The 103,441-nt window shown below is 56.0% G+C and overlaps 1 protein-coding gene across 8 annotated transcripts; it reads right to left on the minus strand.

Moving 5' to 3' along the window:
* Positions 1-14,552: 14,552 nt before the first annotated feature.
* Positions 14,553-83,652, minus strand: SPSB1 (splA/ryanodine receptor domain and SOCS box containing 1). 8 transcript variants are annotated; one of them, XM_060283401.1, is made up of 4 exons: positions 83,358-83,652; positions 26,533-26,666; positions 24,611-25,453; positions 14,553-16,566 (listed from the first exon to the last, which is right to left on the minus strand). In XM_060283401.1, exons 3-4 carry the CDS (start codon positions 25,302-25,304, stop codon positions 16,439-16,441), a joined length of 822 nt encoding a protein of 273 aa, XP_060139384.1. In that variant the 5' UTR covers positions 25,305-25,453; positions 26,533-26,666; positions 83,358-83,652; the 3' UTR covers positions 14,553-16,438. The 8 variants fall into 8 exon arrangements, 5 of the variants coding, with proteins under 5 accessions (XP_060139384.1, XP_060139395.1, XP_030735190.1 ...); XM_060283412.1 differs by lacking the exon at positions 83,358-83,652 and adding an exon at positions 29,143-29,159; XR_009558717.1 differs by lacking the exon at positions 26,533-26,666 and adding an exon at positions 17,425-19,606 and having other exon boundaries at positions 16,432-16,566.
* Positions 83,653-103,441: the final 19,789 nt, after the last annotated feature.

Here is a 103,441-nt window from a genome sequence, read left to right on the forward strand (position 1 = left end):
GAAGTCAGGGTACCATGGAGACTTCTGGAAAGGTCAGGTGCAGCGTCCTCCAGCTTGGTGAGGTAGGTGGGCAGAGGTTTTATCAGTCACCTGCAGCAGTGGGGGCGGGGCGGGCAGACGTGGGCCTGGGGCTTCTTCCTCCTCCGTGCCGGGGTCCTGCCTGGCCAGAGATCCGGGAAGCAGGAGGTGGACAGTCTGTCGGGGGCGGGGTAGGTGCAAGCTCCTGGGTGCTGGTTGCAGGTGGACAGGACTTCAACACCATAAACCCTCCCGAGGGACAGGGCTGCTACTTCACAGTCTGCCCTTGCAGCTCCAGACACTGCAGGCCCCTAGAGCTCCCCAGCTGCGCCGCACAGAGGCTCTGATGTAGTGAGAGAGCAGGCCGCACCCCTGTCTGCCACATCCTCGCTGCGTGAGGGGCTGGTTGGCCCCTCTGCCCTCTGGGCCTCAGTTTCCTTTGCTGTAAAAACGAGGCCCGCTGCCTTTGTCAGGACAACTAAGTAGGACACTTTGGATGAGAAAAGGCTGCCGGGGGCCTCAGCAGACATTCACAAGCACCCTGTCCCTGTCCGAGCCTGAGATCCCGACCTCTGAGTTCCACCTCCAGGCCTGCGACGGGCTGGTGCTCTGCAACTAAGGTCTGTGTTTCCGGTCCCCTCTGTGTCCTTCTCTTCACCGTGTGCCCAGCCAGGCCCGTAGAGGCTGGGCTGCTGGTCCTCTGCTGTCCCTGCCACCCCGGCGTCTTCAATAAGTGCTTGTTGGGAGGCTGACGTGTGGGAGTGGGGCAGGGACGGCTCTGTTTTCTCCGGGTTGGACGTTGAAGAAACACGTCTTATTCCGACCCGGTGCCAGGCGGCGGGGGGCACGGGGAGGCATAGGGGCTGGGCCAGCCTGGAATCAGAGCCGCCTCTGTCTGAACTCAGGCCCCCCCTCCTCCCGGCTGCGAGTCTCGCTTTGGGCCAGCCTTTCCCCCCGCCCCGGGCCTCAGTTTCCTCCTCTGTAAAACAAGGACAGGCAGCCAAGCTCCTGGAAGTGTGGCAGCTTGTAAGTGAGGCGGAATGTTCCAGTGCCTGCAGGGGCCGGGTCCGAGCCGCAGGCTCTGCGGCTGGCTCATCAAACAGCCTGGAGTGGTTGGCCTGGACTTTGCTCCCGTCACTTGCCTCCCAGCTGTGCACTGTCAGACCGCTCCTTCCTGGCCCTTGACTCGCAGATTTTCAATCACTTTCAATTTTACACAGCAGAGGCCTCCGCATGCTAATTCTCTGGCCTCCTCCTTTGCTCTCCCCCTTCTGCTTACCCGGCATTAACAGGTTGGAGGCGTGAGAATCACCCAACGGGGGGATGAGTGGCCGGTGTCCCCTTCTTTGCTCCCCTCCCCAGAATTTCCCCGGACCTCCTTCCTTGCAGCCAGGGAAGGAAGATGCCTGGGGTGGGGGCTGGCCCCCCAGTAAGGGGAGGGCACTCTGGCCCTGGTGGTCGGAGTCTGTCTGTATGACTGGGGGCGGGTGTCATCTGGGGCAACAGGAAGCGTCTCACTCACTCTCCCCTTATAACATGGTGTTACTACCGAATGCTCGGGCCAGAAATCCCCTGGTTTTGTGCACACTGTCTGTTGGTGTGAGGGGAGAGAGAAGGGGAGGAGAGAAAAAGCTCTCAGGAGGGTGCAGTCTCCTTTCTGAAGAGAAAAAGGCCTCTCCCAGGACTGCCCCTTTGTCTGAGGCGGTCCTGGCAGAGACCTGTCTGCAGCCAGAGGGGCGAGTGGGATGGTCCCTCCTCATGGCGGAGCTGCTCGGCATGGTTTGGGGAATTGCCCACTGAACATTCTGGCCTAAAGATGCCCTTTAGTCCCGATAGGCCAGAGAGCCCCGCAGAAGACACCCCTGCACCCGCCCGGCTATTTCTCTGGGAGCTGGGGAACGGCCCAGGTGCACGAGTTTCATGGCACTGACCCCTCCCGTTCTACCTGCGGCCCCATTTTCCTCTGACTTGGATCCCAGAGGCCCTGCCCGGTGTGGATGGAGCCCCCTAACAAGCACTCGTCGAAGATGCCGGGGTGGCAGGGACAGCAGAGGACCAGCAGCCCCGCGTCTATGGGCCTGGCTGGGCACACGGTGAACAGCTCACAACTCCCCGAGGCCAGGGTCCATCTCAAAGCATCTGCCTTTTGGCTCTGTGTAAATCTTTCTTCTGCTTTACCCAGTGACCCTCGGGACTCCCCCAGCCCACACCAGAGGCCACACTGACCACGGAGGAGCTAGATTTTCTGTTACAGAGACTCAATCTGGCTGGACCTGGGGCAAGAGAGACGAAGTGGCACAGGGCGGCCTTGTACAGATGTTCAGGTTGTGTATTGCACAAGGGCACCTGTGAGGACAGTTGTCAGTGTAGATATAAACTGACCTATATGAGACCATGTGGGCAAGTGTGAGAATCCAGGCCTGTGCTTAGCCCTACACTGGCCTGGACACCCTCAGAGAGGTGCCTGCACACTCCTGGCACACACACACACACACACATACAGCTGTGCCATCGCCCGCTGAGCTTGGGGGATGCCCCAAGTTTCCTCCACCTGCCTGCTGCTCCCAGGGCTCCCCGAGGGCAGACCTGAGTCAGAGTTTGAGGGACAAGCAGAGACCAAATAAGCGAACGAATGAATGAAGGAGGGGGCAAGTGACAGTTGAGGCAAATGATGACAAAAGGAGAGGGCAAGCGGCTGAAAATCCTGACCTTGTGCCTTGACCTCCTGGACTGAGCAGAGCTCTGGACCCTGGTCGGCTTCGGGGTCTGGGCCGGGTAGAGGGAGCTCCTTCTCTTGGTTTAACCCCCGCTGGTTCTGGGCTTGGGTCCGTAGCCTCTCCCAGCCCAGACCTGGGCCCAGGGACCAGTGGGTGGAGTACTGACCTTGGAGTCCGAAGTTAAAGCCTCCAGTGGCCACCTGGGTGTCCACTGCTCCAGCAGCTACCACAGGCCACGTGAAGGAGGGAGTGCCAGGGTCCCCGTGGGCCCCTCCAGGGGTGCCTGGCCTCCTTCCTCCCCCCACAGGCAGTGTGGACTCCTCGGCCCCACAGGTGCGGGGCTGGGGTTTGGAGGCAGGGGAAGAGGCAGGCAGGGCGACGGGGAGCTGTATCCCAGCCAGCCTGCAGGGAGTCTGCTCTCCCCTCCCCAGGCTCTGGCAAGAAGTTGGAAGACAAAGCTATTTTTATTTATGATAGTGTCAGTGGGCTGGCCTCCGTCTAGACAGCTGGTGTTATCATTCGAGGCCATCCTGGAATGCGCAACCCCATTTATTGAGAACAGAAGACAGTGTGCAGATTAAACAGCTCATAAAAATAAGCTGGGAACAGGACTGGGCCAGGGAGACCAAGGTAACCCAGCTCGGTCAACGGTCCTCATTTATTTTGGACACAGGGATGCTTTCAGAGAAAACAAGGAGTGATGTGGCCCTGGGGAAGCCAGCAGCTCTGCTGGTGCCCCTCGGCAGAGATCCGTGGGGGGCTGGGTGGGGGGAAGCTGCAGAGTCTCCCCCTCAGGGGCAGGAGGAGACAAAGGACTGCCACCTGGCCAGGACAGGCCTCTGGAGAAGCCAGGACTCTATCTGCAGAAGCCTTTACCTCCCCGGGGCTGCCAAGCACCCAGCTGCTGTCTCCTGAGGCTCCCACCCTCAGTGCAGAGGCCTTTGCTGGTCATCCCAGTTATCTGGGCTTCAAGAGAGAGCCAGGCTCTGGGTGACTGAGCAAGGAGACACGTGTCTGGGGCATACCTCCTATGTTCATTCATTCACTCACTTATCCATTCATTTGTTCATTCATTCAATCAATTCACAAATATGTACTGAGCATTTTCCACAGGCCAGGCAGCCGTTCAGGTCTTGTCTTCAAGATGCTTCCAGAGGGACATGAGGGGAAACAGATTTGAAAACACAGGTTCGTGTCCTGGAGAGAAATGTTGGAGTGATCTGACCTTACTGCTCCCTTACTTAAGGGGCTCCCTGGTACCCATGAGGCAGAGGCGGGCACAGGAGCCCAGCCTTCCTCGCCACCAGCCTCATCACCCCTCAGTCCTCGCCCCCTGCCTGCCTCTCTGCACCCTTCAGCCCGATGCTGGCATCCCACCCTCCCCTGGGCCCCCCTTCCCCTCCTCGGAGCCTGTCCACGGGCTGCTCACTCTGTTCCGGATGGTGTTTCCCCGGGTCCCACCTGGGGCACCCATCCCAGACATGCCCACCTCGAAGCCCTGGCAGCCCCCACCCCAGGCAAGGGTCCTCACTGCCACGTCTGTGGGCTGTAAATGTTCACTGTCCCCCTTGCCGTCTGAGATCCTGCGGGGTGTGGCCTGGGAGCTGAGCACATGTGCGTGTGAGCCCGGCAGGCTGGGGCCTGAACCTCTTAGTCCTGTGTGGACGGTGCAGCCAGCTGCCCTGTGCCTCAGTGTCCTCATCTGTAAAATGGGGATGACTTGGACCCTCCACCTCGGGGAGAGGACTGCGTGGATAAGAGAGCGCTGGCACGCCGTGAGGGGGTCCCAGTGTTAGCACCACTATTGCTCTGTGTGGTCACTTGATCCAGTTTCTACCTTCGGGGCCTACACAGAGTTGCAAGCTGGGTGTTTGCTGATGACACGAACCAAGTGACAGGGGGAGGATTGCTGGGAAGTCTCTCTCTCTGTGAGCAGCTCCGGGATCCATTTCTAAGCTCCAAACACAGAAATGTCAGTTCTGGGCAAAGGGAAGGAAGAGAAGACAGCAAGCGTGGACTTGATCCAGGCCTCCCCAAGGGGCAAGGCAGCTGCTGTCAAGGCTGCTGTGTGGACACAGCGGGGCAGAGCTGGAGGGGCCAGCTGGGGCAGGAGAGAGCTCCCGCGGGGCTAAGCACGGCAGCACCAGCTCTGCCCCCAAATCCTGCCACCCCTCTGAGCCTCGGTTTCTGCTTCTGAGGAATGGGGACGCTAGTGGCTCCCCTGCAGGCTTGCCAGGGACGGAGCACCCGGGGCTTGGGAGCGCAGGATGCTGCTTGGACACCTGGGTCCCAGCTTCTCCTATAAACAGAAGGCCAGGGCGTGACAGCCCATGACAGATAAACCCTTCAGGCAGACTGGCCCTCCCACCCTGACCCCCACCCAGTGCCAGCTGAAGGTACAAGTTCCCTCTTCGTCATTGTCTTAGAGGCTGCCCTGGCTTCTCAGTGTTAAGCCCTCATCCTAACATGGCCCCTGCCTCATTCCCCGGGCCTGGGGCCTTTGTGGTCAGAGAAGACTTGGCTGCCTCTCCTTCACTTTCAGAAAGCCCAGGGGTTTCTCCTGCTGGCCCTCCAGGCCTTCAAGAGCTGAGCCCTGCTTCCCAGCCTCTTGTTCACTCCATGTGTATTTGCTGAACATCTACTATGTGCCAAGTTCAAGGAGGAAGACAGACAGACACAATGCCCACCCTCCCATTCCTGTGGCAGGTCAAGTCCACTCCGTGCCCAGGGACCACACTCAGCGTCCTGCACAGAGTAAGGGCTTGGTGGACACCTGCTGAGTGAATGGGAGCATGGCTGCAGGGGTGGCAGAAAGCTCTCGACTTCTTGAGAGAGGCGGTAGAGCCTGGGGTGACGGGTCCAGGGTTTGGTGTCAGGGAGGCCTGATTTTGAATTCTGGCCTCACTACTTCAGCTGTGTGACCTTGGGCAAGGGAATGAGCCTCTCTGAGCATCTGAGGTCATGGCAGCTCCTGCCACAGAGGGCTGCTGACGGGATCGCACGTGTTAATGTGTGCAAAGAGAGTCTGCTGGCACAGGGCGAGATCTCAGGATTGCGTTTTTGCTTAGACGTAGACATTGTGATCACACCTGCTTTGGAGGGTGGCAGCAGAGGCTCAGAGAAATGGGTCATTTTCCTAGAATCACCAACCAGTAGCAGAGCTGGGGCTGGAGCCCAGGTCTCCACTCTAAGTCCTTCTTTTTTTTTTTTTTTTTTTTTGCGGTACGTGGGCCTCTCACTGTTTTGGCCTCTCCCGTTGCAGAGCGCAGGCTCAGCGGCCATGGCTCACGGGCCCAGCCGCTCCGCAGCATGTGGGATCTTCCCGGACCGGGGCACGAACCCGTGTCCCCTGCATCGGCAGGCAGACTCTCAACCACTGCGCCTCCAGGGAAGCCCTCTAAGTCCTTTTTTGAACCCACATCCCTCAGGAGAGGCAGACCCCAGCTCCTCCTGGACTCCCGCTCAGGAACGACTCTAGGGGAAAGGCAGCCTCAATTCACCTGGGGATGCTGGGCCCTGTTCCCCCGAACACACCCCAAGGTACAGCAGCAACATCGCTGGGGGCTGACCCACTGACAGCCCCGGTGCCCGAGGGAACAGTCACCGTGCTCGGAAGAGGTCTGGGAGCACAGGACCCCCTTCCCGGGACACTCTGCACCGCGCTGAGCGGGCTCCACGCAGCCACCGTGATGCTCCCAGACAAACCAGACACCAAAGGAGCCACACAGATAAGCCTGGGCTCTTCTCAGGAGTATAGACTCTGGTGGGTTTTGAGACTGGAGCACCCAGCGGAATTCAGAGCCAGCGCCTAGACCAGGAGCTGCCCAAAGCTGGAAGAACTTCTGTATGCAAGCAGAATAAAGGACCCCGGATTCCTAAAGTTCTGGGTTTAAGGTTCCTTCAAGGGGCTGCCCGTGGGAGGCAGAGAGGCTGTGAGCTTAGACAGCATTATTATTATTAGCAGTAGTAGTATTACTGTTTCTACCCAGCACTTAAATGGCACTCACTGTGTGCCAGAAACTGAATCCTGTACCTTACAAAGAGCCACTCAATGAGGCAGGTCCTATCACCATCCCTATTTTACAGAGGAGCCTACACAAATGAACTCATTCTCCTTCCCCCGGAAAACTCCTATTTATCCTTCAAAACCCTGCTAGGGCATCCTTGGCCTGATCACCTGGTGGAGTCCATTGCTCCTCACTCTGCCTCACTTGGATGCAGAGCCCCATCTCCCACGTTTTTCTGAGTCTGAATCCCTGGTGTCCCCACGTGTCTGGCACAGACAAGGGGTCAAGATGGGCTTGCCTAATGGGATAACAAAGGCTGTGGCACCTCTTCTCCTCATTCCCACAGGGCCTCCTGCAGGAAGAGGTTGCTTTTCTCCCTCCTAGGTGGCCAGGATGACTTCAAGGGCCTGTCCTCCAGAGGTGAGTCTGGGCAGGCTGCTGCTTCAGTTCAACCCCAGCTCACCCTTCCAGGAAGCTACTGGTGGGGTATACTCAGAGGGGATCTCCAGCTTCCAGGGATGGCTGCAGGGTACATGAGGAGAAGCCATAGGACCAGAAGAACGGCTGCTTTCTGGGAGGGGCAGGCTTATCTAAGATGCTTATTTTCCCCACTTTCTTGTAAACTTATTACAACAATCAGACCTCAGGCATGCTTGCACTTTGCAACTTCTCCAGGCTGTGCCCCACACCCAGGCCTCGTTTGATTTTTGCAACACCGTGAGCTTGGCTAGAAGGTATCATCATTCCCACTTTACAGGAGAGGAAATTGAGGCTCCACAGGAGCGCGACGCGGGGTGGGCAACTGATATTCTGAATCTAGATCCCAAACCCCAGCCCTTCCGCCCCCTTGCCTGGGTCTCTCTGTGCGTCTGTGGACTGTCGCGGGCTTCACGCTGTGGTGGGCAGGCCTGGGGACTTCCTAAATTCTGCCACCATTTCTGGACTGGGCACACGGGCTCTTGGGAGAGGGCACCCTGGTCGTTGTCTCTCTCTGGTTCTCTGGAAGATTCAGAAGTTCAAAGCGAGCAGGGCTGCAAACGGGTGGTGCAGAGGTGGGTGCCTGAGGGCTGGCGGGCAGGCTGGGGAGTCTCCCGTTGTACCCCAGGGAGGCAGGCCGGCGAGCTGCTTCCCCTTCCCCGCATCCCATCACCCACCCCCCCGCCCCGCCCCTCCCAGCACAGCCCTCAGAGGCCTTTCATTCGCGGAGGGCGAGCCAGACACGGGCGCGCTAGCAGAGGATGTTTTCTTGCCCAGTGGACAAAACATTTCTGGCGCGTTCAGGAGGGGACTGAACACTCTGTCCACTTTGGCGGCCTTCGGGATTCCTGGACGGACACAAGTGTGCTTTCACATGCAACAAGATTAATTGCACAGCCTCCCTCCCTGCCCCCCTCCCTCCCGCCTCCTCCGATCCCCACCTCTCATCCCCTCCCTTGTCCCTGGTCGCCTGCTCTGCTCCAGAGCAGACTTTGGAGAAATCATTCCAAGTGGCCTCAGGAAGTGAACACTTGGATCACGTGACTCTCGCCACAGGCCTCCTCGGTGGGGAGAGGGGATGAGAAACACCCCCTAACCCTGAGTCCTGTGGACCCCAACAGTCTCATGCTGGGACATCTTGGCCTGCTTGATGGGGTTGGCCTCTGGCCTGACACGGTGGCCTCCATCCAAAGGTTGGTCTTACTGGTGCCTCCCTGGAACTTCCCTGGTTCACTGGGATTTCCAGAGGTTTGGGAACCTTTCAGAACCAGCCCCCTAAAATGAACTGTGGTCTCAGGCCCGGTCCCCTGTGGCCTTCTGTGCTCCATTAGAAGAGGCTGGCATCAGGTGGCCAAAGTGGGACCAGGAAGGAAAAGCAGGGAAGAAAGGGTGAGGTCTGTGTCCATGCCTCCCAGGGGACAGCCCTGGCACTAGGGCCTGCTCCAAGGGGCGCTCACTGCAGAGCTGTCCTTGGGGTCTCGAGGTTGGTTTTAGACCCTGCCTATACCAGGGGAACATTCCACGAGCCTCGGGTGCCTGCAAGGTGCCCTGAAGTCAGGGCCACGCTGCCACCCCAGGTGGGTTGGATGCTTTGGAAATCGGACTCCCACTCTCGCTTCACTCGAGGAAGAGCAGGCCTGGGCTGCGCGGGGGGAAGTGGCAAAGCTGCTGAACAAAGGCCCGTGGGCCAGTGCCAGGGCCCCCGAACCCGCTGGGGCGAGATGCACTCCAGCGGGAGGCAGGCTGCTAACCAGTAAGCGAGTTGTAAAAACCCAGCTCAGACACAACATCTGGCAGCTGCTTCAAATAGTTCTCTGTCTGAAGTTGGAGTTGCTCGCAGCCCTCCAGTAAATCAAACCATGTGCAAAGAGGAGCCCTGGGCCGACCTGAGACACCCTGCTTGGCCCGGTCCCAGCCTCGCCCCCGTCTCTCTTGCTCTTTAAATAGCCCGGGGTTCACATTCCATTTCCTTGTACAGATCAGCACAAGCGGGGCCTGGCTGGAGAGGCTGCAGGGATGCGAGCTGCCTCCCCCCACCCACCCCGTCCCAGAGAAAGATGGAGGAAAGTGGGCAGTAAGACCCCACGGGGAACTTGGCACTCGGGCCTCCCATCCCTGGCTCGGTTTCCGATGACCCCTGAGCAATGTCCACGCCTTTCCAGACCTTGCGACCCGCTCACTATAGCCACTCAGAGGGAGACCCAGAGAGAGGGGCCACATCCTCTGTCTGTGGTCACGCTTCAAGTTCTCTCCACATCCGCTGTGGTTTCCACACACAGCCTGGGCACCTACCTCATAGAAGACGCCCATCAATTCCAGAGCAGATCTGCTCTCGTGGGACTGGCCACCAGAGGCTGGGACAGGAGGGCCATGGTGCCGTAGCTAATAACTCTGGGAATTCTTGCCTTTTTGGAAGCACCCCTCACAGGTCTGGCACTGGGCTGTTTACCACCTTCATCATTTCATAAAACCTCATCGTCACCCTATGAGTGGGTATTATTATGAACTCTGCTCTAGAGATGTGTGTAGACGGTTGAATGGTAGAAAGATAGGTCTGCGTCCCAACCCTGGAACCTGTGAACGTGACTTTCTTTGGAAAAAGAGCCTTAGATGCCATCCAGTTAAGGATCTGAAGATGATTTCATCCTGGATAATCCAGGTGGGCTCTAAATCCAGGGACAATTGTCCTTATAAGATAGATACGGAGACACAGAGGGGAGAAGGGCATGTGACAACGGGGACAGAGATTGGAGGGATGCAGCCCCAAGCCGGGGAAAGCCTGAAGCCACCAGACGCTGGGAGAGGCAGGAAGGCTGCTCCCCGAGAGCCTCCAGAGGGAACACGGCTCTGTCCACACCTGGATTTTAGACTTCTGGCTTCCAGAACTGTGAAAGAATAAACGTGTGTTGTTTTAAACCCCCCAGTGACTGGTAACGCACCGTGGCAGCCTCCAAACACTGATACAATGTGGAGATTGGGGGTCAGAGAGAGTGAGCGAGACCACGCAGCTCCTAACTGCTGGGTAGCCTGCCGCCCTGATTATGAGACTGGTTTTTAGAAAAGTGACCTCATTTCCATCCAGGAGGACAGGCGCTCCCAGGCCCAGGCAATGTCCCTGCAAGATGCCCTCCCTCCCGGGAAAGTCTCGTTTCTGACAGCGGCTTCAGGAGATTTTGTAGCACAGACAAGAGTCTCTGGGCGCCCCAGGCGGCGTGCGAATAATCACATCGGCTGCTTTTACTGACCACTTACTATGGGCAGGGCCGAGCTCTAAGGTTTTTACAGACGTACGTTAAAATGGTGAATTTGATGTTATGTGTATCTCACCTCAATTTTTAAAAAGAGCCGGCTGGAAAGCGGAGAGGCACTTCACAGATGGGGACAACAAGGCTCCTGGGGTTCTCGTTCCCTTCCGGGCAGCAAGGAGGGTAACTGGGCATGAATCCCGGGCTGTCCTGGCTCCGGAGTCCAGGCCCTTCCCCTGTCAACACGCGAACCAGCAGGAAGGTGAGGTTCTTTGCTTTTTGGCTGAAAAAACCCTCACCCTTTCTTCCCTGCTTTTCCGTCCTGGTCCCACTTTGGCCACCTGATGCCAGCCCTCTACCTGCAGTCATCAGCAGCCCAACGGTGGCTTTGCTTAACTGAAATCATTGGGAAGATACTTCATAAACGGGCTCTGCTTGAAAATTTTTCAAAAGATGGGGCCTGGGGGTGCAGGTGGGAGGGGGAACGGAACGTCTGCTCCCTATGCCGTGAAGAGACAGGGGCGGGCCGGGGGGTCGCCGGTCTGGGTGGGCGCTGAGCTTGTGGGAAGGAGGCGAGAGCATCTCTGGAGTGTCCAGCCCTGATGGAAGGCACGAGGGCAATGGCGCCTCTCAGCTCCTGGTTCAGCTTTCCGGGGTCTGATTTCCCTGGGGAAAGCGAGGCTCGGGGCAAGAGCCCGGGCCTGAGGTTTCCCCGCCCCCACTCCGGTGCTTCCCCTTGGACCCACTCCGTTCACTCCTCCGAGACAAGGGCCTCTGCGCCTGCGTGAGCTCTCTGGGGCTGTTGCTCACGCTCTGAAACAGTGGGTGGAGCTGAATCCCATGGAACCTCCCACAGCAGTGCTCGCCAAGCTTCTCTGGGTCACGGCCCCTTGCAGGTCTCTGAAGGAAATGGGGACCAGCAGGGGGTTCTGTATGGGTCCAACTCTGCAGGAGACTCTGGGGCCCCAGGGGACAACGTCTCAAAATCAGCTACAGGGTGTTTCAAGATGCAGATTCCCAGGCTCCACCTACTGCATCAAAGTTTCTGAGATTTTGCTTTCTCCCCAAGGTCACCTGGTGATTCGGATGCAGGAGGTACTTGAACTTCAAGTTAAGGTCCCCAGACTAGGTCTTCTTACTCCTGTGCTTCTCTAAAACACATTCTTAGGGGCGGCTGGAAGGTCCACCCTCAGAAGAGCCAGGGAAGGGATTCGTGAGGCCTTTGCCTTTTCTGCTTACAAAGTAGACCCAAACAGGCTGCCGCTGGGCTGGGTGGGAAGACAGACCCGGGGCAAGGTCAGTGCCATCTTCCATCTAGCCAGCTGCCCTCGGCCTGGGCTTTTCTGGCAGGAACATCCCCTCTGCCCAGGAATAGCATTATCAGACCAGCAGCTGTTCTCTGGCCCAGGAAGAAAAGTTCCAGAGAAGCGTTAGCTTTCCCTTTTAGAAAGAAAGAAAGAGAGAGAGAGAAAGAAGAAAGAAAGAAAGAAAAGAAAGAGAGAGAGAAAAAGAGAGAGAGAGAGAGAGAGAAAGAAAGAAAGAGAGAAAGAGAGAGGGGGAGAGAAAGAGAAAGAAAGAAAGGGAGAGAGAGAGAGAGAAAGAAAGAGAGAAAGAGAGAGAGAGGGAGAGAAAGAGAAAGAAAGAGAGAGAGAAAGAAGAAAGAAAGAAAAGAAAGAGGGAGAGAAAAAGAAAGAGAGAAAGAGAAAGAAAGAAAGAGAAAGAGAGAGAGAGAGGGAGAGAAAGAGAAAGAAAGAAAGGGAGAGAGAGAGAGAGAAAGAGAGAGAGAGGGAGAGAAAGAGAAAGAAAGAAAGGGAGAGAGAGAGGGAGAGAGAAATAAAAGAAAGAGAGGGAGAGAAAAAGAGAAAGAGAGAGAAAGAGAAAGAAAGAGAGAAAGAGAGAGAGAAAGAAATAAAAGAAAGAGAGAGAGAGAAAGAGAGAGAGAAAGAAAGAGAGAGAGAGAGAGAGAGAAAGAAAAGAAAAAGAGCCCCATGGAGGGCTCGGAGGGCCGAAGCTGGGACAGGATCTGCCGAGTACACCAGGAGGATGCTCGGGCAGTCCTGCCCGGCGGCAGCTGAACCCAAGAAGCCCTCAGCGTGCCCTGAGCGGCTTCCTCCCAGCTTGCTAGGCCAGGACATCATTTGTTGATTCTACAGCCCAATCCCTAGCTCATGATTTCCTCCCGGGTTGCCATGGCCCCGCGCAGAAAACACAGCAAACTCCTGGCCCCAGGCAGCTCATTTATTTCAAATATTCCTTGCAGCTGGCCTCCAACCATGTTTGGGTGTCTGGACTGGAGCATGAACTAATTGCTCTGTCTTCGGCCCCCTCCCCAGCTCCCCCTGCATACTTTATGGTTCAGTAAATCCACATTCCTCGTCTCGCCGCGGAGGAGCTGGAGGGCGGGCGGGTGGGAAGCCGTGTGCGGGAGATGGACGGCAGAAGGAGGGGGCTCTTGCCATCTATGGCAAAGCCGAAAGCCTGCTACCTGCTCGAAGGCAGGGTATTAATTACAACCACATGGGCCAGTCTGCACGGTGGTTTTATTAAGACCACTCCCTTCAACATAAAACCCTGCTCCCCTAGAAGTCTCCCGGCAGCACAAAGGCCCTTATTTTCCCTGAGCGTCTACTGCCGCCCCCTGCCCTGCCCCCCCGCCTCCCCCTTCTCCTCCCCCTGCCATCCCCTCATAAGCAAGCCCGAGTTCCAACCCAGACATGAACTCCAATCTAAAAATAATTTCAGCCCCCCCGCCCGCTTTTCCTCCAACTGCATGTGGGGAAGGCATCTAGGGGTCCCTTTTCTCCATACGCACCTTGATCTCTGGAGACTTTACCTGGGAAGAAAGAGTATTTGTCAGGAGGTTGCTTGAGGAATGTTCGGTTCATTCTCGGAGACCAATTCCAATCCGGGAGCTGCCATTTTCCAGAAGTGCAGGAGCTAGGAAGGCATTTGTTCGCACGCTTGTTAATAGGCCCGGCTATTCTAAAGCTTTACTGCGCTCTTGCTCCCCTCCTCCAAGGTGGGCACTACGGTGACCGTCATTTTGCAGAGGCTCATCCCAGATCACACGGCTCGTGGGGGTCACAGCAACACTGGGACCCAGGTCTGACTCAGGAGGCCACGTGCTCCTCGCAGGTCCAACCCAGCCACACACCGAAAGAATTTCCCTTCACCCTGCAACTTTTCCAGAGGCAGAGCTGACACGGTGGCCAAAAGTGGTCTCCAAACTCTCTTAGACAAGGTCACTTGGGGAGTTGGAGAAAACTGCACATTCCTGGGCCTGGCCCCAGAAATGTTGATTCAGTCCATCTCAGGCAGGGCACTGAGACGAGCATCTTAAAAAACACCTCCCAGCTGGGGCTGACGCAGGTGGCCTGAGGAAAGCTGGCCAGGAGGCTCTCAGAGAAAGGGACACGGGACCTTGGTGCCAGGGGTCTTGGGCCCTCAGACCAGGGTACTTTTCCCAGCACCACCAGATCCTGACACGCCTTTAGAATTTAAAGTGCCCACAGGGAGCTGAATGCGCTCGTTAATTCTCTGGAAACCAGTCATGGATCATATCTAGTAAACCTCTTGACTCTTCACTTATCACTCGCCAATCCTCTGAGCCGGAATTTCCTGTCTTCTCTGCTGGGGTGTGGAGTGGGGGGACTCTGCCCACAGCAGCTGGCAGAACGGGTTCACTCGGCATCCCTGTGCGCTTGGCTCTGGGGACACAAAGACGAATGAAGGACCAGCTCCTCCCACTGAGTGCCCAGCGCTTGGGCTCCGAGCCCACATCTGGGCTCCAAGAAGCCCAGTCAACTCAACGGCAAGCCAGAGGCGCTCGCTCATGTGCAGAATCCTTTCTACTAGGTCAGCAGTTCCCTTACTCTGAGCTGCAGGCTCAGAAACTTCTGAAAAAGGATGGGGATGGTCTAGGATCCCCCCTCTGGGATTCTCGTTCTCCTCCATCTGGGGCTCCAGCTGGCATCCCACCCTCTGCTAAGGGGTCGGGCGGGGGCAACCACCCAATTATCTGTTGAAAACCATGGACCCGCCCTTTTCCCTTCCCCCAAAGCACAAAGAGGGATTCCGAAGTGTTTGTGTATTTTAATAAACTTTCCTTTATTAGGTGACTATTATCAACCATCATAAAATAGAACGGGAGTTTCTAAACTGTACAGGCCACAAGGCTCCGGGCTGAGAGGAAAGAAAGGTGGGGTCGAGGTTCAGGGAGCTGTGGGGGCGGGAGGTGCAGAGAGATGGCAAGGACCCCCGTGATTTGCCCAGCGTCCGTGGGAGACGGCTGGGTCAAGGCGATAAGGCTGGGATCTGTATAAGTGAGACCCTCTCGTGTGTAACATTCATCAGAACATGACCCACCCCGAAACAGGAGTGAGGAAAATCTTTAAAAGTCTAACAGGTTAGGTTCCCCCCACCCGCTGGGGGACATAAAACCTCCAAATAATAAGGGGGTAATTTACATTCCTCACCCAGTCTTGGCGCCAATTTTGTGCTTTAAAAAATATACTCCACTGGAAGACGTTTTTTTCTTTTTTTTTAAAAGGTACCCTACAGCAGCTGTTTAAAACACAATTCTTACAGACAAATATATATGCATATATATTAAACATTTTAAACAAATAAAGTCATCTACTGTACCTGTACAGAAATGAGAAGGCAGATTCTAAGAGAGTCGACTTCAAGACATAAGAAACGGTGACTGTGCCGGCAGGTGCTGGGGTCTGCTACATGGGGGAGTTGTGCATGGGAGGGTGCGTCCCTCTCCTGCTGGCTGTCCGCCCCGACCCCCTGCCCCACCTCACGGCTCTGGGGCACCATGATGAACCCGGACAGGGGCACCAAGCGGAGACCTGCACTGGCTTCTAGGACACGCGACTCCGCTCTGGTCTCCCCCACCCCGCCCTGCCCCCGGCCTCTCAGGGGATGGAGAGTCACTCATCCTCCCGTCTCGGTTCGGGTGGTCCTCAGGGAAGCTAGAGCTTCCGAGGATGCACGTGGCAAATCTCAGGTAGGAAAGCAAAAACAAAACCCAACCCACACCGAAAAACCCCACAGAAGACTAAAGAAAGAAAACCACGCGCAAAGACGGATGAGCCCCAGCGATGGGTGGCTGCCTGGAGAGATACGGGGAGCTGCCGCTGCCCGTGCGGACGGGTCCCCCAAGGCACTCATATTGCACGTGAGGCTGATGCCCCCTCAGGGGCCCACTCGGGCACTCGGAGCAGAGCCCCCTGGAAACTGTAGGTCAAGGGACCCAGACAAAGACACCCCTGTGCCCACGTGGGGACACATGACAGACACGACCCAGCGAAAAGGCCAGGTGAGGCACACACATCCCAGGGAGGGGCAGGTGGAAGAAAAGCAACAGAACACTCCAGAGAGAGGTGACCCGAGCGAGGCGTCCTTTCTAAGTGGAATAAATAAATGGCCTTTGTTATTGTTAAAAGAATAAATACAGGATGCGGGGCGCCGGCAGCCGGACTAACGCTGGGCGCTCGCGTGCCTGGGGAAGGCCCCGGTGTGGTTTCTGCCTCGGTGGCCACGGTGAGCTCCTGACGTCCTGAGCTTCGTCCGGCGCGGCTGCCCCGCTGGGCGGGCACCGGCCCTCATCTAAGCACCTCTTAGCACCCCCGGGATCTGCTCTCGGCGCCATGGGACCCGGCAGGTGTGGGGGCACCCAGGCCACCCCGAGAGCAGATCGGAGCTCAGTGTAGTTTATCCTCTGTGTCCTCTTCCCAGGAGGGGCTGTGAGGCGGCATGCAGGGAACTTCTGCCAGTGTCCGGAAGGGGGACAGAGGGGCCCGTGTCCGGAGCAGTCCGTGTCCGGCGGGGCAGCCGGGGAGGCTGCAGAGGAAGGGCAGGACTTCCATGCCGCAGACGCTGGTCCAGGGCGCGGGCACGGCGGTGGCTCAGTGAGTTGGCACCGGGGTGGACGGGGGCAGCCGTGCTGGCGGTCCCGGGTGGGGCATCACTGGTAGTGGAGGTAGGCCTTGAGGGAGGCGGGCAGTGGCAGCGCGTGGATCTCACCCAGGCGCTCCTTCCCCAGGGCCAGGCGCACCGAGCGGCGGCACAGATCCATGAGCGGCAGGGGCTCCGCTGTGGAGACGGAGGAGAGACAGAGGACGCTGGGTTAGCACAGCTCTAGGTGGTTCTAGAACAAACAACACTGACAACAGCAATAGCATCGTTAATACTAGTTTTAACGCCCAGATGAGATGACTCCAGATTAACTCATTTTACACTTTAAGTGAATTATTAGTTGCTAGCACGGAGAACTCACTGGACCAGGCCCCTTTGTAAGCCCTCATCTAATCCTCACAGTGGTTTATTATGAATGATTTGATAATCCCAGGGAGTTATACCATGACCATCATCCCCATTTTGCCAATGAGGAAACTGAGGGACAGAATCCAAATAGCTTGCCCAGGGCCACACCGCTGGTAGGACACGGAGCAAGTATTCCAAGCCAGGCCGTCCCTGCTCTAACCCATCAAACTAGAGGCCCCCTCAGTGCACGTCCATCCGGGACACACAGGATGGACTCTCCCCTGCACGTACCCCCAGCACCAGACCCCACGCGGACCTTTAGGAGGGGAATCATGTGTGTTAACCCAACTGCTCACGGGGACTGTTCTCCAGTCCCTCTTACAGCTGAGGGCGCTCAGGCACAGAGGAGACCGAATTGCCAGGGCTACAGGCTGGGATCCAAATCCCAGCAGTCTGGGCCCAGCGCACGGCAGAGCTGCCTCAGGAATCTGGATTCGAGAAGGCTTCTAGCTGCAGCCTGCAAGGGCACCTCTGGCCTTGTGTCCCGGAGGGCCTGGGGCCTAGCCTCCTGCAAGAGAGGCTCCGTGCAGCCCGCATCTCAGGTAAATTCTCAGCTCCAGAAGGAACCGGAAAGTCATGGCCTCCAAGGCCCTGGAGGCTGCTGGGAGCATGGTGGGCCCTGCTCACCCTGGACCTCTTGGAGCTGACTCCTCCTAGCTCTCGTACAGGTGAGCACACCGAAACAGCCTGGGGTCCCCCCACGGTGTCCTGGACAGGCAAAGAGGTGAAATGAGGGCATATGTGGCCTCATCCACGGTCTCCCCCAACTCCTTTGTGAACAAAATAAAGGTCAGACCGAAAAACTGAGAACCCCCCCACCATTTCCCTTGAGATCCCATTCCACCAATAAAAAGTGGACGCAAGTTCTGTAATATTCACCAGTGTGTCTCAGAATATTAAAAATAACATTTAAAAATTCAGTTATTGGGAATTCCCTGGCGGTCCAGTGGTTAGGACGTGGTGCTTTCACCGCCGAGGGCTTGGGTTCAACCCCTGGTCGGGGAACTAAGATCCCGCAAGCCACATGGCTCAGCCATAAATAAATAAATTAAATTAAATTAAATTAAATAATCAAAATTCGGTGATTGAAGGCCAAATCCTAAGGCTGGGGGCATTGGGGGAAACGGGGAGCAACTGAGTAGGGGCTCCGTTTGGGGCGATGAACGCATTCTAAGATGGCCTGCAGCAATGGCTGCAGTCGTGAGCATGCAGCAGACCACTGCATCATGCGCCTTAATGGGTGAAACGTATGGCATGTGAATTCTATCGCAATAAAGCTGCCATTAAAAAAAAACAAAAAGTGCTTCCCTGGTAGCACAGTGGTTGAGAGTCCGCCTGCCAATGCAGGGGACGCGGGTTCGTGCCCCGGTCCGGGAGGATCCCACATGCCGCGGAACGGCTGGGCCCGTGAGCCATGGCCGCTGAGCCTGCGCATCCGGAGCCTGTGCTCCGCAACGGGAGAGGCCACAACAGTGAGAGGCCTGCGTACCGCAAAAAAAAAGAAAAATAAAAAAGAATACATCTTAGGCTTGATAGTGCATTTACTAAATTCCACGCTTTAAAAGAAGACAAACGATGGCTCTTCATCTCCCATGGGCAGTCACAGGAGACGGGATGGAAGTAGTAAATGTTTTTCATGGAAAGCTTTGAAACGGGGCCTTTCCTGGAGGCAGGAGGATGAACTAAATGACCTTCCATCTTTGTGGGTCAAGGATTCCACAGACCTGGTGGGTTGGGCTGGGATCCTTCCACCTGCCAGCCCGCAGAGACTTGGGTCTCCTTCACTGGACCTCGACCTGCCTCGGTGGCCCCAGATCTGGCCCCTCACTTTCACCCTGCACAGCAACCTGACCTCGAGCAGATGGCTCCCTCCACCCAGGCCTCAGTTTCCCCAGCTGGAGATGAAGGATGTGGACCAAAGCCTCCCCGGAGTCCTACGGGCTGAGCTCCTGAAGGCCACCGACGGCTCACAGCAGCTCTCGGCCGGACCTGCGGCTGAGGAGTGAGTGGTCCTCTGAGCAATCGAGGGGGGGAGTTCAGCTCCTCTCCTCCATCCTCCTCCGGCACCCCCTCCCCCAAGGATGTGGCTTAGCTCCCACTGGGAGGCAGAGGGGCCGGGCTGGGGGAGGGAGGGCCGAGAGGGAGGTCCCGTCACCACCTCTTGGCTAAATGGGTTTCGGGTCAACTTACCAACACCCTCAGGAAGAAACGTTTCTAAACAGCAGGTCATTCCCACCCCACCGCCACTGATCCTGCGGGAGGGCAAAACAGCGATGGCCAGGGTCATGGTCTGATTGCAGAGACCGTGCGTGAGGCTACAGAAACGGACATGGGCACGGTGCCAGGGAAAACGTCTGTCCCACAGATTTTGGTTGGTCGCTCACAGGACCCAGAAGGCCTCCCCGACGACCTCAGTCCTTTCGCCTGGGGGGCTGCAGGTTCTGCATCCGGCTCCATCCGCGTGGTCGGTGCCCACCGCTCTTCCGCGGAGGCACAAGGGGTCTCTGGCCGCCACGCCCACCTCTGGGAAGCCCAGGTGCCCGCTCCTGTGCATGGTTTATATGAATGAGAAGGCGTGGTGCTCAGGGACCAGGAAGCGAGGCCGGCGCTGTTCCTGGGAGCAGAAGGTTGAGCAACTGCACGAGGCCACGCGCCCACGTCTATATCTCCAGGAGAAGCGGCCACCTGGTGGCCTGTTTGAACACGCACGGCCGGGGCCACCTCTCGGTTCTCCGAGAGACTGCAACCCAGCCGGAGCCCCAGAGCCCGGCGCCGGGTCCAGTTCACAGGCTGTGAATGAACTTCGGGTCTGTGAGGTCAAGGATGAACATCTCAAGTCAGGAAGTGCCCGGTTCAGCAACGTTCCCACCCGCCGCCTTTACAGCTGCCGGGACTGGCCCTATGCTCCCTCCTGCAAGCAGCTTGCCGTGAAAACGCTCCAGAAATGTGTTCTAGAAAGTCGTGGGTGGAGGATGACCATCCCGGGACCTGTGTGTATTTTCCCTTTACCTCAAGGCATTTTTACAAAAAAGAAGCAAAAGAAAACCCCAACCCCTTGTCTTTGCCAACTGGGGAAGGATGCCTGACACCCGGTCAGGTAACGTGGGCACACTTGGTTCTCTGCCGCCCAGTTCTGAGAACATGCTGTCCTCATGTGACCTCCCCCCCACCCCAGAAGGAAGCCCCTGCAGGGCAGGGTGATCAGTCCCCCCGATGAGGAGCTCGCCCAGAGCCCAGCTGGAATGGGGGAAGGAAGGAGCCAGCGTCAGGTGTGGGCATCCCAGGAGGCTGGGAGGCCACAGGAGGAGGTCACCAAGGCAAAAAGCAGGAACAGAGGTGGGCCTTCCCTGAACCCACAGTCATGACAAACCACACCAGATGTATCTGGGAGCCAAAGAAAGGGAGAATTTGAAAATGCTGAACTGCAGGGCAACGCTTCCTTAGTGGGAGGCACCATTAACAGCAGGAGGGAGGACCCACGGGGCAGGGACTCTCCCTTGTGTGACGGCCAGTCTGTCGCTTGCAATAGGCCTTTTCCCTCTTGCATCTCCAGGGAGCGTGGTGGGCAGACCTAGGGGCCAAGCTGGGCCCTGTCCCCCCGCCTACAATGACCATCACTGCCCCTTCACCCCAGAAAAGAGCAAGGTGACACAGCAGCCCCTCTGGTTGCAGCCTTAGCCCTGGAAGTCTTGAGCCCCTAGAAAGAGTCAGAACCAGTAGCCTGTGATCAGAGGCGGTTGGACAGTGGTGGAGGTCACATAGGGACACGCTGACTTTGCTCTGGCCTCGGCCAGCTCAGCCCATGGCCCCAGCACTGGGGCAGAGACTCTGCGGGGGAGGGTACACCTGGCGTCCCGGGGAAGGCGGGCTGGGAGGACAACATGCCCAGCGCAGCAGCCGGGGTGGAGGGGAGGGGGCCGGGCACAGGCCTCTGGCGGCTCCGGCTGCCCCGCTCTGCAAACAGCTGCTTCCTGCTGAGGTCAGGACCTGGCGGCCGGGGTGGGGTGGGGCTGGGCGGGGAAGGAGAGAGCAGACTTTCCAGACAACCCAGGGAGCACTAACAGGTCAGAATCACCCCCAAGACTGTGAGAGCAGAGCCCGGCCCAGGCCTGATACCAAGAAGATGTATCTGGCCAGACCTTCTGTCTGTCACTGCCTGCTCCCCCTGGGTGGACCCTGACATTCCTCCTTCCTCAGCTGCAGTGGAAAGCCAAGCAAACCCTCCTGGGCAGAGGACTTGGGTGTCCCTGACTTCACTCCACAGACACTCCACGATCTGAGCGCTGGGCTCTGTCTGTCACTGTCTCGTCTCCCCTGCAGGTGGTAGCACAGGGAGGGGGACGTGCTGTGGGTGAAGTAGCACTGCCCCTCCCCCCCCAATTCAGGACCATCTGGAACCTCAGAATGTGATCTTATTTGAAACAGGGTCCTTGCAGATGTAATTGGTTAAGCAGAGGTCATACTGGAGCAGGACGGGCCCTGTCCTTACAAGAAGAGGACAGATACAGAGGAGGTCACGGGATGACAGAGGCAGAGACTGAGCAATGCGTCCACAAGCTGAGGCGTGCTGGCGTGGGACGGACTCCCCTCCGAGCCCTCAGAAGGAACCGACCCTGCCCACGCCTTGGTTTCGGACACCTGAACCGGCACAGAACACATTTCTGTTGCTTTAAGCTCCCCAGCTGGCGGCCATCTGTTCCTGGGGCCCCAGGAAATGACCACACCACCCTCCTCTCCTGTCTACACCAGCCCCTCCCTCAGGCTTTTGGACCCACCCCATCCTGATGCCCCTCGTCAAGGTCACCAGTGATGACCTCATTGCCAAAGCTGATGGACAAGTCTTGGCCGTGAGTGTACTTGATCTGGCATCACTGTGGCCTTCTTGAAGTATCCTTTCCTCACTGGGTACTCAGGACACTACTCTCCCCTCCAGCCCCACGGCTACTCCACCTCCCCTTCCCCATCGTCCACCCGGTGACGCGCCCCAGGGCTCGGCCACGGCCCTCTCCTCCTTCCTCTCCTTGGTGACCTCATCCAGGGGTTGCAGGTTTCAGCTCCATCCCCACTGACCAATGTCCTGGACCCTGTCTCCAGACCCGCAGAGCCACCAGGATGTGTCACTTCCCCGCATCCACGGCACCACCCTGACCCTCACCCCCAACGCCTCTCCCCTGGACAACCGTCACGGCTCCTCCCTGACCTCCCGGCGGCCACTCTTACCCCTACTGTCCATTTCTACACAGGAGCCAGAGTGACCCTTCTAGGACATGAGATCTAACATCCTGAGTGGCCCCACCCTCACGGGGTTTCCCATCCGGATCCTCCAAAGTCAGCCAGCAGCTCAGACTGGGGCTCTTTCATGTCTGACCAGGAGCGGGGAGGCGAGAAGCCAAGGGGCCCCAGCACTGCCTGGCATTATGGTGGGGAGAGAGGGGCGTCCTCATCCGTAACCAAGACTGTCGAGGGGGCCCAAGCCTCTGGGCACTTCCGGTTCCCCCCTGCCCCCGGGTCCAGCGCAGGGGTAGCCTCTCGTAGTGCATGCCCATGCTACTCCTCTCCCCCTCAACCCCCTTTTAAGTTTCCCAAACAAGAAAAATTGCGAAAGCATCTGACCTCCCATCTTATGCAGAGCTGACAGGGCATCTACTGATGACACCCGTCTGGGCCTCCAGGACTGGGCCTCCAGAGCCTCGCCCTGGCTCCGCAGGGGAGCAGTTCTGCTTGCTCGTGCCCTGACTTGCCACAGGGGGAACAGGCCCCAGCCCCCTCCCAGCCGCTCCGGGCTCTGTGTTCTGCCTTGGAGCTGGGCATGTAAACAGTGAAGCCGTGTGAACCCCCAGCACTGATGGACTTGTTTCCAGAGGGGACAGGGTTGCCCTGTTCTTGTAGAGGCCAACAGTCTCAGAGGCCTGGCAGCCAGGCAGCGGACCCAACAATTCACCCATCTGTCGGCACAGTGGGCATTAAACTCCCTGGGGCCGTGGTCACTCTCTGTTGGGAAAAGGCAGACAGAGCTGCAGGCAGGGTCCTCTGAGACCCTAGGTCCTGGGGCTTCCAATCCCTGCCCATCCCCACACGGGACAGATGTGGCTGTGGACCTTCTACCCTGTTACCTGGAGAGACAAGACGCACAGCACTCGCCCTGCTGGTTCCCTAGACCAGGTCTGAGGTTCCTTCCTCAGAGAGGTTACCTGCTGGATGCCCACCTAGCCACCCCTGCCAGGAGTGCCAGGACCTAGGGTGCAGGCTGCACAGGTGAGGCGATGCCCCACCTGGCTGTGGGCTCACTGTCACCGCCCAGCCAAAGCCTGAGAGTGGCAGCGAGGGAAAGAGGGACGGCACAGGCCTCCAAAGAGAAACATTTTAAGAGTTCGCTCTGACTGATGGCCCTGGATGTTTTCTGGTATCTTCCAAAGACTAAAGTGGGGAAGAGGAAGAGTGGGGGAACCTGAAGGTTTGGAGGCTGCAAGACCAGAGGAAGCATCTGTGCTCCTGACCCTCGGCCTCCCCCATGGCTCACCTGGCCTGCAGGTGGGGTTAGATCTCAGGTGCCAGGCCATATCCGCCCCTTAAAGAGGTCAGTGCATGGATGGACGAAGCTTTCCAGCCCACCCCCTTTCCAAGGTGAGATCTGCAGACGGTAGAAGGGACTCATGAAGGAGTGAGGGTTGAGCATGGGTATGGACAGTTCTGGAACGCTGGGGCCTCCTGCCACCATGGGCTCCCAGCCACAAAGCCACAGAGCCCTCCGCTTCCCAAATCAGGGCAGTGCTGCCACAGGTAGGCTATTTTCACACGTGGTCTGAGAAAGGCCACTCCCTTTTCCAAAGGGACAGGTGGAAATTGCCGCTGATTCAGCCTGTTTCTAATCCATGTTCTCCTCTCCAAAGGCCTCCTGACATCATAACTGAACAAACCCCCTGCGGGTGACTGTGTCTCAAAGAAGCCCACTCAGAAGGCTCCAGCACCAGGAAAGACCCTAAACCTATCTAATGAATGAGAGGCCACTGGCTTTCATTTATGTGAGAGGCCCTAGTAGCCCCAAAGCTGCAAAACGCAGCTCAATAATATGCTGGTTACTGTGCTAGAATGTGGTCAGCTGCAGATCAAACCTGGAGGCAGGTCAACCAGAAACAAACCATGTTTATCAAAGACCATCCATCCACCCATCCACCCATCCATCCACCCTTCTATCCATCCACCCATCCATCCATTCACTCCTTTAGTCATCCATCCACCAATCCATCCACCCACCCATCCATCCATCCATCCATCCATCCATCCACCCACCCATCCATCCATCCATCCATCCATCCATCCACCCATCCATCCACCCATCCATCCACTCATCCATCCATCTATCCACCCATCCACCCAGCTATCCATCCACCCATCCATCCACCCATCCATCCATCCATCCATCCATCCATCCATCCATCCATCCACCCACCCATCCATTCACTCCTTTAATCACTCATCCACTTATCCATCCACTCACCCATCCATCAATCCATCCACCCACCCATCCATCCATCCACCCACCCACCCACGTATCCACCCACCCACCCACGTATCCACCCATCCATCCACCCATCCACAAGGTGCTGCCATGTAATCTGCAGACTCTGGCTAGAAATCCTCACTTAACCAGAGGTAGGCAAGAGTCGCCTCTGAGGATCTGAATGCTGGGATGTCTACTTACAGACATTTAAATTTCAACAACTGTAAACTTCTAGCTGGGCCCAGCGAGGACCAAAGGGGACACAGGGAGTCCAGGGACACTGCCACCTCAGACAGAGCAGAGGACACTTACGGTCAAGTCCATTCAAGTAGCGCATGCGGATCTCACAGTGGCCCCAGACGGCACTCACTACGGGATAAAGTTTTTTGCCCTTGAGTCCCCGAAAAGCTACTCCCATGTACTGTCCATCCACAATGAAGCTCAGGGTCCCGTCGTCCATATCCAGGGCCACCAGGAAGGAGTCAGGGACAATGAAAGTCTCGTCCGGCTCCAGAAAAGCTGGGTACGTTTTGCTCGGCTGGTTTTTGCCGTCATGGTAGAGCCGGTTGCGCCCCAAGTCCCAGCCCCAGGACTCGTGGTTATTCCCCACGAGTGTCGTGTACCCCACGGAGTGCAGGGGGGCGTCTGCCGTCGCCACCCCCACCACGGCGTGGGTGCCGCGCTGCCTCATGGCCCACGTGATCTGCCACACGTGCAGCCCGCGCGTGTACCCGACTTTGCCCCTGATGGCGTCCGTGCTCTGGGCCACCGGATGCCGGTGAAAGATCAGCTTGTCGTCCTCCTTCACAAAGACGTTGAGCGAGCGGTCATTGTTGTTCCAGGAGTGGAGCAGCTGGACGTCGTAGGACACGGGGGGCATGTCCAGCAGCAGGTCCAGGCGGGTGGGCTTGCAGTAGTCCAGACCCTGGAGCTCCTGCTTCAAGGGCCGGTACGTGGGGTCCCTCATGTCCACCGTCTTGATACCTCCAGTGACCTTCTGACCCATGTCGGCCTCCCGTTTCACCTGGTCACCAACGCCCAAGGCAAACTCATCAATCACGGGGCCTCTTCTCCAGTTTCCCAATCAGGCCTGGACGGCACTCCTAAGGGAGTTTGCTAGGCGGCCTCTGCCCGGTGTGGAGCATCTGGTACTGCCTAGTGGATGGAAGGAGAAACAGGAGGCCAAGTGAGCAGGAGATGCGGAGAGAAGGGGAGAAACTAACTCGGTTCGTGTCACGCCGGCACGTCCCAGCAGTCTGCCTTCCGGGCTCCTATCACACCGGATTCCGGGCAGGCCAGAGCCTCGGCACACAGTGAAATTCCCTTCTGTCCCCGCAGCTAGGTTGGCATAAAGGAGGGAGGCCGTCCACCTGACGGTCTACGTGGACAAGCGGACTTTGGGTGGGCACCACTCGTAACTGTGTCGGGTGCCCAGCCCGAGGCTCACCAAATACCTCATCACGGTTTCTCAGGGCAGAAGGTCAAGGTGGCCCGATGCCGAAATCAGCCCAGTGCACTGGGCATCTCTCCTGGTCGAAGCAAGGGGACACCTACTCCCTGCGCCGGCTGTTTGGAAGGAAGGTGAACCCCCGAGTGTCAGCAGAAGCTGTTTGAGATGCCACCTCCCGGTCCCTCTCTCTTCCGGCACAGCCGCCTCCGAAGACGTACCGCCAGTTCACACCAGGGAAGGGAACCCCAGCGCACATAAAGCTCCTGGTCGGCGGTCCCTGAGGCCGCAGCAACCCCCCAGCGGGCCCCGAGTCGGGTGGGCGCGAAGGCTCTCAGCCCCGGTAGCTCTGGACTAACTCATAGACGGCCACCCCTTCCCGCCCACACTCTTCAACTTCTCCTCGGGTCCCCACAGCCCATCTGGGGAGGAAGTCCGACTCCAAGATGCCTCACTCCCGCCCTGGCTCCACCATCCCTTGGCTCCGTTAAGGGAAATCGGAGCCTTGGGCTGGAGGAGAGATCTCAGTGCATCCGTCCGTCGTCCTCTGTCTCGGCAGCACCAGGGGGAGGGGCTGAAACGTGCGATGGGCAGGACTCCGGCCATCCCTGCCACGCCTGTCCCCGGTGTCTGCCTTGGAGAAGGGACAATCGCGAGCTACCTGGGTTTCCCGAGACTCACTCAAGAGAGAAGGTAGTTCCCGCCATCAGAACCCCACCCCCGCCCCCGGCCCGCAGAAGGGGCTCTTGGCTGCCTGGTTTGGGGGGGATGGGCTCCCAGGACTGACCAGACAAGGGAGCAGGCAGGCTCCTAGCTACATAAACACGACCAAACGAGGATACAGAGGAGCTGGGCGAGAGGCCATCGGCGCCTGCTGGAGAAGCATCCCAGGGCCACTTGTTCCGAGGAGCACGATGGTGCCTGGGTCAAGGAGAACACAAAGGAGCCCAGTGTAGGGGCTGCAGCGGGCGTGTTGCTGTCCCACTGTGGCAGAAGACAGAGCGCCTGCCGGGGGGCGAGGGCAGGGACCGGCTGCGGGAACTCTGGGAACCTGGGACCGCTGGCCTCCCTGTCGGGCGCCCAGGCACCAGCAGGGCCGGGAGGAGGGGCGGGACCTGCGCGGGGCCGGACGCCGGTCTGGTCTCTGGCTGCCCTGGAGACGCCTTCCTCTCAGCTGGGAAGAGACCCCGTGAGACGCCGTCCTCAGGGTGGCCAGGGCCCCTGGAGACTGGAGACCGGAGTGGGAGCCCTTGGCCCGGACCTCCTTACCTCCGTGGGCAGGTTCCCCTTCTCGCCCTCCCCTTTGTGGTGTGGAACAAGAGGCTCCCTCATGGGCACTGCTTCAGAGAGGGGCTGGGACCCCTCGTGTCAAATGTTTGCAAAGCTGTACAGAGCTGAGGGGTCCCTCGGTGGCCGGGAGACCACCCTGGTTCTGGAAAGTTCTGTGGATATGGTGACCTCACGATCTAGAACTCCCAGGACAATCCCAGTTTCAAGCTTTCAGTCCCATCAACCCTCAAGAGCCATCGAAACCTCCAGGACTCCCCCCAGGGCCCTGCTGAGCGAGCACCCATGGCTCTGGGGCCTGATTACCAGGATGCGGGGAGCCTGGGTTTTGGTGTGGAAACGCGGTCCTGGTAACTGAAGAGACTGGCTGCTTGGCCTTCCCTGACCCCCCTCTTCCACGCCTCCCCAACAGCATCTTTCTGAGCCGGGGGACAGCTGGTCCAAGGCAGATCTCAAAGTCAGAAGCACCCACACCCATCTCTGTCTGGATACCCGCTCTGGCTGGTGCCCAGCAACCTCTCTGTGCAGGACCCCGTGGGGACACAGCTCAGCTCTCTCGGAGGACAAGGAGGGGATTAATATCTGAAGAGAGTTCATTTCACCGCTTCCTGGAGTGAAGCAGTCTGTCGCCGTCCTGTCGGCTGCCTCTGGCCTCACAGCAGGAAGGACCTCTCTCCCAGAATCTCACGGTACTGAAGATCCCACTCTACCCACGACCCATGGGAACAGGTGGGAAGAGTCATGGGGTGGCTGGGGGTCGGGGGAGAGGAGACCCGGGGCAGGTGGGCTGTGTGTGAAGGGAAGGTGGTGGGGAGAAGTCCTGATAACACATTAATTTAAAATACTTGGAGAGAAATGGGTGGGAACAGAGAAGGACCACAACAAGTAGGTTGGGGACAAGTCAGAGGTTGTGGGGGGAGGGTTGAAGGGGTGGGGGGGACGAGAAGGGAAGAGAGCGAGAGAGGGGCTCATGGGCCAGTAAACCTGGGTCTGTGCACACATGTAACTCCTACTTCAGCTGGACCACGACCAGTAAACTCTCTCTGTCAAGGGCTAGCTAGTAATGTTTTAGGCTTTGTGGGCCCAACAGTCTCTGTGCAACTACTCAACTCTGCTTGTAGCACGAGAGCAGCCACAGACAATGCATAAGTAAGTGAGCCTGGCTGAGTTCCAATAAAACTTTATTTACAAGAACAGACCAGCAGGTAGTCGGCCAACCCCCGAGCCAGACTAAGGGCCCTGCACAGGGATCACTGCAGTAGGAAAGCACAAGACGGAGGCGAAAAGGAATCTCGTGGCAGCAAGGTCAGTCCAGCCTCAGAACGAGGGGTCAGAAAAGACAACGTAACCTCACAGTGACTTGTCGGCTGTCTGTCCAGGTCAGCTCCACCAGCTCTTCCCTTTCTGAGATTCTACTTCCTGGCTGCCAAGCAGGTTTACTTACATGGCCCTTGTGTTAAGCTCCTACCCTCCTGGCCCCCCATGTTGGGAACCATCCAAGCGGGGGAGCCCTTCTGGCCCCTGGACCATGTGACCTTGAGCACGGTGGGGGGGGGTCCCTGGGAGGAAGAGGCTGGGGAGAGGGGGCAGAGAGGGCAGGCAAAGATGCCTGCAGCATCTCGGGACCACTCCCACACAAGGGCACCCTGGGGCCTAGTCAGGGACGTGAGCCACCCCTTCTGCTGTTCCTGGGCTGTCCTGCCATCTGAGTCACCTCCTAGGTGGTCAATCACTGTGGCAACCCTAGGGCCACTCTTGACTCACCTGTCACCTGCCCAACCCCACCCTGTGTCCAGGCCAACACCTCCTGCTGTCCACACACAGCCACCTCCTTGCCACGCAAGGCCACTAAAGCCATCCAGCTGCCCTCCGCTTTCCGTCTACTTCCAAATGTGGCCGCAGAGATCCACTAGCCCTCTTTTTGGGGACTGTAGCCTGGCAGGGCGTTCCCTTCCAGGCTCCGCCCCAACCTCACCACCTGACTCTGCATCATTCCTCCAACAGCCCTGCTCCCCCAGCTTCCAATCCTCGGCCTTCTCTGCCTAGGATTCGTCCTTAGCTTTTCTGAGCCTCAGTTTGCTCCTCTGTAAGATGGGTGTCCCACGCTTACCTAAGACTCAGCTGAGACGATGTTCCAGAGAGGACCTGGAAAACTGGCATTTTCACTTCTTTGTTTTTATTTTTAGACCGTGCTCCGTACACTGAACGAAGATCACTGTTAGCCATCTTCTTGGTCACCATACCTGGTCCTACAGATGGACGCTGTCTTTGGGCCAGACCCAAGCGCTTGGAATGCTGAGCTAGAGCAGATCAAGTTTAAGGTCCCTTCTAAGCCGGGGCCAGCAAATAAGGAGCCAGATGGTAAATATTCTAGGCTTTCTAGACAATATGTAAGTGAATGGGCATGGCTATGTTCCAATAAAACTTTATTTATAAAAACAGTGGGACTGGATTTGGCCCAGGGGCCATAGCTTACTGATCCGTGTTCTAAACCCAAGCAAAACTGCTGACACTCTCGTTAAAATACCTGGACATGAAAGTCGGGGGGGGGGGCAGGGGGGAGGGGAAGTGGGTTACACCATCCAAAAGTGCCGAGTGATGGAGATGCTGTTTTGGCCTATGCAGATCCTGTTAATGCCAGGCCAAGGCGGGAGTCCCCGGTGGGCACCAAACTTCAGGTAGGAAGTGGGAGAAGCAGTACAGGCCCCGGCTCCGGGACCAGCCCCCTTTCCTGCGTCTGAGACACAAGTGCGGATGTCCAGGCTTTGCAGGGCCTAGAGTCGCTACAGGAGTGTCAGGGCCTGCGCTGGCTCAGCAGGTCCTTGGTGAGTCCCCAGGAGGTGGGAGGACCCAGCCCTCATCCCCACCCAGGAGAAGCAAAGCCACAGAGGGGGCGGAGGGCGTGGCTGTGTATTGCCCTGCGGGGCTGGAAGAGAGAAGTGGGGGACAGAGGTGGCCTTGTTGCCGCCGCCACTCCCCACCAGTCACACGCAGACACACATACACACACGCGTGTGTGCACACTCAGAGCTCCAGCAGCTGAGGCGGCATCAGGGCCAAAGAGCAGGAGGGAGGCGAGGAGGTCAAGGCAGTGCCGTGGCCAGCGGTTCCCACTCCCTTTCGGTGCCGTGACAGCAGTGCTCTTTCCCAGAAAGCACTGCACATTAGCTACGTGTTCCTAAGATCACATCCACCCGTTCCTCCTCACAGCTGCCTCAAGCCAACCCTCAGACAACAAAGTCCTGCCCCCCAACCTCTGATCGCCCCAATAAGACACTGTTCTCACTGTCCTCAGTCCCTGAGGCTGCAGGGACAGGTTGCCGCAAACAAGGTTCCAGCGCCTGGTGCTTCCCAAAGACCAATGACGTAGCCAGAAAGGGGTGAGAAGAGACACCTGCATGCCCCGGGCTCCGGCGGGACAGGGGACTCTCGTGCTTGGTGGGTGGGTCATTACCCTCGTCATATACAGCAGGATGAGTATCTCAATCAGGACTAAGAATACGTGTGTAGGGCTTCCCTGGTGGCGCAGTCGTTGAGAGTCCGCCTGCCGATGCAGGGGACACGGGTTCGTGCCCCGGTCCGGGAAGATCCCACATGCCACGGAGCGGCTGGGCCTGTGAGCCATGGCCGCTGAGCCTGCGCGTCCGGAGCCTGTGCTCCGCAATGGGAGAGGCCCGCGTACCACAAAGAAAAAAAAAAAAGCTCTGGGACACAGGGGGAGGGAGGTCTGCGAAGCCCTATGGCTTGACTTGGTTGGACACTTTCCACCCACTGAGAACCCCCTTCTCCCCCAATGCCACACACATCATCCTCACTGGGTCAAAGGTCAGTTCATGGTTCACTGTGAAAAAGGATGCCACTTGGACCCTCTAACGGGCAGAAGCCTTCCATGCAGTGTTCCCAAGAATCCACCAGAGCCACCCGTCCATAGAGGAATTCTAAGTGGACGCACCTCCTCCCGCTGCTGCCGCCGGCAGCCAGTTAAGCGCTCTCTGCTCAGGGTCCGGGGACCAGTACTCCTACCCCAAAGCCCTGCTTCGGAGAGGGTCTGCTGGGGACCACAGCTCTCCACAGAAAGGAGGACCAAAGCCTCACAAACCACCTGCCCTCTAGTTTCTTGGGCTCCTCCAGGTGGCCTCTCTGTGCCCTCGGAGGGAGGGACAACCAGATCCAGAATTAGCAGACGTGCAGGGAAGGAAGCCCAGGACTGGACAGTGGTCCCCAGAGGGTGGGGACGACTAAGGAACACCCCCAAAGCGTACTGTTTGCGGGTCTGAACGGTGGGCTGGGTGAAGGGCACCCAGCCTTTAGTGACCTAAGGCAGTGATTCTCTCTGAAGGGGGAGGGAAGGGCATGCTCCTATCCATGTCTCCTGGGCACACGTGGTGGAGAACGCCTGTTGCATACACCCATGGCTTTCACTATGCAAGTCACAGAGAAAAGTGATGCTGGCAGAGTTCTATGGGTGACGGGGGACCAGCAAGCCTTGTGGGATGCACAGGGTTAACAAAGGTTAAGGGGAACTGGAAAGGATGTTGGGAAAAGGCCATTTGTGTACAGGTGTGGGCATGTATCCCAGACAGACCCCAACTGGGACATGCTTCTCGGCGTGTGGGTGCCACGTGGCAGTCCCCATCCAGGTGTAAAATATGCCGCAATCACCCACCGACCAGCTTTCCAGGGGTCTGGTCTACAAAACCTTACAGCCCTGCCCAGGGACATGTGGGCAAAGATGCTCACTTCACCATGAACTCCAGCAGCCTTGGAGAGAGGGAGGTAGCCCCTCAGATGTGCTGATTTAACACAAAACGTAACATGACGCTGTTAGATTTTAAAAAGCAAATCGGAGAACACCATGCAGAGCATGATCCCATGTCTGTAAGAACAGAGTTTTTAAAAGATGCTATCTGTGCGCGTTTGTCCGTAGGCAAAGAGAAAGGTTTGGAAGGATAAACACCAAACCTTCCACAACAGTTAGTCCTGGAGGGGGGCGGCGGGAGGAAAGACGCGTTCACTTTAAGGACTTTTTGAAATGAAAAAAAAAAATTTAATGCATGTATTCCCTTTTGCAATGAAAATAATGGTTAAGCAAAGAAAAAAGAATAAACGGCTGCAAAATACTGACTGAACGCACTACAGTCACAAGCACAAGTTGTCCCCAGAGCAATTGTTCCTACAGGCTCTCCACGTGTGTCACTTCTTATAAACCAAGCACAGGATAAATGTTTAATTTACCCAGGAAGATACACATGGAGACACTAGGGCATTTAAAATAAAAGGACAAGAATTCCCAGCTACAGCTCTGGGGACATCCCCAAAGGGGACAGTATTTCTATAATGAGTTCTCCTAAGACTTCCAATTATACTGTTTCCACATAACAAATTTTAATTTTCCCAGCAAAGATGGGGTAGCTATCTGTCTCCGTGGGCCCCAAGCAAGAAAAGAACTGCTCCGTGCTCAGACTGGAAACCCAGACCCGGCAGCTGTATGTGGTTCTGTGCCCTGCCAAGGCCAGGTGGGGAGGTGAGGAAGGAGGACCTCGGCAGGGGTGGGGCAGGGGGAGCAGAGGCTGGAGGGGGCAAGAATGCCAACCTTGGCTCAGCTGGGACAGCTCACTCAGCACCTGCTCGTAACTTGACGCTGTCCCTTCAGTTAAAGCCACAGCTCCGCAGTTCCGCCTTCCAAAAAAGCACGTTCGGATCAATTGGCCCTGGAACTACTAAAAATTATCCTTTTGTTTTGTTGTTTTTAAAAAAAAAAAAAAGTTTGTTGAACGAGCAATACCCTCTGTTGGAAACACGGCCAGGGCGACCGGTGACAAATGGATGGAACAGGGGTGGGGGGCAGGGGACACACAGAGGCAGCCACTGAGAGCGGCAGACGTACACTCACCCCCCTTTCAGCTCAGTTCCCCCTCAGTGCATCTGACTGACCCCAGAACAGTCAAACCATTGTTTCGACCCAAGATGGGGAAAGAATAAAATTCAGGATGTGGAACAAGGTGACCTATTTATAAAGCCTCCTTTCACCTGCAGATCAAATAAGCTCCCTCCCTCCGCCTCCCCACCTCACACATCGCTGGTTGCAGCCCAGGATTTCGCAAGAGAAGCAGGCCTGAGCGATCGGTTATTAGATCAGGATGCAACGTCTGCAGCCTGCATATTAGGGTTTTGTGCTTCATCAGCCGGGGCTCCGGAACACATTTCGGTGGTGGGAGCGCCCAGGGTGGGCGTGCTCCGTGCAGCCTGGCCACGCAGCCCCGGCCAAGGTGCCACCAGCCAGAGGACAAGAGCTGTGTGGTTACCTTAACCCTAACGCTACCCCATCTCACCTGCACCCTTCCCGGATGCCCGGGAAGACCCAGGAAAGCTGTCTTCTTGCTCCAGCAGGGATGTAAAAGTCAGTGTCTGGCCCTAGAATCCACCAAAAGTATTGGACCTTTCTGGAAAGTTCTGACGAGTGATTCTGGAGAGAAAATCCCACACGGGCCAGAGCTCTAGCCTCTGACTTGAAAAGACCAAAAAATGCACCTGCCGTAAACGCCTACGGAAGGACCCAGATTACTCACGGCACTTTAAGAAAGGGCTCGAATCAGTTGAGCCTTGTCCCTGGGAAATAGCATCAACATTCATTCAGAGACTAAAAATTAAAAAAAAAAAGTCACGGCTGCAGCCGAGTCAGGGTTATAACGGCAACGGCCTCCGCTGTGTTCAGACGAGCAGCTCTGCTCTCTGGAGGGAGCTGAGTGACACAGTGACACACAGCGACCTTCCTGACAGTGTTCTGAGACAGCGGCAGATGTGCCTTTGAGCGGCAGTGGGAACGAAGTCTAGATGGTGACCCCCAACCTTGCTCAGGCTGTGTGGTCCATCAAACTGGGCCTGCCTGGTCCACGCAGGAGCTGGGGGGCCCCGTGGAGAGGGGGCAGGAAGGCAGCACGGAGGACAGTGCCATAGCCACCCCCGAGGGAAAGCCCATGGGTGCCCACGGGGAAAGGCTTGGGGATGCAGGTGTTTCCTCACCCCACCTGGCTGGTGGCAGAAGCCTACAATCTCCGGGTGGCCTGGTGGCCCCAGTGAGCTCACTCCGGTCCCGAGAAAAGTGGGGCTCACCTTCCCCGAGGTGGGCACCTGGAGAAGGCTCTACAGGGAAACAGGGGTCCTCTCTGGAGGCCCCGGCCTCCCGCAGGATGCTCGCCTACCCGCTCACTCCACCGGCCGCTGGCCTCCATCAGGGTCCCTGGAAAAAAGTCTGGCCACGCCCAGGCTTTAGGGCCCGGAGGCCTGAGTGGGAGCAGGTGACACTCTGGCCTCTTTCAGCGGGATGTGCCAACTGGGAAAGGTCACCTCTGAGAGTGATCATGTGGGTCGCCCCACATCCCTTCAGGAAGAATGAGCAGGAGGGAGGCCAGGGAGAGACGTAAGGCCGCGAGAGGAATCAGCTCACAGAGAGGTAGAGGGGCCCGGGTCCCCTTATCCCACCCGGCAGATCCAGGTGATGCTCTCAAACCACGCGGGGGTGTAAAAGGAGGGGCAAGGGCAGCATTCAGGGTCGCTAAAGCACTCAACGCAGCATCGGGCGTACACAGTAGGTGCTTAATACATGCTGCTCCCTGCCCCCTCCTGCCTCCTTTTAACATGAGATAAAGAAAAGGACAGAATCTTGAATGCCAAGCGCAAGAGAGCGCTCAGCCAGGGAATACCAAGACAGGTGAGAGTTAAGGCCTCACGGGGTGGCCCAAGGAGCCCAGTCCCATCGTGTGAGACCACCGCTCCAGCAAAGCCACCCGTGGTTGTACAACCTCTCAAACCCCATTCAATAATGTAAACCCTTTAAGTCAAGAGCAGGGGCAGAAGTCCCGTAAAATGTCTACAGTGGGGAGAGGCCGTAGGGATGCTCTCTTGCAAACAGGTTCACAGGAGTGGTTCTCAAAGTGGGGTCCCCAGATCCGCAGATCAGCATCACCCGTTAGAGACGCAGAGGCTTGGGCCCCACCCCTGACCTCCTGAATCAGGGACGCTGAGGATGGGGTCCAGCACTCTGCACACTAATGAGCCCTCCAGGGGATTAGGACACTGCTGGTTTGAAAGAATTATATCTCAACATTCTGGAATCTCAAATCCACATTAAGTGAGAACTGACAGGCTTGGACTGATGAACACAATTTTAAAAAATTTCCTGTTCTGTCTTGATTTGAAATATTTCAAATGTTAGACGTGCTCATAAGAAATCTCAAAGAAATGTATACAGTATAAATTAAAGCGTCCCCCTCCCATCAAATGCAGACACAGGGGCCATCCACTTATGGCAAAGGATCACACCACACACACTTTTTCCAAGCCATAATATATCAGCTCCTACAACAATTTTATGCGTTAGTAGCTGCACAATATTCCATTCTCACAATTTTGGTAACTTTCCCTTATAGAAGGACATCTGGGTTGTTTGACTGTAATGACGGTCACGTGTGGGAGGTTAAGAATTTCTCCCTAACAAGCTGGCCTTAGAGCCTTTTCTTTCTTCCTTTCTTTTCTTTTTCTTTTTTTTGGCCACACCATGTGGCTTGCAGGATCTTAGTTCCCCGACCAGGGATTGAACCCATGCCCCCTGCAACGGAAGCATGGTCCCAACCACTGGACCACCAGGGAAGTCCCGTGTTTCTTTTCAGTTTCACGGCCACCTCTCCTCTCATCACCCTCAAAATCTTGGGCCCTCAGAACCCCCCATCCCTCACTGTCCATTTTTTGAAGAAGAAAATCAAACGTGAAAGTAACCTACCGAAAGGCTTCCCGATCTTGGAACTGACCGTGGGGTCTGAAGGCGCTCAGGAGTTTCTGCACAACTAGTTGGGCTGAAGGTTTGTCAACTGGACCTTGAATGGACCGCAGCCAATGAACTTGGACAGGATTCTAAAAGGAAGGGGCAGTGCGTCTTCTGGTGCAACCTAATCACCGTACCCTGGGTGGGATTTCACGGAACTCAACAGGATGCCAAGGGAGCGGTAAATCCCTGGGCCTCACAGGCCAGTTGGTGAAAAAAGGACTGAAGTATCCTTTAAAGCCACAAGAGCCTGCAGGAACTTCCTGTTAGGTTGCTGGTCTTCCTCCGCCAATCCTGTCAACCTGGAAAGTCCAGAACACCTGGGCTGATAACTCGACAAGGTGGGGAGGAGGGCGGGGGGGTGGGGGGTGTCTCAGCAAGCCCACAGGTGGTGGATAAATTCACCCTGAACCTCCAGGCAAGTGGAAGCGGCCGGGTGCTAGATTCCCACGGCACCAGCTGGTCACGTGGGGGGGATGCGAGGAGGCAGGAAGGGGGCTCCCCAGCCACATCTACGGAGATGGACACAGCCATCCAAGATGCTAGCTGAAAGGATCACTCTTTGAGAGGCACGGAAAAAGGTTTGCTATCTTAAGTAAAAGGAAGGACACAGCTGTATCTGCCCTAAGGTAAAATCTAGAAAAAATTATACAGGCACATGCAGGAAAAGAGATGAAAAGGAAGGTGGAAACATGATGCTTCTCTGTTTAGAGGGATGCGCTTATGAGTTTCCCTTTCTTGCACATTTCCTTACTGTTGTCCTATTGTTGTTACAAAACCATAAATGGATGAAACCAGATGTCCATCAATGCATGATTGGATAAGCCAATTGTGGAATATATATTCAATGGAATATCATTCAGCCATAAACAAGAATAAAGGACTGACACCTGCCGTAACACGGATGAACCTCAAACCCTTTATGCTGGTGAAAGAACGCAGATATAAAAGGTCACCTAGTGACGCTCCCACTTTTATGAAATAGCCAGAATACGTAAAGCCATAGAGACAGAAAGCAGATTGGTGGTTGCCGGGGGAGGGGGAATGGGGAGTGACGGCTAATGGGTCAGGGTCTCTTTTGCAGGGGATGAAAGCATTTCAGAACTGGATGGAGGTGGTGGCTGCATGGCATTATGAATGTACTACATGCCATGGAACAGCCCTCTTTACAAAGGTCACTGTTATGTGAATTTCGCAACAAATAAAAAAAACATAAATGGATGAAAACCATGCACTTCTCCAAAATCCACACGGCAGGAGGCAAGTGTGGAAAGGGGCTGCAGAGCAGAGAGGAGCCCAGAGCTTGCAGAGACCTGGCGGGCAGAGCCAGGCCCGTCAGCCAGGGTTACACACGGGTACACAGCTAACGATATTCATATGTGGGGAGCGTGGAGCCTTCTAGAGCTGAGTTCTCTGCTCCCTGCCCCACCCCCCTTGTCTTTCCTCCGAAAAGCGCAGAGCTGTGGTTTGGCAACCCCGCTGCCTTGCGACAGCACCTGTAGATCGAGTTTCTCTGGAGGAATTCGGAACGCGGGCCTGCATCTTCATCCCTGCACCCGAAACGGTGCAGGCAGGGACTGACCGACACATGCACAGCTGCCGCTGGTCTGAGAATGAGCCTGCGCGTGAGCCGAGGTCACCGGGGACCCCCCGCCAACACACCCCCGACTCTGGGTACAAGGCAGGGCTAGGATTCCCAGGTCCCAGCTTTTCCACAGAGCACGTCAACACGCCGAGGACAAACTGGCAAAGGCTGCGCACTCTGTGTTATCAGGAAAGCATCCCAGCCACTCAGCCCCTTGCTCACTCCCTCTGTCAGTGCCCGTCTGCCAGCTAAGACGCCACACCACGGGGCTCTGGCTCAGGCCAGCCAGGCCCCAGGCTAACGCACAGTGTGACCGCACCTGCTACCATACGCAAACCTGTTCTAATGGGTGGAGTTTCCGTGTTCTCGTGAGGATCGTCGCTCAAGACCTGGACAGACCCCAGCTTCTCATGCCAGGTACTACCATCTCCCACGGACCCCTTCTGGCCAGACTTGCTCGTGGAAAACACGGAAAGTGGGCCCCAAAGGGCCATGCTCAAGGCCTATGTGTATACAGTAGGTGCTCACGAACACCTGAGTTGTTTACTCACCCGTCCCACAAGCACCTGCTAAAGCCCAGTCGGGGAGCGCGGGCTTCCCGAGATCCTTTCTTTGTTCCTTAGTCCCCGAGAACCTCAATGAAGTGGATGATTCAAAACTGGGGGCCACAGGTGGTCGGTGTCTGAGAAAGTAGGAGAATGTTCCACCTATGCTCCCAGAAAGCATCTTCCCCAGGTGGAAACCAGCAAAAACTGACAAAACCTACAAGATGGACACCTGCAGAAGTGATCCAATCTGAGAGGTGGTCTGTAAATGTTTAGCTGATGAGTGTTTGGAAAACAGCCAAGTCCAAATAAGGTGACTTAGGGCTGGAATTCATTCCAAGAATATTTATTAGGCACCTACTATATACCTTATGCACATACATACTCTATAGGTAGAAATCATTGCCCCCATGGAGCTTACAGTCTAGTGGGGGAGACATACAGCCATCGTAACAATCACTTGAACAATCAATGCAAGCTTCAGGGCAGAGATTTTTATCTGTGTGTTCACGGTGGGAGCCCCCGTGCCTAGAACATTGCCTGGAACAAAGCAGGTGCTCAAGAAACAAGCGTTGACTGAATGAATATCTAACGTAGGGCCAGGTAATAAGTGTTAAAGAAAAATGAAGCAGAGTAGTGAGGACAGAGCAAGGGATGGGAGAAGGTGGTGAGGGAAGGCTTCTCTGATACAGTGATACATGGACAGAGACCTGGGGCAAGGGGAGGAGAAAAGCATGTGACTATTCAAAGGGAAGTGTGTTCTGGGCAGAGGGAACAGCACATGCAAAGGCCCTGAGGTCTGAGCATGCGTGGCATGGCGGGGGAAAAACAGAGATGCGGTATGGCCAGAGCAGAGAGAGGAAGAGGCTGAGGAGACAGTGCAAGGTGGGCAGACGGCAGGCACACCAGGCCCCGAGGGCCACAAAGAAGGGCTTTGGATTCTGTCTTCAGTGTGACAAGAAACCGGCAGAGGGCTTTGTGCAGGCAGAGGGCACAGTGCTTCCCTTCTAACAGAATCCCTCTTAGCTGCTGTGTTGAGAAGAGGCTGTTGACAGCTGGAGACCAGCTAGGGAGTCAACGCAAGGATGCAGCTCGGACCACGGGGTGGTGGGAGTGGTGGGATCCAGAATGTTACCCGAACTGGCTATAATCCCATAGGTGAGATCATACCTTGCCTGAGCAAAGGGCTGCTTAAGCTCAAAAGTGGCGGTGAGTGAGGACGCAGACACAGAGCCCGGGAAGATGGCGGCCTGATCCATGGACCAAGGACTCCAGCTCTCGTTCCATCTACTCCTGTGACAACAGGGATATCGGGCTACAAAGCTTGAGGCGCAAATCCTGAGGGCCTCTCACCCGTTTCCCTGAGCTCTGGTTCAGTGCCTCCCATTTGCCCCTTTCAGAGGCAAACGCAAATCTTCAGTACACTGAGTGTCCCACCTCAGGTTTATACATCAGTCTCTTGTGAGTTTGGTAGATATCTCTAAACTGTATCAATATTGGATACACTGGGGGAAGAAGTCCAGTTCTTGAACCTGCAAAATGTAGATGGGCCATTATGACCCCAAGGGCCCAGTCCATCCCTTTGGGATCCTCATCTGAGTCGCCCTGAGGCCCCTATCCAAGACTTCTTGGAACTGAAACACGGTGGATCAAGGAGAAGATGGAGAAGACTACAGTCTGGGGCTGGGCTGCCTAGGCTTCACCTTCAGCTCCACAAGCTGGGCGACCTTGGGCAAGTGCTCCAACCTCTCTGAGCCTCAGGTTCCTCATCTACTGAAATGGGGACAATGACAGTTCAACCTTACTGGTTTGCTTTAAGGATTAAGTGAGGATCCCATGAAAAGCTTAGCACTCAATAAAGTGCCAACACTGGCCATGTATTTGTAGTTTGTGATCTGAGGAGAAGGAAGGGAGGGAGGGAGGGAGGGCTTCTTCAGAAGGCGTCTCTGGTAGCTCCCCAACGGTAGAATGTAGCCATGCAAATCCTGACACCCATTCCCCACTGCAAACTCAGCAAGCTCTCAGAGAACAGCCACCTCGGGGTGTCCGTGACCCAGTTCTGTGGCTGCCTCTCGCCATCTCAGGCTCACTAACGGCAACAGAGAGGTCTCCACGGGAAGCCCGAGGCTGGCAGTGGTTTTGTCTGCCTCTGCAGAACTCTCCCGATGCCTCCCCCCCATTCCCCGCTGCGCCTGCTCCGGGAAGGGGGTGATGGGGGTGGCAGCCGTGGCGGTGGGGTGCCACGCCTCTGTGCTCTCTGGGGCCAGGCAGCCGGGACAGACACATCTGGAGAAGTTTCTCAGGAAAGCAACTGGGATCTGGCGTGAGCCTGGGCCACTTACCACATTTGAGAACTCAAAAGGAAGAAAGGGGAAGTGGAAAAAGGGAAATTGGTCCAATGTCCATTTAATGGGCTAGTCCGGGGTGACAATCAGGGCAGAGGGAGGAAGAAGCCAGACGGAGACACTTGCCTGTCTGGCAAACTTGTCAGCCAAGTTTGGAACCAAGCAAGCTCAGGATGGGCCATTCGAGCTGGACCAGGGCCCCCCGGTACCTAGTAGGAGCCGTGCACACGCCTCGGCTGGGCTGCTCTGCGACTCCATACAGACCACGCTCAGAAAGGTATTTCCTCTGCAAGCTGGACTTTCCATAAAATCACCACAGCAGCGCATCACCTTCACAGGCGACATGGGGAGCAGAGGACGTGTCCCCCACCCCTCAGTGTCAAGGAAGGCCAGCCTCGTCACAGCCGCGGGGGGCACAGACCACAGACCCAGGTGTGGGGAGCCCTCCCCACCCCCCGGTGGGCAGCCAGGCAGTGAGGTCCCATAACTGCAGGAAGACCACGGTCCCCTCCCGCCCAGCACACTGAGTGCTTCTAACACTGTCCCAAGTTTCCGTTCCCATATCAAAAGCGCCTCTTTTCTGCTGAGGCGGCAAGACCTGCCAACAAAACAAGCCGCTGGGACCCGCGTTTCTGTAACACAACGCCTTCCCTTGAAACGCACTTCAATGAATCACTGAGGTTAAACAGTATCGACAGCTGGGCTGGTGGAAGGAATCCGTGTGAAAGTCGGACAGAGGCGCTCAGGCCCCTCCCCCTGCGCCGTGTCCCAGCCCCCCGCCCAGATAGCCCCGCTCTTGATTGACAGCACCCTCCCTCCAGGCCCCCAAACGGAAAAGCAGACGCGCCTGAGATCCTGCATGCGGAGCAGTACGAGTCCCTCCTTGCGAAGTGATCCCTTTAGGAGCGAGGGAGCCAGTCACCACATGTGCCCTGCATCCGGTCACGCCCTGGGGAGCCCGTGGGCCCGCAGCAGGGGCATCACCTGGGAGCCTGTTGGAAATGCAGACTGCCTCCGAACGCCCCTAACACAGGTGCTCTGTGTGCCCAGGTGGATGGCGGACGTGCTGTGGGCCCTCCCCAAGGCAGAGGCCAGGAGGAAACACATCTGCAAGAAAGATAAATGGAGCCCCGTCCATCCCTCTTCAGGAAGCCAGTCCCGAAACGTATCTGACTCCCAACAAACCAAATCTAGAAGCCGACGAGTTTAACAGAAGTTGCGGGCAGAGCCTGTCAGGGCCTCGTCGGGCGCACAAAACAGGCTGTGGTTCCCTAGCCCAGACGTTCTGGAAGCCCCAGGTCACTCGGGGTCTGGGAAGACCAAGGTGGGGGCAACACCACTTCCGGGCCCCGCCCCCCAAGCTCCTTCTGAGCCCTCCTCAGCTCTCTCCGCTCCTCCAAATATCCCCAATTCCCCCACCAGCCAAGCCAGTCCAGCAGCGTCCGGGAGCCTCACGCTGCCTTGCAGCCACACCTGTTATAACGCCGTTCCTTTCACTTCACACAACCCCACCCGGCCAGAATCCCAGCCATCCAGGATCAGTCCCTCTCGGCCACAGAGCCCTCCCTGGCTGGCCTCCACGATCTGGGCTGTTTCACAGCAGGTCTCCATTTCCCTGCAAAGTCTCCCCCCAGACTAGCTCAGGATCCTGGCTTCTGCCAGGATCTAGAATGAAGGTCACCCCCGGGGCCCAAGCAGCATCCCGGCTGAGGTCTACACCCTGCCCTCGACCCAGCCCCACATGGCCTGCCAGCAAGTGGCCTCACGGTCTCCCAGACACCTACCGGAGGATCGGAGTTCTGGAATGTTTCGGGCCAGTGCCCAGGCAGTGTCGGTGGGGAACCGCAGGAGGGAAGCCCTTGGTCCTCAGGCCAGGGAGAAGGAAGCGGAGTGCAGGCGGCTCACTGGTGCCCCGGGAGCAGGGTGTCTCACTGCCAGTGGCCGGGCCCTGCGGGTCCCCAGGCCTCCCTCGCCCGGGCTGGATCAGCCCTGGCCTGAGTGAGCTCCGCCGTCACCAAGGGGAAGCGGCCCTTGGTTACCACTGGCCAGGAGAACACAGAAGGCAAAACAAACACTGGACTCCCTCCTCACTGCTGGGAACAATTACAAGGTAACCGGCCAGTTTTTAAAAGCCCTCCAGAAAGGAGGCTGCAGGCCCAATGGGAGGCTGGTTTGTAACCCGTTCCCTTCCCGCTGCTGCCGCTGCATCCTCCCCGAGACCCAGGGACTCTCCCTCCACCCCACTCAGGGGACGCCCAGGAAAGCAAGGCTGTAGTCACAGCGGAAGCGTGGCAAACAGTCATGGGCAGGCAGTGCACCCTTCCAGTGTCCAAGGCATGTTCCAGAACGGCAGGTGGGCCCAGCCTGGCAGGTGTGGACCCCAGCCGGCATGCAGGGGCGGATTCACGACAGCACTCACCACTGCCCCCTTTCCAGATCCCCTCCCAGCAACGAACAGCTGTCTTGTTCCCAAACAAGTTGTCGTGAAACGAACAGAAACTCAGCAGCGAAGAAGAGAGTGCCTGCTTGCCAGGCTCCAGCTGCGGCTGGTGGGCCACCAGGACTGCCCCGGGGAGGGGCTTCAGGTACAGCCTGGGCTCTGATCCCCAACTGACGCCTGTCAGCAGGCCTGAGACCCCCCAGCCAGTCGCACACCTCCTCCTGGGAACAGAGGACGCCCCCTGCGCCCAGGGCCTTGGCTGCGTCCAGACCCCGGAGCAGAAACCGTGGAGAGCCCCAGTGGAAACGGGGGAGGGGGAGAGCAGAGTGACACCCCAGCCCCACCCCAGGTCTCCCCCAGGTGGGGGGCACACGCAGGAAGAGGTTTTCTTCCCCCCACCATGGACCTGCATCTGAGCCTCAAGGTCCTCCAGGTACCAGTTCCAAGGCTCCCTCTCTTCCCTGCTCCCTCACTGGGAAGGTGGGGCACCTTCTGGGGGGCCAGACTGCTGACCTTGGATGGGGAACGTGGCAGCAGGTCCAAACCCCCGACAAACAGGACCCGTCTCACCCTCTTGAATTCCCTCACCCCACCCCACAGGGCACACTGCTCAGTTTTCCCATCCTGCTCAAGTCACACTGGTCTCGGGGAGAAGAGTCCACCCTGGCTTCACTGGCCTCCCAGGGGACAGACAGAGACAGACAGACAGACAGAGACAGAGACAGAGAGAAAGAGAGAGAGAGACTGAGGCAGAGAGATAGAGACAGAGAAAAACAGACACAGAGAGACAGAGACAGAGAAGCAGAGAGAGACAGAGACAGAGGTAGAGATACAGAAGGACATGGACATAGAGACAGAGACACACACAAAGAGACAGAGAGAGATACAGAGAAAGACAAAGACACAGAGAGACAGAGACAGAGAGACCCACACACAGAGACAGAAAGGCAGAGAGAGACAGAGACAGAGAGACACAGAGAAAGAAGTGCAAAGGAAGCAAGGGGACGGGAAGCAGGAGGGTGGAGACCCTGCAGCCTCAACAAACTTGGGCTCCGCGCCGCGGCTGGCCCAGCGTCCCCATCAGGAGGGCGGGGCTGAGGCTCTGAGTGGGAGCTGCCTCCCATGGTGCCGGGGGGGCAGGCAGGGATGGTGGGGAGCTGGGGGCAGGGCAGGAGGTTGGGGGTGCACCTCTGCCCAGCCTCACCCTGCTCCCCCGTCCCCGCAGACAGGGTCTCCTGTCCACAAACCAGGAAGGGCCTGAAGTTAAAACAAGTCAACGACCTCCCTGGCCGGGCAGGCCAGAGGCTCCAGGGTGAGAACCTGGGCCCCTGTGGGTGCGAGGACCTGCCTGGGCTGTGCTCTGGAACGAGGAGGGGAACCAACAGTGGCCACAGCGGCAGTGGCAGGCACCTTGAGGGCCCCCCCCCTTTATAAAAAAATCAAACCAGTACCTTTGGTGGTGAAGGCCTGGCTCACCTGAGTATCAGGTCCCCCGGCCCACCCGGCCAAGTCCCTGCCCATCTCAGAGGGACCTGGGGGCCAGCCCCGGCCACCCCAGACGCATAGAGCTATTGTTTAGGGGGCGCTGGGCAGTGGGGGTTATACCGGGCTTAGAGTCTCAGACCTGGCTCCGGCGCGCTGGGAACTGAAGTGGGGCATTTCTAGGACAACTGGACAGAAGCTACCAGAAAGGCCCCCTCCACCTCTCACTTGAGTTGATGGAGAAGTGTCTCCCAGACCTTCAGGTGTTGACTTGGATGTTGGAGGGGGAAGGGAAGGAGACAAGAATCACTGGACTAAGACGCCAGAGCCTCCTTGGTGTGACCCCGCCCCGTCCCTGCCTCCCTTTGGGGATGTGGGCTACGGCAACCGTTGCTGCTTTACCCACCAGGAGCCCAGCTAGGGAAAAAGCCACTTAGTGCTATCTTATGTTTGAACATCCATAAACTGGCTTTCTCTCTCTTTTTATTTTTGGCCGCACTTCGCGGCATGTGGGATCTTAGTTCCCGGACCAGGGATCGAACCCGTGCCCCCTGCAGTGGAAGCGCGGCGTCTTAACCGCTGGACCGCCAGGGAAGTCCACCCACAGACTGACTTTCTCCTTGTAGTCTTTCTCCTCACACAGTGAAGGAAAATTTAAACCCTCAGGAAAAAGTACAAAGAGTCTTGACACAGCCTTGTTCTTGTCTAACCACTAATGATCCGTTCGGCAAATTCGACAGCCTGTCCCGCGAGGCAGGGCCTGGGGCGGGGCGCGCACGGAGACTGAGGCCAGCAAGCCGCCTGATGCCCACAGCCTCACAGGAGAGATGACGTCTTCAGAGAGCTACAGTAGAAGCAGGATGCGCCACCTGGGGGGCTGCTGAGACGGGTGGCGGTGGAGGAAGGGTGGAGGAGGGGTGGGACCCTCAGGGAAGTCCCCTTTGAGGCCTCCTGACCAAGGCTGGGGTTTCAGTAACAGAGATGAGCTGAGGGAAGAAGCAGGCAGACCCCGCCACCCCCTGGTGAGAGAACCCCGCCCCCCATCAGAGGCGGGCAGCTGTCTTTGGGATCCGAAGGGTAGTCAAGTGATGAGAATGCCATTTGGAAAATTTGAGCAGTAACTGGAGAGAGGGAGAGAGAGGAACAAGGTGTGGACAGCAAGGGCCTTGAACGTCATGACAGGGATTCAGGACTCAGGCACTGGGGCCAGGTGGGGAGGCGACAGATCGACAGATCAGAAAGCCTGCTCCTAAAGTTCACCCAACACCCCGCCCCGCTCCGCCGCCGGGTTTCCGGATGGAACCAGAAAGCACTCAAAACGGAGAGATGACGTCCCTTCCTTCCACAGAGCAGCTACCCTTGCACGGCTTAACAAAAAGTGCTGTGAGGGGCAGCAGTTCCATAAATACTTTGGGGGAGGCAGGCTAAGAACCAGCAAGAAAGAATTAGAACATTTCTTTTAGGTAAACAGAAAATCTGAAGTGTGTTAACAGCCCAAGAAATACCACTTCAAACCAACATCATGAGAAAGCATCACTAATTTTTCACCTGTGAGAATGAGAGAGAGGGATTTCCCTGGCAGTCCAGTAGTTAAGACTCCAGGCTTCCACTGCCAGGGGCACGGGTTCGATCCCTGGTTGGGGAACTAAGATCCTGCATGCCGCGAGGCACGCCCCCCCCAAAAAAAAAGAATGAGAAAGACAATAAATACCTATTCTGCAAAGATAATGAATATACTCAAAGAGGCCAAAAAGGTCCCAGCACATAGTAGGTCCTCAGACAATACCGGATGCTTACACGGCCCTCACGACATGTGAGGCACTTTTGGGCACCTTGCCTTTCATATGTATTAATGGGTTAGGTGGTGGCTGTAATTATTACCGCCACATGACGTTCTGGTGAGCAAATCTTAACTCCAAAGGTCATTTCCAACCACTGACCACAGAACCGGATAAACACAACCTGCTTTTAAAGCACAAAGATATCTTAAAGATCACCCAATAAAAATGCTTCACTTTATACAATGGTGCAGCTGCTGCGGCAGGTAGTAAGGCAAATCCTCAAAAAGTTAAACATAGAATTACCATTCCCATATGATCCAGTGATTCCACTTCTGGGTATAGAACCAAAAGATTTGGGAGCAGGGTCCCGAACAGATATTTGTACACCTGTGTTCACAGCAGCATTATTCACAATAGCCAAAAGGAGGAAGGAGCCCAAGCGGCTACCGACAGATGAATGGATAAACAGTGTGGAGTGTACACACACGCTGGAATGTCATTCAGCCTTAAAAAGGAAGGTAATCGCGACACACGGCAACATGGATGCACCCTGAGGCTAAGTGAAATAAGCCAATCGCAAAAAGACAAATACTGTGTGATTCCACTCATACGAGGCACTGAGAGCAGTCAAATTCAGAGACAGAAAGTGGAAGGCTGGGTGCCATGGGGAAAGAGAATGGGGAGTTAGTATTTAATGGAGACAGAGTTTCACCTTGGGAAGATGAAGAAGTTCTGGAAATGGATGGTGGTGATGGTTGCACAACAGTGTACTTAATGCCGCTGGACTCTACTCTCAAAAATGGTTAACATGGGGCTTCCCTGTTGGCGCAGTGGTTGCGAGTCCGCCTGCCGATGCAGGGGACACGGGTTCGTGCCCCGGTCCGGGAAGAGCCCACATGCCGCGGAGTGGCTGGGCCCGTGAGCCATGGCCTCTGAGCCTGCGCATCCGGAGCCTGTGCTCTGCAACGGGCGAGGCCACAACAGGGAGAGGCCCGCATACCGCAAAAAAAAGAAAAAGGTTAAAATGGTAAATTTTATGTATATTCTACCACAATAAAAAATGCTTCATTTTATATGAAAATAAGGAAAATAAACCTGAGGCATACAAAGTGATGAAAGGGGGGTCCCTCTATCCTGATGCTAAGGGAACAAACGCTGAACAAAGCTAAGGCATTTGGCAGCCATCCCTGGTCCCACCCCATCTGCACCTTTAAGCCAATGGCCAAGGCGGTTCAGACAAGGAGCTGTTTTCCCAGGAGTCATGCTGGAGAGGAAAATTGGCAGAGACAGAATGTCACCATTTACTTGGCTAATGCGTTCCTTAGACCTCCTGGCCAATCTCTCTTCTTTTCATTTGGAATAAGAAAAAGAAGGACGTGAATACTCGCAGGCGTGCTCACATGCTGTTTCTCACTGCAGGTGCTTCACAGACCCGACCAGGAGACAGAATTGGCAGGAAATGGAGGTGGACTTCAAAAGGAAGATAAATTTATGAAAGGCCAAGCCCAAAATGGCTAAGAAGCTGGGACAGGTTGCTGTCCAGGAAATGACTCATGTCTCCCCTGCTCCCTTGGGGCTGCTCTGGGAACAGACACTGAACAGCGTAGATCAAGGTTCTTGAGGTTCTCAGGAGGAAGGCGGCATCTGGTGGATTCCCCTGCGGACCCTGAGCCTGTCAAGCCCGTCTCGGACACCTGTAGTGGCAGGTGCCTAGCATGGCCCCCAAGGGCAGCTCAATCCACAGTCATGGGTGAAGAGCATTGGAACCAAGCCGGAATGCCACAGAGCCCAGTGACAGGGCACTCTCCTGCAGCCAGACACACTTCCTGTGGCCTCGGTCACCCTCCCTGCACTCAGGCTGCAGAGCCCAGCAGGCTGACTTCAGGCTCCAGCCACTTTAGGGAACGTGCTCTTCCAAGTTATGACCTGCTAATCGATAAATTGAACGGACTAAAAAAAGCATCTTCTCTACCTCGCAACTACATTTGAAAACCCTGACTATGACCTTGACCTTGAAACAGTACTTTCCGTGATGGTGTACTCCCTGTTCTGCAAGGCTGCCATCCAGCTCCTTTGCCAGTTTTTCCTCCTCCCCTTAAACACAGATGTTCTTGAGGGGCCCTCTTTCCATGGGCTCCTCTGCTCTCGTGGCTCCAGGGAGCATCTCTCCTTGAACTTGACACATGACCCTTATTATGGCAACTGCATCATTGAACGGCATCACTCTTACGGCAACCCTGCCCCTCACTCCCACTCAGCTCTTCTCCAGACTCAAACACAGCCCCCTCCCAGCCTCTGCACCTCTGCCAAGTTCCGTCCTTGTTCTCCTGCTCGGTCACCCAGATTCAAACCCCTCATCTTCCTGGACTTCCTCTCTTCTTGGCTCCCCACATCATCACCAGTTGGTATAAATTCCCCTATAATTGCCCAAATCTGTCCCCACTCTCACAGTTCAAGTCATCATCACCCGCAAAGTTATTGCAAGAGTCTCCAAATTGGTCTCCCTGCCCACAGCACCTCTCTGACCCCGACCGATCTTCCTAAAACACTCTCATTTAGGTATTGGTCTTTTTTCCTTTTGAAAATTTGTAATTCAAACATGTACAAAAGAGACGCATATTTTCAGCACCTAAAATGAACCACTGTCAACAGTTTGTCACATTTGCTTCTGATCCTTTTATTAGTCAAATGGTCAGAGGACTTGAAGAGGCAACTCAGAGGAAAAAAGTAAATGCAAATGGCAGATAAACTTGTACCAAAAGACGCCCAATCTGTCTAGTAAACAGGGAAACAAAAAATTAAGTACTAATGAGCTATCGATCGCCTTGTGACCCCCAGATTACTACACAGTCAGTAGACAGATGGTGCCTACTGCTGGAGGGCAGGGGAGGAAGTGTACACCCACGTGGCTGGTGGAATCTGAAATCTTGCAGCTTTGGGGAAACAAACTGGGGATTGACCCAGCAATTCCACTCCTGGGGCTTGGGTCACAAGAATAAAAGCATCCGGGGACTTCCCTGGTGGCGCAGTGGTTAAGAATCCGCCTGCCAATGAAGGGGACGCGGGTTCGAGCCCTGGTCCGGGAAGATCCCACATGCCGCGGAGCACCTAAGCCTGCATGCTGCAACTACTGAGCCCATGTACCTCAACTACTGAGCCCATGCACCACAACTACTGAGCCCACGTGCTGCAACTACTGAAGCCCGCGCACCTACAGCCTGTGCCCTGCAACAAGAGAAGCCACCGCAATGAGAAGCCCGCGCACCGCAACGAAGAGTAGCCCCCACTCACCACAATTAGAGAAAGCCCATGCACAGCAACAAAGACCCAACGCAGCCAAAAATAATTAATTAAAAAAAAAAGAATAAAAGCACTTGTACTGAGGATATCTGTATATGTGTTTATTACAGAGGCACTGCCATTTTCTGCCAGTCCAAATTAAGTGTTTCCATCATATCTGACTCATCAGGTGGACGACTCTGGTGCATCTGTACCATGAACCATTCATCACACAGCAATGAAAAAACAAGGGAGAACCACACTGGAGCCTAGGGGCATTTCCACACGCATTCAGTGAGAAGAGCAGGGTAGAATGTGAAAGGCAGCCCGATTTCATTAAATAGCGGTGTCCCCTGAGATACCTATACGTATATGCCTGGGCAGGCAGGAAGGCATGGAGCTACTCGGGGTGTCTTACCCCTAAATACAAGGTTGAGGTTAAAAAGAACTAGAAAAGAACAGACGTTGGCGAGGATGTGGAGAAACTGGAACCCTTGTGCACTGTTGGTGGGAATGTAAAATGGTGCGGCCACTGTGGAAAACAGTACGGCAGTTCCTCAAAAATCTAAAACTAGAATGACCATATTTCATTTCTGGGTAAAGACCCAAAAGAATTGAAAGCAGGGTCTCAAACAGATATTTGTACACCTGTGTTCACAGCAGCATTATTCACAATAGGCAAAAGGTGGAAGCAACACAAGTGTCCACTACGCGATGACCGGCTAAGCAAATGGTGTAAATCCATTTGAACCTTAAATATTAATTGACCTTAAAAAGGAAGGAAATCCGGTCATAGGTTACAACATGGATGAACCTTGAGAACATTATGCTAAGTGAAATAAGCCAGTCACTAGAAGACAAATACTGTGTGATTCCACTTATATGAGGTACCGAGAGTACCTCAGATTCATAGAAACAGGAAGTAGAAAGGTGGATGCCAAAGGCTGGGGGAGGGGGAAACGGAGTTGCTGTTTAATGGGGACAGAGTTCCAATTTTGCAAGATGAAAAGAGTTAGGGAGCTGGATGGTGGTGATAATTGCACAACATCATGAATGTACTCAACACTAGTGTACACTTAAAAATGGTTAAGATGTTGTTATGTTCTAACTCGAAAAGATACATGCACCCCAATGTTCACAGCAGCACTATTCACAATAGCCAGGACATGGAAGCAACCTAAATGTCCATCGACAGATGAATGCATAAAGAAGATGTGAGATACACACACACACACACACACACACACACACACACACACAATGGAATATTACTCAGCCATAAAAAAAGAATGAAGTAATGCCATTTGCAGCAACATGGATGGATCTAGAGATTATCATACTAAGTGAAGTAAGTCAGACAAATATCATATGATATCACTTATATGTGGAATCTTAAAAAACAATGCAAGTGAACTTATTTACAAAACAGAAACAGATTCACAGACATAGAAAACAAACATGGTTACTAAAGGGGAAAGGTGGGGAGGAGGGATAAATTACGAGTTTGGGATTAACATATATACACTACTATATATAAAATAGATAAGGAACAAGGACCTACTGTATAGCACAGAACTATACTCAACATCTTGTAATAACCTATAATGGAAAAGAATCTAAGAAAGAATATATATATAATATATATATTATATATATATGAATCACTTTGCTGTACACCTGAAACTAACACAACAATGTAAATCAATTATACTTCAATTTAAATAAAAAAGAAAAAAAAAGATGGACTGAATGTGTCCCCCCAAAACTCATATATTGAAATGCTAACCCCAAAGTGATGGTTTTAGGAGGTGGGTCTTTGAGAGGTAATTAGATCATGAGGGTGGAGCCCTCACAAATATAATTAGTGCCATTATAGAAGAAACACGAGAGAGATGATCTCTTTTTCACTGCCACGTGACTACACAATAAGACAACTGTCTGCAAACCAGGAAGAGGGCTCTCATCAGACACCAGCTCTACCACCTCCCTGATCTTGGACTTCCCAGCCTCCAGAACTGTAAGAAATGTCTGCTGTTTAAGCAGCCTTGTCTAGAGTATTCTGTTTTTTCAGCCCAAGATCACGAAGACAAACTTCTGAGACAAGCACCAAAGACTGTTCCCACGCTGACCTCAGCCCGCTTTGTCACACAACGGCTTTCTCAAACGGTTCACGTGCTCCTGCAGCTGCTCCTGTCCCCCAGTTTGGTTCACACACATGTCCGTGCTACTCCACGCCATCCACCCGCTTGGAAGACCATCACTACAGAACCAGGCAGACCCTCCGGAGCCCTCTGCACGTTCTCCATCACCTTAAACACCTAACTGAGCAACCACAGGGCGCAGTCCCTCACCTTTCCGTGAGCTCACGTTAGACTTTGATACGAACCCTCCCCATGTGCCCGGCGCCCTAACGCAGACACCTAGCGACTGATTAAAAACTTTGGTGAGGGGCTTCCCTGATGGCGCAGTGGTTGGGAGTCCGCCTGCCAATGCAGGGGACACGGGTTCGTGCCCCGGTCCGGGAAGATCCCACATGCCGCGGAGCGGCTGGGCTTGTGAGCCACGGCCGCTGAGCCTGTGCGTCCGGAGCCTGTGCTCCGCAACGGGAGAGGTCACAACGGTGAGAGGCCCGCGTACCGCAAAAAAAAAACAAAAAACAAAAAAAAAAACAACTTTGGTCAGAAAGGGCACCCCATGTACCCCCAAATGGTGGCCTGAGACCCACGCAGCCCATCAGGTTTCTCCTTTTCTCTGCACAGATGTGTGGCCGCCTGCTCCTGGGCTACTCTGAACCAGCTGTTCATCATCCAGGGCAGTTCTCCTCCCTGGACTCTAAGGCAGCAGGCCCAGAAGAAACCCTAAAAGCTCCAGAGCATCAACGTTTCGAGAAGAAAATGTCTGTAGATGACACCAGCTGCCGAATGTTCTCCACACCCCTCCCACGGCACACGTCCGCACTCAAGCCCCCCATCCTCCAAGGCCGAGATCTCGGAGGCCTCCTGGACTCCGCCCTGGCTTCCGGTTGGCTGTCAGGCTCACCTCCCAAAACAATCTCCACCCCACGGCCTTCTGCACCCTCTCACCTGTCCCCTCCACCACCCCCATCGCCTTTCCAGAACACTCCCCACCCACAGGGTCGTTCCCCTCCTGGTCTGGCATGAAGTCAACTGACCGCGGGGCACACACCCTCCATCCATTCGGGATCTCACCTTTGCCTTCCTCTCCACCTGCATGTGCCCCCTCGCCCTGGGAACCCCTCAGCTGGGGCCACCCGACCCTAATGCAGAACTGAACCACCTCTGGTTCCCCCTGTCCTGCTTCTCACCCTCAGAACTATTCCAGCAACCTGCCTGGGACGCCTCCCCCACCACCCCGTGCCCCCCCCCCCCCCGAGAACTCTCCTGCACTCCATCAGAGCTTGGGCAAATCTTTCTACCATTTACCAACAACTCCAGGAAATGCAGGCTCCACACGGGCTGGCTTAAGATAGAACAGTGGTTCTTAACAGGGCTGATTTTACCCCCAGGGGATATTCGGCCAGGTCTGGGGACATTTCTGATGGTCACAAGCCGGGTGACATCCAGTGGGTGGAGGCCTGGGATGCTGCAAAAAAATTATCCTGCCCGTAAGGTCAACAGTGCAAGGTTGAGAAAGCCAGAGACAGAGTGGGCTTCGGATGAAAGGACGCAGTGCATCCCTGGGACAAAACCGCCTTCGTGTGGCCAGAGGCACAACCCCGGACACCCTTATCTGTGACTCTGCGTCAGGGCAAGGCCACGCCTGGAGGCAGGTGGCGGAGGAGGAACTCAGTGCACATCCCAACACCGTCACCAGCCTCCTCTGTCATCCTGAGCAAGACGTTCGGCCTCTCTCATTCGGGCGTGAGGTTTCCACGTCTATAAAACAGAGAGTCGAAGGAGATCAGCTCTTCCCCAAAGTGGTCTGGACAGATCCTTAAGCACTAAAAAACTGTTTCTGAGTTTGGGGAAATATTATACCCCCTCCTAGAGACTCCCAGGGCCCATCCGCATCTTAAAGGCTCTGAGAAGTCCTGCAGGCGAGGAGCTTGGCAGATTTCAACTCTAGTGGTTCCCACCCTGGAAGAGAAGGGGACGTTCTTCCCACACACTTTCCTGCCACATCCCGAGGGACAGCAGTTTGAAGGGCCTCTGAGTCTCTCTTGGCTCTGCTGCCTCTCGATTCTACGACGAGCAGGGCCCCGCCTCCTCCCATAGCCATGTCTCTCTGGCTCTAAAGGAGGCGTGGAAGCGTGCTGCCGAGCTGCCTGTTCTACAGGGTGACACAAGGGGCTGCTTCCTGCTCTGCCAACTCTCTGTGGGGCCACCCCTGCCCCCAAGACCCCCGAGGGTAGTAGACCAAGGTCAGGGGCTTGCTTTTTTGGTGGGTCATCTTGGCGGGTTCTGAGCGTCGCTGGGCCTGTCCTCTTAATCTAGCCCAGGGTTTGGCAAACGATGATGCCATGGGCCAATGTGGCCCACAGCCTGTTTTTGTAAATAAAGTTTTATTGACACACAGCCACTCCCTTTGGTTTACAGGTTGCCTCTGGCATTCCTTCTTGCCCGCTATACCAGCATACCAGCAGAGTCAAGTAGTTGCAACAGGCCTAAATATTTACTATCTGGCCCTTCGAGTTTGCGAACCCTTGATCTAGACCTTAAGAAATGGTGCCTACCATGGTGTCTACAGGGGCCAAACTTCCCCCCCAAACTCCTCCAAGAGCCTGTTCTACCATCCCCAGGCCCCCGTGTCCACATGTACCTGGATGACACACAGTGACCAAAGCACAGGAAAGAAGAGCCAGGATCCTGCCGTCTGCCCACCCCACGCCCACGCCATCCGTCCCCTGCACCGGCACATCCTCCGCCACAGCCTCCCCTGGACCCCAGTGATGCCCCTCCCTTCACAAACCAGAGCTCATTTACAGCAGAATACATCAGCCTTTTCTTGGTTATGCACCCCATTTGCAAACTTTTGAGCACGTATCCTCTGAAGGACATATATTGTGCATGCATTCTTCTCACATGCTTCTGTATCGATAGATGACATGCATTATGAAACACACACCCAAAAAGACAGAAATTAAACAGGAGGAAATAAAAGTCAAAATAAAGCTACAAATTTCTACCTACACCCTGGCAGACCATCTCGGAAGCAGCCACTCTGGAGGCGGCTGGCTCAGGTGTCACCCGGCGCCCCCAGGTGCTCAGCACTCAGACAAGGGGGCTCTGCTCATCCCCAACCAGCGGCAGCAGATGAGGACGCACCCTGACACCCAGGCCTGAGCGTCTGCCCCGGTCGGCGGGGGGGGGCCCTGGGATCTCAGGACCCGGGAGCCTCGCCCACCTGGCTGCAGCAGGAAGGGAAGGATTAAGGACCCCCCAGAGAAGGCGCCAGCTGCTCCCAAGGCAGTGAACACCACGGCGCATCCAGGGGGATTTTTATGTTTTGACTCAGAGGCAATAAGTCTTTCAAATTAAACCAACGCAGACTAAACTGCAGTAATGAGGAAAGCCCCTTCCAAACCGTCGGCCGGGGGTTACCACTGCCAGGCGAGTGGGAGGGAAGACGGCTGCGGTGGGGCTGGGGAGCCGGGGGCAGGGGAGCAAGGGGGACTTTGCCCAGCGGCTCCTTTCTGGAAGGTGGGCACTGCAGCTGCAAGAGAGCAGGTGGGCACAGCGGCTTTGGGGGTCCTCAGACTCGCTCGCCCCCCAGTTCCTGGGCTGGGGCCCCCGGCCCTCACTCCCATCCTTCCAGGCCAGCCCGCCCACCAGGAAAACACTGGGCCAGAGGCAGGCAGTGACCCTGGAGGAGGGAGGTCCCATCTCACCTTCTTAGCCACTACTCAGGGGGCCATTTGGGCCACCATTCAGACCCCACCCACTGATTTCTGCCGGCACGTCAGGCGGCTCCGAGGGGCGATGCTTCCTTACCTAAGAAATCTCACGGGCACCAGAGGCCCCCCCACACGCAACCACAGGCAGGTAGAGCAAATTCAGCCCCACAGAGAATATCCTGCCGGACCGCTCCAATGCCAGCCGCCAGCCCAGCCGTGCTCCTGGCGACCGAGGGGACACAGGAGGTGCGGGGGGAGCGGGCGGGTTACTAAGACCTCACGGACCTCATCTTGTAGCATCTTCTCTGCTCCCGGGAGGAGCCAGGGCAGACGAGGGGATCCGGATACCTCTTCCCTCGAGTTTTTATGGAGAAAAAAAATTCAACCGCAGGGAGTTTTGTGCCAGCCCAGGAAGCAGGGCCACCCAAGTGAAAAGGCGGCCTCACCGGGCAGCCAGCTGCTTTTAGAAACACACCCTGCTCATCCGCCACAAACATTCGCCGGCAGCTAAAAGAGGGAAGTGAACAAAACAGCTCTCCGGATAAGACAAGGGCTGAGAGGATGCTGGGGGCAAAGCTAATGATAGGATCCAACTCCGCCACCCAAATGTGTCCAGACAGCCTCATGTGGAGAGGGCCGCGCGGGTGAGCGTGCCAGGCTGTCACAGGAGGAAGCGGGAGGGGGAGGGGGCTCCCCCCACCCCACGCCCGGGGCCCGCGGCCCGTGGCCAGGCTCTGCGCTGGGCCCTCCTGAGGTCCCGGCCCCAGGCCCCCTCCCAGCCGGGGTCTTCCCAAACGCTCATCTGATTGCATTGCTTCCCTGATTAAAACCATCTGGAGGGCATCCACGAGACATATAGGTCACCTAGGCAAGTTTACCAAGTGTCTGCTATGTACCAGGCACGGGGCCACCTCAAGGACGACGGTCAAACTCTCACATATGAAGGCGTTTTATGACCCGGTTCTGCCTGCCTTCCTGGCCTCATCCCGGCCCCCTTCCCTGCCCCTGCCCTTCCCGAACACCCAGAAGAAAATATGCACGCTGTCCCTAACAAGTTGGGGTGGGCAGCTGAGCCGTCTGCCCAGCACCGGGCTTCTCTTGTTCTGGTGTTGCAGCTCGATTCTGTCTTGGACTCCCTGACCCCAATCCTGGCCCCGGGCCCTAGGGGTGGGTACACAGCCTCGGTCTGCTGCATGGGGACATCACCCACCCTTGTGACAGTGAGTATGCAGGCCAGCCAGAGCCAGTCCTGAAACTTTTGCTTAAATGACCTTCTGAGAATGAGGCCAGGAAGAAAGAAAACAGATGCTTAAACAGAGAGAGAGGTAATTACTGATGCCAGGATTTCAGCTTCTGGATCCAGCTGTGCCTGAAACCCCAGGACTTTTTAGCCGCTTACAGTTCAGCAAACCACTTGCCTTTTGCTTAGGTTGTGTGGATTGAGTTTTTTTAATCTCTTGCGACTGGAAAGTTCTAACCGACCCAACAAGCCAAGCTTTTTAAAGACTCCACTTTTTTGCTCATGCTGTTTCTTCCACCTGGAACGTCCAGACTTTCTTATCAGGCTTTTTCCCATGTGTACTTTGAGATTGGACTCAGATTCCCTCTGGAAAGCCTTCCCAACCACTCCCCGGTGTCATTTCAATGCCTCTATGCTGTGTCTTACGCTGTTGTACCCGTGTGCTCTTTCCGTCTGTTCACGTGTTCCTCAGATATGTGCTGGACAGCCAAGCCCTGGCCCTCAGTCCGCTCGGTCCAGGTGGAGAGATGCTGTGACTACTGATTTTCTCACCTGTCCCGCCGTCCTTGCAGGCAGGGACCAGGCTGCTCTCACCGGGCACACAGCAGGATAATGTCTGCAGAAGGAGGGAGCAACCCTGCCTCTCAGTGGTGCACCTCATCCATGGCCACACTGTGTGTGATGAAGGGGCAGAAATCCAAGCCCGTCCAGGAGCAAACCCCGGACCATCAATCTATCCAGAACCCGGCCACCCTCACCACCTCGCTGCTCCCTCCCTGGCCCCAGCACCAGCTTCCTCTGCCCTGACTGCCCTGTGGTTTTGCTCGGGGTTGGGGTGGGGGGAGAAGCAGGTGCCTCACAGCCCCACCTCCTTGTTCCTCCCCCCGACCCTCCCACGCTGTGTCCTGCCTCACTGGCCTTCTTGCTGTTCCTGCCACACGCCAAGCTCCTAGCTCAGGGCCTTTGTACCTCCCAAGCCCTCTCTGCCTGGTACACTGAGCCTGGGTACCCAGATGGCTATTCCCTCACTTCCATCAGGCCTCTGCTCTGGTTGCCTCATCACAGCCACCCCACTTTAAATGGCCACCGTTCTTTGCCCCCAGAACTCCTGCCTCCACACTTTCCAATGACATCCACTTGGTTGTCTGCTTAGGGCCTGTCCCCCTATAAGAACGCCTGCCTCGTGAGGACAGGTGTCTTGTTCACTGCTGTGTCCCAGGGCCTGGAGCAGCGCCTGGCACACAGTAGGTGTTCAGGGAGTACCTGTTGAATGAGAGCGGCTCTTTCCATTCTGAGAAGCCACTGGCCCTCACCACCATGCTCCGCAGAAGCAGGGTCTAGGCTCCCCTCCTACACCACTTTCCTAAAGGGGGTGGTGAGGCATCCATATATCCGCCCCCGACCTGCTCTGGAACCTTCCTCCAACTGACCTGCAGACCCTTTATTCCTTGAGAACTCAGTCCCCAAACCAAGCAAGAGCTCATTCCTTCACAGCCCAAACCATCCTTAAGTGTGCCCGGCCGGCTGGTACCCAGAGACAGGGGCAGCCTCGGTCCCTTCCCTCCTCCCGCACCAGCTCCTCTTTGCTGGAAATCCCGGGAGCAGAAGCAGCTCTGCCAGCTATACAGCCCGAGCCCCGGGGCCCCAGCTTCCAGTGTCCACACAAGCCCTCCATTCAGGGGGCAGCAGCCGGCGGGGCAGGGGGCTGGCTCCCAGACGGGGCTCCCGCGGCCCCCCACTGCCCGTTGGCACAGACCGGCTCACGAGATGCCTCCCATCACAGCCCCGTCCCTGCTGCCCTCACCCACTCGGTTTTCCAAGAAAGAATGTGTCTGGTCTGGCCCCGACGATGCCAGCCCCGAGACACGGAGAACAGACTTGTCCCGAACACGACTGTCTGGACACTGTCTGGCCCCATGTCGGCTCTAAGAGGTCAGGGGTCACAGGAGTTATCGTCCTAGAGAGCTGTGGCTCCGAGGCGGTCACGCCTGTTCCCAGGGAGTGTCTGGGCGCCGGGGCGTGATGCTGGCCGCCTCTCCACCGCCAGGAACCACACACAAAGTTCCCTTTATGGGAACAAGGCGGGCCCGGGCATTGGCAGTTTCGGCCTCAGGGAAACTCAGGTTTGGGTTTTCTCTGAGGGCACAACCGGGCCTTTGTCTTGACTTTGCCCATCCCCACCCGGGGCTGGCCTCCTTGCTGGGTACACGGCATCCAGGACTCAAGCCCTTCCAAGCTGACCCTTCCGAGGCTGGGCGCCAAGACACACCACCGAAGACAGCACAAGGGATGTTCCCCACCAAAACCTCACCGGGGACCTACTAGGCACTGAACGACGGAATCGCAGTGGGACCTGCTACAGAGGAGGGTGGCAGATGTGACAAAGCTAATTAGGCCAATTCACTGATGCTAGGAATTGCTGAGAGCCCCACTACGTGCTGGTGCTGTACCTGCAAAGCGCCGTCCACCTGGAGCCCATTTCAACTGCATCCGACACTCCAACTAGTTAAGAAAAGCATGAACGTGTGATTACCCAGCAGGGATTCAGCCCCCTACTTTGGTACACAAAAAAGATATGGCCTACAAAACCTAGGAGAAAAGAAATGGAAGAAAACCTAGGAGAAAAGAAATGGAAGAAAACCTAGGAAGTGTGACCGAATGGGGCAACCAGGATGCCCCGGGGAAGAATTCGGGGGCCGAGGGGAGCTGGCATACATCAAGCCTGCGTGTGAACCCCTCTCTGGGGTCTATATCCCTGTTCTCCTTCTTGCAGGAAAAGTCCCCCCGAATTTCCCACTGGCCACAGGGAGGAAGAATCCGAGCGGAGGGAGGCAAGAAGTCCACGGTCCCACGGTTCCGAGGTCCCACGGTTCCGAGGTCTGGCGCTCGGCCCCTGCCGTCTGCTAGCACGGCAGCAGAAAGGTATTGCTCATCACCACGGGAGCCCGGCAGCGGGATGTCGATGGAGTGGACATCATCAATTGTCTTGCTGAGGCCCAGGGTGCTTTAAGGACCTGCCAAGGCCACCTCCCCAGAATCTGCCCAGCTTGGGCTCCTGGTGCCCAAAAACCCAGGGGCGGCCAGGTGTGAGAAAGAAACCACCTCCTTGGAGGGAGATGGGCCTGGTGTTGTCCCTTCTCTGCTCTGTGCACATCTGGGTTCCATGAAGCCTGAAAATTAAGCCCAAGTTAAGCTCTCTGTGGCAGACAGGGTTCCAGGCCTGGGGGAGGGGCAGTGCTGCCCAGCACTGACTCTGGGCACCAGGCAATGTCGAAGCATGGACCTTCGGGGTCAGCCTCGCACCCGGGCCACACAGCAAGCCTCTTCCAAGACCCACCATGATCTCTGCCAGCAGGCCCTGAGGGGTGGCTCCCCAGGCCAGCCAGGGGGAGAAACAGAAAAACCCCAGCGATTCTGCGGAAGGAGCATCCCCTCGGCTTCAGCCCAGCAGGAATTAGCCTGTTCCATCTGGACAGTCAAAGCTGCCAGCCCAGCTAGGGCACTTCAGGGAGCGGAAAAGGTCGGATGCTCAGACCGAGGGTCGGGAGTGTGGATTTCCTCTTTCTGATATGGTCAAGGGAAGGAGGGCCACTGGCAGACGCATCCGGCAGGCGCTGCCGCAGGGGCGACAAAGTCCTCGACGGCCAGAGAGGGGAGGGGCAGCCACCCCGCCCCTGCACATGCACTGCCCCTCCACAGACAGCATCAAAGAATGACGGCCAGACACTGTCACCACGGGGAAGGTCACATGTGGGTCAGTGCCGGCAGCACGGGAAGGGAGTGACCTATTTCCAAGGCCCATTCAGGAACCTCCCTGCAAACCCAGACGTCTGACGCAGCCAGACAACAAAGGACAGGGGGCTGGGGGGGAGGGCTGGAGGTGTCTGATGGTGCAACGCGGCCCGCCCCTCTATCACGGGGGCCGCCCACCGCTGCAGCTCGGCCTGCTGACCATCGCAGGGGCCGGAGCGCATGTACACCCCCGCCTGCGTTAGCTCTCCTCACCCTCCGGGTTATTCTGACACTTTTTATACTCCGTGGAACCAGAGGCGGTCCTGGCCTCTCCAGAATTCGGCCCAGGACCTCAGAAGCACATCTCTCCCCGGCATACATACCACTTCTCACGAGGCTTTGAGATACATGTGTCACCCCGGGTCTTATTCATAGAAAGCCCTTCTCGATCAACATCAAGTCAGGACTTTGAAATCCCACTTTGCCAAGAGGTCGAGTCACGATACAAACTGGGGAAGAATAACAAACGGGAATCTGTCGGCAACTTGTGGAAGGGAGAGACAGGCGTGGGCTTTGGAGTTCAAATCTCAGCTCTGACCCCTCCCCAGCTATGACCTGAGACGCCCTGGGCCTCAGTTTCCCCAGCTGTAAAACAAGGACAATAGCCATGTGTTTCACAGGGACGGTTTGAGGGTTGGACGATGCTGGGACACATGCATCCCAGTGCCTGGTACACACCGAGCGCTCGCTAACGACGAGCTACAGAGGTGGGGCCAAGACAAAGAAGGAGGAGCCCCGGCACCAGGGGCTGAGCCCCAAGGGTCTGGGTCGTTAACAAAGAGCCACTCATGCCCCTCACAGGACGGGAGCTCAGGAAGAGCAGGTCCTGAAATGCCCTGCCTGACGCTATGCCTAGGTGTGAGTTACCCGGGAGGGCCCTCGCCCACCTGTGAAACAGACTCATCGTGGCTGCTGCCCCAGAGGGGGAGAGGCTGTAGTGAATAAATGAACAACGAGGGCCCAGGACAGGGCCACACGGTGAACACTTGGTCAGCAGCGCCCACTGGCATTGATCTTGCTGCTGCTGCCGCATCCCCAGCCCCACTCTGCCCAGAGACTGTGTCCCGAGGTACCCGCTGCAGCTGAACAAACCTCTCCATGAACTCGGCAATGCCCCCTGGCCAGGACAATGCCCCCGTTCCTGTCTCTCACGACTCAGCATGATTTCCCATCGTAACATCGCTGAAATCAGGCTGGTGTTGAAGTCCAGGGCTCGTTACAGGTACAATCAGAGGCTCACTACAGAATGCCGAATCCTCCTCTCGACGGGTCACAGACGTGACGCAACACAGCATCAATGAGCGGCCCGTGTCTGTCTCCCGCACTGGCTCATGAGCTTCTGGAACAGCCCTCTTACCCATTTTTGGCTGAAGAGTCAGTGTTCACTGAAGGTCTGAGAACCGAACTGCTGAAACACCTCTCTCTCGGGTACCAAGGTGATGCCTAACAGGTCAGGGGGAGTTTAGATCAAGTGCAGGGCCTGCTCCCCCCTGAGAAAGGGCCCAGGTACTTGGAGGCCATTCTGTACCATCCAGGATATTTGGAATTCCACCACACACACATGCGTTCTTTGTCAAGACTTCTGGCTTCACCCTCCATGTACCACTAACCCAGAAACTTGACACTCTAAAGAATCGGCTAAGCCCAAGGAATGCAAATGTTTAAGGTCCACTGCCTGTGATGCCTCTGTAGACTAAACTGAGGAGGTTTAAGAGCTTTTTCCAGCTGTGTGTGTGTGTGTGTGTGTGTGTGTGTGTGTAGAAGAAGGTTCAAAAGAAAATAGGACTATTTCCAGTACCTGTAATTACACTGCTACCGGTCCCACTGCCTTGGCCTGGGGAGGGGGTCAGAGACTCAGGAATTGAGACGTGAACGGAGCAGAGGAGAAGCAAGATGACTATTTTTAAAGGTGAGGACGGTCTTCCACTGGAGCCTGACCCCTCCCGGTCACGCCAATCTTTCATGAGCAGAGCTTCCTGTAATTCCGTTCCACGAAAACCAGCCACGGTGGGAGGCGTGGCTTCAAAAACACCAGTGATGTAAATGAAAAGTCCCCACAAGGAAACAAGAGACACGGAGCCCACCATCCAGGGCACCGTCAAAAGGAAGGGCATGATCAGTGGGAGTGCGGGGCAGCCACACAGGGGTGCAGTCAGCCCCTACAGCCGGGATAAAGTGATGGCTGAAAACGAATCCACTGATTCAGCCCCATCGTGTTCCACGCACTGTCTTAGGTGCCAGGCTGCCTAAGTAGGTAGATGGAGCCCCCGCCCTCGTGGAGACAGACAGTCCAAAGAATCTGAGCTAATGTGAGCTGATTAGATCAAGGATGCTAACTTTCCCATGGCCAGTGAAGAGGCTGCCTAGCTCATTCATTCATTCATTCATTCCTCCAACAAGTTCCTACTGAGGCCCCACCAGGTCCCAGACAGCGCGCTAGGCAGGCACCAGGACCTGACCATGATAACCAAGATCTTGCCCTGGAGGGTGTTTCAGGGGCTCCCACCACATCCCCCAAGACTCCCACGGCCCCTCCTGGATTCCTTACAAACCCCAAGGCCCAGCTCTGTATCACCAGTTCCCAGGGTGAATCCACCTGGCTGGGGGAGGGGGGGAGGGAGGAAGATAGAGATGCACCCGACATACAGAGGGCAGTCCTGGCCGGAGAAACAATAATGGTTAATTATCACCCTCCAATCTATCTTATTGCTGCTATAACCTCCCTGCCTAGAACAATGGCCAGGACATAGTGGGTGCTCAGTAAATATTTATAGAAGGAGGTTTCCGCCATGTAAATTTAAGAGGGAGACAAAGAGAAACCAAAGATGGGTGGTGGGGGGGTGCCCAGAAACAGTGAGAAACAGACACCAACCTGGACATCTGGAAGCCTGGGCAGAGAACTCTGGCCCTGTCCTGAGCAGGTAAGTCTGTCTTACCTTCCAAAAGAAGTCACCTGACCCAATGGGCTTGAAGAATGGATTCCTCTCCACCCTTCTGAGAGTCCTACCTCCAACTCCAGGACCAAGCAGGCAGGTGGCCAGCCCAGGGCCAGGCCCAGCCAGGGTCCTCCCAGGAGGTCTGGGGGTGGATGCTTGGGGACAGGAAAGGCGGAGAGGCAGCAGCTCAGGTGGCCAAAGGACCAGCGGGTGTGGACTCAGGAGGTCGTTCCAACTGGGCTGTCCTGTCTCCTCCCACCAGGCTGGACAGTGCTTTGAAGCCCCGCCCTTCGAGAAGTGGCCCTACCAACATCACCTCTGACCCAAACCACACCAGACACGCCTGGGCCTGCACGTCAAAGCCCCAGAAAATCCGTCACCCGCTGCCGCTGAAACCCAGCTGTGCTCTGCTCCTTCCCGGCCCCTGCGACCCCCTCTCTGATCCGGGTGGACATCCGAGGCCTTCTCCCCACTCACAATCAGCCTCGCAGGCCAGGACTTCACCAAGCTCCTAACCCCGGGCGGCCCCCACCTCCTCCCCAACTTCAGCGGGACAGCGTCAGCCCGGGGTTCCGAGGGGGGAGGGGGCTGCACTGTCCTTGTCCTTCCAGGCGGCCTCCTCTCCTGCAATCCAAGGCCCCAGGTGAGGAGTAGCCACTGGGGGTGAAGCCCTGCCCTGAGGGAGGCTCGGCGTGTCCCACGGGCAAGGCGAGCGGCACCTGGCCGTGGTGGTCCCGTCCGTCTCTCTCCCCAGCCTGCCGGGCCCACACTCTGCCTGCAGCCCACATGCCGCTGCTGCTTGGTGTCCGCCCTGCGCTGTCCGCTCAGCTCCCACCCCCCAGTCCCTACCTACCCTCCAGGCCGTGTTATGATTATAGCTCACGTGACTGTCCCCACCACGGACGGAAAATCCTCAGGGGTCCCTGCTGTGTCCGGAGCGCGGCAGAGACACTGACCTGGGCAAGCCGCCCGAACTGCCAGACGACCAAAGATCAATTCTCTGAATGAAGGACACAACGGCCTCCGAGGCAGCAGCCACAGGTAATTAAGTCCTTCCTTTCATCCTCGTGATGACCCTCACGCCCATTCTTACACACGTGTAAACTGAGGCTCAAGGAGGCTGAGGCACCTCTCCAGGACGAAAGCCAGAATCAAAACTCATGGTCTTCCCAGGCTGCTGGAAGCCGGACAGTAGAGGTGGCCTTGCGGGCAAACAGGAACACGGCCGGGGGGCCTCGTGTCCTACCTCCTGTCCCACCGCTGCCTGGAGACGCGCTGCCTCAGGCAGGGCCTACACAGCTGGGGAGGGAGCACAAGGAGGCAGGGGCCACAGGGAATGGACTGCATGGGCAGCGCAGACCCAGCGGGGCCAGACTCGGGGAGGCACGCACGGCCGCCCCCTGGCCAAGGACCAGGGGCCTCAAGGGCCTCTGGGTTCCCACGTCCATCTTCACCCCTCACCGCATCAACCCAGACCCCCGGGCTCCGCCCTCACCAGGCCACAGGAAGTGCCGGTTCCCCGCCGCCCAACATATACACACACATACACACGCATCTTCCCGGAAAGGAAGAGGGAGAGCAGAGGCTTCCTGTGGTCCCCACCTGGCTGTCAGGGGTGCGACCTTCCACAGCACTCCCTGGCTCCCCGCTGGCTCCCGGGGGACGCTTGGTCAGACCCTCCCACCCACCGCGGACGCTCCAGGACAGGCCCGGGGCACCGGGAAGTCCCAGAAGAGCCTGGGCGCAAAAACCCAACAACGGTTGGGACTCCCCTCAGGCCTTCGCCTGTGTCCCCGCTTCCTGTCTGTGCGACCATGGCAGGACGGAGCCCGGCATACGGACAGAGGCCGGAAGGTCAATGGAGAATAAAAAGCATCCACCCGAGAAGCCCGCGGATCTGCGAGGGCTCAAAACACATCAGTCCCCTTTCGCCACAGGAAATCAGCTACGCGCGGCTTCTAAACCACCTTTTCCCACACAGCGGCCTGAAAACCTCTACCCCACACCTGCGCACGTGCACGCGCGCACACACACGCTTCACCCCTTCACCTCTTGACTTGCGAAGGCGATGAGTTTGTATTCTGTCTTCCACCCTGGATCCTGGACAAATTACTCAGCTTCTTTGAGCCTCAGTTCCCACATCTATAAAAACACCTAAACTGAAATACCAGACACCTAATACCAGACACAAAATACCAGACACCTAAAGTGAAAACCCTGGAGTCCTGTTGATTTTGATGATGGTATTTATTAAGTGCTTACTGCACACTGGGGACCATCTAAGCTCCTAAGCATATGCACATCCCCTGCCACCAGTGAAAGATCACTTCCCTTCGTCCCTTCCTTTTCTCTCTCTAGTTCTTACACATCTGAAGGGCCAGCTTCAGTGTCACCTCCTCCAGGGAGTCTTCCTGGATTCGCCTTCTGACCTCATCAAAATCCTCCAGAACTCCACTCACCTCTCATTGCCTTTATTACCCGATGCCTAACATGATATTGTTTGACCGTTATCAGTATATTTGCCCTTTTTCCCTTCCAGAAAGCACATGGAGCAAGCTCTCAAAGGCCAGGATTAAGGATTGTAAATTCCAAGGCATGTTCCCTCCTCGGAGCAGGAAAGCCCATGGGTGGTGAGGCCCCACCCCACCTCAGGCCTTGGAGCCCAGTTATAGAAAGGACAGCACCTGGCAGTTCACCCATGTCAACCCATTCCAGCCATGGTGTCCTCTGACACCCCCCTTTCACAGATGGGAAACTGAGGCCCAGGTCAGAGAGGCAGGAAGTACCACAGCAGGACTCTGGCCACCTCTGTCTGACTCCGAAGCCAGGTTCATAACTGCTCCAGCCCCTGCATCCAGACTAGATGCGGCTTCTGGGGCGGCATCCTCCAGAGAAGAAACCGTGGGCCAGAGACACCAGCCAGCAGAGCGCCTGCGTTTGTGCTCTGAGGCACAGGGACACGTGTGGGCTCTGAGATCCCCCAACGCTCCCAGACCTGCTGGGAAACAGCGACTTCTCTGAGGCCCTGGATGCCCCCTCCATTGATCAGCCCCTTTGGCACAGCCCATGCCCCCTCACTATCGGGCATGGCAGGAGCCCCAGGACCCAACCTCAACGCAAGTCTGCTCTGCTTGGCCAGTGGCCGCGCCAAACTGGCATGCAGACATTACACGGTGGAGCCTGTGTGGGCAGAGACACACACACACACACACACACACACACACACACACACACACACAACCCCCTTGCCCCTGGCGGCTGCCTCTCAACCCTTCCCCAGAAGAATCTACTGTGACTGGGCACACCACCATCTCCAACTCACCTGAAGCAGGTGGCCTGGCCATCTGGGCAGTGTCTCTTTCCCAGGCCCAGTCCCTTGGGAGATGCAGCCAGCCCCAGGGCAGGCGAGGACGGCTGTCTCACCTGGCACCTTCCCCAGGTGCCCCTCCCCGACCCTGCGGGACAGGGCTGAACGGGGAAGAGGCTGCAGGACCCGGTGGCCGCTGCACCTCCCTGACCTCCCGCACCTGGTCCCCACTGGTAAATGACTGAGCGATTTCCACCTCGGAGCCCGCCTGGCAAGAGGCCCCGCTGGCCGCGGATCGGCACCGGGATGCCCGGAGCCACACGCAGTAAACCCGTAACTGGCGAGTCCTCTTCTTGGGAAAGAAAACCCCCTCCATGTTTTGTTTTGTTTTGTTTTCCCCTTAAATGAAACAAATCCACCCACGTAGTTACTGGAAACTCAAGCATGTGAAACTGAACCGTTTGCAAAGAGAATTAGTCAGCAACCTTGTGAGCAGAGGAGCCGTCCCTCTGTGGGTGGAACTGCCTATGCTCTCCAGGTTCCTGTCCAGAAGGAACAGGGAAGCAGGGCAGCATTGATCTCCATGCCAGGTTCTCCAAAGTCCAGGTGATGCCCCGGGGGTGGGTCAGCATGAGAATGCCTCGCCTTTCGAGGGTGCGTCCACTGGCACCGGGTGGAGGGTGAAATGCACTTCTCACTACTGTACACGGGCAATGGTGATAAGCCCGGGCTCAGGGTCAGGCTCACTTCCAAATCCCACCCCCTCCAGTGAGTTGAACCGCCGGGTCTCAGTTTCCTCATCTGTAAAATGAGGATTACAGAACGTGCCAGGTGCATTGTCAGATCACCAGAGACAATCTAGGGGAAGTTCTTTGTGCCTGGCGCTAGAGAGGCAGCCATAAACGCTGACTCTTGAGAAGGTGCCTTTCGTTGGGGAGCTAAGGAGGGCACCGATGTGACTGTTATTAGGGTCTGTCCCGTGGAGCTCTGTCCCTCTCGGTGCAGTGGAAGTTGCTGAGCTGGTTCCCAGCCCTGCTGCTTTACCCAGCCTGTGGTACAGCCCAGTGGGAACTGGGACAGGTCAGGTGCCAGCAGGTACAGGTCTAGTCCCAGAGCCCTAAGCCCCAAGCTGGGGACTCCCCTGGTGGCGCAGTGGTTAAGAACCCGCCTGCCAATGCAGGGGACACAGGTTCAAGTCCTGGTCCGGGAAGATCCCACATGCCACGGAGCAACTAAGCCCGTGCGCCACAACTACTGAGCCTGCACTCTAGAGCCCACAAGCCACAACTCCTGAGCCCACGTGCTGCAACTACTGAAGCCCGTGTGCTTAGAGCCTGTGCTCTGCAGCAAGAGAAGCCACCGCAATGAGAAGCCCGCGCACAGCAACCAAGAATAGCCCCCGCTCGCTGCAACTAGAGAAAGCCCGTGCTCAGCAACGAAGACCCAACGCAGCCAAAACTAAGTAAATAAACAAGCCCCAAGCTGTGTGACTCCACTGGGTGCCTTGGCCCTGCCCCCTCATCTGTACAGAAAGGGCACAAACATTCTATTCTGTGTTGTTTCTTTAAGAACAAACAAACCAAAAAACCCACTAAGTTATTTAAGTTATTTGCCTACTTAAAAAAAAAAAATCTGGATGCCTGGCTTCTCTTAGGGGAGAAAGAAGTGGACGCTAGAGTGCCCTGGACTCCACATCTCTGGGTAGGAGAGGCCCCCGCTTCTACAGGACACACGCATGCTTTTTGCCACAGTCCTCATTCCGCCCTATAGCCTTCCACTGGCTGCTTCATTTGCACCTCTTTCCTGGTCCCTGGGGCCAGCTGAGTTTGTGACCCAGTTTAAAACCCTAATTTTATTTAGGAGCACAACCTCAGCCCCTTGTCACTGGAAATATCTACAGGAAGTGTCCCTTGGGAAAGTAATTAAAGTCTGATGCTTAAGGCTGGCTTTTTCTCAGAGAAAAACATGACAATGTAAGAAGACTTATGCCCCACTGTGGCCAGGGGAAACCCAGCAAGGGGGCAGTAGTCTGCTGAAATTCTTTACGGGATTTACTAGAAAAAGAGCAGAAGCGTGTGTCCAGGGTTCTGTCCTTCACCGCCCGAACTTCCCTCCCTCTCCTTTGGCTTCTGAAGCCAAAGAGGGCTAACTCTTCGGATCTCGCCCCTCTGGGTGTGCAGAAGGTGGGCAGTGGGTCAAGACGCTGACAGGGACCCTTTAGGAGGGTTCCGGGACAGCTGCTCCCAGGACGGGGAGCCCCCAGCTTTCCGAGCTGGGGGGCTATTTCGTTTATTTAAGGGGGCAGGAGAGAGAGGATTCAGCAGACACGGCTGAGCCTACTCACAGCTCAGCAGAGACACTGAAACTGTCTAGTGGACGTTTGAGGATTTTTTTCAAGTTGTCTGGGTCCCTCCTGAAGGGAGAAGTCAAGACTCAGGATCTCCCGTTTCCCTGCCTCACCAATGACACTTGGCAAATTCAGCCTCCACTGCAAAGGGCCGGCCATGGCGACACAGCAGGGCGAGGCTGGACCTGCCTCGACCCCGCACTGCAGCATCACGTGAACCCGTTCTCCCCTCCTTGTCTTGACTCTCGTGCCCCCTCCACCTGGGGCACCCTTCATGGGCCCTTTCCTTTGCTTGGCTAAGGCTTCTCTCCTCCAGAAAGGTGTCTCCCCCACCATCCCCCCGGAGCACCCCAGGCACACCCGTATCGCAGAACTGCCACTGTGCGGTCTCCCAGTGACTGCTGCCTCCTGACCCACTCCCCATCCCCGCCAGATCGTGAGCCTCCCCACGCCCTGAGGCCATGTGGGGCAGTGATTCAGAGCAGAGCACAGACTGGGTCTGCGTCCAGCTCGACTCCTTGGCTCTGTGTGATCCCAGGCAAATGATTTGATGTTTTTTGTGTGCTTCAGTTTTCCCATCTGTAAAATGGGCAGAATAACCCCCCACTCAACGGGGTTCTTGGGAACAGTGTAAGTTAATGCACGGAAAGTGCCGAGAACGATGCCTGGAACATAGCAGATGCTCAGTAAACATTAAGCAAACTGGTCTAAACACAGGAGGAAAGGGTGGCCCATGTGCGCACGTCTGCTGGGGATACGCACAGCCTCGAGCCCGGTTTGAGCAACTGGCACTCACTGTCCCTGGTCACCTCACCTTGGTATCCTCCACACAGCCCCAAACTCCACATGAGCAGCTTTCAATAGGTTCTTTCCAAAACCGCACTGCTTCCGTGAGATGACAAGATGTGAGGTCGTCCAGTCCGCAAAACTCAGCTCATGAGCTGCTTGCCCAAGAAACCTCCATGATCGTACCTGCCTACATCGCTACCAGCATTTACGGACTCAGGAAAACTGCAATCCCCCTACCTCGGTTCCCACCTGCAGAGAAATGAATCCTGCATTAGCTCCTACGGTTTACACTCTGAGCCTCGAAGAGACAGCCTCCCACTGCTACAATATCCAGAAAGGTTGGGTACTACCTGCTTTGTCTTATAAAAAATTCAGGAGAAGCAGTTACACCAACACAACATTTGGTCCTCAAGAGGCTCCCCGTGACTGAAGAAGGGAAAGCCAGCCCCACTTTTCTACTTTGTCTGAACACAGCTATTTTATCTGGCTAGGATGGAAGTGTGGTTCAATCCAAGGAGAAAAGTCCCCATAGAGGCTCCAAACCCACCTTGCTGGGAAGAAAACAGAGATCCCATCCTCAAACCCATAACATGGTGGATAAAACCACATCTTGTGCCCAACACGTGGTAACTCGGGCAGAACCATCTTGGGCGCTGCAGTTCACCCTGGTCCCGACCTTTATCTGTTCCTACAGGTTTACTGACGCATGTTGCGGGGAGGGCAGAGGCAGGAGTGGGTGGGAGAAGACCACCCCTAATCTGCCTCTGGCAGAGTGGCCCCCAAAATTATTTTTAGCAGCTCCGTGATTTTCCCCCCAAATTAAGCCTTGTACAAAATTCCACCCCGCTCAAGAAAAAAGAAAAGAAAAAAGTTGAAGTGCTCTGTTCAAATGGCCTGTCTCCCTGCTCTGTGTGGCATCCCTGAGGCTCTGTGGGAAATCGGGGGCTGGGGAGGTGGCGTCCACACAGGCATGGGACAGAGCCCTGCACAGCCTTCCGAGCATGGGGTCCCGGGACGCCCAGTGCCCCTTGTCAGAGCCGCCGAGGAAACAAGAGCACAGTTTTAACCCCCAAAGCACGAGAGCCCCATCTGACCCTCCCGGGGCTTCGTTGTCATCCCTCAGCCCAATCTGTCCAGAAAGGCGGATGTCTCCTGCGCGCAGCTGAGCCGAATGATTGGGTGGTGCCCACTGCCAGTGTGATGCAGAAGGGGGGCTCCAGACACTGGCCTCTGCTCTTACCTGTGTTCAAATTTTTCCATTAGGACTGCCCTGGTGGCGCAGTGGTTGAGAATCCACCTGCCAATGCAGGGGACGTGGGTTCAAGCCCTGGTCCGGGAAGATCCCACATGCCGCAAAGCAACTAAGCCCATGCGCCACACTACTGAACCTGCGCTCTAGAGCCCGTGAGCCACAACTACTGAGTCCATGTGCCACAACTACTGAGCCCATGTGCTGCAACTACTGAAGCCCGCACGCCTAGAGCCTGTGCTCCGCACCAAGAGAAGCCACCGCAATGAGAAGCCCGTGCACCGCAACTAAGAGTAGCCCTCGCGCGTCGCAACTAGAGAAAGCCCGCGTGCAGCAACGAAGACCCAACGCAACCAAAATTGAATAAATAAATAAATTTATTTAAAAAAATTTTTTTCCATTAAAAAATACATGTAAACACTGACTGCAAAGCAAAACCTTAGCAGAGTGAGACACCCTGGGGGTGCAGACGGGGGAGACACCCCAGTCATGGCTCGGGACTCGGCTCAGACACTGCTTCTGGGTCGGCGCTGTCTGGACACCTTCCAGTGCGGGCACTGTGGCAGCCGAGACAGAGGGGGCATTCAGGGAAGACTGGTAAATGAGGAAGGAATTTAAAAACCCTTTATCCCAAGCTGTCTAGACACCCCTGAGAGTGACATAATGGTGAGGAAGATGGGCTTTCTGGGGCCTTGGAGGGCACAAGGCAGGGGGTGCGGGGCAAAGAGACAAAGATATAAAATATACAAAACGGCTCAAAATTGGCCCAACCGCACGGAATGGGCGGGGTGGGGGAAAGCCCTATCTTTTGAACCTCACACTTCTCCAAAGATGAGGAAGATTTTTTAAAGGAACCCTGACATTTCTATATAATTTATACGTAATTAGAACAGATTTCACATTGGTGTTGCCCCTAAGGATGATCCTGCCAAGCTTCCCAAAGGCAGGGCAACCGGTCTCATTAGAGCTTCTTAAAAGCTCCAAACCGAGACACTCAGACAAGCAAATCCCCTCCCCCCTCCAGAAATCCACAGAGGCGCCCCCAGCACTAGGCAGGGCCCCTCCCCTCTGAAAACCCGCCTTCCTCTGAACTCTCGGCTTCATCTCAGGGCTGCAGGAGGCTCCCTGGCATCAACCCATCGAGGCCCATTTCCCGTGCGGCCTTCCCACCATGGGTGTGGGAGCTCACAGGGTCTCCCCATCAGACCCCATTCCCGAGGGAAGGTGCAGGGCCACAGAGGCACAGCACCACCCCAGCCAGAAACCCCAACCTCAGTCAGACCTGCAGCCAAAGCGCCAAGCAGACGGTTGACGATCGGCCCAGCAGGCGCCCAGTGCATCCAGGCAAAAGGACCAGGGCACTGACCTGAGGCTCCTAAGAGGCACCGGTCAGAGCGCTGACCCCACAGCAAAGGGAGACAAAGTGTCTTGTTTATGTGCGCTTCACAGGAGCAACGTTTGGGGCAAATGGGGGCGGGGATGCAAGGTCACCCCCTACCCACTGATAACCAACTCCTGGACCCGGCATTCGGGGCTCCCTCCCACACAGCAGCCTTCCCGTGATCCTCCTCGTGACAGCCAGTCCGTCCTCCTCGGGGTCACTCTGTGTAAACCCCCAGCCTAGAGCAAACCCTTCTGGACAGCCACAGGAGGCCCCCTGCGCCCACTCAGCACACCTGGCAACAAGCTAGTGTTTCCTGCACACACCTGTCATCTCTACCTGCTCGACCTCAGCCTCTTGAGAGCCCGGGGCTGCATCCCACACCTCCAGCGTGATGTCTGGCAAAGATTAAGTGCCCAATAGATGACGTGGTGTGTTCAGCTGTCACGGTAGAAAGAACACAGCTGCGGATCAGGCCAACCTTCTATCATCCACGGAGCTGTGTCACCTCCGGCGGCACAGAAAATGTCTCTGACGCTCACTTTTCTCATCTGTAAATGGGGAGGTCATACCTGCTCACAGGTTGTTTGAAGGATGAGAAATCCGTCTATGGCAGAAAGCACAGTGCCTGGCACATGGGAGACATTCGATAAAAACTAAGACCATTTCTGGTAGAGTCATACACAGAGCAGACGGGAGTCAAGATACCCTCAACTAGGTGTTGGCCCAAGAATGGGAGGAAAAGGCGGGAAAATGTTGTCAGAAGGCTCCTACAGCTACAGGGCCGGTGTGCTCTCGGGCAGTGACGGCGCAAGGTTCCCTCCCCCCGCCCCCGCCCGGCCTCTGTGCCTGTCTGCAAAGTGTCTCCTCACCCACAGTCATGGCACCAAGGCCGAGGACCTAGTCAAGGGTGGACGTAGAGCAAATGGCCCCACTGTTCACGGACACTGGTCAGGGCATCACTGCCCCAAGGCAGGGCAGGAAGCTCTCGGTCACACCGCAGATGAGACAGAGACAGTCAGGTCTCAGGAAACTGGGAGGAAAGGGGAGAGAAAGGGCCTGGCTAAAGCCGGAGCTCTGCCCCCAGACGGGCCAATAGGATTTGAAAGTGGCACCGAGTTGCAACGCTGTCAGAGACCAATCCTGGAAACAGCTTCCAGCCAGGGGCGGCGGGGGGAGAAGGAGCGCCACGACCCCCAGCCTCTGAGCTGGTCCACAAAGACACATGTGGCCTCGCTGCCTGAGATGGGGCGGGGGTGGGGAGGGGGAGGTGCCCAAAGTGAGCCTGAGACCAGGTCACTCCCTGAAGGCCACGTCACGGGTTTGGGAATTCACCCCAAGAGCAACGGATGCTGTTGGTGGGCTTTAAGAAGGAAGTTGATGTTGTCAGGTGCTCACTTTTAAAAGTTCACTGGAGGGACTTCCCCGGTGGTGCAGTGGTTAAGAATCCACCTGCCAATGGAGGGGACACGGATTCGATCCCTGGTCCAGGAAGATCCCACGTGCCGCAGAGCAACTAAGCCCGTGTGCCGCAACAACTGAGCCTGTGCGCCGCAACTACTGAGCCCGCGTGCCGCAACTACTGAAGCCCACATGCCTAGAGCCCGTGCCCCGCAACAAGAGAAGCCACCACAATGAGAAGCCCACACGCCACAACGAAGAGTAGCCCCTGCTCGCCACAACTACAGAAAGCCCGTACGCAGCAACGAAGACCCAATGCAGCCAAAAAAATTAATTAAAATAAATAAATAAATAAAGACCTGGTTTTAAAAAAAAAGGAAAAAATGAGGAACAATGAAAAAGTTCACTGGCTGCAAGAGGGCAGTGGCTGGGTCTTTGGTGGCTATCGATACAGGGGGAAAGGCAGGTATCTGCAGTTTCCTGCTTCATCCAGGTGAATGTTTTAAGACAAGCTCTTATTTCCACCTCCGAGTAGCCCCCAAGTGAGCCAGGAGGGGAAATCCAGCTTCCTTCTAGGGAACACTTCAATGTGCTGCGCCCAACATAATTAGCCAGAAGCCAGACACAAAAGGTCCCAGAGTGGATGATTCCATTCATAGGAAATGTACGGAATCGGCAAATCCATAGAGACAGACGCCGAGTGGCGCTTGCCAGGGACTGGGGGAGGGGCACGGGAAGTGACTCCTTAATGGGTACGAGGTTTCTGTTTGGAGTGAGAAAAACGTTCTAGAACTAGATGGAGGTGGGTGCACAGCATGGTGAATGTACTAAATGCCACTGAATTGCTCGCTTTAAAATGGTTAATTTTATGTTATGTGGACTTCACCTCAATTAAAAAAAAAAAACCCATGGGGCTTCTCTGTGGGTGCAGTGGTTAAGAATCCGCCTGCCAATGCAGGGGACATGGGTCCGGGAAGATCCCACATGCCGTGGAGCAACTAAGCCAGTGCACCACAACTGCTGAGCCTGCGCTCTAGAGCCTGTGAGCCACAACTACTGAGCCCGCGAGCCACAACTACTGAGCCCGCGAGCCACAACTACAGAAGCCCACATGCCTAGAGCCCGTGCTCCTCAACACGAGAAGCCACCGCAGTGAGAAGCCTTCCCACCGCAATGAAGAGTAGCCCCCGCTCGCCACAACTAAAGCTCACACACAGCAACGAAGACCCAACGCAGCCAAAAATAAATAAATAAATTTAAAAAACAAAACAAAACCCCCCAGAGTCAGCCAATATCACAGAGCACATCAGCACATGGAGACCTCTTGGAGTCTGCAGCCACCAATCCCATTTCTGTTGGGGGAGGGTCACCATTTCCCCATCAACCTGGAGCCACTTCTGACTCTCATCAGCCCCCTACACCCTATGCATCAGGCCACAGGAGACATGTGACCCTCTGGCCTGTCTCTCAGGCACTCGTTTCTGCTGTTTTCCTTCTTTGTGGCAGAGCTTGACGATGAAGGGCGCAGACCCGGGAGAGCCAAGCTGCAGGGTTCAGCTCCCAGCTCCTGGGCAGCCCTGAACTCCTCTCAGTTTCCTCATCTGTAAAATGGGGCAGCACCTACCTGCCCTACAGGCCTCACTGACATTATGAAGACTGGGCGACTTCACGCACACACAGCCCCTGGGAGTGCACCCACACAAGCCAGCCTCCGTTAGGTGGCTGTTGTGACCGTGCTCTGAGCCCAGCCTATGCCTGCACTTATGCTGCCCTTCTCTACCTGATCTCTTGTGTGTGGCTCTTCTTCCTACACTGGTGACTCCATCCCGTCCAAAGTGTCCAGCTTGGTGCTCAAGTGCCCCTAAGCCCATCCTGCTCATCCACCTGCCCCCACATCTCCCACACTCCCTCCCACCTCCACCTCCACCTCCCGCATCTGGGCTGCAGGGTAGGAGGCATCCTGCAGGAAAATGGGTTCTCCTCCGACACACACACCAGTTCTGCTGTGCCCAGAGTCCTCTCCACGGTCAAAGTTTGTCTATTTATAGCGAGGACCTAGTGAACAAACTGCAGCAGGAGGCGGCATCTGCCATGAGAGTCAGCCATCCCGCTGCAGGGACCCAAGGTCGAGAAGGTGAAGACAGCCAACAGCAGCCAGGCATTGACCGGAGGAGTCCAAGTCAGAGCACACCCTCCAGGTGCCTCCCCTGGGTCCCAGCCCCTGGACAGGAGCATCCCCCTGTCCTCCCCCTCCCCATGGGAGCAGCCCCATGTCCTCCCCCTCCCCATGGGAGCATCCCCCATGTCCTCCCCCTCCCCATGGGAGCATCCCCCATGTCCTCCCACTCCCCATGGGAGCATCCCCATGTCCCGCCCCCTCCCCATGGGAGCATCCCCCATGTCCTCCCCCTCCCCATAAGCATCCCCCATGTCCCGCCCCCCATGGGAGCATCCCCCATGTCCTCCCCCTCCCCATGGGAGCATCCCCATGTCCTCCCCCTCCCCATGGGAGCATCCCCATGTCCTCCCCCTCCCCATGGGAGCATCCCCCATGTCCTCCCCCTCCCCATAAGCATCCCCCATGTCCCACCCCCCATGGGAGCATCCCCCATGTCCTCCCCCTCCCCATAAGAGTATCCCCCATGTCCTCCCCCTCCCCACAAGCATCCCCCATGTCCTCCCCCTCCCCATGGGAGCATCCCCCATGTCCTCCCCTCCCCATAAGAGTATCCCCCATGTCCTCCCCCTTCCCATAAGAGCATCCCCTATGTCCTCCCCCTCCCCACAAGCATCCCCCATGTCCCCCCCCCATAAGAGCATCCCCCATGCCCTCCCCCTCCCCATGGGAGCATCCCCATGTCCTCCCCCTCCCCATGGGAGCATCCCCCATGTCCTCCCCCTCCCCATGGGAGCATCCCCATGTCCTCCCCCTCCCCATGGGAGCATCCCCATGTCCTCCCCCTCCCCATGGGAGCATCCCCCATGTCCCCCCCCTCCCCATAAGAGCATCCCCCATGCCCTCCCCCTCCCCATGGGAGCATCCCCCATGTCCTCCCCCTCCCCATAAGCATCCCCCATGTCCTCCCCCTCCCCATGGGAGCATCCCCCATGTCCTCCCCCTCCCCATAAGCATCCCCCATGTCCCCCCCCTCCCCATGGGAGCAGCCCCCCACGTCCTCAACCTCCCCATAAGCATCCCCCAATGTGCTGGCCCCTCTCCCCAAGGCCCATCTCCTGGTGTTCTCCAGCCTCTCTGCCTGCATTCAGCCCCACTCCAGCCACACACTGGTCCATGCTCACCTTCCACACCTGCCATCTTTCCACCTGAAATACCCACCTGCCTCCCAGCCACCTTCTCCCTGTCAGTGTCTCCCTACGTCCTGGCGTCAGGTCATCACGCGAGACAGGCCTACATCTCCCACTAGACAGACAGGTCTCTGAAAGTGAGATTCCCCCGCCTCCATCCTTTGTATCCTCAGCCCCAGCAGACTGGCTGCATACTGTAGGTGCTCAGAAAATGTCTGAATGAAAGAATGAACACCAGTGCTCCAATAACAGCTCACGAGAAGAGACCTGTTTTGGAGTTCCTGACCTTCCACAGAGCCGTGGGGGAAATTCTGGTCTGTGAATTGAAAACTTGGCAGTCAGGCCCCATGACGAGAGTCCAGGAGGGGTCAACAGGATACGGATGCAGGTGACTGAAGCTGGGAGGGGTGAGCGGGACCTGAGTGAGATGGTGGGCTGCCTGAGAGAGATGTGAGGAGGGGCCGTGCGTGCGGGTGGGAGGGCTCTGTGAGGGAGGCATGGCAGGAAGGGCCAGGAGGGGCGCAGCAGTGGCCGGGGCGGGGGGAAGAGCTCTCTCTATGCAGGAAAGAGGGGCAACGGCACCAAAGCAGCAGGGATGGCGAGTGGACGTGAACTGAAAGGTCCTCGCGAGCGAGGGCAGTTAGGATGGTGACCTCCAGGGGCTGCTGGGAAGACCTAGAAGTACCAGGGAAGCGAGGAAGTGGAAGCCAGGTGTGTGTTGCCCTGGGAACGAGAGGCTGCATGGCTGCTGCAGAGGCCGCTTCTCCCACCCTGAGAGCACCTCCGGGGACTCGCGGCCAAGTGAAGCCTGAGCCCTGGCTCCCCGGTCCCTGCAAGTCCCCACAAGGGGCCTCACTTTACCTCTGCCCAGCTGGAGGGGGCAGCAGGCTGTGAGGCTGGGCCAGTCACATCGTGGCGGCTCAAGAGCCCCCAAGCCCACCATCAGAGCCCCTCGTTCCTCATCCCCACAGGGACCCCAAAGGTCCACAACGAGGCCCCTCCCTGGAGCCTGTAACTCTCAGGGAGGGCAATGAAAAACCAGAGACCAAGCGTCCACTGCAGATGAACGGATAAGCAAGATGCGGTCCATCCATACAGTGGAACGTTATTCAGCCTTAAAAGAGCAGGAGACTCTGACACGGGCTACAGCACAGATGAACCTTGAAGACATCACGCTAAGTGAAACGAGCCAGTCACAGAAGGGCAATCCTGTATGATCCCAGTTATATGACGGACCTAAAGTGGTCAAGTTCACAGAGACAGAAGGTGGAAGGGTGATTGCCAGGGGCTGGAGAGAGACGGGGAGATGGGGAGTTAGTGTTTAATGGGGACAGAGTTTTCGTTTTGCGAGATGAAAAGAGCTCCGGAGGTGGAGGTGATGATCGCTGCAGAATAAACTGAATGTACTTCATCCCGCTGAATGACACACTTAAAAACGGTTAGGATGTAATTCTGATGTCGTGTGTATTTACCATGATTAAGAAAAGAGGGAGAGAAGCAAACCCCTAAACCAAGAGGAAGCTCCCCAGGTGGCCTTCGGGCACCCCGACGCCCACTGTGGAGACCCCAGCGCACACCCTCCTTGTCACAGGTGCACTCTCCCCGGACATGGCAGGCCCAGACAGGAGCGTTAGGCCGAGGGCTCTAGCGCCAGGGTCTCTTCCCTGGTTCTAGGTGGAAATGCCAGGAATGAGGGCTCCATGCCCTCTGCAGGCTTCATCTCATGCCAAATGCTCTCTTGCTGATGGCATCAACCCCCTTTAAAAGAAGGTTCCAAAGTTTCTATCTCCAGCCCAGGCCTCTCTCTCGAGCCCCAGGCCTAGCTGCCATCTGGACACATCGGCATAGACCATTTCCACCCGGGACAGGTTCAAGGCACGTCTGTGTCCTTAGCCCCCAGCCCTCGCTATAGGGTCACCGTCCACTCTGACCCCCCAATAGACAGCCACAATTCTTCCCCCTTCTTTAACATCCCACGTCCAACTAGTTACCAAACCTGCCAACCCCACCCTGAAGACGCCACCTCCACCCTGCCCGGCAGGAAAACAGACGCAACGTAACCCAAGGAAACCTTTTTAACAGTCAGAGGCCCCGAGAGCAGGGCCGGCAGCTGTGTGTGGCCACAAGCAGCCTGTCTGGCGAGGGCTGTTCACAGCTGGAGCAGCTGTTGAGACCGTGTCACTAGGTCGACCCTAGATTCCTACTCAGCGTGGCGCTACGCCCTCAGCCTTGGGCACATATCGCCCACCGCCTCTTTCATTTCCCCGGAGGCACCCCAAGGGCGGCCACTGCTCCCACACGCCCCCCACCCACCATAATCCACAGGGGGAGTTCAAGACGGTTCAGCTTGGGTTTACGGTGGGGGCAGCGCTTGTGGACGGACCACTTCCGCGTCCCTGACGCCCAGCCCTGCCTTGAAGCCCATGCCTGCCTTGCAAGGGCCCAGCCTCAGTGGGGGGGACACGGACGACACACAGCCTTGGTGGCTTCTCCGAGGGAGGCCCAGGGAGCTCGCGTGCTCTGTCTTCTGACCAGCAGACTCATTTATTTGTTATGTTGGGCAACAAAGAGAATTTTTAAAACACAAAACAGCAGGAAGCTTTCCAAAGGCTTTGGGTGGGGGGGGGGGGTGGGAGCTTTGGTGGCAACAAGACAGATCCCCTGCCGTGAGCCACCCTCCCCTCGGCACCGCCAGGAAGGACCCTCAGCTCCAAGTCCGGAAGAGTACACTTACCCCAACTTGCCCTCCAAAGTCTACCTCTTGGAGACGTAATGCTTCCCCTAAACGCTTTCTAGAAAGTACTTACAGGTGACTGACATCACGTCTGAGATCTGCTTCCAAATAACCCAGGATGAGTGTGTGCATGTGTGTGTACGTGTGGGCATGGGCATGCGCGTGTGCACATACGTATGTGTGTATGTGTGCTAACACCTGAAGCTGGTGAGGGAACCTTACATTTCTCACAACTTTGGTATATGTTTGAAATTTTCCATAATAATAACAATTTTTCATTAAAAAATTAACAAATGGGGCTTCCCTGGTGGCGCAGTGGTTGGGAGTCCGCCTGCCGATGCAGGGGATGCGGGTTCGTGCTCTGGTCTGGGAAGATCCCACGTGCCGCGGAGCGGCTGGGCCCGTGAGCCATGGCCGCTGGGCCTGCACGTCCGGAGCCTGTGCTCCGCAACGGGAGAGGCCACAGCAGTGAGAGGCCCGCGTCCCGCAAAAAAAATAAAAACTAAAAAAAATAATTAACCAATGGTTCCTGAAGAAAAGGCTAAGGTGATGGAGGTGGGAGACTACTGGTTAAGGGTCTGGGTGCCAAAATCACGTTTAGGGTTTTCCTCCACCAAACAGTAGCAAAACTCTAACCTTAGCCAAGTCGCGTGGCTGTTCCAGCCTAATAGAAGGTGGACGACGGGAAAACCCACTCACTGCCCTGGGTTCCTAGGAAGAGGACAAGGGTTAAGGACTCAGATCAGAGTCTGCTACTAGTGCAGGACTATAACACTGTTTCCCTCTGTCATTATTATTACTGGTATCATCATCATCATCACCAAACAAGGTCGTACCCACAAAGCACTTACAGCACAGTGCGTGGCACTTACTAAAGCAGAATTTCACTCTTAGATTGGGAGGGATGCTAGCAGATAACAGGGAGACGGGAGAGCACTCGGCTGAAAGTCCAGAATAAAGGTCCTTTTAAGCCTGGATTTCATCGGTCAGGCTCGTGGGGGTAGGGTGAGGTCCACTCTAGGCGGACCGAGGCGCACCTACACCTGCTCTGTGCTTCTGTCTGATAAAGATGCTCATTCTCAAACTTTTCAGGAACTGAAAGATAAATCGGTCATGAAAGACAGCTACCACCTAGTTCTTCGGAAGAACTGTTGCAAAATTCCCAGACTAAGCTCTTGAACACCGTAAGAATCACAGGCTTTGCTAAGTGTGAAAACGCACGAGCAGACAAGTCTCTGCTCACCCAGGAGGAGGAGGAAGGTGCGAGAAAGGACGGCACAGCATGGGGGAGCACAGCATCCTTCATCCTCAGCGAGCAGTGGGCAGCGCGGGCCTCCACCAGCTGGACACCCACCACGCTCCCCCGACCCATAGGAAGATGATTCCCCAGGGGGTGTCAGAGTTTTACCGGGCAACCCAAGGGAGCCCACTGAAGGGTTTCAGCCTTACTGGAGCAGCCCAAGGAACGCAGCCTCGCCCAGCTCCAAAGTGACATCACCCGGGACCCCGGGCTGGACCACTTCTCCCTAAGAGGCCTGGAACCCACAGAACCCACTGATTCTTCCTAGAGCTCCGACCTCCCTGAAGCCAGGCCTGCCCCCGGTCTTGACTGTCAGAGCCACTGTGGTCAACGTGCCCCTGCTTTTACTCTCTCTGCTTCCCTGGTGGTAGCCAGACAGGGAAAGAAAAGGAAGTTTGTAATGTTATTGCATTAGGCCACTCCACGCCTCCCCATCTCTGTCTCTTGCTTTCTCTCTCTCTCCATCTACTGGGTAAAGCCCTCCCTGCAGAAAACAAAGCAGTAAGGGAACGAGAGAAGTGTTTAAATGATCTAATCCAGCCCATCACTTTACAGCTGGGGAGACAACAAGTGCCTGGCACATGACCTCAGCACTGCTGACAGTAACCAAAGGCAACAGCTTAGGGCTCTGGGGACTTGGTCCGCAGCCCCTGGCTGTACGGTACGGGTAAGCCCACCACCCTCTCTGGGCCTCTGCAGGGAAAGGAAGCGTTGGCCCAGACAGATGCCCTATAAGTAACATAGGGCTTCCCTGGCCCCATGACTCCTCAGTGGGGGAGACGTCTGCCTATACCCCTAACACTTAACCTAGCACGCTTCCCGCGGTGGGAGTGGGGGAGGTGCCAGGAAGGGGTGCAGCAGAGAAGGTGGGGCAGCCCCGCCCCCTTCCTTGCTTGCTGTCCACACACCCAGACCAAGGTGACAGGTCTGCCTCCCCCCAAAATGTTCTGCCCAGGAGAGAATTCTTCCAAGGATACCCACCTTTAGTCAGCAGAGATGGCATTTTTACCATCAACACCTGTCAAAACTCAACTCATGACCAGTTTCTGATGCTACCGGCTGGAGCATTTAATTAAATATTACTCACTCAGGAAGCAGCCCTGCCAACTCACCTCCAAACCGTACAGTTCATTTTCAGAGAAAAAGAGAGGGAGGGAGGAGCCTGAGCCCTCCTCAGTTGGTACCAGCATAACTGCCCGAGTCCCCTGTTCCCCTGCTCCTGGGTCCAGCGCAGCGCTCTTTTGAGAACCAAGCGGGGAAAGTCGAGGTAAGCAGATCTCAGGAGCCAGCAGGTCCCACTGCCAGATTACCATGGACGGCACACGCACACACACTCACAGTGACACACTCACCACACACAGACACACACACAGTGGCACTCAGAGGTGCATACCAACTCACACAAGGACACACTCACACATGCACTCAGAGACACACCCTAGCACATATACATTCATACACTTATTCACGCACACACACACACAGAGACGGGCTCACACAGACACACTTTCACACAGCCCTCCCACACACAGACGTACCCTCAGCACACACCATACACTCACACACACAACTCGCAGTCTCTCCCCACAGACCAAGCCACGGCGCCGCTAGGGCCGTGAGCATTCCGAGGAGCCTTTGCCTTGAACTTGAACAGGACAATTACCGCCGACGGCCCCAGGCTGCTCCGGTTTTTCCGTTTTAATCGATTTCCTGACAGAACTCTTCGGCTCTCCCTTGGTGGCCGGGAGAAGCCGCGGTGGCTCCGGGGCGGCGGTGAAGGCGGCACCGCCCGGGTTGTTGCCCGGTGGGCTCCCCGGGGTAGGCGCTGCGGGCAGAGCTGGGGAGCCCCGAGGGGTCTAGTCGGGCTGCGCTGCGACACCGGATGGCGGGAAAAGCGAAAGTAACTTCGCGGAGCGGGGTCGCGCTGCTCCCCGCCTCGGCCTCAGGGATGGTCCCGGGAACGGAGGCCCCCGGGAGTGCCGGCACCTACAAGTCGGCGGGGGCCGCTGCGCGTCCCGAGCCCCTTCCTGGGCCTGCAGCTGCCGAGGCTCAATCCCGGGTGCGACGGTCGCCGGGGCCGCCGGGACTCCCGCCCCGTCTCGTCACCCCAGGTGGGACCCGTGGCCGCGCGACCTGCCCGCGCCTGCGGCGGCAGCGGCGCTGGGCGGCGCCCCGGCCCCCTCTCCTGGGACCCGCGGCGAGAGAAGGGCTCCCCGCGCACCCCTACTGGGACCCGCGGCGAGAGAAGGGCTCCCCGCGCAACCCTACCGGATCCCCAGCCGGGACCCCACCCGGTCCCCACTGCCCGGCCCCGCGCCCGGGTGTCCACTCGGTCCCCGAGTGCGATCCCCGCGCGCACCCGGCCCGGCCCCCTATCCACCCACCCAGTCCCCGTGCCTGGCCCTGCCTACCGTTCCGGGGAGGACACCGCCGCCGCCCGCTCTCCGGGGCCGAGGAGGCTCCTGCCGCCGGGAGAGAAGCCGCCTCCTCCCCGCGGCCCCGGCGCCAGCGCCTGGAGCCTGGTTCCTGCGAGCGCGCGGGCTGCCGAGCGCGACTTCTGCGAAGAAGGAAAAGCACCCGTAGGCTTTAAAGTGAAAAAAGGAAAGCGCAGGGGGGCGGGGCCGGCCCGCCCCCGCCCCGCCCCCCGGCTCTGGCTCCGGCTCCGGCTCCGGCTTGGGCTCGGGCTCTGGCTCCGACTCCGGCTCCGGCTCGGGCTGCGGCGCGCTGGGCGCTGAGCGCTGCAGCGGGGGCGGCGGCGGCGGGGGCGCGGGGCGGGCGGTGTGTCACGTGCCCGGCGCTCGCTCGGCCGCCCCAGCTGCCGCCCCACCCGGAGGCCATCGGGGCGCGAGGGGCTGCGGCCGAGCTGCCGCGAGGGGCGGCGCCGAAGCTGTGGTCCCTCCGGAGGCGTCTTTGGGAAACGCCGGGCAGCCTCCGCTGGTCAAGAGGCCGGAGTTGCAACACCCGGAGGGCCGCGGCGGCGCTGGGCCCAGAGTGGGGGCGGGGGGCTTACTAATAATAATTTTTGTAATCTCTTGGGAGGATCAGTGTTGTTTCAATAACCTCGGGAGCAAGGCCTTGCTTGCCTCATTTCAAATTCCCAGCAGCTTAAAGTTCCGTAATTCTAGGGCACAGGAGAGGAGTTCCTGGGCCGGCAGATAACCCAGGGACTCGCCGCCCTGCCGGAACCCCGGGATGCATTTCCGTCTCGGTGCCCACAAGGACCGCGGTCTTGGGACTCCCAGAACCTGGGGGCTCGGCACCTCGGCATCCCCAGCTCCTTGATGGCTCTGGGCATACAGCAGGCGGCTTCGCCTGAGTGTTTGTTGAATGAATGAAGGAAGGAAGGAGAGAATGCCTGGTAGGTACCCACCACCCCCAACCCCGCCAAGACTTCTCTAGGTCACCAAAGAAATTCCTCCCCTGCCCTCAACAGAGCAGGCAGTTGCACCCTAGAACTGGGAAGATTGTAAGGAAAGAAGGTTTCAAAGACCAAAATCTCTTTACATTCCTCCACCCCTCGTTGTGTGTAGTGTCCCTGGAAGGGAATGGAGAATTAACATTGTTGGAGAAGCTGTTGGGAAGAACGTGGCTCCACAGTTATTTCATCTCTACCGTAACTATGAGGGCGGGACTGTTATACCGATTGCAAAGATGAAGCAGTGAAACCGAGCAGGACCCTGTAGGGGCTCCTGGGCGTAGGGAGCCTTTCTGTGCAGCCTTCATGACCTTCTCTGAGTTCCAAAGGGCAGATTTGAACAGTTGCCAATCCGGGAAGAGAAGGCATGCAGAGTCAAGGGAGGAACACCCAAGAAATAGTCGTACAGCCTTGGGGCAGTGTCCCAAGGGACACACACAACAATATCTTTAAACCCTTTTTATGGAATTAAAACCCAACAAATGGAAGATGTCAACATTCTCCATACCAGAGAAGACCACCTGAGGCCAGACTAAAGGAACCAGAAAAGCTCATCAAGAAGCTTACCTGAGGGGCTTCCCTGGCGGTCCAGTGGTTAAGACTCGCTCTGCCACTGCAGGGGGTGTGGATTCGATCCCTGGTCAGGAAACTGAGATCCCACATGCCTTGTGGTGTGGCCAAAAAATTTAAAAATAAATAAATAAAAGATGACCTGAGACCAGATTAAAGGAGTGCAGGTCCTGCACACACCCTAATCTTATCAGCAACCCCACCCTTTGAACTGTTGCTATAAAACTCCTCACCAAATCCTCCCGGGTCGGGACACATATTTTTCGAGGGCAGGAGCCTGCTGTGTCCTCCTCTGCCTGGCAAAGCAATAAAGCTATTCTTTTCTACTTCACCCAAAACTCTGTCTCAGAGATTCAGTTCGGCACCGGTGCACAGAGGCTGAGCTTTGGGCGTCGGCAGCAGTAACTGGTGAAAGGCCCTGCTGGAGCAGAGCTTGGGGCCCGGCTGGACTCTGTGACATCCCGGACTTAGCTGTCTGCTCACCTCACTGGTGCTGAAAGTCAGTTTTGTTTTATTTTGAATTTAAAAAATACTGCGGCTCAAGGAGCAGTCACGGGCAGGGCGGGCCTGTGTTCTGGCCTCGGTTAACACGCTGGGTCACAGTTGTCTAGTATGTTGAACCTAGGCCTGGCAGGCAGGGAGCCACTGCCAGCACCCCAGGGGTGCTTTGCATTTAAAAAGAGCACTGGACTCCCTTTAGCCGCGTGCAATTTGAGAACTGTTAGTTGTCCCAAGATGAAATGGGACTTGGGAGAACCATGAAGATGAAACCTTGTAAATCAGATTGGGATTGAACCCACGGTCTTTTAACTGAGATCACACACCTGGTCTCAGGACTTAATGAAGCTCAGGTTCTTCATGTCTCATCACAGAAAGAATTCAGTGAGAGCCAAAGTGATAGCTAAGAAGTGGATTTATTTAGAGAGAAACACACTCCACAGACAGAGTGTGGGTCCCTCAGAAGGCGAGAGCCGCCCCAGGGTATGGGGTTGTCGGTTTTTATAGGGGTGGGTAATTTCATAGGCTAATGAGTGGGGGGAGTATTCCAGCTATTGGGGGGAAGGGGTGGGGATTTCCAGCAGTTGGGCCACCGCCCACTGTTTGACCTTTATGGTCGGGCCTGGAACTGTCATGGCGTCTGTGGGTGTGTCACTTAGCGTGCTGATGTGTTACAGCGAGTGTACGATGAGGCTCAAGGTCTAGTGGAAGTGGACTCGTCCACCGTCTTGGACCTAGTTGGTTCGAACCAGTTTATACCGTGTCCTATGGCTATGTCATTCTTTTAAAGGTTGTGCCCTGCCCCCTTCCCCCCTGTTTCAAAAACACCCAGGGTGGCAGGAAGTCTTCCCGAGTTCCTGGTGTGCCCCCAGAGTAGCCTAATCGCTGCAAAGTACAGCTGCCTCTATGGCCTCTGTGCTCCATTCCTCTCCCTCTAAAGAATAACCATAGTCAGTGTGTTATGCGGGAAGTGGGCACCTCTCGCCAGGAGCTGTCCTGGCCGGGACAGGGGGTGGAGGGAGGCTGGTGATTCAGCCACACAGCCTGGGACCGTGATGCTGTCAGCCTTCCTGAGGGGAGCTCCTCCAGGCCTCGCCCTTAGCCTGGATGATATTTAGATGTTATTATTGACCTTCCAGGGCAGACCAAGTGTAATTCAAGTGGCAGCGTCCGTCCATTTGGGACCAGAGCCCCACTTCTGATGTGAGGGCCCTGAAACAGACAGTTCCCAATCAGAAGTCCGCAGCGCTCCCACCCCACCCTCCTTCAGCATTAATCTGGACCTCTCAGCTCTGATCCAGTTGGGTAATTAGCTCCTGCTGACCTAAATTTCCCAGAGCAATCCCTGGGGAGTGAGCCTTCCTCTCCACCAGGGCATGGGCAGGTAAGCCTATCGATGCTGGGAAGCTGGTCATCCAGCAGTGACCTGGAACAGTGTTGAGCAATTGTGGAGACCACATTGTGTGAAAGGGGTGTATACTCATGCCATCAGCACTGATACTATTGTTAAAAAGATACAGAAACTTGGCATATTGTGACATCAGCTGATAAACACCATCCAGGAGTTTGAAGACTGACTCAAGTCTTAAACCAAGTATCTGTGTTCCACAGGGGTCAGTAGGGAGGGGGGGTGGCTGTGGCTCCTGGTGGTGTCATCTCCCTGCAACTCCACCTCCGCCTCCTCTCAACATTTCATCACTTACATCAGCACTGTTTGCTCACCTCTCTAATCTGTTTCAGGAAAATGATGGGGAGAAATTACTAGACAGCAAATTAGCTATCAGCTGCTTTTTCTGCTGATGAAAAGTCTGTCCAGAGATGATGTCTCAGACACACGTGGAGCCTTCAGAGCAGACTCCTGCTGCCCTCACAAGCTCCTGCCTCCTGGGGGCTCCCATTGTCTTTGAGTCCCTTTTGTTGATTGGGATTTGGGATTAGACAAGTCTAGGGCAAACCCCGGAGCTGCCATTCACCAGCTGTGTGAGTTTGGGCAAGTTACTTAATCTTTCTGGGATCCAGTTTTCTCACCTGTAGAATAGCTCTAAAGTTTTCCAGGATTTGGTGGTGGGGAAAGAGTAGCAGTCATTCCACAAATATTCATTGAGTACAACATGTGAAAGGTATTGTGCTAAAATGAGATCCAGAGGGTTTAGAGGAATGTCAAGATAATAGACACATTTTAGATATTATTGTTGACAATAAGAAAAAGAGGTTTCCTTAAAAAGCATGGGATCCATAACACAAAACTGTGGCAAGATACACCAAAACAGAAAGAACGCTGAAGCATATTTAAACAAATTTAAGCCCATTCTGCAACCCTAACACGGCATATACTTAGCTCATGAAGTGAAACTGGAGTAGAATAGACCTCATCTTTCAGAACTTTGATCTTAAAGCATTCATGAATTAGTACACGGGTTCTTTTCTTAGACTCTTCTCTGCTTTAAAGGTCTGTGGGTTTCACGCTTGATCACAGAATTAGTAGACAGGGACACCTGCTGGCAGAGTGTGATATTGCAGTGTAGCTCTATCAGACATTGCCGGTCATCAGAAAAAAGGGATGATGCCGAGCAAAGTTTCAGACGCTTTAAATGAGACACTGGGTGGCAACCAGGCTTGAGGAGAGTTCCTATGGCCTTGAGAAGAAATTAATAAAGAGATGACCTTGGACTTGTGACAATCATTATTGTAAAGTTATTCAAAAACACTTTCAGTGACTTAAAAGTGAGCCAGCTGAGACCTCGATGCCTGTCTTCACTCTTCACCGGAGGTTTTCAATAGTCCTTCAGTGTATTTTTTTCCCCGTGGGAACATCTTCAATATTATAGTAAAACGCCAGTACAAGTGAAGCACCCCTCCAAGTATTTATTTTATTTTATTTTTTACTAAATATTGAGGAACTGAATGAATAAATATCGAACAGCACTCCTCTGCAGGCTGGAGACAAAGTAGTGAACAAAATGGACCAGACTCCTGACCATTTCCATGTAAGTGAGGGAGACAGACAATAAACAGTAAATGAGATCATTTCAGAGAGTAACAAGTGATAATAAAGAATCATTTTATGGGCTTCCCTGGTGGTGCAGTGATTAAGAATCTGCCTGCAAATGCAGGGGACACGGGTTCGAGCCCTGGTCCAGGAAGTTCCCACATGCCGCGGAGCAACTTAGCCCGCGTTGCACAGTTGCAACTGTGCCCCAACTACTGAGCCTGCGCTCTAGAGCCCGTGAGCCACAACTACTGAGCCCGCGTGCCACAACTACTGAAGCCCGCACACCCAGAGCCCGTGCTCCGCAGCAAGAGGAGCCACCGCAATGAGAAGCCCGCGCACCACAACGAAGAGTAGCCCCTGCTCACCACAACTAGAGAAAGCCCGCGCGCAGCAACAAAGACCCAGCGCAGCCAAAAATTAATTAATTTTTTTTTTAAAGACTCTATGTAAAGACTCTAGAAAGGTAACCCTTCTGTCCCAAATGACAGATCAGAGACCTCCGATAGTCAGGGACTCATATCTCCTTCCTGTCCCCCACAGCAGTTTGCCATGTTTGGTAGACACCTTGAAAATGAGTTCAAACTCACAGGTCTGGCCTCTCTACTCCATCCTTATCACAGGATGCCCCATCTTCCAGCCAGGGGGTCAGCTGCCACATTCATTACGCAAACATTTAGTGGGAGTGAGCTCCCATTCTGTGCTGGGAGCTTCTAAGGTTAGCATTGATCCCACAGGGACCAGTTTGGAGAATGAAATGAATCAGCTCCCATTCTGCCTCACTCCTGGAAAATACCTCCAAGAGCTTAAAGCATCAGGCCTACCACCCTTCTGCACAAAGCCCGGCACTTTCCAGCTGGGAATTGGTGATGCTCGTTCTGGCTGGACTACTTCCTCACTGGGGATGTCCTGAATTTTTCTCTCCAGGAGGGATCAGGTTGGAAGAAGAAAGAATTAAGGCATCCAAACCTATAGCATGATCACAGACGAGGATTCTGAGAGTGGAAGTCTGCCCAGCCGAAGTTCCAGGCTGAGCAGGGAAGCATCAGTTGGCCTCCTGCCTGCCTCTGGGGACGGGGTCTGCGAGGTAACTCCCAGACACGGGAACATGCCATCACAAGGAAGCAGGGGAGAGCAGGGCACTGCTGGGTGTGGCCGGCAGGGCAACATGTTCTCTGAAGAAGTGCATCTAGGGCTGACCGCCGGCCAGCTGTGGGCTGTGAGGCATCAGCGGGGCCAGTGTAATGAGGGGAGAGACCACCGGAGCAGTGAGGAAAGAGAAGAGCGAGTCCACCCCCAGGGTCTCCCTCTGTCGCCACCCCGTGATGGAGTTGGACCGGCATCTCTACGTTCTTCCACGGGATCTTAAGGCTGACCTTTGCAGGGTCTCCCAGAAACACTCTCCTGAAGGTCAGCACTGGGTATGTCAAACTTGCAAAGCATTCAGGACCCTCCTGGAATTCTGCATCGCTTTATTTCCCCATGACTAATCTTGCTCAAGCAAATATTGATTGAAAACTGCAGGAGGGAAATATTTATTGTCCTCCACCCCAGCCACTGGAGACAGCCCTTCCCCACCCTGTGACGTGGAGCTCAGACTTGGTGTGGCCAATGGGAAGTGAGCAGATGTGCAACTCAAACAGACACTGAAATGAGCTTGCACGATTGGGCTTTCCTTCTTGGCACCTCTGTGACAACCAGGAGAAGAGCTTCCCAGGGGTTTCCGCTTCCCCTTCTTCCCTGGGATGAGTGCATAGAACACAGCTGTGAGCCACATCAGGGAGCCCTAGAGCCCAAAGCAGAGCCACCCAGTCAAGCCTGGTGGGACCAGCTGGCCCCCAGCCACCTTGCAGACATGTGAGTGAGAAGAAATGGTTGTAACTTGAAGCCACTCTGTTTTGGGGTGGTTTGTTACACAGCAACAGCTGACTGATACAAGAGCCTATGGTGTACCAAGTTCTGAGATAAGTAAGAGTGAAACTAACTCCTGCGACAAGTGTACAGAGGAAGGGGTACATGGGATAGTGTGCAATGAGAAAATAGGATCAGACCAGATAGGATGGGAGCTGGGAGCTGGAGGAGAAGCAGGGGATGACTATGAGAAGAAGGCAAGGAAGGGAAATCCAGGCAGAGAGGCCTTGGGGCAACACTTCATGGCCCCAAGGAGGGAGGGAGGGAGAATGGCACTTGGAGGAGCTGTAGAAGGAAGGAGCCAGGAGAGGTGTGGTGGGGGGGGGAGGGGGTGGTCCATGCAGGCTGAAGGGACAGGCAGAAGGCAGACTGCCTAGAGCCTTGTGGGCACATTAAGAATTCTGATACACATTTTGCAAATATCACTTCCACTGCTGAGTGGGAATCAGATGGGGAGGAAAAAAGTCAGGCAAGACAAAATAATAATAGTTTAGCCATTAAACAAAGTCAAGGATCTTTAGTTGTTCCTCAAGGACTATACATAATATTCTGAGCCATGTCCTTTGAGCTGTTTTGCAGGTAGTGACGCCCCCACCAGGTGGAAGAAATTAAGTGCATGCTGCCCACAAGCACATAGACCCCAGACCAGTTGGAATCAGAAGGTTGATGATTCTGACTCCTGATTACCTCACCACCAGCCAATCAGAAGAATGTCCACAAGCTGATCACACACCCCACAAACCCCCTCCCTCACCCTGTCTTTAAAAACCTTTCCCTGAAAGCTTTCAGGGAGTTCAGGCCTTTTAAGCACCAGCTGCCTGGACTCCTTGCTTGACGCCTGCAATAAACGTTGTGCTTTCCTTCACCACAACCTGGTGTCAGTAGGCGGACTTTACTGCGAGCAGGCAGGCGAGTGAAGCCAGGTTTGGTTTGGTAACAGTGGGACCCCTGCCCCCTTCACCAGCTCCCAGGGCACTGGTGGCCAAGGTTTTTCCCCACGGACAAGAGACTAGAGGGAGCTTTTTTGGGGAAACTAAACTGTCCAAGAGCAAAGACCTGCAGATCCTGACATTTGAGGGTCCTCGACAAACAAGGGCACTCCACGGTCGATGAGTACCACCTCCACAATCCCATCCCCCCACCCACACATGCACTGAGCTTCCATCAGCTTTCTAAGCCTCACTTTCAAACAGGAAGGGGAGCCCAGGATGACAGACATCTGAGCAGAGTCTCTGAGTCTGTCAGGAGAGGTGAGGTTATGATGGTACCCAGCTCCCCACAGCTCAGAGCACTGATTTCTCATCCACACTCCCTGTTCATCTCACTGTAGGGAAGCTCTGCTCCATGTTGCCCTCACTAAGGGACCCAGACCGGCGGGACCTCCATCATCTGTGGGCTGCTGTAGAAGAGAAGGCACCATCACTTCCATAATGACTCTCTACCCTTATCAATAATTTTGGTTGTTGTTTTTCAATGACCTGAAACCTACAGAAAAGTTGCAGGAACAGTGTAAAGGATTTTTTTTCTTGAACCACTTGAGAGTTCTAGCATGATGCCTCATCACTCCCAAAACAAGGCTTCTCCCCTGCCGAACCACAAGACATCCATCCAGGGCTTCCCTGGTGGCGCAGTGGTTGAGAGTCCGCTTGCCGATGTAGGGGACACGGGTTTGTGCCCCGGTCCGGGAAGATCCCATATGCCGCGGAGCGGCTGGGCCCGTGAGCCATGGCCGCTGGGCCTTCGCGTCCGGAGCCTGTGCTCCGCAACAGGAGAGGCCACAGCAGTGAGAGGCCCGCATACCGCAAAAAAAAAAAAAAAAAAAAAGGACATCCTTCCAAATCAGGAACCTCACTTTGGGATGTGAGCACATCTAATCCTCAGACCCTACGAGTTCTGCCAGTTGTCCCAATAATGGCCTTCAGAGCAGAAATCCCAGTTCACAATTACATGTCACCTTTAGTGGTTGCACCTCTTTGCCTCCCTTCTATATCTCCTTGAGTCTCACGACCTGGCCCCTTTGGAAGACGACAGGCCAGTTATTTTGCGGATGTCCCCCCATCTGGGTTTGTCAGTTTCCTCACGGCTAAATTCAAGTTGGGCCTCTTTGCAGGAAGATCACAGAGATGATGCTGGCTTCCTCTCACGGCCCCCCGTCAGGTGACGCTTGATTTGTATTTGTCCCATTACTGGTGACACTAACTTTGACCATGTAATGAAGGTAGTGTCTGCCAGAGTTTTCTATTGTAAAGTTACTCTTTTCCCCTTTGGAATTAACACCTATTTTGTGGGTAGGTGCTTTGAGACAATGTAAAGATTACATTCCTGGTCAAACGTTCATTTTATTTCTCTGTTTATATTGGTATGAACTCATGGATTCCTACTTCAAAGGATTACAATCCATTACTATCATGATTTTTTTTTTTTTTTTTTTTTGCGGTACGCGGGCCTCTCACTGCTGTGGCCTCTCCCGTTGCGGAGCACAGGCTCCGGACGCGCAGGCTCGGCGGCCATGGCTCACGGGCCCAGCCGCTCCGCGGCACGCGGGATCTTCCCGGACCGGGGCACGAACCCGTGTCCCCTGCATTGGCAGGCGGACTCTCAACCACTGCGCCACCAGGGAAGCTCTATCATGATTTATTTTAATGCTCAAAGTGTGCCTTTTTGGCCAGTGGGACCCCCATCAAGCTGTCTTCTGTAATGTCCTTTTGACAGATCTCCACCATACTCTGGACATTTCCATTCCTACACGGCTAGATGCTCCAGGCTCATCTTATGCTTACCCTGTAACTAGCCATTTCTCCAAGAAGCCCTGATTCCTTTCGCAGGAGAGGGATATTTAGAACCCTGATCTGGGTGTTCATTCTCACGGGCCCTTGCCCATGCTGGAGCCCTGCTCGGGGAGCAACCACGCTGGCTTGGAGCAGGAGGCTGGAAGGCTCCAGAAGTGGAGCTGATGGCTGACCGTATTGAGAGGAGAGTCACAGTTTTCTCAGGGATTTGAAGGGAAGAATCAGTGATACGAAATTAAAAGACAAGGCAATAATTAACTACAGGAAAAACGTAACAAAATACATACCAGAAAGGAAATTTAATTATAGCATACGATGTGGCTCAGCTGTATATGATATTTGGATACTCATTACAATAGATACAATAAATGTTTATTTAATCAAAATGGTGATATAACTAAATTATGAAGTTGGAAGGAAAAGAATGCGGATTCTCATCTCTCATAGATGGAAGATAACAATAACAGGAAAAATGATCACGATGTTGATAGTCAACACTTATTGAGAGACTCTTACGTGCCAGGTCCAAAGTACATGTGTTGGTCCGTTTCTTCCTCGCATGAGCCCCATGGGTAGGTACTAGTGTCCCACATTATAGATAAGGAAACTGAGGCACGATGAGATAAATAACTTGTTCATGGTTGTTCTACTAGTAAGTGCAGAGCCTGGATTTGAACCCAGGTAATCTGGCTCAAAAGTCAGCATCTTAACCATTATTCTATGTAGTTTCTTAGATTTTAGACATTTGGATGATGTTATAAGTGAAAAAAGAAATGAAACAATAGTATTAGCAAGCTGTTGAGAAGTACAGCTCTAAACATCAGAAGAAACAGCTAAAAATAATTGCAAGTAGCCACCTCTTGGGGGTAGCAACTGGGCCTGGGGAGGGGCGGGACAGGAAATTGCTGGGGTTTTTTTGTTTTACTTGTTTTACTTTACTCCGATATTTTAAAAACTATTTGCATGCATTATTTTGATTAAAATAGAAATCAAGTCCAAAAAAGGAGCTTCAAACAGTACAAAAGGGATCCCCAGTCTCGTCCCCCAAGGCAACCCTCTGGCCAGCCTCCTCTGTGTCATCCAGACCCGTCTGTGCTCTAACCTGTGGGCTGTGTACCACACACGGCTCTCTCCCTTTGCTTCTCTCTCGGAGACGGTCCAGTCCAGGCACTTGCATCTCTCCATTGTGTTCCACTGTGGCCCGGAATCAAGACAGGTGTCCCGGCTGGAGGGGGCCCCTGGAGAGCTCTTCCCCACGTGCCTGAGGGTCCCCATGAAGGCAGCCACCCAGAAATGAGAGCAGGGCTGTCAGGTCCAGGCAGAGCTCGGAGCCCCGGCGTCTGACACAGAGGGAGAGCTCCTGCCCGGCCTCCAGGCCCATGGAGGATCTGGGGGAGGTGAGGTCAGTAAGCCAGGTGGCCCGGGGCATCAGACTTTGCATTTTAGGGGTCATCTGGTTGCCTTTGTCCTCTGATTTCTAGGTGCCACACAGACGCCCAGTGCCTCTCAGGACGGATGGCACTCTGGGACACTGGGTCCGCCCTGCCCCAGGAGTCTGCCCTCAGGAGCGGGTGGGCCCCTCCGTGTCCCCCACCTGTCCTTGTTCCATCCCCCGACCGCTCAGTGTTGGGGAAGCTGAGTCTGGGTGAGGTCCCCAGGGTGCCCACTCACTACCCAAGAGGAGGACTGGGGTGGAGTGAGTTGTTTCCTTTCTATTTAAAGAAAAAAACCCAAGTCAATATTTTTAGGTGCCAGCTAAGAAGTTGCTTCCTCTGAACAGGGTCTTCGTCTGCCGTGTGGCGGGGAGGTGGCTCACCCAGCCTGCAGAGCTGGGATGGGCAGAGGAAGGCAGGGTGGTGTCCGGCTTCCTGGGCTGGTTCAGGACACATGCTCACATCTGGTTTTAAGTGAAGGGTCTCATTTTTTCCCTACTCAGCCAGTGGGTTTGTCTGGAGCTCCAGAAGGAACTTTCAGGAAATTAGTGGCAATTTGAACCCAGGCTCCTTCTGGCCTCTGGATTTCATTCTGATACCAGACCACCCAGGCGGCTGGCACGTACCAAGAGTGAGCTGAGCTGTCTGGAAGCCACATCTGGGAGACACTCTGCTGCGGACGCCTGCAGCCAGGGCCATCTGCGGGACTGTCAACCTGCGTTTCTCTGCGCCCAGCAGGGCCGGTTGCAAGAAGGCTCTCCAGTGACTGTAGCTTGTACACATGTGGGGGTCTCCTCTGTCCCCCGGGGTGGCTGGGAAGGACACAGGGGCTACAGCCAAGGCCCAAGAGAGAAGATCAGTGTTCCCTTAGGGGCTTCCGGCCTCTGGGTGCCCCCGGGGAGGTGAAGGCCTGGGCATATGGGCAAGGCAACTGCTGAGGCGGGGCTGGGTGCCCCCCCGACCCCCAACCAGGGCTGGGCTGCTGGATGGACAGCTTTGCTGGTAAATCGGCCTCCACAGCCACACCCTGTGAAGGCCCTGTGCTTTCCAAGGGCTTCCAGGTCATAAGTAGGAGTAGGTCCCCCAGGACCCTGGGGAGGCCTGGGAGTTACATCCCATCAGGGCTGCCAGGACCCGAGAGAGAACCACTCTCTGGGGTTCTGGCAGCTCCAACACCCTCGGCTTGTGGATCATGAGACCGAGGCCCAGAGACGGCAAGAGGCTGAGCCTGCGTCCCACAGCAGCCTTTCCTCTCCTGACTCCCAGTGCCTGTGAGACCCCCCTGGGGTGGGTAAGCACCCCTGCCATGCGCTCCCACAGTTCCCAGCCAGGCTGCTGTCGCCTGGGCCTTGTCTCTCTCCCCCACCAGACAGGGAGTCCTGGGGAGGGTCCCGTTTAGCCAACACCACGCACAGTGCCTGGCACACAGTAGGTGCTCAACAAATGTGAGTGGGTGACTGTGACACCAGTTGTCGGCATTTCCTGAAGACGTAATTTGTGACCCCAACTTGTGGAGCTGTTTCCTGACTCCCTGGCCTGCTCCCCGGAACCCCAGAATTGCCATCTTTCCCAGAGCCTTGCTGCTCCAGGCCGAGTTTAGCACCTGAGAGCCTGCTCTGGTGTAAGACAGAGGCCCTGGCACCCAAGAGACCCCAACTGTCGGAAGAGTGGGCATGGCGGAGGACACACGACCTGCTGTCGCTGGGGCCCGTGCCTCCGGGCTGTGGGCCTCTCCTGACAAGGGCCATGCTGAACCCCTGGCTCTGTGCCTCCTTCCCACAAAGCCGGGTTCATCTTCCCGGTTAGCAGAGGAGGAGACCAAAGTTCATAGTGGTGAAACTGGGCTATCACTCTGCAACGAAGCAGCAGGGCCAGGATCTGAAGCCAGATATGACTGACTCCAGGGCTGGACTCTTAACCCCACAGAGCGCTGTCTTCTCCCAGGGATCCTGGGGAGGCCCAGGATGGCAGGACCCGCATCCTTGCTCCCAACATCCTACCGAGGGGCGGAAACTGTGCCACAGGCTAGTCGAGCACCCTCGCTCTTTGGACAGGCCTCAGGCCCGACAGGAAATCGCTCTTGGCAGGAGCGCTTCTGGAGTGGGGGCCACTGTGTGGACAGAGCCGGAGCGGGGACCTCGTGGAGGCAGCAGGCGCGGCCTCTCTGCGGATCCAAAACACACGGCCGCACAACCTGACGAGCTGGTCCTGAAGCCGTCGCTGACTCCATCGATGAGCACGAACTGGCTGCCGAGTGTGTACCAGACAGCGGGCCCCAGAGACGAGCCGTCGGCCGGGCTAGTGGGGAGGGTATGTCACCAGACACATCACAGGCTGCTATGGAAGGGGGGACCCTGCCTGCCTTGTTCACGGCTGTGTCCCCAGCACTTGCCACAGTGGTGAGTTATTTGTGGAACGGATGGATGGATGCATGCATGGACGGACGGACGACTCCAGGATGGACAGTTTCACTGATCCCCGTCTTGCTGAGCCCTCACACCACAGCCAGACCTGGCTGGACCCCTCCCCAGTTAGCAGCCCCCTTGACAACCCCACCATCCCAGGAAGTGACGCTCCAGCTTTCCCTACCAACCATCCTAACCCAACACAAGTGGGAGTATCTTTGGCATCTTGTGCTTTATATTGGAAAGGGATAGAATTTTGCTTTCTGCTCCAGCTTTGTTTCAGCATAAAAATGTTTGCCTTCAACTCCTGGGGCACAGACTTTGTCCTAGGATGTGGTGCTTTGCTTGTCCTGTGGCTTCAAGTCCCCCCAGCTCTGTGTAGTGAAGTTTTTGAGAAGTTTGAGAAGCTGGGACCGACCTGGGTTAATGTCCACACTCCTTGGCTGGCCTTCAAGGCCCTGAGGTCTGGCCTCTTGTCGCCTCTGCTGCCCACAACGGCCCCTTGGACTGTTCCCCCCAGCAGCACAGGACTGTGTGTGGCCCCCCTCAACCAACACAGGCTGCTTCAGGCCCCCACCCTCCTCTTCTGGCTGATGTCTACTCACCCTTCAGGACTTGACTCAGCACCGTCTCCTCCAGGAAGCCCTCCTGGCCCCCAGGTGGGGCTCAGTGCTCTGCCGTGTCCTCCATCACCCCCTTGTTGATCACACTTCCAATGTAGTGTTAGAATAGTGCTCCACATCTGTCCACTGTAAAATCCAGCGGATGACAAAAATCTAATCCAAATTATTTGAAGTTGGAAAAAGAGGTGGGATGGATTGATTCACAAAACTGGGATGGCGTGGGCGGGGCACACCTGGGAGCCACGGGGATGGTTGGAACCCTCTGTGCCTCTTGTCTAAGTGGCTTCTTTCTCTGGGACAGGAGGCCTGGCTGCCTGCTCCCCAGGCAAACACATAGACAGGTCTGAGTCACAGGAAAAACACTCTTTTCCACCAGTTCCAGGTAGAAAATTCCAGGGAAGCTGTATCAGTCCGGACCCCAGCCTGCTGGCTCACACAAATTAGGCTAATTTGAGGAGAGCTGCAAAGGGGACTCTTTACAGAGGCCTGGGCCCATTAGGGAACCCAGGGGGACAGCACAGCCCTCGGGATGGGGTGGGAGGGCTATTCCCACCCCCAGGTCTGAAGGGCCCGTGCGAGGGAACAAGCACTGGGACCCCAAGGGAGAGACACACGGGGGGTCTGGCTGCACAGCGCTGTGACCTTCCTTCAAGGACATGGCCAGCCCAGGGGACCCTTCACAGCTGGGGTAATAAATTACCCTCCTCACTCTTGTCCCATCGATGGATCCGACTGGAACCGGGGGCCAAGGGAGCCTGAGATGTAGCCCATGCAGACCAACCTGCTGGGACCCAGACGGGGGTGAGGGGTGGCAGGAGGCAGAGTGGGGCACACGGAAGACACCTGTGCATCACCCTCTCTCCGTGGACCTCTCTGCGGCCGGGGAGGGAGCCCTCCTCGGGGGGGCGGGGGGCGGGCAGAGGGAGGGAAGCGTGTGGGAAGGTGAACCCCACAGTCTTGACACCCACGCAGCACACCGGGCCCCAGGGGTCAGGGCCTGGGATGGACCTCCTCCTCTCTCCGGGGCTCAACACCAATCAATAAATGTTGAAACATGAAAGAGGCTGTCCCCAAGCCTGGTGCTCAGGGGCTGCTGGGCACAGACGTGTTCAGCCGCCTCCTGGGCAGTGAGCGAGGCCTTTGGTTCCAGCCTGGGGTTCACGCTGCAGGGACAGCGGGAAGACGGGCTTTGGGCTCCTTCCCTGCCACGCTCACACCACGCAAATGGCTTCTCCAGGGCGTGCGGGCAGGCCGGGCGATCTCAAGATCAGGCCTGGGAAGAGGCCCAGAGGGGCGGCCTCCCTGCTGGGCCAGGCTGAGCGGGTACAGCAGGCATCCCTGAGCAGAGCTGCTGGGTGGATTCTGGGGCGCTGGGGTGTGGGGAGAGGGAGACCTGGAGAGCAAGGAGAGAGGCACGGGCTACGAGAGTCCCTTTCTAGGAAAAACCGAGCCTGTTTGTGATGGAGTCGCCAGGGTGGCCGCCCCAGGTTGGGGACACATAGACACAACCCTCACAGGGGAGGCTGCAGCGGGACCCCGGCCCCAAACTGCTTCCGGGTCACCTGAGGTCCAGCCCAGGGACCTTCCCGCCTCAGATGGCCGGTGCACAGCACCTGCAGCCCCTCGCAGCCCGTCTGTTGGGTTCAACCAGCTTGGAACGTCGCTCAAATTCAAGATACGGGCACCTGCGCCTCTGCCGTCCCTGGCCGTCTACCCCGCCTTTTATGATTTTGTGACAGCCCGCCACAGAAGCACAAGAAGTCATAATATTTGCAAAGAATCAAACCACGGCTGCAATGGGAGAGGTCGTTGTTGCCCTGGACTTTTTGAGGCACTGGGAGTAATTTTAGCGTTTGCTGAGGAGAAGGCACGGAAAGTACCATGGTTGTGCTGACCTTGAGGAGCACGGGGACCCCTGTGGACACTCCCTCCCGCCTCCCCTTCTCACTTTGCTCCCGGACACGGGTGGGCGTCGGAGCAGATGACCTGAAAACTGGTTGTAAACACGATTCTCAGCTTGGGCTTCTTGGAGGATGACTTGCTTCTGAAACAGCTTTATGACTAGAAAACTTTTGGGTGGATGTTCCGTTCTCCGGAACACGGAGCAACAGCTGCTGCAGTGGTCACTTCTGTTCACAGGACGGCCCTGATTTCTAAGGACCGGAAGGCACCGAGTGAAAAGTTTGAAGCTCTCCAGCGTGCGTTCAGCCTGCGTGGTGGGTCCACGTGGGTCTGGGCGCATCTGCTTCTCCTTTGGGAGCGACCCACCCGTTGATCGCAACACCCCAGAGATGGGCAACTGCCTCCCATCCCCATCCAGTGATCAATTCAGAGATGGGTGCCACCCGAATTCCCACGAGGAGGGGCTTTGGGGCAGGAATCTGATCAAAAAGGGGAGCCCAGTACTTGCCTTCGGGCTGCACTGATTGCCCAGAACTTGACAAACATTGAGAAAACCTCAACTGTTCATATCCAAGAATTTTCGGGGTGCTCTGATGGGGTGGGGAGGGAAGCGAGAGGGCTCTCCAGGCACCTCCCGGTGCCGCCACCACAGTGACCCTTGCTGGACCCAACCAAGTCCTCCCCAGGGTGTCCCAGGCAGAGCCGTGAGCCCGAGGCCCTCTCTCCCTTGGGCGTCCCGGGGCCATCGAGATGCTGTGAGCTGCCAGCAACCACCATCCCTCCCAGGGAAGGCCAGGTACATGAGGCAGGAGTGAAGCCAGCGTGCACAGTAGGATCGCCAGATTAAACACAGGCCACCCCGGTAAATTTGCATTTCGAATGAACAACAAATAATGTTTCAGTCTAAGTCTGTCCCGTATGTTGCCTCGGACATACCGCTACTAAAATCGTATTTGTTCTTTACCTGAAACTCAACCTTAACTGGGCGTCCTGTAGATTTATTTGCTAAATCTGGCAGCCCTAATGAAAGGAGAGCCTAACAGCTTCCTGGTGACACTGGCTGACTTCCCTGAGCCCAGCCCGGCTGAAGCTGCTCCCACCCTGGGCCTTCCAAGAAGAGGAGCCGGCCACTTCCTTCTTCTTTCAGATCTAGTTTGAGATGGGTTTCTGTCATTTGCGACCAAAGGAGTCTGGGTTAAAGTAGCAAGTGATGGCCACCATTCAGCAATACAGTAGCAAGTGGCCTGGGAATCCAAGGGCTTGGAAACCCGAAGTGTAGCACCAGGGGCTCAAGAACTCTTGAAGGAGGATTTCTGGGCCTGGCGCCCTGGCCTGCAGCCTCTTCTCACTTCTCTTTTCAGGGGTCGTGCTCCCGACACAGCCTGTGACCGTGCCAGCCCCATGGTTCCCTCCTCTCTCTTCTGACCTAGAGGTTTCCAGCCTCCTCCTGTGTCTTCAGATTCTCCCCTCCTTTCCTTCCTAGGCCACTGATTATTCTTGTGGTTATAATTACTGTCGTATCAGGGTTTGTTTCTCGACTACAAAGTCGTTCACGTGTACCGGGTCCTTTTAAACCTCACATTTCCGTAATTTTAAAAGAATAAAAAGGGTTTTTGCCTTCTAAGTACGCTTTGCTGCAGCACTGTCTTCCAACAGGTAAAAGCTAGACATAACCTACGCGTTCCACCACAGAGGACAGGACCTGTTAACAGGATGCTATCAGCTGATGGATCTCATGCTTGCGTGGAAACAAAGTATGAAGGCCATGAGGACGTGTGGAGAATGCTCACGATGAGATAAACATGAAATAAAGCAGGACACAAAAGTGTGACGACAGAGACCGCTGAGATGAGAGTCTCGTGGGCGAGGGAGGTGGCTGGACACAACGATTACTAGGCAGGGTGGCAGGCGCTGTGAACAACTCTCCTCTATTTCATGTTTTTAGTGGTGTCTTTTTTATACGTAAATAGAAATCCAAACGGGAGACAATTCACCTTTTCCAAACTGCCTCCCCTCTTGATTGGAAGTGAGAAGGGGGAGGGACACATAATGAAATTCACAAAGAGAATCGAGGAAGAGGACAAGACAGCAGTGAAAGCAGCAGTCCCCCGACCCCGGTCAGGGCTTCACTCTCAGGGTCGGCGGACACTGACCTGGTCCCCCAGATTCAGTGTCAGCCGGCAGGTCTTGACGACGGTCACCTCTTGATGACCATCAGCGAAACGAGGTCTCTCGCCTGGCCTGCGTCGGCCGCCGCTGAGGAAGCCACTGAGCCATCTGCTGGTGAAGAGGGCGCAGAGGAGAAAGAGGAACTCGAAGAGGGATGGACGGACGGACGGACCACCCAAAACAAAGGGCAGATGGAGGGATCGCGAGAACGAGGAGGAGAGGCTCCAGGAGGACATGAGCTTTGGTTCACCTTTTGCTAATATTGCTCATTTCTGCAGTGGAGGGGACTGGACTGCAGTGATTTTTTTTTTTTTTTGAACATTCATTTGTGTACTTTTTGGCACTCTATGAATCCACTTATAATAAGTAAGCCTTATTTTACCAAAATATTTGTGATGCTTTTCCTTAAAAAAAGACAGCAGGCAAAGATCTTACAGTGTTTAATGCTGAGTGGAAGTAATCTGCATGGATTTGTAGTTGTGCCTTTGCGCTTTTTCCCGTATTTTTCCTTTTTTTTTTCTGTAATTGAAAAGTAAAGGTTTATGGAACAGGTGTGTGTGGGCAGGGGACACTGAGCTTAGTTTTACGGTTTTTATTTCCAAGGATGCTTCTTCAAGCAAATAATGTGATGATGGGTTCCCACAAGCCAGGGACAGGAAAGAGGACGGCAGAGCAGAGGGTGAGGCAGGGCAGCGGACGGACGAGCAGAGCCGGGGCTTCGAGGCCCTCACCTCCAGTGCCTGGCAGCTGGCCCCGACCTCCCAGCCCTGCTCTCCACCTGCAGCAAGTGGGAGAATCGCCACGCGTGGGGCTCAGAGCTTGCCTTGCCTTTGTCATGCCTCCCACCCCATCCCTCTAGTGCCGACAAGCGCTGGTCCCCGACATGGATGGACCACCTTTCATTGCCCCCTCTGCCTCAGCCCCCTGTGAAGGCAAGAGGTCCAGTCTCCTCTAGAGATGACCACCCAAGGCCGGGTTCCCCCTCTGGCTGCCACCCCTGCCTCATCCTCCGCCCGTCCTGTCCTGCCTCTCCGCTGGCCGCCCCGGCTGAGAAGCTCCTGTCCAAGGTGCCGGCTCCCATTCTCCTCTCCTTAGCCACAGACAGCGGGCCTGGGGCCTGCACACCCATCTTGCGTCCTGCTGGTGGACCCTCCTGAGCCTCTCTTGGTGACTCAGCCCCGGTCCCAAGCCCTGGCCGCTGGGGCCACCTCTGTGCGTTTCCAGGCAGACGGTCCTGCTCAGCGTCTCCTTCAGGAGAAGGGGCCACAGCAAGTGTCCAGGCGGCCTGGACCACGACACCTGGGCCATCCAAGAGCTCTGCCAGCTGCAGCTGATGCTTCCTCTCCTGCTTTCATGACTGCCCTTCATTCACTCACACATTTACCGCAGGGCACTAAGTACCCGAAATGCAAGAGACGCTGGAGTCTGCAGGCTTGGTCCTCAGCCGGACAGGTGAGGGGTGGACGGTGTGGAGTGGGGGGAGCCGGAGCCGCGCTGTCCCCTTGTGTCGGGAGCTGGGGCAGGCAGGCTGACACCGGCTGGCACAGCCAGAGGCCACCAGCAGAGACCCGGGCACGCTCCCCAGCTCTGGGTGCCCTCCCCGAGGGCATGCGTGCTCCGTGTGTTCCCAGGCCAAGGCTCCATCAAGGATGTGACTGCAGCCTTCACTACTGCCCACAGGCCTTCCCTTCTTCCCGGGGGGCGAGGGGGCGGGGGCGGGGCTCTGGGTGTGTCTGTCATCTGTGCCTCTCGGTCCCTCGGGATCCCACCCCCTCTGGACGTGCACGCTGC

The sequence above is a fragment of the Globicephala melas genome, chromosome 1 (genome assembly GCF_963455315.2).
Source record: "Globicephala melas chromosome 1, mGloMel1.2, whole genome shotgun sequence".
Classification (NCBI taxonomy): Eukaryota; Metazoa; Chordata; class Mammalia; order Artiodactyla; family Delphinidae; genus Globicephala; species Globicephala melas.

Excerpts from the sequence above, each read along its gene's own strand:
- SPSB1 (XM_030879330.2), bottom strand. The coding sequence starts at position 25,304 with ATGGGTCAGAAGGTCACTGGAGGTATCAAGACGGTGGACATGAGGGAC. Across the intron at positions 16,567-24,610 it reads CTACTTGAATGGACTTGACC|CGGAGCCCCTGCCGCTCATG; the intron begins GTAAGTGTCCTC and ends CCGTCTCCACAG.